A 132,120-nucleotide genomic window follows, 5' to 3' on the forward strand; every position below is an offset into this window, starting at 1 on the left:
ATAAAACATTGGGCTGTAAGTTAAATATGTACATGCAGCAGGTGCCAGAAGGAACTGAAGGGACACAGGGATGCCATCACTTACAAATACACAGGCCTTGGCAAGAGTCTCTTGGAATAGTAAAGTTATGTTTGATAAAATTCAAAGTGTGGAATGTCCTCATTTGAGTTACAAAAGGTAGAAGGCGGTGAGAGAAAGTGTCTGACCGTCAGTCTCTATGTAAAACTAATTTATTTGGATTATAAAACAGCTGACAAAGTGATGTCTCTCTTCTTTTTAAACTATCTGGAGAGGGGGCTGGAGAGATGGCTCCCCAGGAAGAGAACTTGCTGCTCTTCCAGTGGACTCAAGTTAGGTTCCCAACACCCACATCAGGGATTCACAACTGCTTGTTACTCCAGCTCCAGGGCCTCTAATGCTCTTCTGGCCTCAGTGGGCAGTCCTCTACACACACAGACATACACACACACATCTACTTAACCAAACAAACAAAAATTCTTTCCATGAGAAAGGAGTGTTTTGGGCTGATAACTTTTGTTGGCACTGCCCTCTGCTAGTAGATGAAGCCAACAGTGGAGTGGGGTGGTGGTATTGTGTTCCCCAAAATACTGTGCACCCTAATAAACTTATCTGGGGTCAAACAACAGAACAGCAACTAGATACAGAGGCTAGAAAATGGTGGCACTCACACCTTTAATCCTAGCATTCCAGAGGCAGAAATCCCTCTGGATCTGTGAGTTCAAGGCCACATTAGAAACAGCCAGGCATGGTGACACACGCCTTTAATCCCAAGAAAGCGAGCCTTTAATCCCAGGGAGTGATGGCAGAAAGCAGAAAGGTATATAAGGCGTGAAGACCAGAAACTAGAAGCTTTTGGCTCGTTAAGCATTCAGGCTTTCGAGAAGCAGTTCAGCTGAGATTCATTCTGGATGAGAACACAGAGGCTTCCAGTCTGAGGAATCAGGATCAGCTGAGGAATTGGCAAGGCGAGGTGGCTGTGGCTTGTTCTGCTTCTCTGATCTTCCAGCATTCACCCCAATACCTGCTCCAGGTTTGTTTTTATTAATAAGACTCTTTAAGATTCATGCTACAGGGTGGTACAAGCCTCCACAATAAAACGAACTGTTCACCACCAGAGGAATCTTTTCTGCTTGGGGCCCCATTGCTTTCTAAAACTGGCAGTAAATATGGTCATGGATAATAACCTAGTTTAAAAAAAAAAAAGTGCCAGCTGGGCGTCGGTGGCACACACCTTTAATCCCAGCACTCAGGAGGCAGAGGTAGGTGGAACTCGGTGAGTTTGAGGCCAGCCTGGTCTACAGATCCAGGACAGGCACCAAAAACTACACTGGGAAAGCCCATCTCAAAAAAACAAAAGACAAAACAAAACCAAAAAAAAAAGTGCTATAAGCCAAGAAGATTGAATGGCTACCCTTTAATTTTTACTCATGTGGACACTGCTGTACACTCTTTTATATTAAAAGATTGCCTGGAGCTAAAGTTACATGCAGTTGTAAACTGCCTGATGTACGTGAACTAAAGCCGGGTCTTTTGGAAGAAAAGGAAGCACTGTTAGCCACTGAGCCATCTCTCCAGCCTCTGTACTTTCTTAATTATCACCTCCATCTCTACCAGGTAAACGACAACCTGAGTAGCCACACAAATCTACATAGTAACCATAGCTCTCTATGCAACACATCTCACTGACAGAAATGTTACATCACTAATTCTGATTGTAACAAAGCAGGATTTCTAAGAGCCCTCCTTGTATTAGTTACTTTTCTATTGCTGTGATAAAACACCATGACCAGGGAACCTTATAGGAGGAAGAGTTTTATTTGGGCCTTATAGTTCTATACAAAATAAGAGTCCATCACCATCATGGCAGGGATGGCAGCACGCAGGCCATGGCTACTGGAACTAGAAGCTGAGAGCTGAGAGCACACATCTCAAATCATAAAGAGGAAGCAGAAAGAGCAAATTCAAAAGAGCACAAGACTTTATCCTCTTAAAACCCACCCTCAGTGACATAATTCCTCCAGCAAGGGCATACCTACTAAGCCTTCACAAACAGATACCAGCTGGGGACCAAGTATTCAAGTGCTTAGACTATGGAGGACATCTCATTCAGACTAGCACAAGTCTATTGGCCATAAAATACATTGAGTTCATGGAGAGTTTACCAGGAGGCCAGGAAATGATAGAAGGTTTCCCTTCAGGGAGACTTAAGCAGGAAATGAACTAAGCTATTCCTGGTCCCAGCTGTGGTGCGGAAAGGTATTGTTGCACAGTAGACCACGACAAAATTTGGTGGTCTGGGGTCTAGGCGTATAACCAAATGTAAGGCATATATTCAGCATGTGTAAGGCCCTGGGTACATGTGCAAGGCCCTGGGTACACTCCTCATAGCACAAAAACAGATAAACAAGTAAACTTTGATGGTTCTGTGGTCTAATTCAATTCACCTGGACAGCACTTCTGAGCTATGGTTTGTTAGCCAGGAGCTCAGCTGGGTCCAGGTATCCAAATGGCTCTTACATGTTGAATACCTGTGTGAAAACAGCATAAGGGCTCAGATGAGCTGTGCAGAGCTGAAACTCCTTTAGTAAATAGTCTATGATCTCTTCGTCTTCACGGATAGCTGGATGGCTCAGGTTCCCAGAAGTGCAAGTTTCCAGATCATTTTAGGTCTAGAGATGGCTTCAGGTCTATCATATTGAATTAGTTAAAGCAAATCATAGAACCAAAGCAGTTTTGCTGAGGGACAAGGATTCAAAGGGACATTCATATGGGAAGGATGACTAAGGGGTTACTGTGTTGGAGACCAGGGAGGGTCTGTACAGACTGCTCAGTGGTTAAGAGCACATACTAGTCTTCCAGAAGAGTTAGATTCCCAAGATCCATATCAGGTAGCTCACAATCACCTGTAACTCCAATTCTAGGGGATCTAATGCCTGTGGTCTCTCTGGAGACTGGCATATATGTGCATATATGGATAATTAAAAATAATTTGAAAATTAAAAAGATGTCTAGCTGTTGAAGGAAGAACAGAACATTATAACTCCAAATTAGATATCTATATCACCCTCCATCTCCAAGGCTCAGGGAACATCATGGACTAGGGGGCAGAAAGATTATAAGAGTTGAAGGTCAGAGAGGAATGTTGCAAAATTGTGCCATCTAGATAACAACAGAGCCATTGTACTCATGAACTTACAACCGTGATGGATGCCTGCATAAGATCAGCACTAGATCAAGTCAGTCGACATTCCAGTGTAGATGGGGGAGGGGAATCACAAGCCGCACTCCTAGCTAAGAGCTATTGGCAGTTGATGGCTGCTGGGAAAAGCAGAGTCAGTTTCCTTGAAGGTTGCTCATGCCCCGGTGCATTTCACTACCATGCCCATAACTGGACTGGGGGTGGGGAGAGATAGGATAGATTTGGAGGGGTCATGGGAGATCTGGGGAAAATTAGAAGGGGAGGTGTGGGGTGGATATGATTAAAATACATTGTATATATGCATGCCATTCTCAACAAATGGCTAAATAAAATTTTAAAGAGAATAGAGGATAATACATGAATAAAAGCACAAAGCTGATAAAATTTAAGAGGTTGGGATAATGTCAAGTGTCAGGTTTGTAAAAGAAAGTAAGTGAGCAACTGATCTGAAAGTGAGGGCATGTTCAGATCACCTAGGACCTTGACCATAGGCCCAGCAACTCGGCTTATCTTCATCCAGTATCTCTCAAAGCCAACTGTACAGACAGTGACTAGGGGCTGCCAGATGCCATTTCCCTAAATACCATGGATATAAATGTTGAAGACAGCAACAGGGATTTGATAATGTCTCAGCACTCAGGAGGAGAAATTATAGGGAATTGGAAACTTCCTTTAAGGCGAATCTGTCAAGAGAGAAAGGGGAGGCCCTGCTGTGATTGCGCAATAGAACATCACAGTCTAAGGCTGGAGGGTAAAACAAGATAAGCATATTCACATGCTGTTAGGGCAAAAACTGTCCCTTGGGGCTTTCCATTGAAGACCTAATGGATATTTTGGGAACTTCCTATGATGAATATCAAGACACTGGTCTGGGTGAGAGTCTCTTGCAATAGTGAAGTTATGCTTGATAAAATGAAAAGTGTAGATGTGCCAATTTAATTACAAAGGCCAGAGGGCAAGGGCAGAGAGAGAGAAGGATATGGGAAGTTCAACAAGTCTGTTCCACATTCCCTAATGTGCACTGAAACCTTGACTCGGACTCCAGAGTCAACCCTCTGGTACCATCCAGTTTCAAAGATTTTTCTAGATGAAAGCACCAAGTACTTTGAGGGACAAACCTCAGCTTACTCAGAAGTAACAAGTCTGCTTGGGAACTGGCCTGGCCTGATGCTTTTCCAGGCCTGCCTTGTCCTGTCCCTTATTTCTGACTAACAGCCAATGTAGATTCAGTGTAAACAATTTGCACCTTATTTCTCCAAGTGCTTCCAGCTCTTAGATCCCGTGGACTCAGTTCTAATTTCCCACAAGCCTTGATAGCAGTAGTTACAGACAATTCCTTTTCTGAAAAATACCTATAATACCTCAATAAAGTTTTAAATTCAAAATCACCCTTGCCTTAGGAATTAACAGGCTGCTGAAGACAATGGACCATTAATGAAATGTGAGTGTGACATCAAGAGAGACTTCTGAGGCCTGAGATCTTTTGGGTGTGGTCATTTTGGATGTCACAACTCAGCTTTTGAAAGTTTAGTTCAGAAAAGCTTGAGAAACTGTTATGAACAGGCTTAATTTGTAATCAATGCCATCAGCAAGGACCCAAGGCAGGCTTTTGTTCTGGGGTAGCCAAGATTCCAGCTGTTCTTCAGGAGGTTGGGACACTGATTGTGAGGTTACAATAATCCTCCAGGGAAAAATATAATGTTGATATGAAATATGGTTTTTTAAAATTTTTCCACACATTTATGTATTTTTTAATTAAATTTATTAATTTATTTTACAGCCTGATCAAAGTTTCCCTCCCCCCTCTCCACCTATTCCCTCCCCCCACCTCTCCTCCGCCCCACCCCCAAATCCACTCCTCTTCATTTTCTGTTCAGAAAGGGGCAGGCCTCCCATAGGGATCAACAAAGCATGGCATATCTAGTTGATACTGTCCCCTTGTATTAAGGCTGGGCAAGGCAACCCAGTATGAGGAATAGGTTCCTAAAAGCCAGTCAGAGCTTTAGGGACAGCCCCTGCTCCACTGCTAGGGACCCACAAGTAGACCAAGCTACACTACTGTCACATATATGTAGAGAGTCTAGGTTGGTCCTATGCAGGTTCCCTGGTTGTTGGCTCAGACTCTGTGAGATCCTATGACCCCTGGTTAGATGATTCTATGGGTCTTCTTGTGATGTCCTTGACTCTCTGGCTCCTACAACCCTTCCTCCCTCTCTTCAGCAAGATTGCCAGTTGGCCCAGATGGCCAGTTCAGGCTATGTAACCCCCATTTCTAGGAGTCTTAGCTGGGGTCATCCTTGTAGATTCCTGGAGGTCTCCCTTCCACCAGGTTTCTACTTGATCCTGAAATGCACCCCCCTTTCCAGTCTTCTCTTCCAGTACTGTCCCCTGCCTTCTACCCCCAAACCTGATCCCTCATGTTCCCATCTCCACCTGTCCCCAGTCCACATATTAGATCTCTTCTATTTCCCCTTCCCCAGGAGATCCATGCATCCATCCCCCACCCTTGGGCTCTCCTTGTTACTAAGTCTCTGTTACTTGTTGTTGAGTAAGCCTCTTACTCCTTGTTACTAAGCTACAGTCCGTGGACTGTAGCATAGTTATCCTTTACGTTACCTTATAATAACCACTTATAAGTGAATACATTCCATGTTTGTCTTTATGGGTCTGGGTTATCTCACTCAGGGTGATTTTTTCTAGTTCTATCCATTTGCCTTCGAATTTCCTGATGTCATGAAATGGCTGAGTAATACTCCATTGTGTAAATGTACCATACTTTCTTTATCCATTCTTCAGTTGAGGCGCATCTAGGTTGTTTACGGGTTCTGGCTATTACGAATAAAACTGCTATGACCATAGTTGAGCAAGTATCCTTGTGTTATGACTGAACTTCCTTTGGATATATACTCAATAGTAGTGTCACTGGGTCTTGAGGTAAATTGATTGCCAATTTTCTGAGAAATTGCCTACTGATTTCCAAAGTGGCTGTACAAGCTTGCACTCCTACCATTGGTGGAGAAGTGTCTCCCTTGCTCACATTCACATCTGTGAAATGTGATTTTGCAGGGCACAGACTAATTCAGACATGCTGATCATGGTTCTCCATTGACTTGTTCTCTCCTAGCTCTCTCACTTTGATGGTTTATGGTCTTATTAAAGCCAAACCATGGAGAATATATGTATCCATAATCAGATGAGGTACCGTGAGAGCTAATGATATGTTTTAAATTTAAATTACTATGCCTAAGGGATCTGTAAAACAAATGCCTCTAACCTGAAAGCCCCACTTGCACAACTTCCTGGAATGCTGAGGGCTGTTGTTCTTGTAAGATAACAAGCCAAATATTTTCACTTCTGTAAACAAGCTTGGTTGCCCTAACTGCACAGGATGTGCTTGATCAAACAGAGGCAGAAGGTACATAGGCAAGAAGTATGTCAGGGTGTATGCTTGCCCCTGATTGGACAAAGGGAAGTATGTAGCCTTGTGGGTTTTACTTTTACAAGCCCCTGACTAATTTAATTCGCCATATTCTAGGAATCCCTGGTATGGACTTGGCCAGTGTTTAATAAAGCTTGATTCAAATTTGGCTCAAAAATTGTGGTCTTATTCTTTCCCGATGGGATTGACAGTAGATCCATGAGCAATCTGTGTATGCATCTATGTATGTGTGTATGTAATCAAGTGAGTTAGACCCATGATTAATCTTTGTTTGTGTGTGAATATGTGTTTCTAGGGGTGCGCATGTTTCTGTGAGTTCCATGTACACATAAACAATTCTTCAAGGACAACCTTAATTGTCATGCCTTGGGAGTCATCTATCTTGGTTTTTGATACAGGGTCTGTCATTGACTTTGAGCTCAACAAGTAGGCTCAGCTGGCTATCAGGTAAGCCCCATGGATCCTCAAGTCTCTGCCTTTCCGAGGCTGGGATTATAAGTGTATGCCACCATAGGCAGCCGTGTGTGAGTGTGTGTGTGTGTGTGTGTGTGTGTGTGTGTGTGTGTGTGTGAAGCACTTTACCAATTGAGTTATCTCATTGGCCTCCACAAGTGCTCATCTTTAAGGAGAATTATCATAAGAAATGTCAGGAGACTGAAGGAAATAGGATTCCCTGGTGTATTTAGAAGGAAGAGGAATGACTTGGTAATTTTTTTCAAAAAATGTCGTATTTTTTAATCAACACCTAACAATTATATATACTCAATGCCCACAGTACTGTGTGATGTTTCCTTTCATGTATACAATGTGTGCTGGTCATATCTGAGTAATTTATCTATCACCTCAGATACAGATCATTTCTTTGTGTACTCTTAGCTAGGTTTTCTGAAACAGCCAGTTAATTATTGTCAACCACATTTTTTTTTTCCTTTTTCCCCAATGTCTTCTTTGGCTTAGGCAGTGTTTTCCTATATATGGTATGCTGTAGGTGGGGGTGAACCCAGAAGGAAGAGGGGTCATGGAGAAGCTAACTCAAAGCCCCTTTCACATAGAATTGAGGGTAAGAAAGACCTCAAAACTTCAACTTAGATTCAGGGTCCAGGGACATTGAACTATTAGCTTGCCAGACTAAAAGTCCCTCAAACACCCTTAACTGATATAATTCTGGTTAAATTATTCTTTGATATCTTCCTCTTTCTTACATGAACAGGTGTCTGGAAAAAAAAGGGGGCAAGGAGGTTAAATCACTTTTACAGGGTCTCAAAACCACCAAGCTCGGAGCTATATAAACAAATCCCCAATTCTACAGAACTCTTCCAAACTCTCCTTTTTAACTATTTCCTTTTTAATGTCTTCTCTTCCCCTTTTCCAAACACTCAAATAACTTTTAAAACATATAGTCAGTTAATAGGATTTATTCTACTTTCCTTTCTGCTGCTATAATAAACACTCTAAACAAAAGGAACTTAGGGGAGGAAAGGATTTATTTTTGGCTTCTGTTTCCAGGCTACAGTCCATCCACGGAGGGAAATCAAAGCAGGAACTTGAAGCAGTAATCATGTCGAAATTTTGCTTGTTGGCTCTCTATGTGTCTCATGCTCCACAAGCTTCTGTGTACACCCAAGGACCACATGCCTAGGGAATGATACTGCCTACAGTGGTCTGGGCCCTCCGATAACAACCATCAACACAACACAATCCCTTACTCACATGCCTGTAGGTCAATTTCATGAAGATCACTACCAATTTGAGATTTTTTTCCCCCCAGATAATTCCAGGCTGTGTCAAATTGGCCTTTAATGCTAACTAGGAGAGTATTGTTGAAAACCATGACACATCATTCTTATTCTTATACTGGTTCTCCTTTAGAGATGTGTCGAATATAAATGAGCCTCCACAAGCAGGGTAAATACAGATCCAGTAACTAACCGGAGGAAGGTCATTTGCAGCCTTTATTAGTCCTGATTGGTTGGACTTGCAATTTGCATGGGGTTAAATATTTTCACTACTTCCCGTGCTCATCTGCAGTACTAATTCCCTGTATTTGTGTTCCTCGTGGATCTTAGTAAGAGTGTGCATAGCCAGAGGGGGCTTGGAGGGAAGAAATGTTCAAGGTGCACTAATCTAGAAGCACAGCACAGTTCAGGGACAGCCCAGCCTTGCTGTGCTGTATCCTTGTATGACCTGTCCATATCCCTTCCTTTCTCTGCTAGTCAGTTTCTCTGTGGGTAAACAGTATATGGCCTAGTTCAAGGTTTTGCCAAAGAGCATATGCATGTGAGTCTGGCTGCATTCCTGCATTTGTGGATTATGTACTGACTTCAGGTTTTCTCCGGGAAGCATAGCTAGGTTCAGCAGGTCTTTTTCACCTTATATAACCCCCTTGCTCTTTTAATTTCCATAACAAGCATTTGTCACCATTTTCTAAAGTTAACAGCTAAAACGTCCTGTTTGATCCTTTTTAAAAGGAAGTCATACTTCTAACCCAAGGTCACCCAGGGTCTCAGCATTCAATGCTGAAGGCTCTGCAGCTTGAACATTTCTAACCCTGATCAGAACAATTGGGGGATGTGTGTGCTCTGGGCACCAATTGACCCCTCCTAATCTCTTAGCCCCAGCACTTACTCCCTAGCTGGTAAGAAAACATCCTCACAATTTTCTTTGCCCTCCTATTAGTTTCCAATCCAAACCAGCAAATGCAAAGCTGTTATTTAGCTCAAAGTATACTTATTTTCTTTCAGAGTCATGGTTGAGAATGCCCACGAACCTGACCTAGGTCCAGGGAGAGTGCTAATAGCAAAACAAGTTTGCATGGACTTATAATGACATGAGGGGCTTGTGCCTGGCTCAGTGGACTAGAAGCAGCAAAGTCACAATGATTCCTTGTCCTTGGCACAGAAAGGAACTCCAGGAGGGAAAACAGCTTTGTCATTTTCCCAGATAACAGCTTCTCTGCAGCAAACAACCAATGCCAAGTCACCTTGGCAGAAGTCATTCATACTTCTAGTGAAGCTAGAGTTGGAAAGGGACCACTGCAGTAGAGGAGTGCTAGACTTGGGACTCAGACAGCCTGAGATCAAACCCAGGTCTTGGCCAAATCACTCAGCTCACCTCTCTGAGATATTAGCTTCACCCTATAGCTGAAGCCTGAAGAGGACTGCATTGTTCTGAGCCTGCAATGGATGAGAAGTAGGACAGGGAAGACATCCAGGAGAGTGGGAAAATTCACTTGATGCATTGACAAAGCCCGGATTCCAGTTCACACCTTTAGAGGTAAAGGGCAACCGCAGTAACAGGACAGTGAGCCTCTCCCTAAACACACTGGTTGAGAAAGATTCCTGCTCCAAGCATGCTGCTCCAAGCACCCTGCTGCAACTCTATTTTACCAGCACTGTCGAATATTTCCTGAGATGGCTAATGTTGGTTATCAACTTTACAGAATCTAGGATCACTTGGGAGACAAACTTTTGGGCATATCTGTGAGGGAATTTCTAGACTGAATTAATTGAGGTGGGGAAACTGATTCTACATGTTAGGGGTATCAGTCCATGGGCTGGGGGTCCCAGACTAAATAAAAAAGAGGGTGCAAGCTGAGCACCCCGCACTCATCTCTCTGTGATGACTACAGATGCAGTGAGACCATCCCCTTCACTCTAGGGCTGTCATGACTTTCCTACCATGATGGACTCTACCCTAAAACTGTGAGCCAGAACAAACCCATCTTTCTTTCCTTAATTTTTTCCTCCTGAAGCATTTTGTCATAGTGACAGAAAAGGTAACTAATGCATGCCCTTTCCATGAACCTTGTTTAAAATGCAAGTGCCCTAGGCAGCAGGAAGAAATGTCAAGTACAGATCAGAGTGGAAACTGTGCTTTGGCTTCAAATGAACGTGGTTGCAAATGCCAGCACTGCTATGTACCGTGACCTTGGCACTCTACTTAGCCTCTCTAGATGTAAAAGACAGGCAGTGGGAGGTATGATGGTATTATAGAGCATCTAGCCCATGAGACTCATTTGAGAGTGGTTTATCTCAGGGAAAATAAAAGTCCCTATAAGGCTTCAGAAAGAATAGTACAAGAGAAAATCTTGGATTTGAGCTCTGTTTTTATGAAGCTGGGGTTTATAGTATACAATAAAATACAAAAAATCTTGGATGTATTGAGCCTGCTTGAGATCATCTACACTGCCAATGTACCAGGGTTCTAGAGCATGGCACAGTTGCCACCACATTTGCTGGCACTGCCGTGTACCTGACTTAGTTCAGAAGAGGGATTCTTTCTATACTGTATGCTGAAAGCCCATGGGGAAATCCACCTTGAATAAGGGTGACATCCCAGGTTCCATGTGTCCCAGGCTGGCCCAACAGAGAGAAGAGGAACTCAGCTTTCCAAGTCCAGAAATAAAATCGTTCCTGGTTATAGACAAGTGGTAGTTCATTTCTGAGCCTTACATTTGCAGGCTTTAGGAGCAGGATGCTGCTACCTGCAGCATGTGGCAAGGGTCAAGGAGCTAAAACACTAGGTGCTTGATAAATGTGAACATTTGTTCTTATTACAGGGCTGAGTTCAGAGGGCCCTTGGGCTGTATGCATCCTTTCCTGATAGAATCAAAAGCCTGGAATCTGTCCAGGTTTCATTCTTGCATGCTTCTGATAAGGGATGTCCTTGATATTCTTTCCACTGGAGAGCGAGTTGGAAGGGAACTAACTGCTCATTGACAAGGAGCCTGCTTCCAGCTGAGTCAATACCCTGAGGCTGGGCATATTTCAAGTCACAGGTGGTAGACTTCCCTTCTGTAGTATAAGTCATAGCAAGACCTGAGAGGCAGCTGCAAAGGGAAGCCTTATGCCTTACTCTTCTGTAATTCCTGGTACTCAGTGGGCACCACAGGGTGGAGAAATCCTGGGATGCCTGGCTTCCAAAGTTACAAATACAGAATTCACAGATGCTACGGTTGTACAATCAATGCAATGTGGAACCTCACTTCTCTGAGAACCAATTCCATGTATAAAGTAGGTGCCTAGGTTGAATCTACAATGTCCTTTCAAGGTCCATTCATTGAAGGCTTGGTCCCCTGGGAGATGCTATTGGATGCTGACAGAATCTTTTTTTTTTAATTTTAGATTTATTTATTTTATGTGTATGAGTGTTTTGCCAGCATGTGTGTATGTGCACCACATGCGGGCCTGGTGCCTCTGGAGGTTCAAAAAATGGTGCTGGAACCTCGGAAGCTGGAGTTGAAGGTGGCTGTTGGCTGCCATGGGTTCTGGGAACAGAACTGGGTCCTCTTCAAGAACAGCCAGTGCTTTTAACCCTTGGGCCAATGAAGTAAGATTTTAAAATCAGTTTAAGTTGAAAGTTAACATACATGGCATATATGTTGGAAAGAGTCATGCTACAGCATTGAAAGGTTAGGAGTTCCCAAATTACAAGTAAAATCAATGAACAAGTTTGGAAGTTCAAAGACCAGGTTCAGATGCGAAGAGCCTTTGGGAACTTGGCTTGAGGAGTTGAGTGCAGAAAGAATAAGAAAGAAGGGAAGGGGAGCTTTTATTTGTATTAAGCCCTCCATCTATTTCTCCCTCTCCTTTTCTTCCTCCTTCCCTCTCTCCTTTTCTTGTATTAATTCTTCCTCCTAAAGATCACCCTTTATTATGTGCCAAAGATATAAAGCATGGAAGCAAAAATTATATTTAAAAAAAAAATCTTTGTGAGCTTGGGATAGGGAAAGGTTTTTAGGTATTGTCAGGGACCAGCACTTGGGAGGCAGAGCCAGGCGGATCGCTGTGAGTTCGAGGCCAGCCTGGGCTACCAAGTGAGCTCCAGGAAAAGGCGCAAAGCTACGCAGAGAAACCCTGTCTCGAAAAACCAAAAAAAAAAAAAAAAGAAAGAAAGAAAGAAAAAGAAAAAAGAAAAAAAAAGAAATAATAGATATGAAACATAGAGACATAAAGGATAACACCTAATGTAACAGATGTAAAAGAAAAAGACAGAGATGCAGAGTAGCATCGGGAGGGCTCTGGGTCAATACCACAGTCGCCTTAAGTTTATTCCCAATGGAATTTTTGTACACCAGCACCGGCAGAGGCAAAAGACCTCCCTCTTTTAAGATCAAGGTACAAAGTAAAAACAAGTGTAGACCCTTCCTTAATTTTCAAAACACCTGGTAACCATGCCTTACGGCAAAGCATCCTGTAATTAGGCCTTGAAGTATAAGACACCTGGTAACCATGCCTTTGGTTAAAACATCTTTTTATGCAGCCTTGCAGGGCAAAACAAACTCAGACTCTGAGTCAAGATGGAATAAGGCCTCACTATGGAGTCTCTGTGGGCCCCCAACAAGGTATGATATCAAAAGAATCTGTGGAAAACAAATTAATAAATTAGACTTTATCAAAATTAAAAATGGTGAAGAGGAGAGGATACCAATTCGTGAAGCACAATATCCATATAAAACATTGGCCAGCCAGTGACTCACAGGGAAGGGGCCTGTTTTTGAAGTAAGGTTTCACTGGAAATAGCATCTGCATTTGTTTATTATTTATAACTGCTTTTGTGTGGCAATGAGAGAGTTGGATAGTTGCAACAGAAGTCTTATAGCTCTTAGGCCTAAAATATTTAACTCTACCTTTAATAATGTTGCTTGCTAACCCTTGATATAGAGCACACGTCCAAGATGTACTAATTAACCCCTTTATCATGATAGTAACCAATTGTAAAGTAGGCATACTGCATGCACCATGGTCCAGTTCCCTCTAGCTTAGAGCAGCTTCCCCCTAGAATCCAGATTCTCCAATTTACTCCATGGTGCTTTGCAGAAGTCATTATCTCTGTGGAAAAGATCAGTAAGCACTGGTATGAAACCACGTTTTCCATTATACACTGCCTTTGTCACGCCCTGTACCTGACTTTGCTCTCTCATTTAGATAGCACTTGGTGAATTGTTTCCTTATGCTAGGGAAGACACAGACATGCCTTTCAAAGCCCACACTGGAGGAAAAGGGCATGCATATAAACAACTAATATGTGATGTCATGAGAAGTACTATAGTTAAGTACAAAAGAAGGATGGTTTGTGTATCCAAATACAGTAGTCATAGCTGCTCTGTAGAGAATAGGCTTCCCAGGGAGATCTGCAATCACAGATGGTTAGTCAGTTGATCTATCTATCTATCTATCTATCTATCTATCTATCTATCTATCTATCTATCTATCCTTATCTGTCTTAACTATCAGCTATCTATCACCAATCTGTATGTGCATGTATGCACATGTATGTATATATTGTGTATATATTATATAGTTTCTTGTACATACATATGTATCCATGAGTTTTAATTTGTAAATTAGGTGCAGTAAGAAACTAGGCACCATCGCTAAGGATAAAATGGAACAACCATAACAATGTTCTATAATGGAAATTATATTAATGTGTTGTCTCTTGAAGAACTCAAGATAAATATTAATATGTTCAGACTATAGCTGACAATAAGCAACTGGATGGTGAAAACACAAACTATGGGCAAAGGAGAACCAGTCACTGGTTCTGGAGCTTCGAGCCAGTCAAACTTTCTGAGCTTTGGTTGTTTCCTCTGTAAAGTGGAAATGAGAATAACAAATATAAGGAAGGGGTTGTGATGAGGGTTACATGTGCTGCTAAGTGTAAAGCACCACGTCCAGTGTCAGGGTTCAATGTCATTAATGTCAGCAGCTGTGATAGTGTCAGTCGTCAGGAGTGGAAGCAGTCATGATAGTAGCTGATGTGTAAAAATGACCAGAACAAAGAGAGAGAGGACTGGGAGATAGATAGATACTGATCAGGGATCATTTCACAAAGAGGTGACATCATCTGGGTCTAGAAGCATGAACACAAGTTAGTCACTGCTGCAGTTTTGATCTTAACCATCTCCAAAGGCCCATGTGTTGAAGGCTTGGTACTGTCTGGCACTACTGGGTGGTGGTGAAATTCTTAGAAGGTAGGATCTGATAGAAGGACTTTAGGTTATTGGGGGTCTGCCTTTAGAGAGGACAGTAGAACCTTGTTATTTTTCTCTTTTTCTGCCTTCTGGCATGTGGCCATGAACTGGTGAGTTTCCTGCGGTCTAATCCCATCACCTACCCACCTTCCTTCCTCCTGTCTCCTGTCCCCCACTTTTCTTCCTCTTCCTCTTTCTTCTTTTGAGACACGTCCTTACTATACCTCTCAGTCTGGCCTGGAATTCACAGTCTTCATGTTAATGACAGGATTATATATGTGTATGCCTCCAAGCCCTGCCATGTCCTTGTCTTGATTCTCCACCACAGACTGAAAGCAATGGGGCCAAACAATCATGAACCAAAGTCTATGTGATTGAAGCAGAACAAACATTTTTCTCTTTATAAATTGTGGGGGGCCTGTCCCCACTTTCTCTCCAGTGTACTCTTGAGCAGGGAGAAGTGGAAAATAGATTAGAAATATAGAGGGGAAAGAGATAGACAGAAACACAGGATAGCCTCAGGAGGGCCTGGGTCAAAACCCACCAGCCCCTTCTGTCTCTTCTAAAGGGCTATTTATAGAGATGCCAAGGGGTGGAGCAGAAGACCTCCCCCTAGCACAGTCAAGTAGAGACCCTTCCAAACACCTGGTAATCACACATGTGGTCAATCCATCCCCTTATGCAGCCCTGCTGTGTAAAGCAAGCTCAGATCTCACTAGGAAACCTCTGTGGACCCCAACAATAAATCAACCATCTCAGGTATTCTTTCATATATAAATTTGACTAATACAGACATAATGAGAAAGATGAAGGGGACACAGAGAGAATGATATGTGATGGACTCCTCCTTAGAAAATGCAGATTTTTCCAAGATGAGAAATGAAAAGTGAGGGGTTTCTCACCACCAAAGGCTCTGCCCTTGGATTTGCAGTCCCCTTTAGGGCTAAGTCAGAGAATGGACTTTACCCCTGGTGGTTTCCTTCTATTCTTGCTTTCCTTTCTTCCTGTCTTAGACTATTGGATCTATGTCTATAAACAAATTGGAATTCCTCAGCAATATGTTTAAGGCTCTTGAGGGCTAAGCCCCACCTTCTCTAGTCTTATTCTTCACTCTTTTCCCATTCTGCTACTTTGCACATTCAACTCAGCTCATGCACAAACCAGCATTGTATGGTCCTAGACACTATCCAATACCTAGTCCTCATTCTTGTTTTCTGCTCGATTTATTCTCTCTCATCCTATTTGGGAGTTGCTGCTGCTTGGTTTCTACCTCATTTTCAAACTCTCCATCCTTCTCTCCAACTCTCTTTGAAAAATTTGTCCCATTTTCCAGAATTATTCTTTTTTTTTTCTCCATGCCTGTGGTCAGTCACACTGTTCTGATTTAGGCATCCAGTTTTCATTTTTTTCATGAGTTTGCCCTCATAAACCCACCTGCCCATAGCAACTTGAAGCTCATTTTAACAATATAATATAAATTCCATTATGTTCTGACTTAAAACTTTCCAATGATTATTTGTAAACATTACTTGGAAAATGCATGGATTCAAAGTAAGGTTTATTGGCTTGTTGAAACTGTGGAGGCAGCTGAACACAGGGGGCCTTGAGACACCTCCAGATGGAAATGTTAAAGATATTTGTTGTATGATTCGGACTTGGGTTAGTTAATTTGGGGAAGGATTCAATAAAATGTAGTTTTGTTCTGGATTCTGTGCTATCAGAAACCAATGGTGATTCCACCATTAGGTATCTAGACATCATTTTAGATAGGAATTTTTGCTCTTTGCCATCTAGGAAGAACAGTAAAAAATAGGATTAATCACACACTGACTTTAGAATCATTTGTATATTTGCTTGTGCTCATCAGTTTCCTTTCCATACATAACCTTGTCACTAGTGAGAGAAATTAATGTAACTGCTGATTGCTAGAATTGAGCTTGTGGCCCTCAGAGTACTCTGGGATTATTACAACTTGAGCTGAAGTGCATAGCTCAGTGAGCAGAGACAATATAAACAACCTCATAGAATTATAGCCTCAGACCGAGTTACCCTGAGACCACATAATAGAAAAAAACAGCCCACTTCATAATTTTGTCAACACACAGGCACAAATAAGTTTATGGTACCATCTACAAAGTATCACCTTAAATAAATTTTGTGTGTGTGTGTGTGTGTGTGTGTGTGTGTATAGCCTGAGCCCTATCTTTGGCTTGTTGTTTCTTTAATATTGTCTTCTTTAATTGCACCTCAAAAACCACTGTGCAAGCTCAACCAACCATTTTAAAGGCTTTCTTCTCTTGGGCAGTTGTACAGATTCATCTGTTGCCCTGATTTCTTGTTGTCCTTGGGGTTGACTTAGTGCTCAGAACAAGGGCTTCCACCAACTTGATATATGGGATTTTCACAGGTGGATGCAAGCGCACAAAAATGGGCTTAGTTCTTGTTTAAAGATGTGACAACTCTGGAAATCTTTGTGCTTGGTCATCAGGGTGAGTGAAGATGGTCATCGACACCTGGCCTCAAACTCATGATCCTCCTGCTTTAGCCTCGGAAGTTTGGGGATTGTATGCATGCATCAACATACCCAGTTCTTCACCACCTCTTATAAAACAATATTGACACTCATTCTACCTCTGTCTAGTGCCAATGCTCTCTTTGTCTGTGATGATGGGTTGTGGGTGAAGCCCAACCTTGAAGGCATTTAAATCTGTCATTTGATTGTTAACAACAGACAGAGAGCTGCCCCACTTTCTGATAATGTCCAATTAGAGCAAAGCTCTGTCGTGCTTAGACTCTACTCTATCAGCCAATCACAGCCTAAAATGCCAAAAGAGGTTTTAACATGCTCTTCCTGAAATACTCACAGTTCCTCTTGGATCATCTTCCCCTCAACACAGCTGCTTAGCAACATTGTGTTCCTCCTGGCCTCTGGCTGAAAGATCTTTTTCTTGTCATTTCTCCTCTGCTCAGTTGGCTTCAGCCCCATCAATTTTTCATTTCCTTGAAAACAAGAAACTCTGTCCTGCCTGGGGGATTTGCACTTAATAGTGTCTTTACTCAGATCTACTAATGGTTGATTCAGATCTCAGGCAAATGTAACCTGAAAATTAAGGTAGAGTAAAATAGCAAAGCCTTCTTGAAAATGGTGAAGAATGTTAGATACAAACCATTTACTATGGCCAGAAAATAGATCCTGGCTATTTTACATAACCTGTTGTTTGTTGCTGAGGTTTTACCAACAAAATACTATAGAAAATGCAATCTCTCAGTTATAATTCCATTTTATTTCCCTGTGGATCTGCATTGACCAGAAAAGTTCATGTGTAGATCCTGACTCACAAGTAGAAGGAATGAAACCCTAGAGTACTGTCCCTCAAGGATTCCTCCTCTTTGTCTTTGTGGCTACTACTTCCACTTTTTCTACACATTTCTTATCAATATCTAAGTTATATTATTATGTGTTACTTATCTTCACTCACCAGAACGCAAACTCCAGAAGTAAAGATCTATGTTGTATTCGTCTCTATGTCCTGGTAGCATCAGTATTCCCAAGGCTTACTTTAAGCATCACTGTATTGTCAGTGAATTCTTCTGCCTCTAGCTGTGTTAGGCTCTAGTGCAGACACAGCTGTCTCAGATACATTCTGGAACAAAGAGTTGACGCTAGCTCTCCTCATCTTCAAAACTTTAATGGATTCTTTTTTCAAGGTGTCATCATTTCCCTCATTCTCTTTGAAACCCTCAGAAAGCCTTGATATTTAGCCACACTGAATGGTCTCAGACATGACACAAGCCTCCCAGTAGCCAAGCCCTGACAAATGCCACTGAATCTAACTACAGTGCTCTTGCCTGCCTCTCCCTTTTATTATTATTATTCTCTTAAGGGCAAAATCCGCATCATCCTTCAATGCCCAACTGTCAGGTTGCCCAACTTCTAAAGTGTGTTTTCTATGCTTCCACCGCTCTGGGTTATCCACATGAACCGCTAAGCACACCAAATCCTGACAGTTGTATTCTGCTGTCATTTCCAAGGGACCGTGGGTGTTTCAAGTACAATCAATGATCAGCTATAGGCCTTCACTATTTCCTGTGTAAAGCAAAGATCGTTCTATGTATCTTACAGACTTCTGAAGAGGACTATATGAGACAATGCCTGGAAAGCAATTAGAATACCTGGTACAGAGTAAATACCACATACACTTATCTTTATCATTCACTTCTGTATCAGCAGGGACCCAAAATAGTTCTGTCAAAAGGCATTGGTGTTAAAATTGGTTGAACTTTGGCAGGCAACTTCCAAAAGTTGAACTTTAAAAGCTTTAAGGTAGCTTGAAAATATTGGCATTATTCTCATGACCTTTCAGTTATTTGTATAACCCTCAATCTCTTGCTATCTTGAATTGGGCATAGGAACTGGGTTGGTAGCTGTTAAGCAAGAGAAATTTCTTAACTCTTACCCTAGCTTTATGACATAAAGATCAACATCTGACCTGAAAACATGTTTCTTGGAATATTATTTAAAGTCTTCTCTGGGTGCCTTCAGTCTTGGGAAGGATTTTAGAATGTATTCTACATCTCTCACCATGTCATAGAGGGATAGGATATAGGACCATTAGATTACAACAGAGCTTGTGGTTGGGGAGTAAAATGTAGGGTTATGAATTGCTAAAGCTATGAAGGGTTCCAGTACTTGGAACCATTGAGTTTCAAAGGACCTAAGTCCTAGAGCTTCAAAGGATTATTAGAGGTACAAGAGCTGAAGAGGCTGAGTGTTAAGATAATGAGGATGAAAGACAGCTGATACCTTCTGAAAGCTGGTCTAATGGAGAGGCCAGAGGGTGCAGTGGTGTGTGTGTGTGTGTGTGTGTGTGTGTGTGTGTGTGTGTGTGTGTGTGTGTTGCAGACTTATATGGCAGTTCTCATTCTTGCTCTTTGGAGCTGGGATATTGGGACAGATTTTGGAATGTCTTTGATTCTCTCACACTAGGTGCCTAATAAGGGACAGGACTAAATGAAGTTTGAGTTCCTTCCTGTATTAAGAGGAGGGTGTGGATATAAGAGGGATGAGTCTAAATGCATGCTTTAACACATCTTGGGTGGTGCCTAGGTTTGCATGTTTCCTTGGCTCTCCAGTCTAGGGCTTGCCAGGTGTCTCCAGGGCCTGTCTGACTACACTACAGAGAGTCGTCTTCTGTGTACAGTGAACAGCCTGTGCCTCAAACTCTCCAGAGATATAGGATTCCTGGGGGCTGGGAGTGAGGTTGGGTTGGTATTTTGTAGCCTAAGGTCAACAAGGTAAAAACTAGGTTATGACCCCACCAGGTACATCCTGGGGAGAAAATGACAATCTCTGGAATATTTAGAGTACACTCCTCAGTCCAAAGTGTAACTTGAATCTAGGCTGCTTGAGTTATTAAATACACTTGAAGTTCACATGCCATTTACAAGTACATACAGATAATTTGTCTGAACTGTGTAACAACCTGTGAGGTCAGGTATTTGTCATCATTTCCATTTCATAAGTGAGCTCAGAGAAAGTGACTTGTCCCAGGTTGGGAACTTAGATTGGTTTTGTTGCCCTATGGGACAAGTTGATACTGGTTTTGTCCAAGGAAAGTGAACTATAGAGGTGAAGGTGGATTTCAGAATCGGATGATCTTGGTCACCAGGTCTCTCACGGTATGAGAATAGAAGAAAGCTTTGAGACCAGAATTAAATCTTCAGTCCTGTCATATGCTAGAGGAATAAACTTGAACAAATTAATGCCCATCGTCATTTTCCTCATCTGTGAAAGATGATAATATCTCAAAGGATTAAATATCATGAAACAGTGTCAAGTTGTCTCATATGCTAAGTAAACGCATTGTTCTTTCCTACTAACTCATCATGCAGACAGAAATACACACTCAGCAATTTTATTTTCACCTACGTGGTTTGTCACAACTTAATTTCTATCTCTAAAATAACCAGAAATGGACTCTTCAGAGATCTTTTTCAGCCAAAGGCTTGGCTGGGAATAAAATACTTCAAATTAAACCAAATCTTCATTTATAGCCTAGGTGATTGAACTACATATTCAGAGAGTTGCAGGAGCGTTTGGCCTGCTGGTGTAGGGGCACTCAGCCTTTTCCAGTCTGCCTGACCCTGGGATTTTTGCCCAGTGGCCTGGCATCATGGAGATTTACCCAGCATGCTTGATTGAGCCTGGCCCTGGCTGAGAGGATTACATTTCATCCAGTGTTGAAATCACTTGAAATTCCCCTTGTTCATCCAAAGACACAGAAATAAAAGAAGTAACTTGTGGTCTTGCTGAGAAGAGAACTCTATTGTTAGCCATTCTAGCATCTTTTATTTTCTGTGCCCAAAATAGATCGATCCAAGAAACATTCTTTTGTTAAGAATCTCAAGCACATAGATATTTATCTTAAACACCAAACATTTCATTTTTTTCTTATCAGTGATAGAGTTCTGTAAAAGCTTTTGTGGTGAGATTGTTCTTTTACTTTTGAATGTACCAGGATTTAGAGGGTTCATTTTCGACCATGAAGCTTGAAGTTGACGCCAAACCATCTCTTTTAAAGATTTCCCTGTTCCCAAACCACATTATATCACACACACCACGATCAACTGAAACCTCAACTCAACCCCCACTATTCCTCATTTTGGTGGAGGCCTACTTCTAGGTTGCTAACCCTTAATAAAAGCAATAAATGAGCTGATGCTCTGGTATTCAGTGAGGACCCAAGAACGCATGATGAGAAGTCATTTGAAATTACTTTTCAGACTTTTTCCCCTCTGGCCAGAGGTCACAACAGTGTCATTGGGCTTTCATCCACAGCAGTCTGAAATAACAGCAATATCAGGGCTATGACTATACTCTGCATGTTTTATTAAAACAATTACTTCTCTCAATTTCCAGTATCTTAAAACTCTTTTCCATGCTTGGCCTCAAGTTTGTGCTAAATTTAAGTCTTTCATATCATCATCTTAAGGAGAATTTGTCAGTTGTGGGGTAGAATTTCTCTCTTTTTTTATAACAATGTAAAGGTTAAAGGTAAGGAACTGAACTTATATATCTTACTATGATTTTCTAGCAATTCTATCCATAGACAGATCTAGGAAATAAGGGAATAAAATCTAAGGAAAAATCTCATTGACCTTGTGAATCCTTAGAAACCATACCCTTCCAAATATGCTGGGACTGGAGCTCAGTGTAGAGTGCTTGCTTATTATGTGAGGCACTAGGTTTCATGTCCCATGCTGAAAGCAACCCCTTTCCCAGGCCCATTAAGGTCTTTGGTGTCCACAGTACTATTACTTGCATTATGAAGATACATCTAGAGCATTGGCACATTGTCAGCCTTTCAATTTTATGCCTTTCTTGTACACACGATGCATTTTCTACACATGCCACCTCTCACACGCGTTTATATTTGTGTTAAATAGCTAAGTACCATTTACCCTTTTATTCTTTCCTTCTCTTTCAACAGTCTATGTAGTACTAAAGCTGGACCAGGCTGGCTTTGAATTGAGTCTTCCTGCCTCTGCTTCTTGAGTGCTGGGATTAAAGGTGTACACCACCATGCCCAGCTCCACCCACCCCCTTTAAAAATTAATTTGTGTATGTGCATGTGTGGCACATATGAGTCTGCATGCATGCTCAGGTCAAAGAGGGATGCCAAGTGTCTTCATCTATTATTGCCTTATTGTCTTGAAACCATGTCACAGGACACTTACTGTTTTGGAAAGGCCAGTGAACTCCCAGGATCCACTCTGCCTCTGTTCTCCAATGCTGGTGTTACAGGCACACACAATCATGCTCAGCTTTTACATGTTTTTGGGTATTCACACTCTGGTCCTCATGCTTGCAGGACAAACACTCTTACTCACTGAGACATCTCCCCACTCACTCCCCCTCTTTATTTCCTGAAAGGTTTCTACATACTGCTGTGAGGCATACTTTAAGTTTCTTGTTTTTCTTCTTGGGGTTTATGTATGTACACATTCTTATGCAGTCCAAGCCACCCTTTAACTCCCAATCCATCAACTTCCTGAATGCTGGGATACTGCCATGCACCACCAAGTTTTTTGAAGATGAATCTGATGACAGGGCACTCAAGAGACTCACCATTTCTTTGAGCTACAGGACTGAGACATCTTCCTATTTCTTCTCATTTAATATTTGTACTTTCTCTGGGCTGCCTTCCACTTGAAACCTATATACATATTCCTTCATATGCAACTGAATAGAGCTTAAGCCAGACTCACTGATTTCTGAAAAGCCTGCAGTATCTGTCACACCTGAGAGACACACAAGTCCTAGGAGAGAGGTTACTCGTGACCTATTGTTCATAATCTTGTTATTCCCCATAAGGAAATTTTAGACCCACTTTTTTTTTCCAAACATGAACCTTGTTAACATACTTTATTAAATGGAAAATGCTGCTGACAAACAGAACAATTTAATAAGCACAAATAAAATAAGCCTTTCTAAACAAAATGAGAAATTATCTATACCAAAATCACAAATGGAATATAATAAGATAGGCCTTTTATGGTGCTGGGTCCAGATGTTTACCGTGTCTAACTTGTTTTCATGAGCCAACTCTTTGTTTTTTTCTCTTGGAGAGAGAAAAAAATTTTATATCATACTACACCAACCCAGGAAACACATTTATTTGTGGCTTTAATTGATCTCTTTCAATTCTTTATAATCCCACCCTAGCTTTGGTCTCTATTTTATACACATACAACTGTATTTTCACAAACACAGTAGAAAGCAGGGTCTCACTTCCTCTGAGCTACTACAGTGCTTGGCTGAGTCCTGTCACATACTTGATCAGAGTTCTAGCCTGCATAGAACCCCTTAGAGGTGAGGATACAAGATGAGTCACATATCCCCACCTCATGCAACTTATGGAAGTTAGCCCTCTCTGACTCATGGTTCATTTATGAAGCAAGATGTCATGATTAGACATGGCCCCCAACTCACGATCTCTCAGGTTTAACCAAAGTAAAAACAAATGGTACCATAGATTCACAATGCACCACTAATGCATAGGCCTCATGGAAAATGACCTTCCTCAGGGATGTGTTTCCTAGTCTTCCATGCTGTGTGGCTCTCACAAGAACATTAAAAGTGGAGCATTACTGTGTTGTTTAAGAATCTCTGGCATTCTCAGTGGGAACCAACCAGACCTCATCCTTCCCTCATGACTAAGCCCAGAGAATGTAAGGTGATGGAGCTCTGTGACTCTTTAACCTGAGCATTCCACCCACTGTCGAACATCTAGTTATAGTACCTATATCACTCATCTGTTAACTTGCTATAAAGTGATTAACCCAATGTTCAAGTACACTAGTCAACACTAAACCAGTCTATTAATGCATAGCCCCAGCTTCCAAGTATGGAAGTACAGTGGGCCCCATTTTTTCCCCCAAATAGAATCTGAAGATGTATAGTTGCTGTTCTTTGCCAGGTGTGGCAACAAATACTTGAGGATGGCTGTCTTTTGCTGACTTCTGAGGATGTGTAGCAAGGGCTGCTTTTCAGTGCTAGGGACAGATTGCATGGCACATCTTCTAACCCTCTGAGACAAAGATGAAAAGTTATTTAGAATATACATAAAGCCATGGCACACTAATTGCCTCAGCACAGCAATGTTATTTTTATTATGGTAATTTCAACAGCGATAGTCTAGGACTTCCTATTTCTTTATTCAGTCTTTTCAGAAGTCAACCAGAACTAGTAACAATTTCTCTTCTGTCTGTAAAACTGTTAAATGCCTAGAAAGGCCACTTAGTATCAAGGAACGTCAAAGCACTAAGGTATGAGGATAGTGCCCTTGTTTCTACTCTACTGTATCACCAATACAAAAAAAAGCATGTGCATACATATGCATACACCTAGAACAACCCTTTATATCCATCTGTTCATATGTGAGCCAACCCTACTTGATGAAAATGCCTGCAGTTTAAGGTTTTCAAAAATTGATTCTGAGAAAACGAGGCCTCAGGGAACTATCTATATCTCACCAGAACAAGAAAGGAGAGGGAAGGGCTAACTGCTACATTTGCTTGTCCTTGGGCCCATAATGGCTCTCATGTGCTGAGATTCCCATCTGATGAGAGGAAATGACACGGAGGTCATGGATTGACCTCACGGTCCACTGTGAAAGCTCTTGAAGGACCTTCAGGCCCCATAGCTTCTTCTCAAAGAGGCCACCATTTCCAACAGTGACAGGCATCCTATCAACCTCATTTTCAGGGATCTTCTGTTCCAGAAGCACCATTAACTCCTCTAGCTGGTAGGCAAAGGCAGAAACTTGGAGCAGAAGAGTATGTATTGCCTGATGGAAGTCACCTTCAGTTGGGGTGAAATGCACCCTCTGGTCTTCTAAAAGCTTGGCCAACATCCCATGGAAGGTACGGTAAGCCTGGAGGTTCTCTTGGAGTCGCTCTGCCTCAGTCATCTCACTCCAATGATCAGTGCTTGCCACTGGCACACCATCCACAGAGTCCAGGTTGATATTTTTATTCAGGCCCTGATGCTTCACCTGGCCGAGGATATAGCAAAACATAGTATGTTCGATATCATCTTAATTCCTTTCTTCAATCACAAATAAAATCTCCTTCACTTCTACAGTCAAAGACCCAAGTTGTAAGAAAAATGTCTAGAATGGAAATCCTTCATTTGGGGAGCCACGATCTTGAAGGACTATCTGAATTTCCCTATTCCCTCATGTATACTCTCATGTTGAGACCAATCCTTTAAAACATAGTAGGAACTAGGTTTAAAAGGGTAACCAGAGTCTAATAAATGGCAAGGCTTTTCAAAAGTTATCAATTCTTAGAGAACATAAATTTTAACTTTATCTGAAGCACGGAGGCCCTTAATGAGAAACCCAGAACTCTACTTAACCTGAGCATTCCATGTACTGTCGAATATGTAGTTATAGTACCATTATCACTCATCTGTGAACTTGCTATAAAAAGTGATTAACCCAATGTTCAAGTACACTAGTCAACACTAAACCAGTCTATTAATGCATAGCCCCAGCTTCCAAGTATGGAAGTACAGTGGGCCCCATTTTTTCCCCAAATAGAATCTGAAGATATATATAGTTGCTGTTCTTTGCAACTAAATTAATTAACTGAGATGGTTAATTTAACATTTCTACAAGACTCTAGTGAATATTCCAGGGAATATTTTTGACAAATCTATTTAGTTACAGGTATACTTCTGATGTGGAAAACTAAAATGTAGGTAGCTTATACTATACAGAGGGAAACTATAAATTTCCCCAAAATTCCATTAAGGTTCTTCCTAGAGCTACAACCCTTTTATTTCCAAAGCTCAAAAATTCTATGAAGAACCAAAACTTAGAAAGTCTACTGTCTATCCTGGTAGGAATCAGAAAAAAAGAAAATCAACTAATGTATCTTCTCACTCAAGGAAAAGACCTGTCTCTTATGCAGCCTAAAAGAAGACAGTAAGGTTTCTCAAGGGAGAGGCCATGCCAAATTATAGGTGTTTAATATATGAATGACAATTAAGACTAGAGTTTTCATAATTGGTTATGGGGTTAAACACTGATGGTTAAGAGTTGAGTTGAAAACAGACAACAGCAAAATAGACAACTTACATAAGATTCCATAAGAGCAGTCAGGTCTGAACGAATCTTCCTTGCTAGCCAGATAGAACGGCTACAGAGGTCCCGGCGGTGAAGGGTCAGAGGTGACTGCTCTGCGAAAGCCATCCCCTAAATCAACTGTCCCAGGAAACAAGTGAGCTGGTTTGCTTCTGTCTTCACTGGGCCAAATAAGAAATGTGACTCCCACAGACTAAATCCACTGGGCATTCTCTAATGGGATTGTGCACCCCCATCCCCACCCCCTGCCTGACTCAGAGGTGGCAGCAAATTCCTGGCTGTGGATTTTTGTGCCTGTGGAATCAAAGGGCCCTTTTTAATCAGTCTTTTTTTTCCGAAGCGTCTGCCTCCATCTCTCTCCTCCACTCAGTACTTAGCACTTGTTTTTATGTCATTGTTTTGCTTTTGTACTTAGCAACAAGGTCACTATCACACTAATCCTCATGATACCCACCCCTGCCTAACATAGTCTGTTATTTACACATATAATCTGTTGACTTTATTCTGCTTTCTACATTCTATTTTTTTTTAATATGGTAAAGTGTATTATTGAGTTAGGTGCCATTTATTAAATACTGTGTTATAGCATTTAAACTTCATTTGATTCTTAGAGTTATTCTGAGCTATGTATTAGTTCTCTTTGGGTGTAAATAATATTTTCTCATTTGATATATAAGAAACTTATCAAAGAAGTTAATCCAATAAACTAGATTTATGTTTCTCCACTGGTCTTTGGGCTTATCCTGCCTCCCCTCTCCCTTTACCATTTTTTGTGTAGCTCCTGTTTTGTGCAAGAGACAAATACTGTATGATACAGGTCCTTTGTAGCATCTTCCCATTCCCATACTTCATAAGGTTAATTTAAACTTGTTTAAAAATTAGCTAAAGGAGCATCTCTAATCTCAATCATGGTGCCTTCCTAGTAGCTACAGGATGTGGAAGGCACTGTTTAGGCCTGTTTGCTCCCAAAGGAAACACCCAACCCTAACTTGGTAACATTTCTGAGGCAGTTTTACTCAAGTGACAACATGCTTCTTTTTCTTCCCAGTCCCAGTCATACTCCATGCTAAACAAGGCTTTGAATGAACAAGAGAATGAACAAGGCTTTGAAATGAGGACAAAAGAGTTAAAAGGTGCTTACAGATCTGCCATTCTATCGTACTGCACTCAGTGGGTGATGCTAATTGGCTAAAGTTTAAAAGTTTCATCCTTAAATGGGTCAATGAGTGTCCCTATTTCATATCACACGTTGCCAAGTTCAAACATTTGCCATCTCAGGAGCAAGTTGACATAGGCAAATAATAAATGAGAAATGACTGTCATTGAACTTTTACCAAGGTTAGACTATGTTTTCTCTTTAAATTAGAACTTGACATAGGTATTAACAGCTTTGTCAAGAAGAACTGATATTAAATACAACCAAGGTTCTGTCATTATCAGAGTAAACTGTATTTCACAGTATCCTAATGTCCCCAAGTAAGCAACTCAAACACCATTTGGAGGCTGCCAAACACAGAACTACAAGGCATCTCAGCATTAGAACCGCTACCCAACTCTCAACAAAGAGCAAATAGCAGCATACAAAAGCCTACCCTGGGGGCATCTGTTTTCTTCATTTAGCAGCATCAACTGTTTTACTCTTGGATGACTAACTCAGTACAACCAAGGAAGACCAGTTGCTTCCAGGAAGACAACTTTTATTTTTCTTCTTTACATACTTATTTTGAATATGGTTACCTAGATTAAGAGAAAACAAGATTTTAAAAGCAAAGTATCCCTTTTATTATAATTTTTTTTTTTTTTACATAACTTTTAAACCTAAATCAAGTAACCACCTATCTCTCATCACAGGAAAAGGGTCCTGCACATTTAAACAGGCAAAAAAGATTTTAGGAAATACAACTGCCCCATTACAATGTTCTGATTTTCTTGAATATATGGAAAATTGGAAGGACAGGAGCAAAACTGGTCTGCAGTGAGGCTGTAAAACCTCACTTAGGTTGGTGGTTGGGTTCACATTCTTCCTCCAAACAGGTGTAAGGGAGGTCCAAGTGCTCTATAATGATGTTTTGCATGCTCATCTCCAGGACTCCCAGTCAGTGTCTGACTAAATCCTGTAAAATGTATTAGGGTCTAATTATGTAAAATACACCAGCAACCCAAGCAAGGAGTATACATAACTCCCAGAAATACCGAGTAATTATCACAACTATATCCATAAAATTTAGACTTGCCAAATGAAAATGAAGGTATGACTAGTTATTTAAAAGATAGTAAGATATGAGTATGAAATAGTTATCATTTTTTTTAAGATTAAAAAGACCCCTTAAAGGACAATTCAACAAGTGGCATGGGAAGAAAGAAAATGGGAATGGTGCTTAGTTTGCTCATATACTTTTACTATGCAAGCACTTATTCTCAAAAGAAAAAAAAGTTCATGAAAAATATCTTAAAATTTATTGCAAACTGCTACAATAATTTATTGTCAGCAAATGGTAGCTATGAAGATGACCGAGCCCCCTTTACACCCCGTCCCCCAAATGAGAGGACTGAAAGTTTCTAATTATTATAACTAGTTGCTTTCCTGGGGAGGGGAGTGAGGTACAGAAAAGAACATATTTCTCCCCATCCCAGAAAGAAGAGATGTTTACAATGCAGTCTGCTTTCCTGTGGGTGGCTATATCTGATGGATGAGTAACCACTCTAAGTGAAATTTATGGAGACAGTCTAAATGTGAAAAACAAAGGGTAAGTGTAGGATACAGATATTAGCTAGAGAAACAGTATCAAGTAGAGCAACTTTGTTGCAGTTCCATTTATAATTACTCTTACAGTATTTTCAAATCTGTGTACCAATGTACCAAGTCAATATACATTTCAAACCAATGTACCAAAGTCAAACTCTGTGGGGTAGGACAGCCTGTCTTCATGCCTTCTCTTCCCTCACATGGAAGGGATGGCAAAGTCTGCAACACTCTAGAGAAAACAATAATGTGTTTAAGATTGTTCCTGTAGGTGTCTTCCTCCCTCCTCCCTGGCATCCCAACCAGTGACATTGGTGGGTGTACAGTAAGTGTCTTTCAGAGATGACATTTTTTGAGAAAAAATTAAACAGAGAAAATTTGATAAACTCCATAGTTTTAGTGTTTGTGAAAAACAAGCTGTTCCTTATTTTGTTCTCAGTCAGACTCTTAATTTTCCCAACAGTCATCATGTATTTCTGACAACCGGCCAGGTCTTCAATGGCAGATTCTGAAGCACACAGGGAGGAACTGCACTTCTAATTCTCAAAAAAAGGGAAGCTGAATTAGGGTTTTAGTCTTCTGAGAGGTATAAGCATGTAAAAACACGATCTGCATCTCCCAATGATATTAATAATCCACAATGCATTAAAATTCCTACTCCAAGAAAAATAGATAATTCGGGGAAAGCCAAAGACATTATCACACAGGTTTCCACCTTTGTTTATGTCTATTCAAACTTTGTCTTTTCTATAGGGGAAACAAGACACAACAGTTTTCTCTGAACCAATACTCTAGGACTCTTAATTTTGTTCCTTCATGAATGACAGGGTCTGGTCTTCCACTAAGGGAGAGCTGGAATGACCAATGACAAAACCAAAACCGAAATCAAAACAAAGAGCCAATTAGGTCAGCAGGGAGATAAATGCAAAGAAATGAATGGTAAGGACAAAAAGAGAAAATAAAATCACAGAAGAAAAAAATCTTTTAAGTGTGATTCAGACCTTGAACAACATTCCTCATCCCCTCAAATCCTTGTATCTCAAAGAGCACACTAGTTACCACAAACCTATCAACCTTCCCTAAGGCTTCCAAAAAAGCACTAGGCTACTGTAGTGATTCTGTTAGTGCTGAGGACCAGCTTTCTTTAAAGGCCACTGGAAAACTATGATTTTAGAGGCTGGCTGTGCTTCTTTAACTCTAAGCCTTGCCTTCAAAGTACCTCTTGTAGGAAGGATCCCATGTCAGAATAATCTACTCTCCCAGCCCCACAAAACATAGCAACAAAGACCCTCCCCCCCAAAAATCAGACTTTCCATTAATAAATAAGGAATCTCAGGTTCCACAACACAAAAAACACACATGTTCAAAGTGCAAATTTCTGCCATTAGCCTGGGACTTTTCTCACTGACATAGAGCCCTGTCTTACAGCCTTACAGAAGACTGTACGTACATAGGGCAGTCCCCTCTCTCTTGGGAGCCTGCTTCCAAGCAAGTGAGCACCATTAAGAGCCATATGGAGGTTTGGGAGGGGGGGGGGACTGAGGTGCTGGGATCCACTGAAGGGGAGGGAGGTGGTCCCCATGTATCCTTCCTTCCCCAAACCCAGTAAATAATGGAAGAGGGGTGAGAGATATGTGCTGTTTTAACAGCATCCTGCTAAGGGGCCCTAAAGTGCCAAGTCAAGCTGCCAGCCTCCAGAAAATAGAATTATATAATATTTGATAAGTGTTGGTTGTTGCATTGAGAAGCCAGAGCCATAGGGCAGCAGTAGAGGAGAAAAGATTTAAATGACAGTAATATATTATTATGAGTTAAAAGCTGATCCAGAGCACATCAGTTATAGGTTGGGAAAAGGAGATCTGCCGATGAGCAGGAAGTCAGCTGTTGGCTGGAACCAAGTATGCTGCTGCTTTTTCAATGACCTTTCTGGTAAAGGCAACATCAATGTTTTAAGGATGAGTGAGGGGAGTTCAGGGGAAGGGGTGGAGGGAGAGAGAAGGAGAAGTGTATGTGTGTGTGTGGGGGGGACGACAGAGAGTCTGTGTGTGTGTGTGTGTGTGTGTGTGTGTGTGTGTGTGTGTGTGTGTGTGTGTGTGTGTCTGTGATCCACAATGCAAAGAGCAGGCCCTTCAGTTATTTTACTAGATTTTAAATGCTTTAAATTTTTTTTTTTGTCCTTTTTATCTTTTAAATACAAAGTCTGCACTGTCCCAGTGCCCAAAGTCTTCCTTTGCACTAAGGTTCAGCAGAGTCTGAATCTTCAATCAGAACCTCTGTGGTAGCACCGAGTATATCCGAGTTCATGTCCAGCCCTTCAGTGCCCCCACTGCTGCCGCTGCCCACAAAGATCTTTCCGTCAGCCATAAGGCTCACCCGTTCTGTCCCACTGCAGTATGACTTAGACATCCCTTCAGCTTCTAGCAGTAGGCACTCTCCAGATGTTGAGTTTCCCAAGGGCTCAGGAAGAAGAGGAAGCCCCTGAGCATCTGCAGGTTGTGTCAGGGGCTCTGGGTTAGTGCCCAAGATATCTGTGCTGGTGATGAGGGCGCCTGCATTGGCTGCCAGAGCTTCTGCAATCAGCACCTCAGGGTGGCTTTTTGCTTTGTGTGCCACTACGCTGTCCTTCTTCTCAAATTTTTTGCCACAGATATTGCAAGAAAATTGGTAGAAGGAGTCTGCATCATGTTTCTTCATGTGCCAATTAAGGGATGCCTTTTGTCGACAAGTAAATCCACAGATCTCACATCTAAAGGAAAGCCAAAGGAAATGAATGATCAAGCAGAGAACTATTAAATCAAGTGCCAGGTGAGAACATACAATAATCCATAGCACATACTTCTTATGAAGGATTAGGAAACGGTTAGATGGAAATCTAACTAAAAAAAATTGTTTGCAAAGCAACAGCAAACAAACGAACAAAAAAAGTCCTATTCAAGTATATAGGCACCACAAAATATGTTCCATGTCTTATTTCAAAAAGGGGGTTGGGCAGGGTGGCTTCGAAGTGGTTAAGGCAGAATAAATTCTCAAAATAATAAAAATATATTTATAAAGAATAGCAAAAAAAAAAAAAAAGAAAGAAAGAAAGAAAGAAAGAAAAAGTCAACAATAACTCCCCAATGAATATCTAGTCTTTAATTTAGTAAAAATAAATAGTGACAACTGAAATGTTTATAAGGGACAAGAAACCTCCAAGAGAGTTAAATGCACTCCTACCCAGATGTTCACTAGCAAGTAAATACTCACTGTAATGGCTTCTCGCCCGTGTGAATCATCCGGTGTACTGCCAGATTGTGGGAACTCTTGAAGGCCCGAGCACAATATTCACAGATATAATCCCTCTGATCTAAGATGAAAAATAATGTGGTTAATGCTCCATTAATACACCTGCTAAGCATTTTCTGCAGTTTGCAGGTGAGCAAGTCTTCTGGTAGTTAGTCTACAGCACACAACACCCTCTGCAATGAGTAAATACTTTGAGCAAGCTAAATTTAACAAAAAATATTGTTTTGATTTTATTTTTTATCCATGAAGTCAGTCAGTAGAATAAAAATCAGCTTAAAAATGTAATTCTTAAAGCCAGTATTATTTTAATACCCAAGCTACATATAGACACACACAAAAAATAAAACTACAAGCCAATATTCCAGATATACATAGATACAAAAACTATCAATAAAATACTTGCAAACTGAATACAGACACATCAAAAAGATAACCCACCATGATCAAGTTGGTTTTATCCCAGAAATGCAGGGATGAATCAATCAATATATGTAGGTAAACAAATCATATAAATGGGCTTAAAGTAAAAAAATCATCACAAGACCATCTCAATAGAAACATGAAAGTCTTTGACAAACTCTTAAATGCATTTATGGATAAAAATCCTGAAGAGTCAGACTGGAAAGAATAAACCTTAAAATAAAGGTTATATAAACAAACAAAAAAACAGCCAACAATCTCGTAAAATCAGCAGTTCCCAATCTGTGGGTCGAGACCCTTTTGGGGGTTGAATGACTTTTTCACAGGGGTCACATATCAGATATCCTGCATATCAGATATTTATATTATTATTAGTAATAGTAGCAAAATTACAGTTATGAAGTAGCAATGAAAATAATTTTTTTATGGTTGGGGGTCACTCCAACATGATGAACTGCATTAACGGTTGCAGCATTATCAAGGTTGAGAACCACTGTCTTTAAAATAGAGAAAAAGAAATCAATAAACAATCCCATTAAAATCAGGAAGTACCATAAAAAGATTTTAGGAGGTAGAGGGTCAAGACAGCTACTGTGAGATAGTCTAAAAACCAGAAGACACTGGGTGTGGGTGGGTCTGGCAGAAGTTCAGGGGAGGGGTAGGGGTTGAATATAATCAAGATATGTTGTTATGAAATTCTCTAAGAATTAATAAAAATATTTTTTAGAGGTTCCAACTTAGGATGAACATCTCACAGGTCTAAGTTTCATCATTTCTTGTTTTTATGACCAAATAACAGACAAGTAACTGGTGAAATGGTGTATATCATTGTTACAGATCAGCTGATTGCAATCCACTTGAGAGAAAACTTGGTCCATGGTGACTATCAGGAAACAGAAGGAGAATGCAAGTCCTTAGCTCATTTTCTACTTTCTTCCTTTTTTTTTTTTTTTTTTTTTTGGTTTTTCGAGACAGGGTTTCTCTGTGTAGCTTTGCGCCTTTTCCTGGAACTCACTTGGTAGCCCAGGCTGGCCTCGAACTCACAAAGATCCGCTGGGCTCTGCCTCCCGAGTGCTGGGATTAAAGGCGTGCGCCACCATCGCCCGGCTTACTTTCTTCCTTTTTATGCACTATAGGAATCTAGCTGGCAGTTTAGTGCTGATGCCCATATTCAGAGCATCACTAAACTTTTCTAGGAACCCCCGAATAGACACACCTAGAAATGTGTCTGCTAGGTCAATCTAAATTCCCCCATCAAAACAGTAAATAATTATCAAGAACAAGACAGTTCACTATCCTCACTCTTTTCCAATATTGCTTGAAACAATAAGGTAAGAGGATATTAAAAATGTACAAGTAGGAAAAAGGGTCAAATACTCCTGATCTGCAAATAATACCATATTATCTATAACAAAGATCCCAAAAATTCTACCATAAAACTTCTATAAACTATAAACAATTTCTGTCAAGTTGTAGAATTAAAAAAAAAAATACCAACTTACAGTAGCCTTTCTATATACAACAAAGAATGAGATCATGGGACACAGTCTCATTGACAACAGCCTTAAAGTAATTAAAATATCTAGGAATAAACTTAAATATGGAGGTAAAAGACCTCTACAATGAAAAGGAAATCCTGAATAGAGAGAGAGGAATGCACTAGAAAATGGAAAGACCTCCCATGAGTATGGATTAGAATTAATATTGTGAAAAGTGACGTTTACCGAAAGACATTTATGGATGCAATGCAATACTAATGAAAATGTCCACAACATTCTTCACAGAAAAGAATAAAAATCCTAACATTCATATGGAACCCCTCAAGACCCTAGACAGCTAAAGCAATCCTGAGCAAAAAAGAACAATGCTAGAAGAATAACCATTCTATATTTCAAGATATATGACACTGGCACAAAAATAAACACGAAGATCAATGGAACAAAAGAGAAGATCCAAATATATGTACACATAACTATAGCCATCTGATATTTGAAGATGCTCTGCTGTCTAACATTATGTAAACTTAACACAAGCTAGAGTTTCTTTTGAAAGAGGAATTTCAACTAATAAAATAGCCCCAGTAGATTGGCCTGTGGTACTTCAGGCCATGATTGATGATTGCTGGGCCTAGTTCACTGTGGGTGGTGCCACCCCTGGGCAGGTAGTCCTAGGGTTAGCCAGTAAGCAATGTTCTTTTATGGTATCTTTAGTTCCTGCCTTCCAGGTTCCTGCCCTGACTTCCTTTGATGGATTGTGATGTTGAAATATAAGGAAAACAAACCCCTTCCTCCCCAACTTGCTTTGGGTTGAGATGTTTTTTACAGCAATAATAATTTTTAATTATACAACTATTAAATTATATTTGACTGTAAAATTTAATAATAAAAGAATCCCAAACACAAAGATTCATAAAATGGTGCTGAGAAAATGAGATGTCTACTGAAATCAGGTCTATACCATCTTGCACAAAAATTAACTCCAAATGGACCAAAGACCTCAGTATGAATCATGAAACACTGAAATTGCTAGAAGAAAACTTTAAGATATAGGTTTAGGATAGACTTTCTAGATAGGACTCTATTTGTTGAGGAGTTAACAACAACTGACAAGTGTGGCCCTCTTAGGGTTTTATTGCTGTAAATAAAACATGACACCATGACCACAGCAACTCTTACAAAGGAAAACATTTAATTGAGGCTGGTTTACAGTTCAGAGGTTTAGTCCATTATTACCATGGCAAGAAGCATGGTGGCATGCAGGCAAAGGTGGTGCTGAAAGGTCTACATCTGGCAGCAGGAAGAGTCAACAATCTGCTCTGCCTGGCTTGAGTTTCTGAGACCTCAAAGCCCTCCCTTAGTAACATACTTCCTCCAACAACATGTCTACTCCAATAATGCTACACTTCCCAATAGTGCTAGTCCCTATGAGCCAATGGGGTCATTTTCATTCAAACTTCCATAGGGTTGGTTCTCATAAAACCAAAGCTTCTGTACAGCTAAGAAAACAACTGAATGAAGAGGAATCCTATAGAAAGGGCAAGAATCTATGCCTCTTATACATTTGACAGATGATTAATATGTAGACTATATAAAGAACACAAAAAACAAAGAATCAAGAAAACAATCCATTTCAAAAATGGGCTATGGATCAGAACAGAGTTACAAAAGAAATAAAAGTGGCTAAGATACATCATGAAAAGTGTTCATCATCTTCAGCAATTAGAGAAATACAAATGAATATCCTTGCCAGAATGGCTAACAAAACCACTGACAACAAATGCTGAATGGAGGAAGAAACCTTCATCCACTATTGGAAATCAGTGTGGAGAATCCTCAAAAAGCTAAAAATAAATCTACCAAATGGCACAGCTATTGCACTCTGACAATGCCTAAAGAACTTGAAATCCTACTCTATCTACAGGGTACTTGCTGAGTCATGTTCACTGCTGTTCTACAGAAGCTAGAAAATGGAAACAAATGTCTTTCAACTAATGAATGAGTAATGAAAGTGTGATCGATTGATCTATCTATCTATCTATCTATCTATCTATCTATCTATCTATCTATCTATCTATCTATCTATCATCTACCTACCTACCTACCTACCTATCTACCTACCTACCTACCTCCCTAATGTTTTATTCAGCTGTGAAGGAAAATGAAATCATGAAATTTGTAAGTAAATGGATGGAACTAGAAAAATATATTGAGTTGGGTAACCCAGATGCAGAAAGACAAAAGTTCTCTATTACTTGTGGTTCCTAGCTCCAAGCCTTCAGATGTCAGCATATAAACTGGAATAACCAGGCTAGTCCCAGCACTGAGGAGGCAGAGTTGGCTAGATCTCTTTATAAGAACAGCCTGGTCTACATAGTGAATTGTAGGTCAGCTAGGGCTATATAGTTAACCTTGTCTCAAAAAACCAAAATAAAACCCATCCAAACCAAAAATCTAGGTATAAATGAGGGAACCAGAACCTCAATCCTAGTTGTACCAACATTCCAGATACTGCATAAATGTTAGGATTTTGTGGTTTGAAAGAGAATGGGCCCTATAGGCTCACATATTTGACTATCTGGTTTCCTGTTGGCGAACTATTAGGAAGGATTAGAAGGTGTGGCCTTGCTGGAGAGGACTCACTGGGGGGGTGGCTTTGAAGTTTCAAAAGCCCAAGCCAGGCACAGACTCTTTCTTAGCCTGCAACTTGTGGATTGGATGTGAGCTCTCAGCTACTTCCCCAATGCCATGCCTGCCTGCTGACATGCTCCCAAGCCATGACAGTGGACTAACTCAGACTTTGTAAGTAAGCTCCCAATTAAATGTTTTCTTTAATAAAAGAAAGCATTTTTTCTTTTATTAAAAGAGTTGCACTGAAAATGTTGTCTCCTCACAGCAACAGAACAGTAACTAAGACAGACATTAAGTACATTTTCTATGAGTTTTTTTCTTTAAAATATTTTTTCATAATGTGGAAGATTCACATAAAAACAATGTAACATTTTTTAAATTTTTATTATTTTATTTTATTTTACTATACCATTCAGTTCTACATAACAGCCACAGATTCCCTTGTCCTCCCCCTTCCTGCCCCCGAGTATACCCCCCATTCCCACCTTCTCCAGAGCAAGTCCTCCCCCGAGGACTGAGATCGACCTGGTAGACTCAGTCCAGGCAGGTCCAGTCCCCTCCTCCCAGACAATCTAACATTTTAAAAAACCCAAATAGCAAACATTATAGCTTTCTATTGGAACAAGTTGATCCATGTCTAAAACAGTAAACATGCTGTTTCAGGTTAAATGATATTTTTTGTATTTTAAAATAGGCAGCAGGCAGCCTTGGTGGGTTAGAGTCAAGGGGCATGGCGGAAAGTCATTCACACCCTGCAACAGCACTCACATGGGAAGTTTATTGGAGGGGGGTGGTGCGGGGAATGGGGGACACAAGAGCTGAGGAGAGAAGAGGAAGAAGAAAGAGAAGAGGAGACAGGAAAGAGGGAAGACAGAAGGCCTCGTGGGAAGGGGGGGGTTGCTCTTAAAGGGGACCTAGGGAATGCAAATGTTCTATATAGATGCCACTGTCAGGACCCTGAGCAGGCCAAAGTACTGCCTGCTTACTGGCCAGGTCCTCAAGGGGCAGGCCAGGTAATACTTAAATGCTAATAATACCCAGATAATATTTCAATTATCTTATTTGCCACCCTGCATCTTCTGCATGAAAGTATTTCCTCATTTCATTGTAATTCCCTTCCTCACCTCAGGTTTTATAGAACTTAAATGAATCTAGCATAATGTGGAATCAATAACATAAAGGATCACTGTACTATGCTTCTACTACTTTGGTTAGGGAGCCAAAAGACAAAGATATGTTGAATAATTTGTTTTTAACCACTACATTTTCTATCCCATTTAAAACTATTTGATGCAATCACAGTAAAATCATGCGTAAGTTAAGTTGTCAACAATATCTACTTTAATCCAATACTCCTTCCCAAATAGCTTTAACATGTGTACCAGTCAGATATGGTAAGTGGCTCACTCAGGAGGCTGAGGAGTGAGCTATGTTTTTCCTTAAATTTGAACATACACAGCAGTCACCTTGGAGATACTAATGAATATGCTGACTCATCACATATGAGAGAGGGCTAGCAAAAAACCCAAATGCTGCCAAAGCTGGTTATTCTGTGCTGCACACTATACAAGGTCTGAAAATACAATTCTACAACAGAAACAACAGCATCACACAAATGTCCCACTTCGTCTTCCTGACAATCAGCTTAGAACATTCCAGTTTCCATGGAGCACAGCAAATATGGGGTACCCACTTCATAAGTTACATTTACAAATGGGGCCTGCAAATACTAATTTCCAAAGGGAAAGATAACATTCTGAAATTATATTAACCAAATATAAATATTTGAACCAGAATGCATTTTAAAAGTTTCTCATAGTAGATTTGGGGTACTTAGCTAAAATAGTCTAAGCTGGCTGTCAGGAAGACTTTCAGTGGGACAAAAAAAACGGTACAGAGAGAACAAAAAAAAAAAATTATAACATGTATTCAGGGAGCAAAACAGCAGTCCTCCCCTGCACCAACCCCTCAACTAATATATTATGAAGAAATGACTGTAGACTTTGGGGAAATTAATGCCCAAAAGTTCATATCCTGGTATTTTGCAAATGTCTACTATGTTGCAAGTTCTATATAATAAATAGAAACACATGTTATCTCACTTCATCTTTATTATTATTATTATTATTATTATTTTACAACACCATTCAGTTCAACATAATAGCCACAGAATCCCCTGTTCTCCCCCTCTTGCCCACCCCTCCCCCCAGCCCACCCCTCCCCCCAGCCCACCCCCCATTCCCACCTCCTCCAGATCAAGGTCTCCCCCGAGGACCGGGGTTGACCTGGTAGACTCAGTCCAGGCAGGTCCATTCCCCCCTCCCAGACCGAGCCAAGTGTCCCTGCATAAGTCCCAGGATTCAAACAGCCAACTCATGCAACGAGCCCAGGACCTGGCACCAATGCACAGCTGCCTCCCAAACAGATCAAGCCAAATGACTGTCTCACCCATTCAGGGGGCCTGATCCAGTTGGGGGCTCCTCAGCCTTTGGTTCATAGATCCTGTGCTTCCATTCATTTGGTTATTTGTCCCTGTGCTTTATCCAACCTTGGCTTCAACAATTCTCGCTCATATAAACCCTCTTCTTACTCACTAATTAGACTCCCAGTGCTCCACCAGGGGCCCTGCCGTGGATGTCTGCCTTCAGATTCCTCAGTCCTTGGATGGGGTTTATGGCACCACTATCTGGGTGTCTGGCCATCCCATCACCAGAGTAGGTCAGTTCCTGCCGTCTCGCGACCATTGCCAGCAGTCTTTTGAGGGGGTATCTTTGTGGATCTCCGTGGGCCTCCCTAGCTCTCTGCTTCCTCCCCTTCTCACCTTCTCATGTGGTCTTCATTTACCATGGTCTCCTATTCCTTGTTCTCCCTCTCTTTTCTTGATCCAGCTAGGATCTCCCACTCTTTCCCTTGACTGTCGCCCTTTATTGTTCCCACTCATGACCAGGCTATTCATGTAGATCTCGTCCATTTCTCCGTGTCTTTTTTGGGGTCCCGTTTTCCAGGTAGCCTCACTGGTGATGTGAGTAGCAGTCTAGTCATCCTTGTTCCACATCTAGCATCTTCCTATGAGTGAGTACATACCATATTTGTCTTTCTGAGTCTGGGTTACCTCACTCAGGATGATTTTTTCTAGATCCATCCATTTGCCTGCAAACCGTGTGATGTCATTGTTTTTCTCTGCTGAGTAGTATTCCATTGTGTATATGTGCCACAATTTATTTATCCATTCTTCAGTTGAAGGGCATCTAGGTTGTTTCCAGGTTTTGGCTATTACAAACAATGCTGATATGAACATAGCTGAGCAAGTGCTCTTGTGGTATGATTGAGCATTTCTTGGGTATATGCCCAGGAGAATTCTTTCTTTTTTTTTTTTTTTTCTTTTTCTTTTTTTCTGGAGCTGAGGACCAAACCCAGGGCCTTGTGCTTGCTAGGCAAGTGCTCTACCACTGAGCTAAACCCCCAACCCCTCACTTCATCTTTATTACAATCAGTCTGTCATATTGGTACCTGTAATTTATAGTTAAGGAAAAGTGAAAAGTATTTGACCTAAGTGAGAGTACATACATCATCATCAGCTAGGGGAGAGATATTTTTTCAAGGGGGAATTTTTAGTCTTACTCTCCAAGACTGAGGACGGAACACATGCAATTATTATCAAGTGTGAGATGCATCCATTTACTACTATGTAGTATTAATAGGCTTTTCTATGTTTAAAGCAGAATTTCATTCAGATTGTCACTGGCTATAAATGAACAGAATTTGAGCTTCTGTTAATACATTAGTCAGCTTCTGTTTTTGAGTTGTTTCTATAGGAAGAATTAGCAAACAAATTCAGTAACTACCTTTTATGATCTCCACACATACAATCATCTCGAGCTATTTAATAGAAAAACATATAGGAAAGCAAACCCCTTTACTGTTTTTCTTTTTTTTTTTTGTTTTTCGAGACAGGGTTTCTCTGTGTAGCTTTGCACCTTTCCCGGAACTCACTTGGTAGCCCAGGCTGGCCTTGAACTCACAGAGATCCGCCTGGCTCTGCCTCCCGAGTGCTGGGATTAAAGGCGTGCGCCACCACCGCCCGGCCCCCTTTACTGTTTAGGATTTCTCATTAATGTTCATTCTACTTTTATCCCTAACTGCTACTATCAAGTGTCTATCTTTGTTGATAAGTATCTACCTGAAGCAGAGTTAAAAGATTCTGATTGTTTAATTAGGTGATCATTGGCAAATTTTTTAATTCTTTTAAACTTCTGGTTTTGTATAACTGAAGTTACAGTCAGTTATCTTTTGGAATTGCTCTCCACTTTATTCTTTGAGGCAGGATTGCTCACAGAACCCAAAGAGCACTGATTCCTGATAGTTAGCCAGATTGCTCTATAGATGCTATTTTCCAAGTGCTAGGATTATAGGAAGCCATCTACTTGGCTTTTATATGGGTCCTAGAGTATCTCATCTCTGGTCCTCATGCTTGCAGGGCAAGCGCTTTATCCCAACAACAAGGTTATTTTAAGACTAGAAAACCAATGAATGTCAATCCCAATACATGGGAAACTATGGTAGGATGGGTTGAAGTTTGAGGCCAGCCTGGTCTCCACAGTGAGTTCCAGTACAGCCAAGGCTTCTTAATGAGATCTTATATCTTCTCTATCTCCAGCTCTTAAAACAGGTTCTGTCTATGCAATCCAGCCTGGCCTACAACTCAAACTCCAGCTTTAGTTTTCCCAGTGCTGGGGATTATAGGTGTGTGAACCCAAGTTCAACTCAAAAATGGCATATTTAAATTTCTATATGTTTATATTTTATTAACGTTTATTGTCCTATGCTTCTCCGCTAGGACCTTTTAAGAAGACTTGTACTAGAAAAATCTTGCTACATTACCAGACTATACGCCCAAACTGCAGTTCACTTGGCTACATGATAAACCGTTTAGAAATGTACCTGTATGATGTTTGGCATGTCGCAGAAGTTGTTTCTGGAGCCTGAAGAGTCGTCCACAGGAGGGATGGGGACATACATATTTTTTTTTCAGCAAATGCTGGTATTTAATGTGGTGCTAAAATAGCAAAAAAGGAAAGTGAAAAGGAAAACTAAGTTTTCTCAACATTCTTTTTTTTTTTTTTCCTTTTTGCTAAATCAAAAAGGTTCTAAAGGAAAACTAGCAGAGCAAAATGGTAAAGAACACAGGGTATGGAAGACCTGGATCTACACTTGTCACTCACTAGCAATGTGATCTTTGATGTACTTAAACATTTCAAGTTTTAGTTTTCATTTGCAAAATAAAAACACAATAATGGGTATACCAAATGGCACACACCAAAACCCAAACCCAGTATTACTGTAACAAAACTATACTCCAAAAGTAAGGTCTTAGTTTCTCATATTTGCGGCTAAAGACTAACAGGAATTTCCCAAGTAGCATTTCACTATTTCAATTCCGTTTCCTGCGAGACTTGTACATACCCCCAAACCCAGCCAATAAAATATCTATTCACTTAAGGGAAAACTTAAAAAGACCAAAAATTAAAACAAACAAACAAACAAACAAACAAACAAAAAAAAGCATTTTGAACTATCTCAAAGAAATCACTTGTTTGAATGCTATATTCATTTTGTCCTAATATATATTAAAGTTAAAATCTATTATTCTGTGTCTTTTTTTTTTAAAGATTTATTTATTTATTATGTATACAGTGTTCTGTTTGTATGTATCCCAGCAGGCCAGAAGAGGGCATCAGATCTCATTACAGATGGTTTTCAGCCACCATGTGGGTGCTGGGAATTGAACTCAGGACCTCTGGAATAACAGCCAGTGTTCTTAACCTCTGAGCCATCTCTCCAGCCCTATTCTGTGTCTTTGTGTATTGTTTCAATAATCTGTTATAAAGACTTCTTCAAACCATTTTGAACATAATGTAACACTGTAAAAGTCCAAGAAGTCCTGTACTTGGGCTCAGGGTTTTCAGTTCTTCATTAGTATTTCTTTAATAGAATGTGCTAAGTAAGGTTTAAGTGTATCCCCCAGGGTTCCTGTGTTGAAAATCTAAGTCTTCAATGTAATAAACACTGAGATATATTCTGTCCTCACAAATGGTTTAAAGTTGTTAACAAAGTGAACTCAGATCCCCGTTTTTTCCTCATGCTTCCTTCTTGTCCTTCAGCCTTATACTACTCTGTGATGAAGTAAGAAGACCCCTTTCCAGATGCTGGTACCACATTCTTAAGACTTCTAAGGGATTCAGAACCAAAAGCCAATACATTTGTTCTTTAAATTACTAGTCTTAGGTATTCTGTTAAAGAAGTACAAGTGTAGTAAAGATGATTTATGCAATTTTATATTTAGGAATATTTTTCTTCACATTTTATTGTTTACAAATGTTACACAAATTGACATCTTAGGAGATAAGTAAGTAAGGGACACTGTATCAAAGACTGTCTTGTGTAACAACTTCACTGACCTGCAAATAGCGAGGGTGAGCAAGAACAGTCCCACATCCTTCCATCTCACAACGGACATATTGGATTGGAGGTTTTTTTCTATTACCAAAATGTTAGAAAAAAGTTAGCAGAAAAAAAGTTAGCAAGAGAACTGATACTCTATACATAATGTGATAACAGAGGTCTCATATAAATTAAAACATCTACAGAAATACAAAGGTTTCAGAAAATTTGTACTCAAGTAATCAAACTGCCAAATGCTTGATAGTTTAAAATAGCATGAATAAGCTAGCAAGCTATAAAATACTGAGGATTTCAGACGACTCAGCATTCTTCAATGAAAATGAAAACACACCATCTGTGTATTATGGACACTAAGGAAATCTGTGCAATTTTCAATAAGCCACACCTCCTTTGCTTATGAAAGCTAAAGTACTCAAACACCTATCAAAGACTTAAGGTATAAAAAAGGAGCAGAAATGCCTCACCTCCTTTTGGGTAACCGTGGACTTTTGTCATCTTTTCTCCTTCTCCCTCTCCTATAATTTAAGAAAGAACAGTTTACTAAATATTCTAGATGGAAGCTTATGGAGATAAGGACGGCTGAAGCACACTCTAGGGGCCAAAGAACAGGTGGCAGACACAGAGCATAACCAACACCACAAAAAAAACAAAGGCATCTGGCCATCAAGCCAGATTTACTCTGAGGTAATTCCACTCATAAATTATTCTTTACCTTGGAGTAAACTAGGCATTACTATGAAATATCTGACTAAATTTCAATGTTATTACTTGAAGGCTAGTTATAGTAAAGAGTTCACCATCTAAATGCAATTAATCAAAAAAGACAATCGAGGATAATATAACACTTAATCTTATTTCTGCAACAAAGTGTACGCCATATGGAAAGTCTTTACAGAATCAAGGCTTCTGTATCATTTAACCTATTAGTTTTTGAGAACACACATTTGATCCCCCCCCCCCCCCGGCTTTTTCTATTCCCTCTGTATCCCCATAGAGACTGTTTTTTATATATTACTTTGCAATGAAACAAAACCAACACCAAAACAAACTTTCAAACTTCTGAGGAGTTGCCCCAAAGAAACTCAAATTGCTTAACATGAGCAATTTACCACACATCTTTTGTGTACTTGGGTATTTTATTTGAGAGGGTCTCATTATGTAGCCCTGGGTGGGCTGTAATTAGCTATGTAGACTAGGTTGGCCTCCCAGGTGCTGGGATTAAATGCTCTATGCTCGAATGTGTGTGTATGCATGTGTGCACGTACATGTGCACACACACTCTCATGTACCTTGAAGCCTGTCTACTAATGGTTTTAAAAGAAACCATTTAAAAGAAAGGTTTCCACTTTTTGTAGAAACTGCCTACTCACTTCCTAGGAGGCTCCTCATCTTCCCTAATTTCATTCTCTTCTTCTTTCACCTCTACTTCTACTTCCACTTTAATTTCTTTCTTTTCTTTCTCTTCTTTCACCTTCCCTGATTTTCTCCGTGGCTTTGGGGTTTCCCTGCAAACAGAAAAATATCTCAATACAAATATTCTAACAAAGACTTCATTAAAGGTAGTGTATGATACCAGGTTAAAGTTTAGTATTTATCGTTATCTCATTATTCTGAAGCTGTGATTCTCAGCTTACAAACCACAACATCAACTGTCCATTCCTCAACCCCATAGCAATGATGTATATATATATATTATGTTCATGGGTGAATACTGCTTTGTATCGTTCCAATTTTAGTGTATGTGCTGCCGAAGCGAGCACAGGTGAATACTGCTTTATACTGGCTAATTTTATGTTAACTTGACACAAGCTGGAGTCATCTGAAAGGAGAGACCCTCAACTGGGAAAATGTCTCCTTAAGGGGAAAAACCAAGTCCAGTGTGGATGTGAGCTGGTGGTACTGGATTCTGTAAGAAGGTTGGCTGAGGAAGCCATGATTGAGTAAGATAGGAAGGAAGCAGTGTCCCTCCACGGCCTCTGCCTCAGCACCTATTTCCGGGTTCTCACTCTGCTTAAGTTCCTGTCCTGACTTCCTTCAGTGATGGTCAACAGGTGTGGAAGAGTAAGTCAAATAAACCCTTTCCTCCCAAACTTGCTTTTGGTCATCATTGGTCTTCATAGCAACAGTAATGCAAACTCAGGCAGGCCAAAAACATAAAAATCAAATCTTACTATAGTTGCAAAGAGAAAAAAAGATACTGAGCGAAACAATTCTAAACATTCCAGAAAACCTTATTAAAACATGCACACATCTACTAAATAGTATAGTTAATATTAAAGTTCAACAGATCAAAGAGAGGGTTATGTGAGAATAAGTTGTTATATTTGCAAAACAATCTCTCATTTAAAATTATTTTTATGTTTATTTAATCTTGCAACAAAAATAAAACAAACATAATCAACTGTGTATTCCTATTTATTTTTCACTAGCACATACAGTAAAAATTTCAAACATGCCTTTCAAGGTGAGGCTTGTAGGTCTCATCTCTTGGATCATCTTTGAATGGTATTTCCTCTTCACTGACTAACATCTCTTCTTCCTCCTCCTCTTCCTCATCACTACTAAAAATAAGCAAACAAATGATAAATTCTGGCTCCAAGGATTATCTGATAGGACTGAATTAGAATACTTAAGACACAGCCAATCACATTACCTAAAATTTTTATCCTTATGATCTGATTGGACTACATTCTAAACTCCTTTTTTATAAGCAATACTTAGAACTCAGAATCCACAAATAAGATATACTATAACATTTTTAAGTAAAAACAAGAAATAATTGCCCAATGGCACAAAGACTTAGACAACTGAGTTTGTAATTCTATGTCTGATAAAAAAGACAAAAGATTTAATCAATATTAAATTACCAACGTACCATGAAAGGCACTGGCAAGATACTTGTATTTCTGTGCCAACACAGAATAATTTCACCCAGAGAATATACTCAATACATGCTTTTGGAACTAGGAAATCAAGTTTTGTGTTTTACAGTCCATTTTAAATTAAATGTGGAATATTAAGTGTGATATATTAAAAATGAAGTTAATTTAACAGCTCAAAATTCTATCAAATAAAAGTCTCAATCATTTAATGCAATTGAGTATTCAAAGATTTAAGTATGAAATAAACTTTGTACCTAACGCCACCGGGAGACTGATGTTCTTCTGGAACGTCTAGGAAATAAAACCAAAATTTACTGAGAAACACACACAAGACATTTTCTTTTCATAGTCAAAGATTAAGTGAAATCACTGAAGTAGTTCTGTAAATGGAGACTATCTACAATGTATCTAAAACAAATCCTACCTACATTACCACCTGTCCCCAGAAATTTAAGACATTTAGGTAAATGCTCAGCATTACATTTGAGATTAAAGAACCAATTAGGCATTGGAGTAATAATACTGTATTTGCACCGTACCATAATCAAGCTGATCTGTAATTGGTTCTGACTTGCAGACAAGTTGCAACGAACCAGTCTTGGACCTAGAGCTGCGAGTATTCTCAGTGTCTCGAAGGCGAGAGATAGATGTCCTGCTACTACTGCGCCAGCCCCGGCTAGGTCTCGTTGCAGAAATGGAAACTTCCTGAGGGAGGACAGAATCATCTTCTTTCTCTTCCTTGGGATCTAGGTGAAAACAATTCTTTTCAAGTTTTCAGTTAACCAGCAAAATACCCACCCCCACCACCACACGTTTATTAATAAAAAACAAGAGGACACTGAAATAACATGGGTCTTTATTTGAGCCTAGTGGTGGTTTGAATTGGAATGACCCACATAGGCTCATATATTTGAATGCTTCATTATCATGGAGTGGTACTATTAGTGTGTCCTTGTTGGGGTTGGTGTGGCCTTGTAGGAGAAGTATGTCACTGGTGGGTTGGCTTTGGGGTTTCAAATGCTCAAGCTAGGCCCAGTATCTCTCTCTCTGCCTGTGGATCTGGATGTAGAGCTCTCAGGCACTTCTCTAGCACCATGTCTGCCTGCATGCCACCACCTTTCCTGCGATGACAACAATAGACTAAACCTCTGAACCTATTGAGAGCTGCTGGTAGTGAAAGTCCATGAGAGTATACAGCAGTGACAACTAGTGTTCAGAAGGTCAACCTATCAGAACTAAGGGTTCTGTTAGAGGAACCATCACACAAGGTGTTATGGGATTACTGCCTTTTGAATGAACTGGCTGTCTCTTGTTGTAAACTTCTTGTGCAATAACAGCTATGATTCTCTCCATTTACCGTGCATCTCCATGTTAGTGTGCATGTAATCTCACGATTGCATCTCAATCTTGGGCACAGCTTTCCCTATACATTTGGGGTAATTGGACAACTGTTCCCAGCTGCGTTTATTTTTCATTAACATGTATCTGGCTAGGGCCATTCTCCGGACAAAAGTATTTCAGCAAAGATACCTTTTTCCAAGGACAAAACTGCACATAGATAAACATTAGCTCATCTCACAGATAGAGAAAAGAACCACTAACAATTAAATCCTCAACTCCTTACCTTCAACCTGGGTTATTTACACAAGACCCTAATTTAAGAGATTTACTGCTCACATTCCTGGGATGAAGTTTTAGCCATTTGCTAGATACTGAGTTAAGGCAGTTACTTCCCACTGACCCAAGGAGATTGCCTCCAGGCCAGGTAGGCAACAGGTGCCAAGCTTCTTTCTTGTGCAAATTAAGTTTTTACTCCTCCTCAGCCAGGTGCTATTCCTAGATTTTCTCCTCAGCAATTACTCTGAGTGAAAGTGCTTTTACTAACCAACTACTACATGCTCTGCCATAGGTTGCTTAGCCACCTAATATATGTCCCCCTCCCTATCAGAAAGCAGCTGCAGCTGGGATGAGTGGGAAAAGTGGCGCCAAAGACAGTTTACTTTCTTGTGAGTTGACCCCTAACATTCTACCTAGCTATTTCTAGATTATAGTTTGAGCACAATAAATTCCCTAATTGGTCTTAGGCTTTAGTTGCCCCTACCAGAGAACTCCCCTTGTGGGTTGTAATTGGAAGCTGACAATTAATTGCTTTATGTGTGGGTCCTTACCACCTCTCTCTGAGACCCTGAAAACTTCAAGCCTCACATTGCTTTCCAAAAATTTACTGTGTGGATATATATATATATATACTGGTTCTCTGAGGGCACTGAGAACAGGATTGATGGAAAAGAACAAAGATGAGGATGGAGATGGAAAGAACTAGGTAGAATGATGAGAGAACAGCAAAAGGAACTGAGAGCAGGAGGGACCGAGAGGAGCTAAGTAAGAGAGCAGAAAAGAAACTGTGTAGATGGAAATCGCCATAGAAGAATACAGCGAATGGACTAAAGAACTCTGTGCTTAGATTTACTGACTATCCCTCAGATTAGAATCTTCAGCTGGTTGGTAGACAATTCCGCGGACCCTGGGAGCAAACAATAGGCTGGACCTATTATTGTTCGCGTTATGAACCTGTAACCAAGCTTCAAGTAAATGTTTTCCTTTAAGAGAGTTGCCATGGTCATGGTGTTTCATCACACAAAAGTGGTAGGAGGTATTCCTACAATACCACTTAGGCTCAGATAGAAGGATCATGACTTAAGGCCATTGGGATTATAAACAAACAAACAAACAAACAAACAAACAAACAAACAAACAAACAAACCCAAAGGCAATTGCCCACTAGAACTGAATGGTCAGAACCCTCTGCTGAAGACACCACATACTTTGGTTACAAGACAAAAATCAAGGTGGAACTGAATTGGATGCTTTGCCTTCTGCTGACTCAACTTTATAGGGCTGAAAGGTGCTATGCACACTGCTGAAAAAGTCATCAAGTCTCATTCAGTTGTGGACCCTGCATTCTACAATACTGATCTACAATACTGCCAGACATGATACACCCATTTGTATAATAGTGGCATAACTGTTACAGGGGTAATCAATTGCTTTTAATTGCTTTCTGACCTGGATTTGAGGCTCATTCCATCAGAGGGAATCCATGCTTATTAGGGACAACCTGGTCAAAGTCCCACAGCTGGTTGGGAGGTGGGGTATGTTGTAGGTGCGGAAACCTATTAGTTGTTTTCCTAACCAGACATGTCACATTGCTTTCATTTATGTTTACATCTAGTGATTAGTGCTTTCTCAGCCTTGATTAGACAAGTTTCTTTTTGCAGTGAGCAGTAGGTTAACATAGAGACCCTTAACTGGTTAAAGTGCTCAGAATAAGTGATTGTTGAGGGCTCAGCCACTGTCCAGGACATCTATATTATCTACTCCAAGGCTTAGGGAAGGGAGGGAAGAATATAAGAACCAGAATATGGGAGACTGTGTTGTAAAATGCTATGTCCTGAATCTGACATGGCTACTGCACTCATTAAAAAACAAACAAACAAACAAAAAAAAAAAACAGTGGCTGTTGTTATCTGCTAAGACTGGGATCTTCAACACAAGGTCTCACTTATCTCTAAGAAGGCAGTTAATGCTTGCTGGGGTAGGGGCAGCAATACTGCCCTGGGACATGGCCACTCTACAAGTTGCCCTTGTACCAATGCTCATGCAAGCAACCCTAATTAAATGTTGTGGTATGCATCTATGTACACACACACACACACCCCAATACTAAACCAGCACTTATCCTAATGTTGCTACTCTATGTAAAATACTTTTCAATGCCAAACAGTACTTTATTTACTAAAAATGCATGTAAAATAGATCCAAGAAATTAATTCATGGAATTCTCACCATTAGCTCTAAGTTAAATTAAGAAAGTAGTCTCAGAAAGAGAACCAGAACTCGGGGACACAAAAAGAACGATAGTTCTGGATATTTCAGTAACGTAATGTTGCAAAGAATTACTTAAAAGGATTTTCCTAACAGGAATGCCTTTCCTTGATGCTAAATTTTACTTAGAATCACACCATGAGTTTAAATTCATCTGTACAATAACTCCATGGTAAAGTTTAGTTTCATTATTATTCTATTTTAGGCTCTGTAAAGACACTGTATTCAGGCGCACAAACAATTTTATATTATCTTACATTTTCTCACATTTTTAGGGAGAATGAAATGAGGTGGGTTATCCTCTTTTACACAGCATTGAAGACTTTAGCACTAGCCTAAGTATCCAGAATACGTACAGCTAGTAAATAAAGGTAGTTTTTATATTTAGAAGCAAACCCACATGGACAGTAGATACCCTTTTAATAATTTCACAATGTAAAAACATTTCTAAAATAATGTAAAATTTAAGGTAACATCTGACTGCATAATTATAAAATATAGCAAAAGTTAAACAGGAGCAAAGTCTATTTAATAATAGCCTACTAGAAAAATGACACCTCAGAAAAAAAATTACAGAATGGGAGAAAATATTTGCAAATTATGTTTGCTACAATACTTTAAATACATAAAATGCATCTTTCAATTTAACAAAAAGGCATATAACTAGAAACGTAAGCAAAAGACATGAACAAACATTTCATTAAAGCTAAAAAAAAAACAACCCCAAAAACAAAAATTAAAACCACATGCAAAGACACTCAAAATCAGTCATTAGTGAAAAGCAAATCAAAAGCCTGATGAGACCATAATTTAATACTGACTAGGATGGTTATAAAAAAGAAGAGTGTTGGAGAGAATCCAGAGAAACTGGAACCCTTGTACAATGCAAACAGATGTAAATCAGAAGATTCTCAAAACATCAACACCAAATTATATATGATCCAAGAGTTCCTAGTTTGTGTTATGATTTGGATATAATGCCCCACCCCCCAAGACTCAGGTACTCAAAACTAAGTCTTTTAGTTTCAATAGCTTCAATGCTGAGCCTTGACAAGCAACAGAATCATGACAGCTCTAACTTCAGTGAATTAATCCACAGATGAATTCATGCCTTAGTAGACTGTTAGGAAGTGGGCCTTCCTCCTGGCTGCTATAAAGCATTTTTCCTTCACTGTAATAAAGTGGCAGCCTATACAATGGGAAGATTTTTACAAACTCCACATCTGATAGGAGGACTACTACCCAAAATATATAAGGAACTCAAGAAACTTGATCTAAAAAAACCAAATGATCTAATAAAAAAAATTGGTTACAGATCTAAACACAGAATTCTTCATACAGGAAACTCAAATGGCTGAGGAACAAAGAAATGTTCAACATCCTTAGTCATCAGGGAAAAGTAAATCAAAATTACTTTGAGATTACATTTTACACCATCAAAATGGCTAAGATCAATAATGCAAGTGACAGCTCATATGGCAAAGATGTAGAGTAAGAGGAATACTCATATATTGCTGGTGGAAGTGTAAACTTGTATAGTCACTATAGAAATCAATATGGTGATTTCTCAGAAAACTGAGAAATCAATCTACCTCAAGATCCAGCTATACCCTTCTTCGGCATATACCCAGTGGACACTGCATCCTACCATAGGACACTTGCTAAACTATGTTCATTGCTGCTCTATTCATAATAGCCAGAACCCTGAAACAACTTAGATATTCCTCAAGAATGGATAAAGAAAATGCACATTTACACAATGGAGTATTATTACTCAGTATTAAAAAGTATGACATTGTGAAATTTGCAGGCAAATGGATGGAATTAGAAAAATCATCCTGAGGTAACACAGACTCAGAAAGACAAATGTTGTTATGTATTCACTTATATGTGGATATTACCCATTAAATAAATGATAACCAAGCTACAATCCATAGATCCAGAGAAGTTAGGTCTAGGGGGAAACATGGATCTTCCTGGGAGATTTATGGGTGGACTGGGGGTGGGAGTGGGGGGACCAAGTGGGGAGGAGGTGCAGATGGGTTGAGGAAAGGAATTCATGGAGACAGCTAGATTTGAGGGGCATCTGAGGGGTGGTATGGAAACCTGGAACAGTGGAAAGTTCCTAAAATATATGATGGCAATCCTAATGAAGAAGTATCTAAATAATAAGGGAAACAGAATCCCAACTAGCTATTTCTTGTCACCAAATGAAGCTTCCACTACTGGGACGAGATTACATCCAATTGCATTGTGGATGAAAGGGGCCCCATGGAAATCCCTAAACAACCCAGTCTGTTGACATGGAAATCCCTAAACAACCCAGTCTGTTGACAATGGTTTGCTCTTCTTAAATTGATAGCAAGACCCCATTACTGATGACAACTTCCACATAACTCATTGAACATGGAGAAGATGAGCTGGTACCTACATAGAACCTTTATCCCTATGTTCTAGCGTATGTGGTATGGGAACGTACTCTGCAGGCTACCAAAAGAGAAATGTAAACACCAACCTAGACATAAAACCTTTGATCTACAATGGTGGCCCGCCTGGAAGATTACACTAGGGCAATGGTGGCACAAATCTGTGAGAATTATCAACCAATGTCTGGACTTAAGGCCCACTCTGTGAGATGGAACCCATACCCAATACTGCTTGGGTGACCAAGAACCAGAGACTAGATAGCCCAATGATCTAGGGTAAAACCAAACACTATTGGTGTAAAAAAAAAAGAAAGGTAACAATAAAATGACTCCTAATGATATTCTGCTATACTCACTGATCAGTTCCTTACTCAGTCATCATCAGAGCAGTCTCCTTCTACAGCATATAGGAACAAATACAGAGACCCACAGCCAGACATTACAGAGAGAGACAGATCTTAGAACACAGCTCTAAATGGGATGTCTCCATCAAATCCCTCCCTTCAGAGCTCAGGGAACCCCATGGAAGACAAGGCAGAAAGGGGATGGAAGATACCAGAACAAGGCCCCTTTTAATCAATCAAACAAAGGTCATATGAACTCAGTGACTGAAGCAGCAAGTACAGGCCTGACATGGAAATGCACCAGGTCCCTTGCATATATATTATTAAAGCTTTCAGTTTAGTATTTTTATGGGACTCCTGAATGTGTGAACGAGTGGGTCTCTCATTCTATTGACTTCTCATGGGCTCTTTTCCTTCTGTTGGTTTGCCTTGTACAACTTCAACAAGATGTTTTTTGTTTTATTTTATTGAATTTGGTTGTTATCTCTTAGAAGCCTGTTCTGTTCTAATGAGAGTCAGAAAGGGAATGGATACAGATAGGAGAGGAGGTAGGGAGTAACAGAGAGGAGCAGAGGGAAGGGAAACTGTTATTCAGGATATATTGTATGAGGAAAGAATCTATTTTTAATAAAAGGGGAAAATAATTATGACTCACTACAGGCCCAGAAACATAGGCCAAATGATAATAGATGCAAATCTTTGAAACAAGAAGCCCAAATAAATCTTTCCTATTTGTAAATTATTTTCTTAGCAATTTTATCCTAGTAAAGACAAGTCACATGTCAAAATGTGAAAACAGAGATTTAATCAAACAAATGCTTATATAGAAATTATATATTATCACAATTCATGATGGCCAAAATGTGTCAATAACCTAATCAACATTAAGATTGTGTATCTAAACTATGAGTTACTTTTGTGTCTACCTATCAAAAAAAATGGCCAACACAAGGGAGGAAAATTTACCTTTGCTCAATTTCAGCTCATTATGGCAGGAAGATGTGGCAATAGATGCATGAGGCAGATTCTCACATCATAGCACGGACTGAAGAAACATAAATTGCAGCTAGAACCAGGGACAGGTTTAACTTTTTGAGGTCTGCTTCCAGTAACCTAATTATATCAGGCAGGCTCATCCCCTGAGCCTTCAAGATAGTGTGAGAAGCAGGAAAACGTGATCCTTAAAAAAAAGTGTGCTATGCAATAAACACCAGACACAAAAGTCACACATTATGACTCCATTTATATGAATTATTCAGAAAAGGACAATCTAGAGACAGATAGTAGAAATTACTATTTGAGGTAGGGGATGGAGTCAGGACTGGGGAGAGGAAGAATATTACTCTTAAATAGTATAGTGATCCTCTTTGGTGGTAATGGAAACATCTGGAGTTTAGACAGGAGTCCATGGTTGTACAATACTGTAAATATATTGTCTTAGTGTTCAATTACTGTGAAGAGATGCCACAACCAGGGCAACTCTTTTAAAAGAAAGAATTTACTTGGGCTTGCTTACATTCTGAGGCTTATTTAGTCCATTATTGTTATGGTGGGAACCATGAAGGCATGTAGACAGACATGGTGCTGGAGAGGTAGCTGAGAGTTCTACATGAGGATCAGCAGGCAGTAGGAAGAGTCACTGGGCCTGGCTTGGGCTTCTGAAACCCCAAAGTGCTGTGGGATGTTCTGTATGGCAAATGTGTTGTTCTGATTGGTTAGTAAATAAAACACTGATTGGCCAGTAGTCAGGCAGGAGGAAGTATAGGCGGGGCAAGGAGGAGAAGAATTCTGGGAAATGGAAGGCTGAGTCAGAGACACTGCTACCGGCCACCATGACAAGCCCCATGTGAAGATGCTGGTAAGCCACGAGCCATGTGGCAAGGTATAGATTTATGGAAATGGATTAATTTAAGCTGTAAGTACAGTTAGCAAGAAGCCTGCCACGGCCATACAGTTTGTAAGAAATATAAGTCTCTGTGTTTACTTGGTTGGGTCTGAGCGGCTGTGGAACTGACGGGTGAGAGAGATTTGTCTTGACTGTGGGCAAGGCAGGAAAACTCTAGCTACACCAAAGCCCACCACCAGTGACACACTTGCTTCAACAAAGTCACACCTACTCAAACAAGGCTATAGGTTGATGGTGGGGGTGGGGATGGGGGTGGGAGCCAGAATAGCTAAGGTGAAAGAAGACATTTGGACAAGAGTGGTTAGTTTTATGAACTGAGGCAAGATATTGACACTAGCAACAGGAATGTTTTTTTCTAATTCTCCTAAGCAGCAAGACGAAGCTAAATAGAATTCCAGGAATTACAGCCATTTGGCCATGGTGAAATATATTAGATGGGGCATCCCAATATTTAGTCCTCTGACTTTCAGGTTACTCATTTATCTCAGGCTTAGAAAAGCTAAACACAGCTAATATCTGGTTCTTTGCTGAAACAGGATGTTTAGTTGAGTTAGAAACTGGTGTAAAAGTCTTTTTAGATCTTAATTGTCTTATGGAGAATTAGCAAACCTCAAATACCCGCCTAGTGCCAGCAATTATTTTTCCCATTTCTCTAAATATAGTTCACACTTCCTTCAACAAACCCTACCAAATAATTATTTTTTCATCTTTACAGACCAAGGGGAGGGAAGTAAGTAACAAATTTCCTCATGCTCACTCATACATTAAGTTATGGAGCTCACAACTGAAGAGTACAGTACAGAAAAGTCCAAAGTCTACATCCTTCCCACTATAGGTACTTAACCACAGAAAAGAGGAATGAACATGAGGGGTCAATGTAAACTTCCTTTGGATTTGATAATTTACAACTAGACAAGGGCCAAGATCCAATCTATAAAATGCAGTGACTTAAAAAGACCCATAAGAAAGATATACATGATATTTATGTTTTGAAACACAATGGGAAGAATTTTTTTTCTGTGAACACAAACCAGGAGAAAAGGTGATGGATTTTCAAACCACAAGAAATTACATGACCTACAATCTTGTCCAGGTTCACTTAATCTTTTCCTTTTTTTCCTGTTTGTTTTCTGTAGGTAAAGACAGGCCAGTCTCAAATTGAGTATTTGTAGTTGAAGATGAACGAATGTAATCCTGAGTGCTGAGATTTAGGTGAGCAACACCATTAATATAGGGAGCTGGGAACTGAACTCTGGAAATGCTTCTAGCATGCAAGACAAGCTACCAACGGAGCTGCATTCTCAGCTAGATGGTTCTCTTATTTTGAGTTAACTAGACTCTATTTGTGTATATATGTTAACACTTAAATTAGATCTTCTAGTTATCTTTGTTTACTACTATTCAGTACAAAAACATAAAAAAGTATAAACTTAATAAACATACACACTTTTTTTTATGTGATATTAAATGTTTAGGACAAAACAACCCAATTATCATAGTTCCTTTGACTTTCATAGTACAACATTAGGTACATTAGTTCTGTTTTTTTTTTTTTTCCCTGAGACAGGGTTTCTCTGTGTAGCTTTGCGCCTTTCCTGGAACTCACTTTGGAGACCAGGCTGGCCTCGAACTCACAGAGATCTGCCTGGCTCTGCCTCCTGAGTGCTGGGATTAAAGGCGTGCTCCACAACTGCCCGGCTAGTTCCGTTTCTTAAAAAAGCACCAAAAGACTGGTTTTGCTTTCTCTTTAAATGTAGCTCGTAATTTGTGTTCATTAATTTAATGGCCTCTTTACCTGACAATTAGCTCAATGTTTAATAGATATCCCTGCACTCCAAAGGATAAATAAGTAACAGATGACAGTGTAACATGAATTGCTAAACGATCTTATTTAAAAAAAACAAAAACAAAAACAACAACCCTGGAGCCAGATATTGGGGTGAAAGCTGAAAGATCTCTTTTTTTTCCCTTTGAGACAGGGTACCATGTAGGCCAGCTGGCTTGAACTCTACATAGCTATGGTGGATCTGAACTCCTGATCTTCCTGCTTCTGTCTCTCTAATGCTGGATTACAAATGTGCTACCACACCTGGCTTCAGATCTGCAGTGTTTACACAGAAGCAGGGCTTGATGGCAACTCTTGTAATCTTAACACTTAGGAGGGTAAGGCAAAATGATCCCACAAATTTGAGGTCAGCCTAGGCTACACAGGAAGACCTTGTCTCCAAAAAGATGAAACAGTGACCTAGGTTTGGGGACAGTGTGGGGGGATAGAAAGGAAAATAGGGAACAGATATGATCTTATTTCCTTGTATATTTTATGACATTCTCAATAAGGGTAATTATTTAAAAAAAAAAACAGAATCAGGTGACTAGCAACGAAATAGGCTATAAGGAACAGCTTGTGAAGGAAGGGCATTAACATTGGAGATGTAAAAATTCTATGAAGGTGCCTATGATAGTATACAAGTCTAGTGATGTATTATACTGTAAACGTGACATAACTGAGAGAGACATTATCACTTTTATAGTTGTACTTTCCCTTTAAAAGCTACCTAAAGGTTGTCAGGTAATAATGCGTGTCTAGTCATCTAAAAGAAATTAGCCACATGCAAGAGAACCTATAACTAGGCAACAGCTGCCATACATGCCAGATGGCCCTTTCCGAAGTTATCTGATTTCACAAATGTCCAATGAGTCCCAAAGAATAACAATTACTCACCCATTTCAGAAAAATAACACATTATTTTTAAGACACTAAATTTAGTGTGGTTTCTCATCTAATTCAATAAACCAATTTTAAATTTCCTTATGTCTCAGTGCCTTCATTTTTAAATGAAAGGTTAGGAGAAATAAGCTCTAAAATCATATCTAGCTCATTGATATACTCTTCAAATTCCAAGAGGTTAGATGGAATTAAAAAGGTATCAGATTTATCAAGGTTTTAGGGTGCTCAGGAGACTTCTTGTTCAACAGAATACACATATATTTTGTTTCAGCTTGCTTTTAAAACCACTAAAATGACTGTGAAGGGATAAAACTGACTTAATCATAAAGTCAAAAGAACACACAAAGAGCCAGTAGAGCCACATTTCAACATTTTATGAGACTGACTCCAGACAGTGATAAGAGACTCTGAAGGTCAAATGAAGCAGTGAGGCAAATAAGAAACACAGTATGCATTCAAACCATTCCAGAAAGGTTCAATAATTGGAATTACAATGGCATTACTTAAAGTGAGGGTGTAGGGGAAGAATACAAAGAATAAGTTTTCCAAAGTAGTTTGACATTGGTCTGGGTAAGTACATGCCTATATCCCTAGCACCTGGGAGCCTGAAGGAAAAAGAGAGGATTTAGTTTTACTTTTAGGTCTGCCTTGGCAAAAACGAAGAGATTCTATCCCCAAAAATGTTTTGTACACAGAGATCCTATGCTACCACGTGTTTTACTATTTAGGAGAAATAAAACAAAAGCTCACCCTCCAACCCCAGTTAGCAAGATACACAAGAATTTCTCTTTAAAGACAATGAACTGATCAATGGAAAAGCCTTATCCATATTATTCATTTTTATATTAAGACGGTCTAAAACTATGCAGTGCATGCTGGCTTCAAACTAAGATTTCCTTGTCTGCTAGGATTACTATACACCCCTAGGTCTGCATCAAACTCCTACTTTTAAAACCTTCTTGTCCCACATTAATGAGAGAAAATAAAGACCAATTCATCACACACTTCTATTTTGCATTTCCATACTTCATTAAAAACACAAAAGGAACAGCAATGTTGAGAACCCTGTCTTTTGCATACAACTCAAGAAATCTTTGAGAGTATATAGTAATTGTCTTTGTATGCTAATGAACAGACTGTTGCCTAGTAGTTTCTGGGTAGCTTTAGGGCGAACATTACTAAGATTAAGGCACAATGAACATTTGGCACTTTTCTGCCTCACCTGCAGGGAGTCATGTAGTGGGTAGCCATTCCAGCTTTGATCTGGAAGTTCCAACCCCCATTGAGGCTTCGGCAATTGTCACGCCTACAAGGCGGGGCCAAGGGAGGACCCTGGAGACCTGAGGTCAGGATGGGCCAGCTCACTCTCTGTTCCTGGACCCTGGATGGTGGAGGTTGACCGAGCAGAGCTCCAGAGAACACTGCTGGACTGCGATACACCTTCCCCAGACCCCGCGACCTACCTATCCCTTCATTTGTAAATCTTCCTTTTAACTATGTGGAATGGCCTTAATAATTTCACCAATCGAGTCAGGGCTTAAGTTAGCTACCCACTAACAGCCAGCGATTAAATCAACCATACTACTCAGTGAAGCTTCCAGAAACCTCACCCCCTCCAAAAACTGCTTGAGGGAACACAGGTTCCTGGAGTGTGGTCCATCAAGACAGACTTTGTCCTATGCATCTATATGCTTTGTAATTTCCTTACATCCTAATTGTTTCTCCAAGTTCCACGAGTCACTCTAGCAAATTAGTTGGCCCAATGAAGAGAATGTAGAAATATTTTAGTGTTGGTGGGAAGTACTAGGAAAAAAACCAGAGACCTGAGACTGGTATTGGAAGTGGTAAACAAATCTGTGGGCACAACCTGTGAGATGGGATGCTATCCCCAGGTAGGCAGTACTGGAACTGGGTATCAAAATGAATTCAACTAGAGCAGCGGTTCTCAACCTGTGAGTCTCCTTCATAACAGTAGCAAAATCAGTTACAAAGTAACAATGAAAATAATTTTATTGTTGGGAGTCACCACATGTGGAACTGTATTAAAGGGTCTTAGCATTAGGAAGGTTGAGAACCACTAAACTAGAGGAAACCCAGATATTATCTTATACAGAAAAGACCGGCCACTTGGCATACAAAAAGAACAAATCTCTACACAAACTGGTGTTATGTGACCTTTGTTTTGAGAATTTAAGAAAAACAGTTTGTTAGTCCTACGTTGTCAGAACCAGAAATTTGAGGGAAATTAAGAAGAAAACTAAACAATTTACAAGAAAACCCAAACAACAAAATAAACCCCTCTCCAACAAAACAAAAACCTCTATTCACACAATTCTGGAGACAGGAAAGGCTATATAAAGACGCCAGTCCTGCATCATGTACAGGGGGATCACATGGCAAAATCAAAAGAGGGAAACAACCAAGAGTTTAAAAAGGCATAGGTATTTTAAAAGTCAATCCAGTAATGAGGTTTTTTTTTTTCCTTTTTCTTTTTTGCATGTGTGTGTGTGTGTACACTCTGGGGATTGAGACAGGGACACCAAGTTGACTTCTAACTCACAAATGTCCTGTCACAGCTTCCCAAGTCCTGAGATTACAGACCTTTAACAACACATCCAGCTAAGAACAGAAGCTTCATGGTTAGTTAATTCTTAGTATTAATATTTTGTGCTGTAGTATCTAGCTGTTGGCCTGAACACTGATCTAGATCAGTTGAAAGACTTTAAGACTTACGTTTTTGGAAAAAATTCAAAATTCAATCTCAAGACTGTATCAGAAACCCCAAATTTCCAGCCTAGAATTTAGATAAAAAACCAAACCAAACCAAACCAAACCAAACAAAAACCCAACAGCTAACTCAATTTCTTGTTGGCTGATCCTCAGCTTCTCAAAATTCATCTTTAACTGACAAGTAATTATATTTAGTGGTACAGTAAATGATTCTAATTTAGCCTTGTCTCAGCACATACTTCAACTGTATACTTAGCATTATAATAACCAGGCAAGGCTTATTCAACCATCAATCTTGATTTTTCTGTGTTTTTAGAGACAGGGTTTCTCTGTGACCCTGGCTGTCCTGGAACTCATTATGTAGACAAAGCTGGCCTCAAACTCAGAGATCCACCTGTCTCTGTCTCCCAAGTGCTGGGATTAAAGGTGTGCACCTTTACTGCCCAGCCAATTTCCAATTTTTAATACCACATCCCAAATGCCTTAAGAGTATAGCCATGAATAAAATCTCCCGAGATGTCTCTGAAGGCCTGCAGTCCCATGCAGTCCCAGGTCACCCCGCCCCCAGGCCTGAAGCTCCTGTTGTTGCTGTCTCTCCTATGTTCCTTACTATGCTACCCTTGTGTGGGGCCTGCGCCTATGCCACTACTCTCTAGGGTCTGGGAGTACTAAAAACTCCCCCAAAGTGTGCTTTCATGTAGTAACACCTAGGAAAAAGCAAATCCACCCTGCAAGAAACACATGCAGGTGGATCCTTGGTTGCTGCTCTTTTGTTCCAGTCTTTGGTGATTGCCAGCTAAGCTGGAGAAATTTGGAAGTTACAGTCAGAGCATGCACAAAATGTTTGGTGTTTATATTATAAAGCTTCAATTAAGCTAATTAACATAATTGCCAGTTAAGTAATTTACCATTTTTGTATGAGCACTAAAAATGACTTTAACAATCTTGAAATGTCTATTACATTATTACTTACTGTGCTCAAGTGCAATACAATAAAGCACTGAAATGTACTCCTGGAGTCTAAGCAAAACTTGTACCCTATCATCAACAGACCTCCTTCCCCCAACCTCTTAGTCTCTAGTAACCACTCTGCTATTTGTATAACAGAATAATTTACAACTCATGTAACATTAAAGTAATACACCATCATTTGTTTCTCTATCTGGTTAATTTCACGTAATGTTCTCTACTTCCATCTGTAAATGACAGTTTCTTTTTTGCTAAAGAATATGGGGTATTAAGTTATGTAATATACATTTACTTTTTGTTGTTCTTGTTTGCTGGAGAGAAAGCTTTACTTTGGAGCTCAGGCTGGCATGGAATTTGTGGCAATCCTTCTAAGCCATCTGAGGGCTGGGATTTACAAGTATGAGCCATATGCCCATCTATAAACACTAAACAATAAATAAATACTGATAAACTCATAATGAAATTATCAACTCAAATGTATAACTAGTATCAAAAGGAATTGTTAAGTGTTAGTGATAACTAGAAAAAGAACACCAAACTATTGATGGATATAAATTAGCAACCTAATTTGAAAAAATGGTAAGGAGGTTCCTCAAAAAACTAAAAACAGAAACAGTTCAACCAAGAAACAATAAATTGTTGCACTCTAATTCACCAAATTTGGGGGAATGAACTGGTGACTTCTTTGTCAAGTTCTCTTTCTGATTCTTAGAACAGAAAGTAATATTGCAAATACCAGTTAGATGTACTATATTCAAGCAAGACATGATTATTTTTGTCTAGCAAGGTTATTGTTACTACATGAAACCAAAAGATAACACAATAAAGAAAACAAGGCTTAGAAAGTGTTATAGAAGCAAAGTTATAAACAGAATCAACAAATAAACAGCTGGGGACAAGCTGAGAGTTTATGATTAATGAAGCTAGCAGGTGAGTGGAAGACAAGAGTTTCCTCTTTCAAACTGCACTAACATTAGACTAATGAAGACATGAAGGAGATGGGAGTTTGAAATTATCTAGACCCAGAATCAAGTTTTCATCTTTCCCTAGCTGCCCAGTTACCCATCATGCTAGCACTTACAGATTAAAATACTCAAGCACAAATCATTTCCAGAGTAGTTCAAAAATTTTCCTCAAGAAAATCTATTTTCTGCTCTGATGAAAGCAATTGCCTTTAAAAATTTCTTTTAATAAGTACTCTAGTACTCATTACCTATCTATACCTCCCCATATAGTAAGAGCTCCAAAGTGATTTCTGAATAAGGAACACAGACAGACCTTCCACATTTGGCAGATATAATAACACTTTCCAACAAGAACCTTGCTAGACAAAAACAATCATCTCTTCTTCCTGTATTTGAGATATTAGCTTTACAGTCCAAGAATTAGAAAAAGAAATTCGAGGAAAGAACTTGACAAAGATATCACCAATTCAAGTTACTGGTTCCTAATCACACTGCCATTCTTTCAAATTGCATAAAAATCCAATTTTTAAACGTGACTTAAACATCTGCAAAGCATACTTTATAAAGAACAGAAAACTTTTCACTGAAGTTACAGATATATAAAATGTCATTTATATATATTTACAGGCACATACATCACACACACACACACACACACACACACACACACACACACACACAAAGCGTACACACGCTACTAGTAAGCTAAAGCAGGAAGATTCTGAGTTAGCTTGGGCAACACATTGGGGTTGTGTCTCCACCAAAATTAAAGATAAAATAGCAATGCATAATTGAACCTTAAAAACTTACTAGTTAATTCTACAATTAAGTTAACTCCAGCAGTTGAAAACTGTCCATGTTAGATGAGACCAAGAGTACAAACAAGAAATGAAATACAATTAAGGAGTGTTATTTGGCCCAGCTTAAAATTTAATTTTGGCCGGGCGGTGGTGGTGCACGCCTTTAATCCCAGCACTCGGGAGGCAGAGCCAGGCGGATCTCTGTGAGTTCGAGGCCAGCCCGGGCTACCAAGTGAGTTCCAGGAAAGGCGCAAAGCTACACAGAGAAACCCTGTCTCGAAAAACCAAAAAAAAAAAAAAAAAATTTAATTTCAAAGATCACAACTAAGGACTAGAAAAAGAAAAAAAATACAATTGGTGTAACATGATGGAGGCATTTTAAATAACTCAAAGCAAAGCCAGAATGAAGTCTCATATTTAAAAGTGAACATGAGCTTCCTTTTATAATCTAGATAAGCAGAAAACTACATTCAACATCAACAAGTTATATTTTATTTGCTAAACTGTAAATAGAAATGACTTAATGATTTGTTCAATTATTCACCAAGGTAAAAATCTTAGCAAACTTTCCACATTCTTCAAACTGTGAGTCCACCAGCTATCAAGATTTGCCTACACTTTACTATTGTTACACATAATTTTTGTTACTTTTTAAAAAATGGCTAGTTTTAAAAATTGGAGTGGCTTTTAAATTATAACCCATTATTGAGTCTCTAAATTCAAAGACACTGTATTTTTAAAATCGGCTTTCTGTGTCATCAAAACAGATTCTAACTCTTCCAGTAGGCCTACTGCAAAAAGTCACCTTTGAATGGAAAGCACTGAATAATCAGGCTGAAGTGTAGTGCCTTTTCTATTAGACTACAAGACAATCAGAGCTTCCTATATGTGAAGAGGAAGAAGGAACCTTACCTTTATCAGTTGCTATTTTTTCTACGCACCTAAAAGAAATTAAGAGTCAAATGTTAAATAAGTACTTTTTTGTGCATTTCCTTAAAACACAAAAGTATTTATTTTAGATTCATCTCTACAATAGTACAGAAAGATGTTGTTCAAAGCAAATCCTAATTATCAGCAGTGGTAGAAATACCCTATCTAAAATATACTATAGCAACTGTAAACAAGTTTTTAAAATATTGATTAATGTAAACTTAAAGAGTGGCTACCATAGTCAACAGCACAGAAATAGTAGCTTTTAATCACAAAATACCCCAAAGAAAATGTTGCTAATTTTATTAAAAATGGTTATGCAAGAAAATGAAAGTCCTTATTTTATATATGTACAGTAATTAAGACTGACATGACAACATCTAAGATGTGCTCTAAAACACCTCTGTCTAAAAGAGGAGGTAGGGAAGCAGGTGTAGCAAGGATGGTAAAAGATGTCAGTAACTCATCTCACTGACAAATATGGATGTTTTGTTACACTACTTCCTCTACTTTGTATTTATTGAACATTAAATTATTAACAAAATTTAATGAACTTTAAGAGTCCCTATAATTGATCACTAAATCCAATAAAAATTTCTAGAAAGGCAATATATGCACAACTCAGATAAATATTACTTATACTTTATAAATTAAATGCAAGTAAAAAGGTCAAATAGTTATAAGCCTACTGACTTAAATTACAAAGTGATCCCTATGACTTTAATTTGGGATAGCAAATGTAACTGAAAAGACAGTATTGTCAATTTCATAAACCTTCTCCAAACTCAGAAGTAAATTGGCTTCCTATTTCTGTTATAAAGGTACTACATAGTATCTAGCAGCATAAAGATTGCAAATAAACTCAATGTAATTAAAAGATGTTTTGTGAAAGAACAGCTGTCACTGTGCCTAATTTTTAAAAGCTTAGTACTACTAGCTCTGCCACAAACTTCACAATTAACAATTGTGGACAATTGTGGACCACCTTTACTTTAGTAAATGGAGCACTAAAACCATACCTATTGGATGCCTGGGATGTTTTTGAAATAGCTTCTACATTGCCTCTAGGATCCTAACACTCAGGATTCCAATGCTGTGCAACTGAAGCTTTCTAGAAACAAAAAGCTTGTGTTTGTCTGTTCAGAATATTCACCTCATCCATCCTTCTTACTATCCACAACCCTTCAAGCGAACACAGCAAAAATGAAGGTTTATTACTATTTTACTTTTGGCAAAAAAACTCCACAAAGAACTCTGAACTCCATATACTGGAGAGTAAAACAACACTCTTCTTCATGTGTCACTCATCTGAACCTAAAGAAGACTTCCAAAACCATTCAAGGCTTAGTTTAAGAAGGCTATGCAAGAGCTATATTTTAAGTTTAACTCTTATTTGTTAAAGAGTTTTAAAATCTGGAATATACAGATATCCAATTTTATACTATAGAATAAAGGTATTTTGCCTCCTACCCTCGTCTTAATTTGATTCCACTGTTTGCACATGGATATTTTAATTTATTAAAAGCAGAAAAGCCAGGCAGGGTTTTAATCAAAGTACTTGGGAGTCAGAAGACAACAGAGACATCTGTCAGTTGGAGACACAGTATGGTGTATATACATACATACAAAGTTTCAGATAAGGGCTACATAGTGAGATCCTGTCTTCAAAGAAAGAAAGAAACCAGAAAACTCTAAAAGTGACCAAACACACCAAAAAAGAAAAACAAAGCAAAACACATAAGAAACAATAAACCAAAGGAAAAAAATTATATCCTTAACTTTCAAATTATACCACATGCTTCTTGAAGTACATCCACATTTGAAATGAGAATCTTAACTAAAATACAGGAAATAATGAGCTTACTTCTTAAATAACATGAACACAAATTTGTACAAATTGAATCTAAATTCCTAACTACAAGCTATTTAGGTTGTGTAAAATGAGTCTTAGTATTTAACTTTATGCCTTCCTCCTGAACATAGTCACTGAAATTTACTTTCCTGCATTCATATTTTGTATTATTTTAATTCTCAAAAACTTCAATGTGAATTAAGTCGTTATACAGTTACACTTATGAAAGTATAACCTGTTATTCAGCTGTAAAGCTCCTGTCACAAACTCAAAATATCCACAACAGAGGAAATAGCTCTCCAGATGCTGGTGACTTGCTCAAGGTCACTTAGCCAGAGAGCAGTAAAAGCTGAGACATCAAATTTTTCAGCCTGAATATCAAGTTGAAGCTTTTTCCACTATATAATTTAGTAACATAGGTTTCAGTTGATCCAAATCTATGTTTTCAATATTTTAAACAACTTTGTACATACTGCTATTTCTTTAATTGAGAGAAACAAATATAGGTTAATAGTTAATTGCATAGGATTTTGTAGGTAAAAAAGCAGGGATAGGGAAAATGGCTGAAAAAGTAACTAGGGAGGGAAAGATCTGAAAAGAACAAATAATTAGTATAGAAATTTAGTTTCTCATCTCCATTTTAAATGTTTTATTTGGAAGAGATTAATCAAGGTCAGAGTTCAGGACACTGACACTCATAACTGCATGTCTTAAAGGATCAAATAGAAAAGTGAGTTTAAAAACTTATTGTCACATCTGTAAACCTTGTACACAAGTTTAATGAGTGCTAATCAACATTCCCTTTCTCAGCACGGTCCTTAAATACAAGACCAGGTCTAAGTTAATATTCTATTGCCTTGAGGATTAACAGTACTAGTCCCAGTTACTTTTCAGGTAACTTTTCAAGAATCCTCTGATTTGTAGGCCACTGAATAAGTAAAATGTGCAATAAAAATGAAAATTCATTTTAAGAATGATAAAATTTGATCTTAAATACATGACCAAGGGATAAGTCTGAAGGCCAAAGGTAAAGATCACTGTAACTATTTATAGTACTAGATGAGAAGGAACATTAAGATTGCTTCTTCCCCTCCATAACAAATATTGTGATCAAAAAACAGGCAAGCAAGCAATCATATTCATCCAAGATCAACTGTTTCCACAATTATATTGTGGGATTCAAAATGTCCATCAGTAGTACTTCCTATCATGTGGGGAAAAGTAAAATATTATTATTCTATACATAGTTTTACTTGATTCAGATGTACTTAACTCTCAAGTGGCAGGTAAGAAATTTTAAAATACTTGTTTATGTAAGGTAATACAAAACCGTACAACTTTACAAAACTAACACAAAAACATCACTACAAAGTACTCCTGTCTCTGATAGGCCACCACTACTCAAAATAGCAAACTGAATTTAGTATTTTACTGTGTGAAACATATTTAATACACACAAACTCAAGTCACAGAGGTAAGCCCCGCCCCCAACTGTGCACATATGAAGAAACCCAGGTATACATAGGTTAAAGAATTTGCCTACAGAATTTATGCTCAATTAAGATTAATGATTTACATATTTTCAAGTTTTTGAGTTAAACATATAAGAGTTTAGGATTTCTGAAGCATGTACATACAGCAGTGACAAGTCTCAATTCAGCTTAAGAATTTGTAATCACTAATTTTGAAACAAGCTTGTTTTTAAGCTTTAAAAATGTCCTAGGTCTAAGGTAAGAAAGTCCTTGTACTGCTACTGGAAGGTTATCTGAAACTGAAATCCCTGCTCTTCGATTTTCTCTGCCCCCTTTCCCACTTGTAAATCAAATGACATAAAATTCTCAACAATGAATAAGCTAATTTGATTAAAATGTGTAACTTTATAAACTCATGTACTTAATTATTCTTAAGTATTACTTTAATGAGCAATTTAAAATATTTACGCTCCTGGCCATCTGTTAAGGGCCTCTATTAGTTCAAAGTAGCAATTCAGATCAATCTAATTTAAGAATGAAGTATCTACGTCAAAATCTACGCATAAAGAAAAAGTACATAAAAGAACTACACATCTAGTTTGGGTATATAAAACAAATTGCCACAGCCACGTTTTCATCCAGACGGTAAAAAGGAACCTGACGATCTAGGAGGGCGAGAAAGGCTCCTTTTAAGTGGCTCGCAAGCTACTTAATAGGGTCGGGCAAAAACACTCTTCAGGGCTAGTACCGCGCTGCTGCTTTCCTCACGGGAATGTGATGTAAAACTGGATGCGATAGGCTGACAAAGGGGGCGCAGAAGCCAGAGGACCGAGCAGGCGGGAAGCAGAGGGTACGCAGCCTGCACAGGGCGACTTAGGCGTGGGCTGGCGGCCACAGGCTGCGGCGCAGCAGGAGCCCGGCCGCTAGCGGCGTGACATCTGGCGTGCCGAACCGGCAGGGGGCAGAGCAAGCGGGGTGTCACGTGGAGCGGGTGCTACGGGAGCCGGGAGGGTAGTGCGGATCAGAGGGGGGTCTTCCCCAAAGCCTCAAAGACTGTGTTACTCACTGGAGTCGCGGACTCTTCTTGCCCTGAGCAGGAGACGGGGGCTTCGCGGCCGCGAGCTGCTGCCCGGGGGCGTCGGGAGGCCTGTGGCTGGGGCTGCTCCTCCGCCGGCGGGGATACTCGGCCTTCCTCCGGCGGGACACAGCGGCGGCGGCGGCGGCCGCAGCGGCCCGGCCGCGGTCGCGACCTCCCCTCAGCACGCGGCTGCTCGCGGTCCCTGCAGACGCCGCTGCTGCCGCCGCCGCTGCTGCCGCCGCCGCGCCGGGCCGGGGCTCGTCCGAAGCCGCGCCGGCCGCCGCTGCCTGGCCCCCTTCCTGGTCCTGCTGCTCCGGGGATCGCGGCTCCTCCGTCTCCCCCGGCATCGGGGCTCGTCCGTCCCCCACCCCTGCGTCCCAGGCGGCGGAGGCGGCGGCGCCCGCGGCGCAGCTCCCCCCCGCCCCCTAGGCTCCGGGAGAGTCCGGCTCCCTCACTCCGGAGCACCGCTCTCTCCCCCCCCCGCCCCCCCCGGCCCCTCCGCCCGCTCCGAGGGCGGGCGCCCCCCCCCCTCCCGCCCCCTGCCACTCAAGCCCGCGGCCACCGGCGGCGCGCACGCGCGCACCGGCACAGACTAGCAGCGGGCCAATCGGGAGGGAGGGTCGGCCTCCCGGCCCCGCCCCTCCGCGGCCTCACACGCAAGTAGCGCACTCGGGGCCCTCCCCCACCCCTCCCTTTCAGCCAATCAGGAAACGGCTCCGAGGGAGAGCGCGAGGTTTCCTTCCCCGCGCACCCGTTCTCACCGTTAAACGGCCGCGTCTCGCGACAATCCCAAAGTGACCTTTTTTTTTTTTTTTCTTTGCTCGCCCCTTCAGGAGTTCAGCTCCAGCGGGGGGCGGCGGGCGGGACAGGGCCGGCGAGGGCGGCCGGGAGGACCAAACGCACCTTCACCAGCTTCGCGCGCATCTCCCCACCCCCCCCCCGCCGGCTGCGCGCGCACCTGCCTCCCTGAGGCGCCGCTGTTCCCCCCCAGGGCTCTCACTAGCCTAACAAATAGCCTTGGACGTTATCCCGCCGCCACCCGGACCCCCACCTTCCTGCTCTGGCCTTCCTGTCCCCAGCGCCGCCAGCTCCTGAGGGGAGAAGGGGTAAATTAATTTGAGTTGCCGCTTCTCCTTTAAGAAAAAAAGGCCCCGTCCGTTGCCGGATGAAAGTCTCTGAAAAAATGGCGGCGACGGGCTAGAGGCGGGGTTAAGGGAATAGCGCGGGATGGTCTCGAGGCGCGTGCGCAGGGCTAGTGCAGCCCACGGCATCCTGGGAAACGGAGTCTTACGGAGTCTGTGCTTCCAGGGGAAAAGATGGGGAGCTGGAGGCCGAGAGAAGTCTGGGAGTTTTTGACGGACTCACCACGGGAAATGTAGTTCTCTATGCACAGTTCGCGTTCACGTCCCAGAGAGGCACTGCTTCCGGGTTAGGTCGCGACGCCTGCGTACAACTGGCACAGGTCCTGAACCAATTACTGGTACCTGAGCCTAAACTGCTCTTTTTTACTGTTAAGCTTGGCGTTTGTGTAAGTTCTCCGAAGCGCCCTCGTCACGGCCCCTAGTTTGGTTTGGTCACTTGATGTCTCCTCTGCGACCTGCTGTCATTCCTCCATCTTGTGCTGACCCTCTCACCCGTGAGGCCCTGGAGGTCAGGGACTCGTTCTGCTGCTGCCATTTCAATCTTAATAAACCACGTAGGGACGGATTGTCAAGTTGTTTCCTGGTAGGAACCGGGCATTGAGCTGCCTGTGGTTGTGGTCCTTGAGCTGGACCTGGAGAGAGGGTTAGCGTGACTCTCAGCGATTTATGTGGGGAAGCTGGCGGTCTCGCATGCTCACCGCCCCAGTTGCATGCCTTTGCGGTCTGTAGATGCTTCGGCAGCACAGGAAGCAGAGTCAGAATAGCAGCTTTTGACTAAGCGTGTGCAACTAAGTAGTTTCCTGATGGGTAGAGGGGGGTGGGGGGTTTCCATTTGTTCAAGCCACAGCTGGTGATTCTGCGGCCTCTTGTGTTCCTTTTCCTCTTATACATTGTAGGTATTTCTTCATTTCCCTATCATACATTGTTTGCAGTCCTTAGTTTCCTTTTTATACATTGTAACCAGGGAACAACTTCCAAGGAGACTCTTTATCCCCTGAAGATGGAAACATCCCCAGTTAAGGTCTACACAAGAGGATGGAGATACAAGGTTTGGGGATCTAATTCTGAATTTTACTGTTAACATGCAGTGAAATTTATTTTTCTTTCCAGCATTTGGCTCACTTGCCCCACAGATAAGGCAAATGCTTTTTATCTGTATCGAGTCTTTGGTTCTTTCAAAGGACTAGTGTTTTCAGTTGTAAAAATCGACAGTGTCCCTAGGAACGAATTTTCAAGTTGTATTTACAGTGAGCACGTTTGGAACAGCACTGACATCCAATGGCTGCTTAAAGTAATACAAAAAAAAGAGCCCCTTAAAAAGAGAGCTTAGTAAAATGAATGACTTACTCATTTTAAGAAACAATCACTGTACTGTAGGAGAAAGATAACATACTGAAGTAAAACTGGATTATATAGTAAGTTAGTAAGGCTATCTCTTTATTCTGTTCTTTTAGCCAATTACTATTCCTTGGGCCTATTTCTCTACTGGTAAACACTGGGACAAAACCCACTTCACAGGGCCATAATTACAGTTCTTTACATACTGACTTCTCAAGATGGGCCTGTTACAAATGCTTTCTTCGTTTTGAGATGAACTAAGGCTCCGTGATAAGATAAAAAATTGACCTTCCTTATTGTTTGAAGAAATTGTTACAAGGCGATGTGAACTGAGCTGGGGTTGTGAGTAATTCAGATTTCAGTACCTAGTATCTTAAATTTGCTGGATTGACTCTTCCCTAGCCTGTAGATTTGCATTTTGGATAACTGTATAAACCAGTACTAGAGAATTCAAAAGTGAACCTACTTCTATTCAACTTTAAGGAATTTATAATCTAGGCCGGTAGATCGCTCAGCAGATAAAGGCACTTTGCGACAAGTCTGATGAGCTTCATCTGTGGGCCCCAGGTGGTAGAAGGAGAGACTTGACTCCCACAACTCACGAGTGTCCTCTCTCTCTCTCTCTCTCTCTCTCTCTCTCTCTCTCTCTCTCTCTCTCTCTCTCTCTCTCTCTCTCTCTCTCTCACACACACACACACACATAATTTTTAAAAGTTTTTTTTTTTTTTTTTTTTTTTTTTTTTTAATGACAGTTTGTCGGGGAAATCGGGTCAGCACGACTGCTGAGTAAGAAAATAGAGATAGTGAAATGAAGTTAGTGCTGTTTAATCAGAAATTGTAAGGAAGGAGCCTATGCTTCCATGCTCCTCTAATTTTACAGTGGGTTAAAAAAAAGGAAGCCAGCAGTGGGCAGTGGGATACTTAAACTTGGAAAAATTAAACCCTTGTACGTGGTGGGTGTTTAAATTTTGAAAAAAATCAACGTTCAGTCTTTATAACCACCCTGCCCAATGTAGCATCAAAATCTCGATCTTGCACAACCTGCCATTCTCAGTCAGCACTATTTAAAACAAAACTAAGCTACTAGAAAAGAAAAGAAAAAAAAATTCAACAAATCAAAAGTGAGGAAGTGCTAAGCAAATACAGGAACCAAAAAGGGTCATAGAGGCTGCTTTGCACTGTCTCATTCAGTTCCGTTGTGGTCCCCTTCTTCACCACATGCCCAAAACAGTTCTTCACAGTCTTCAGGACTAGAGAGAGCATCGAGGGTGAAAGACCATGGAAGAGCTGGGTGAGTGAGGGGCTTTGGAAGATGCTCTGAGGAAGTGTGGACTAGGTTACCATCCATCCCCATGTCCGAGGAGGTGTCTTCTAGCCAAACTGAGGATAGTGCTGAGAGATTCTGGTTTCGCTTTTGTCCTCAGTTCAAACAAGAGTGAGGCAGGAGGAACTTTGATTGTTGGGGGAACTATAGGGTCTGTTTGCAGAGGCACAGTAGGCAGACAGCTGAGACCTAATCACAGAACAGACACCTGGAGAAGCACTTTTAGAAGAAAATGTAATTGAAAGTGCTTTCCCCCTTGGCAGCTACTGGGGATCATAGGGTGGCTCCACAGCTAGGTGCTTATGGTAATATGATTTTGGAAGAAAAATAAAAACAAGGTTGGAAAAGGGAGAGGAAATTAAATGAAGGGAAGGAAGGAAGGAAGGAAGACAGGAAAGGGAAAAGGAAAACAGGGAGAGTGTGGGAGGACAATGAAATCACAGTGCAGAGTAAGGGGTCTGTAGAGGTTGCAGAGGCCAGTAGGATACTAATAAACTACAGAGGTAGCATCACAGTAGTGGTTCTTGTTGTTTATCTTTGGAGAAATCTTGAAGGAGCAGACTCCTTGGCAAGAAATCCAGTCCTTCCTTCCACGCTGAGGTCAGGAGAGCAGCAGTAGACATGTCACCAGCCACCCTGCCCAGAGAAACCACAGATTTCAAAGCTTGGGAGCTGTGAAGTCTGCCTCCTTGGGACTCATGTCACACACACCTTGTCAGCTTTTACTTATTTGTTTGTTTACGGATAGCATCTTTAACATCAAGTTGCTAACTTTCACCCTGTTTTCAAGCTGAATTAATTCCACATTGTCTGTGTGTTTGTAGCTATGCAAAAACTGCCAGCAATAATAAAATGCTTGTACATTGTCTTTAAAAAGAATTATTGGGGTTGTGTTTTGAGGGCTGGAGAAACAGGAAGAAAGAAGGAGAGAGAAATGAATTATGGAGAAAGGGGGTGTTTAATAAATGCTGAATTATTTTGGCAAGAAAATGTATTTTGAGACTGTGGTAAAAGCTGTATATTGAACTTTGGTGTAGAATACAGATTCTTTTTCTATATAATATTAGTTATTTATTCTTTGAGAATTTGATGCATGCGTATCCCATGTGGGTATTGAGGGAATTTGCATTTCTCCATGGAGTTTTACCAATTTTTTTCTGAGAGGATCTTATTTTGCTTTATTTTATGGATATTAAACTTTTATTCAAATTTAGTTCAAAAAGTTAAAAGACAAGTAATAAAGGGAAAACTTAAAATATGTTAATCAGTTTAATGTTTGCAGCAACCCTGTGAAATAGGTATTACGTTTTTTTTTTTGTTTTTTTTTTTTCTTTAAATAAAGAAAAACAAAACATCTTGTTCACTCTCAGGAGCTTCTGACACTAAGAGCAATTAAATGACAATGTTACAAGTTGTTCTCCTATGTTAGAAGTGTGTTTGTTCTGGTGGCTAATGGAGTAATAATGTTTTTAAAAAAATGTATGCTTTTTTTTCTATTTTCTGAGTAGGATACTTGTCAGGGAAATCTTGCTCAGAGATGTACAAAGTATGCAGCTTTGAGAGCTAATGGTGTAAATTATGCGGGGAGCTTCAGGTCAGTGGACTGCTGACGCTTGCATCTCAACAGTCTCTTCAAATTGTCACCATTTGCATGGAGTGTGGTGTTGCCTGCCTGTAATCCTAGTACTCTAGAGGCGGAAACAGGAGGTTCTGAAACTTAAGGTTATTTTGGGCTATTAGAAAATTTGAGGCCAACCTAGACTACATAAGAGCCTAAAAGAGTCTATCTCAAAAAAGGCAGACATGGGAGGCAGAAGCAGTTAGATCTTTGTGAATTTGAGCCAGACGGTCTACATAGTACGTTCTGGGCCAGCTAGGGCTATGTAGTGAGACCCTGTCTCAAAAACCAAAATGAAATAAAAGGCAGGGAGTATCTGCCAGGAACAATAGTTTGCTACTGTCATCCAGCACTAGGGAGGCAAGGTTGGACAACTGCCCAGAGTTTGAGGCCAGCCTGGGCTGTGCTAGTTCCAGGTTTGCTTGGATTAGAGTAAGACCTTGCCTTAAACAGCAAGAACCAACTTGGGGTGGAGTTTTCTTTCTACTTCTGTAGAAACTGTATCAAGGAGAGGTTGGCTCAGGTGGGCAGATCCTCCCTCTCTGCAGTGCTGCTTTGGATGTAAGTAGCATGCATTCTCCTAGAAGGTTTCACCTAAATCTTTGCAATTTAGGCATGAGATCATTATAACCTGTGGAGACCCACAAGCGACTTGACTTGTGGGTGAGGTTGATACTCAGTTTCCACAAATCAAGGACTAGGAAGGACTGCAGTCTTCAGTCAAGTTTCACTCACTCCCAGTAATCTTATATTTGTCACACCTAAAGTCGTCATCTAATTTAAATTATAGAATCTGCATGAAGCAAAAAGAGTAGCCACAGGGTACTGGTGAAATGTGCTCTCATTGGAAACAGGAAGTGAAAGTCCTGTTAACTCAGGAGCAGAAAGCAGAGTTTAATAGATTTGGTGAGCTGATGCTTCTGAGGATTACTTCATACCTTTGCTGAATGATACTCCTATCTCATAATCTTTAATGTAAATGGATTCTAGTGATCCAGGAAGGCCTCTGACTTCTGATTGGATCAAAGCTTAGAAAATAGAAAAGAGAATGACTCTATTTAACAGATGTAGAATAAAATGTTGGAATTCTGAAATTCAGAGTTGAGTCTGGCCAATTAAGTTCTGAGATAAAACTTTTGCTTTATTGTTCTGTTTTCTTTACTCCAAAGAAAACCCATTTCATTGTAGAGAGTTTAAAAATACATAGAAGTAGAGAAAACATTTTAACGAAATCTAAGCCTTCTGATCAGTGTCAACAATCATCAGCTCTTCACAATCTTATTTCATATTGTTTTCAAAAAATTTCAGATATGAAATTTATCTATAAATATTTTAGCCTTAATCTATTTTACAAATATGTGTATATTTACAAAAACAACCATATTAACAGTATCACACCCACAATAGCTAATAATGAAATAACATTATCATCCCTAAAATTAACTGAAGTCACTTTAAGGTCAATATTTTCAAATTCCTAAAATGCTGGTATTTAATATTATCAACTATACAATGTTAAATATTCTTTTTAAAAATTTAAAAATTTTATTTTTGTTATCAACTGTCTTCTTATGCAAATAAAACTCATGCTGAACACTGAATTCAGAATTGCCAAAGAGGATGTTTTTTGTACTTGCCTTTAAGTTTTTGATCACCAGTTCAGCAAAGTCTCACACAAATACTCTCAATATTCTTGATTGCTTCATTTTTTTAAAGTATAGTTATGATCTAAATTGAAATTAGCTATATGTCTCTTAGGACTCTTTTAATTATATATGTGCCCCTTCTGTCTTTTTTTTTTTTTCTTGTCAGTTTATTTATTGAAGGACAGTCTGGCCTAAAGAGATTAGTCCAGTTTGGTTATTTCTGAAATGGTGTACAAAGGTCAAAATTTTGTGATATGGATGATTGAGAAAGTTCTATAGAAGATTTCTTTTGTGAAAACAGAACGATTAGATCTTCCTTATAATATTGAGAAATACACATCCTTAATCTGGGGATGTGGCTTGGTGGCACATTAACATCCTTTTGTGTAGTATATGTAAGTTCCTGAGTTCAGCATTGTGAAGAGGGAAGACAGTGGGGGTAAGACAGTTTTTGAGCTGCTGCTGCTGCTGGCACACCCATGTAATCCCAGCACTCCGGAAGTGGAAGCAGGAAGAGCAGGAGTTTTAGGCCCTCCTGGTCTAGTTGGTAAGTCAGGACAAGTTGCTCTATGGCAATCTCTCTTAAAGACTAGACAGATCAAAACCTCCACTCTCTCAAATATGAAATACATGTTTGTTTTTTAATAGCACGTTAAGTTCATTTTCTTTATTTGAGAATTTCAGAGCTAGGCAGGTCCTTAGAAATCATACCATCTAATAATGCTTTGTAAGCTTATAAAAACTAACATATTTAAAAAATCCACTGAAGTTCAAAAAAAGACACTAAAGTATCTTGACTTGCAATTTGAAAAATATTGTTCAATCCAATTGCTTCATTATGTAGATGAAGAAAGACCTTCAGAGAACATGCTGTGCTTCAGATGACTCAGACAATCTGGTCACGATGGCAACTCTAACTTACAAGTTTACAGTGCTTACATTGGAGGTGGGGCTCAGAGAGCTCCCCTTGGAGTTCAGATTCTGTGCTCAAGAGCCTGTGAGAGCTACACTCTCTCTTTCCTGTGTATGAAATGAGGACAGTAATGTCCTCTACCTCAAAGTGCTAGGATAACACTCTTCATACACTGTGATTGGCATGGGCTAATTTTCATTAATCCTTGTGATTAATGACATTACAACAGGAAAGTACTAGCAAAATGCTTGTGAAGCTTATTGGAGTTTTCCCAAGAAAACTGCAAAAGAAGTCACAATGATTTGGATTGTTACCTCTTACTTGATTGGGCAATATTTTAGTTCCTTCCTTCCTTCCTTCCTTCCTTCCTTCCTTCCTTCCTTCCTTCCTTCCTTCCTTCCTTCCTTCCTTCCTCCCTCCCTCCCTCCCTCCCTCCCTCCCTCCCTCCCTCCCTCCCTCCCTCCCTCCCTCCCTCTTTCTTTCTTTCTTTCTTTCTTTCTTTCTTTCTTTCTTTCTTTCTTTCTTTCTTCTCTCTCTCTCTCTCTCTCTCTCTCTCTTTCTTTCTTTCTTTCTTTCTTTCTTTCTTTCTTCCAACCTTTTTCCTTTCCACATCCAAACTAATGAACAACCACCACCAACAAAAAAACACTAATATATAAGTTTTGTTGTTGTTGTTATAGTCTTGGGCTAATCCTTGAGATCTTAGACTAAAAAAAAAAAAATCAAGATTAATGTTTTGCCTCCTCACTGTGGTTGAGATATAGAGTATGAGAGAATTAAAAAAAGAATGTTTGCCTCTTGGTATATTTTGAAAAACCTTATTTTTTTCTAATATGAAATAATTTTTTTGGTGTGTGTTTGTGTATATGATCTGGTTAAAAACCAATACCTAGAAGCCAAATTGTAAAACACTAAATTGTAGAGAGCATATGAAATTGAATGCAAACATAGGAAATATCAAATGAACCATAATGTAATTTCCTCAGACATCTCCTAAGACATGTCACACTCCTGAAGTGAGGTATGGAGGGAGGGAGGTATTTGCAAATTGTTGTCATCCCAAACAAGAAGAGAATATTTAAGAAGAAAAAAATTCTGGAGACTCACAAATTCTACATTATTCCCCCTTTGTTTCCTGTGATGTAGATGCCTTATTGGAGGAATTGGAACGCTCCACCCTCCAGGACAGTGATGAATATTCAAACCCAATTTCTTGTCACCTGGATCAGCAATCCAAACAGGAGAGCAAACTTCCCCAAACTCCAAAGACCTTGTCATCTCAGAGTCACACAAGTCCCTTGAAGGTAACATTTCATCTGTTGTAGTATTTTAGACAATATGTGACTACACTTCTGAAAATTAATTGTATCCCACATAAAATTATATTAAAGGAGAAGCATATATTCAGAACAGAAAAAAGTATCATTTCAATATTAATTTAAAAATAGTTGCTTTTGGAAAGAGGAGAATTGAGAAAATTACTGTAGAGTATGCCTTTGAAATGTTTTTCTTCTAGTGAAGGCTATTGGCTCATCCATGCTGGCTACTGTTATGTTGCTTCCTGGCTACCAGAGGTGGCATGTTAGAGTGTGACCAGAGTCATACCCAGTAAGATCAGGGATCACCTGGTAGTTTAGACAAGTCTTTTGGGGGGACTATACAGCTGTTACTTCATTAGTCTTACTGCTGAATAGATTCAGAAATTGTTTTCATCCAGCTAGAGATTGTAAAGCTCTTAGCAGCCACCATGAAGAAACTAAATCCACCAGAGGTGACTATTTTAAAGCCCAGAAATCTGATGTGTTAATTTAGGATTAAGTGTTAAAACTATCAAGTATATATTTGCTGAGATGTGTATTCTCTCTCTTTTTTTTTTTTGGATCAGTATGCACAAACCTTTATTATAATTAATGCTTGCTTAATGAGAACGTAGTTAGTACAAGAGACACTGGGTGGATGTTCTTCACATCTGGTATTTATGAACTGTGATGTTCTGATTCATTCTTGAGTACTCATAAAGAATTAATATTCCAGACTTTGAATTTGAATGCAGGAATAGGTAGTTTCTAACTTCTCCTCAGATTGCTTATCTGACTCTCTACTAGAGAGTAGTTGTTGAAATTCTTAAACTACAGTCATAGCATCGTAATGTTCTCCTGCATAGATATCTGTACTTTATTATTACATAGCAGCCTCATAGAGCCTTGACTTAAGACAGACCATGACATTCTTCTACCCTCACTCTGGTGGTGTTTCCCATCTCATTTGCAGTAGAAGCCCCAATGTTGCACTGAGCTTTGTAGATGACCACATCCTTGTTTACCTGTAAGAGACCTGAGCTTTTGCTTATTTTCCTGACATCTCATTGATTTCCTTTCATGTAATATTTTCAATTGTTTTTGAAGTTTTATTATTAGTATTTGCATTAATATATTAATATGATTATGAGTAACTCCAAAAGGTGACTAATAATGACTCTTCCTGATCTTGTTCAGACAAAATCCCAGTAATCACCCTTTCATGACAGTATTGAGGGAGATGACTAAGAAGTCTAAGAGTGGAAATGTGAGCTAACTCCTCAGGTCTTGGATGGGAGCAGAAGAAATCTGCTGGCCAGTTGATATGCTGCCAGTCACACCCTGCTATGGTCAAGTGATGCGTACATGGAACCTCTGGGATCAGAAAGTAATAAGGAAATCACGATTAATGACATAAAGATGATGCTCAGGAAATAGAATTTAGTATTCTTGTCATCACAAATACTATATTATGAGTGTTATTAAAGCATTTTGTATTTGTAAATTTCTAATTGTTTTATTTTGTTAGCACTAAAGAAATCTTAATATTAATCTTTTGTCAGTTGGCTTAAAGCAAAACAGAAACAAAATCTTGAGGTTTGATTTTCTCAAGGCAGTTATGAGGACTGGTAATTTGCACAAAGCATCTTTTAATGTTTTCCAGTCACCAGAGAGAATGAGGAGAGATATTACTGTCCCTTTAAGAATCAGGAGACATCAAAGAAGTGAAGAAGAATTAGCATGTACTTTAGATTTAGTACTAATCTAAAAAGCATGTTCCTGAAGATGACAGTTCATACATAGCTGTAGGAAATGTATTTGCAGATCACTGTGAAATACACATTTCCACTAGCAAACCACCCTTGCAAACATTTTTTTTTTTTTGCTGATTTTCAATTTTGCATTTGCATCTGCAGATAAGTAAAGTGGAAGGAGTAGCGTTGAAAACAATCAAATAATATCAGTCTTAAATCACTGTCATCAGAGGTGTCAGAAAAATAGTATTCCAACTCTATTTTTCATCCAATATACAGCATCAAAATAAAACTCCTGGAAGTTAATTTTCCTGTTAAAGAGAAAACAAACAACATTAGTCAGTACAGTGAGTTGAAAAAGTATTGAAGATAGCAAAATCTTCTGGTAAGAATAAGAAAACAGACTGTTAGTGGAACACAGATAGCATCATGGTAATATGTTCTTACCAACTTAAATCTAACAGAGCAGAAATGAATTTGGAGTTGATTGTGAAGTACACAGAATTCTTGACTTGATCAAAACAAACAGCAGCATTCTGCCCATCAAAACTAAAATTATCAAGACTGACAAATGTCATGCTAATCATGTTTTTTCTAGGAGTGACATGAAAAACAAAGCAATATCTAAGCATGGCATATTAATTTTCTTTACGTGTTGGCTCTTGTTCTCTGGGTTTTGGAAATGTTCTATCCTCATTTCATAAAGCTTAGATTGCACTGTGTGCAAAATCAGCTGGAGAGCTGTAATCAAATTATTCAATCAATATAGAATGAAAAAGTGCTTCTTAACAATCTGCAATCATATACAATTGAGTTTAACAAAAGGAAGTGGCTCCAATTTTTTTCCCAGAAAATAACAAGAGATGAGAGCTCATATAGCTTAATTGCTTAATTTGAAATGTGCTTCTAAAATTTCTTGACTTTGATGGATTTTTGACTTTATTTTATTGGATAAATTTATAAACCAAAATGTAATAAAATTATAGAAGTTAATGATTTTGCTCTTACCCATCCCTTACAAAATGTTAAAAAGAATTACAAATAGAGACGACTTCAAAATTTGGGCTTATTAGAATATTAATGGAGAAAGATGCTGTGAATGGAGGTGGCTAAGAGAAGACACATGGGAATATTGTCTTAGACAAAGGAGAAGAGAGAAAGCCTGGGAGCGGGTAAGAATAAAGAGAGGTAATGGGAAGGAAAGAAAACAAATATTGCATTTTATGTCATATATATCTTTGATGTATTCTATATATGATATAAAGACAAAAGAGAGACTTGTAGAGTGGAATTAACCAGAGGGTGAAGGGGACACAAGGAGGTGGTGGGAAGGTAAATACAAGCACAGTACATTAATATACTTGCATGAAAATCCCTAATGAAGTCCACTATTTTGTGCACTAAGAAAATTAATTAAAAGAAGATATTTTCCTGAATTTATTCATACATTTTAGTAGAGAAAAAGAATTGAGAATATGTTCCACCGAGCAGAATGTGCCCTGAACATTCAGGTTCATCAGCATTAAGATCACATCTCTACTAAAAGCACTATGGCCTAGAGAAAAGCCCAAGTTAAAGATAACAGCAATCTCAAATCTAATAACCACAAAATGTAGCTTTGGAGAACATTACAAATTCAAAAAATTACAGCACTATATATTTAAAAAACTCAGCATTTTAAAGGAAAATTCCTAAATTAAAATGTTAGAGCCAACAATAACCACATTACCGATTAAAGTATGTGACTATATGTTGAGAGTTGTTTCCTTATGCTGTTTTAAATGTGTAAGTAATAAAAAGAACACTAAAGAAGTTTCCCATCATGTATATAGCTATGTGTTGTTTTAAATTATTTTGGAGAAATCTGTGTAGAAAATAAATTTCTTCAGTTATGGTGGCTTGCATTTGTTATCCCGTGGCACATCGAGGAGAACAAGAACTTCAAGGCTAGCTTCAGCTACATAGAAAGTTGATGCTGGCCTGGGCTACATGAGACTCTGCCTCAAAAAAAAAAAAAATAAGAAAAAGAGATTTTGAGCAAAATTATTGTTATTTCTATTGTGATTATTTTGAGACAGTTACCATGTAACTCAGGCTTGCCTCAAGCTTGTCATCTTGCCTCAGTTTTTCAGGTGCTGTGGTTAAAGGCATTGAAGGCGTGAACCACCACATTCTTACCTTGATTAGAATTATTTTATAGGTCTACCAATACAATACAATGAAGTTGTTTGGCTAGTAATATGTATTTTATTAGGGAACTGTGATACATATATTTGTAATATCAATACTGATGAAGATGAGGCAAGAGCTTGAGTTCTGGACTAGATTACTCTCTCTCTCTCTCTCTCTCTCTCTCTCTCTCTCTCTCTCTCTCTCTCTCTGTATGTTTCTTTCTCTCTTCTTTGTCCCCCCTCTAAAAATTTAAATGTCTTATTTTAAAGACCCCCCCTTTCCCTTGTAAGTATCTCCATTTGAGCTGAATAAATGTATGATTACTACTTGCAGATTTAGCCCCTCTGCCTGCTTCCTTGCACAGGCCACACAGGCCTCCTTGTTGGTCAACAGTCATTCCCATTCATTTCTTGCACATGATCTACATTACCCTGATACCTGATTGCTTTCCTTACTTCATGTAAGTCATTGCTCAAGTGTCATCTACTCAGTGAGGTTTTCCCCATCATTGCATTTATAACTGTTTCTATTGCCAAGTTTCTTAATTTCTACTCCTTGGTTAACTTTTATATCTACTTCTTGCTAATAAAATATAAGCTCTGGAGTACTCAGTTTATTTTTTTTCTTAAGTTGGGTCTCAAATAAGCTAGGCTGACTTTGAGCTCACTGTGTAGGGAAGGATAAGTTTGAATTTTTGATCCTGCCTCCAGCTCCCAACTGTTGGAGTAACAGGATTACACCACCATGCCAGGTTTATACAGTGCTAGGATTAGAACCCAGAGACTCATGGATGCTAGGCAAATACTCCTCCAACTGAAGCTACATCTTCATTCACCAGAATATTTGGCTTTAGTTTGCGGTTTGGATATAACATCCTAAGCCCTGGAATGTATTGGTTACTCAGTAAATATCTGTTCAGTGAATAAATAGATGAATTGCTGTCCAGCCAAATCTTTGGTTGACACATTATTACTTTTCATAAGGCAAGTTTATGTTCTAGCCTTCGCTAGGGACCATTGTGCTTAAAGGGCCTTCCCCTGAGCCACCATATTGTTTTATGCTTCCTATCTGAGGATGATATATACCTTTATATCTTTGTTTTTAAGGCAAGGAGGGTAGTACTTGTTCAGGTACCAACTTCTCTGTTTAGAATTTGTTTTTTTTTTTGTTTTTTCTGCATGATGGAAGGTTACTCTGCCTTTGGAAACATGTAAGCAATATACTAGTTATTTTTAAGCAATACACTAGTTATTGCTTTTATTGCTTATTATTGTTATTATTATTGTTGTTATTATTATTATTCTTTGCTTTGAGACAAGTTCTTAATGTTGTGCCCAGACTAATTTGATACTCATGCTTCTTTTTCCTCAGCCTCCCAAGTAGCTTGGATTACAAGTGTGCACCATCGTGCTATTCTAGTTATCCCCTTTGGAAGCTACAAACTTCTCTCACTCTCTATGTTGATAAGCACCAGTGTTCCAATACAGATGTCATTCTTTGCTCTTTTCTGTCACTTATGTCTTAGGTGCAGCTCGTGTATACGACCAATATCCAGGAGCCCAATGTCTACAGGTATGCTTTGGTTTCTAATAAATAATTTCAAATTTAAAAGTTAATTATTGTTAATAATTGCAGTAATTTGGTTTGTAAAAATTATTATTGGACTTCCTCCATATCTCTTCCCAGAGCCTTTGAACAGAGGCAGAACCCTTCTATGCTGACTTGGCAGCCTCCCAAGGTATCTTTCCTCCGGACAGCTGTCCAGGCTGGGGGCAGTGGGTTTATGTATTTTCCTTACCACCTGAAAGGACAAAAAGTTCCAGAGTTAGCACAGATGTTTTGGCATTTCAGTTCCAGGTATCATGCAACAGTGCTCAGAAGAGAAAACACACCTGAATAAACTTAAGCAAGGGTCCAGCAATGTCAATGCCAGGATCAGGGCTACAAGAAGACAACAAGGGTCCATCACAGACGAATGAGTGCATACTTGTACTTTCTAGGTCTGCTTGAAGTTTATGTGGTGGAAGAATATCCCTTTAGTAAAAGTTACACATGGAATAGATTCACTTGCTAAATCATTTCTCCTGGTCAAAGCAGAACCAGTAGTCTAAAACAGACAAGAAACAGAAAGGCCACCTCTTTCATGTCTCTCTCTTTAATCATAGCTTTCATTAAAAAAAAAATTAGGCTCTTTTTCAAGGATTTGTGCTTGGCACGGAGTGCTCCACTGCACTATCTCGTCTCAGAATCACGGCACATAGAGCACACATGGGAGGCTAAAACAGGGAAAGGACTTGAGGTACATGAAGTCATTTAAAAACTTCCCAGTTGAGGTCACTTTCTACTGAGGTGGGAGTGAAGCTAGTTTATTAATACACATTACCTATTTGTTCCAGCTCCAGGAAGTGGTGGGTGAATACTTCTTCATTGTCTTCACCCTCCTGTTGTAGTTAAAAAACAAACAATAAGAAAACAGTGACTGTACTCAAGAGGCCCTCAGCAAATATGTGTTTTCTTAAGATGTCAATAAGAAATACATGTGAATACTCAAATTGTAGTATGAAAACCAGTCCAAGCACCAGGCATTTTCTGGTATGTCTGGCATTGTGATCAATTATTCGATTGCGACACTATCTTATGGACAGCTCCCCCGCTACAGCATTGGGTCTCTGGCCTCCTTCCCTTTCTTTGTCCTGTGCTCTGTTAGTTAGGGCCAGGTCATTTTTGTAAAGGTCTTTCATTTACTTGTTTTTCTAGATTCTTACTCTCCCCAGGCTTATACCTGATTCTGCATATATAGGTCCACATTAACAGACCACCCCTCAGCACATACACACACCAGCCAGATGTCAGAGATAGCCTGACTACAAGCATAAATCGTGGAATGTTCATCAGTTAGGTGGTATAGAATCTCCCCTTTCCCTGAAATGTATAAGGGACTCTCACTTTGCCATTTGGACCTGAACTTTCCTCAGAGCTCCCACCACACTGCCTTCTGTCTGTCTATCTATGGCATTACTACTTCCTTTAGTAAATCTCATATCCAAAAAGCAGGCTATCTTGGGAACCCTCTTGAGCCCCAATTCCTAACTTTTCATGCTTTAGGGATCTAACCCTGGTGGTTGGATTTTTCAGGCTCCAGGACAGTTGGCTGTCGTGGGCTCTGACCAATAAGAAGTGCTAGAGATACTGGCAGTTGCAGAGTAGGACAGTGCAGGGCACTTGCCCTGGTCTTGGCCCTTGACTTTGCAGTGTTTCTATCAGCAGCTGCATCTCTGTCAGCTAGTGCACTGAACAGAGGCCCTGGGCTCTGATGAGGATGATCTCATGCATTTTGTCCTTTTAGCTTAGGGGTGGTGAAGACTTGCTGCTGCTGTAGGTTTCTGGTAATCCCATATGTCTTCTGTTTTGCTTATTAGTTCTCTCACCATCTGTATAATTGATTTTCTACATTAATTCCATTTGTTTACTCAAATTTGCTTATATTTTCTGGACTGGAATACTTTGGTATACTATCCATTACCAAGTCATACCTACAGTGAATATGTGTGTGGGAGGATGATATAAAATCCATCCATAACTATGTGGGACTTTTATAAGTTTCCATGGTGGCATTAACAGTGGCATGCCAACACAGAATGCTAAACTCAGAAACTAGATTCCTACATTGGTTTCCATCATATACTCTTGTTTGCATAAATGAGCTGCACATCGCTCTCAGTAATCCTTGAAAGTGTGCTTTGTAGCAACGCTGACTGCAGCACTGGGATATTTCTAACCGCTGTACATCAATAGCAATATGGCAGTAGTTTCTAAGTACATCTATTTCCTGAGCAAAAATAGCAGTTCTGATAGTAGGGAGGAACAGTTCACAAAATATAACAATTAAACAAAGGAAAACTCAGCACAATGAAGCTCCTTTGTTGGGAAGTGTACATTCTGTACATTCTTTCAAATATGTTTGTGTTGTGATCTGTATTATTAAAATCTTCAAATCACAAAGCAGCTTGTAGCTCATGACAAAACATTTTTCCTATGTTTAAAAGGCCAGGGACAGATCAGATGTCTCTAATGTGAAGTTTCTTTCTTTTCAAGAATATTTCCTATAATGGGCTTCTAATTTGTGACTCTCAGCTCTTCAAGTTTGCATTTCCTGTGTAGATTAGTATTTTGCTGAGTCAGCTGATGTTAGAGACTCTTGACAATGGTCCCTTCTATTTCTATGCTATATGCATTGACTCTAGTTGAAAAGAGTGTGGGCATTTTTTTAAACATGAACAAATTTTCTCCAACTGTAAGGTGAGGAGGCTTTATGAATAAGGAGGCCCATATGAAAATCTACATTTGGAGCTGGGGAGATAGCTTAGCTGGTAAAGTGCCTGCTGTGCAAGCACAAGACTAGAGCTTGAGCCCTGGAAGCTGTGGAGGGGGATTTTTCATACTGTTCTAGGCCTTGCTTCTTAAGTTTAACAACATATGCTAGAATTACTTCTCAATTTATCTAAGTCTATATGTACATTTTTTAGCAATTACATGCTATTCTGTAAAATGGATGAACCATAATTTATTTGGCTAAAACACTATTTAGTTTACTTTTTATTTGCTCAAGAACCCTGTATTGTATTGAACTTCCTTTGTTATACCTCTCTCCTGCTATGTATGTATATATGTACATATATATCCCTAATTTTTCTTTTTGTCTTTGAATTAATTTTAAGTTAGCATATGTATTTGCTACTTTTCTGCTGCTGTGATAAAATACAAGGCAACTTATGGAAGAAAGAATTCATTTGGGCTTACGGTTCTGAAGGGGATGACGGTCTCTCATGGCAGTGAGGCATGGCAGTTAGCAACAAACATGGTGGCAAGAGGAAGAAGCAGGGAGGTCACAACTCCACCACAAACACAAAGCAGAGAGAGCAAACAGGAGAGCAGGGCTATGAACTCTCAAAGCCTTTCTCCTAGTGTTGTGCTTTCTTCAGCTAGGCTGAACCTCCCAAAGTCTCTTCCAACAGCATCACCAAGTGGGGACCAGCATACAAAGTTCGTGGGTGTTCTTATGGCATTATCATACCTGGCATTGTACTTTGTTCTGATCTGTTCCTCTCTCATTGCCCTTTCAAGTGTTCCTGTCTCTTCTCTGGCTATTTCATTTCCTCTCCCCAAATAGTCCTAGTTTATATTTTCATGTTTGTGTTCAGTTTTTCTGTAGGATGTAGATTTAAAAGTGAAGTTGCTGCACTAAAGGGTACTTACATTTGAAATGTTGATAGATTCTGTCTTGAAGAGGGTTTTAGGAATCTGTAAAATACCTATGGCTGTGTGTGTGTGTGTGTGTGTGTGTGTGTGTGTAAATGTGCATAATCTTGATTAACAATGCATATTGTCAAGTTTTTAAAATTGTGATTAATAGGTAAAAATTAATTTCTCCCTTAAATTGTTTGCTTAAAGATTGATGGGATCAAGCATATTTTTGTATGTCAATGTGAAACATAACTCTCACTTCAAAGGACATATGAGATAGTTTACTCTGAAGCCAAATATAAGTGACCATGGCCTGTGAGCACAGATTTGTTCATGTTACAACATGATAAAACTTAGATCAAGTTTTCATAGTACCAAAACTAGGAAAGTCATTAATCAAGAAATTCTCAAACACATTAGCAGAAACATTACGGAGGTGGGTTGAAACCTCTGTTATAGGCCTTAGTACTAATCTGATGGTATTCGTACTCTTAATGATTGGTGGAAACTAAGATTTTGTTAAGTTAAAGCATTCCACAAGATTTTATCTGTTAGTCACAGGATATTATGTGAGCAAGAAATGACTATTTATGGACCTAAATGTAGCCCTAAACAAACTTTAATTAGGCTCTGGACCTGCAACATTCCAACTTCTCTACAATCATTGAAGTCCAAGTCAATTAACCAGCCTTGCAGATTTAGTTGAAGTCACAATTACCTTTTGGGAACTTCCATTCATGTCTATAATAATAAACATGTATGTTTATCATTCTTAAACCTGATTTTAAGCTCATGTTTCACTGGTTTGCTTTTTTAATTTATAGAAGTTTTACAAACATTTTGAATATGATTTAACTATAACACTTTTGCAAAATAGACTATTAATATATTTTCTTTTTTTGTTTTATTCCAGAGGATTTTAAAGAAACATTTTCTTTATTTTTAAATTAATTTTTTATGTATATGGATATTTTGATGCAGTTATGTATTTGTAGCATTTATATTCCTGATATACATGGAGGTCGGAAGAGGGTGTTTGAGCCCTTGAAACTGGAGTTAAGGGAGTTGTAAGCTGCCATGTGGGTTCTGGGAACCAAACTCAGGTCCTCTGCAAAAGTAGTGTGTGCCCTTGACCTCTGAGCTATCTCTCTAGTTCCCATCATTTTAATTTTATTCCCTTGGTTAAAATGCCTTACTGGCTCTAAGTTTTAAAATCATCCATTTCCTCCTAGTATTTTAATGTTTTAAATTTTTTTATATTCAGTTCCACTTACTTGTTCATATTTGATGTGTTGAGGGCTATAAGTTTATTTTGTTCTACACAGATTTTGATTCATTGACTCATTAAATATATTGCTGACTCTTTGAAATGCCTCATGCAACATACTGGATCTTTACGGGTGCAGGGGCCTGCTTCTGTGTTTTATAGTGTGCTCCTTTGATCAGTTCATTCTGTTACTGTTGCACACATTTAATTATTGTCATTTGCAGTGTTGCATGATAACTGCTTGCTCCCAGTTACTTTTATTTTATAAAATGTTACCTCTATTGGGACAAACTTTTTGTTCTGAAATTGGTTTTTGTTTTTGTTATTTTTGAGATAGTGTCTATGTATCTTTGGCTGGATTGGAACTCACACAGATCAGCCTGCCTGTGTCTCACAGTTGCAAGGATTACAGATGTGTGTCACCATGTCCAGCCTTTTAAACCTTATAAGTTTTTTTATGGGTGTTCCAGTCCCTACATTTTAATGTAATCTTCTTGATAGCTCAAATAATTCTTCTGGGATTTCTATGAAATTTTATTGAATTTGATGTGGGAAAGTGACACATAGTATACATCTCCATTTATGTGGGTCTTCTCTTTGATTTATTGTACATATTCAATGTTTGCAACATAATATATAGGATACATATAAATAGTGAATGTTTACTTTAGTGAAGTGTGGCAATGCCATTATGATAAAAATATCTGTTATATTCTAAGAGATTGGAACTTTTCCTGGACTTTACAGCCAGAGTTAATAGTACACCTTAAGGTCCCTTAAGACTTAAGACTACTATCCTGCTATATACTCAGCCTGTTTGTTTAACATACTTTTAAGAGAACAATGAAACAAACAAACTTACCTACCTTGAATTTCCCGTGTAATCAACTTTGATAACCATGCCAATTCATAACTGTAATCTTAAATTATGTACTCCTGACTTGAGTAGTGTGTGTGTGTGCTATGATAATCATTTGCTAAAAACAGAACAAAGGCCAATAACAGACTTATAAAATGAATATCCACCATAAATGTTGAATAAAACATAGATATTGCTTGATAGCATTGATTTGTTTATTATTTGGGTCAGTTGGTGTCATTTTGAATTAGTGTCTTAATCCCTTATAAAACTCTGTTAGAGATTTTGTAAAGTATCCCTCATTCTTTACTCATGTGGCACTTTTTGTCCCATTTAAGAAATACACAGCAGAAGCACTTCATTAGAAATGATGGAAGACACAAGGAGAGCAAAGTAGAGAATTCAAATGTAGGCTTACTCTTGGTCAAATGACAACAGTGAGACGTGTTTTATTGATTTTGGCTCTTAATGCCACACTGATGAGTTATTGGTGACTCTGAGGTTATTATTGATGTGCTTAAGCTGATGTAATGAAGCAAATGAACAAATTTTTAAATTTAGTAGTAATCTCAGATATGCACATTTTTGTTACCTATAAACCCCAACTTGTACATTAGATCTCTAGACATATATCTGCTACTTTGGGTCCTCTGGCCTATATTTCATTTCTTGTCTACTTTCTCACTCCTAGGAACCATTGTTTTATATTTCTATATATTTAATCTTTTTACATTCTACATATAAGTACAATGATGCAATATTTTACTTTTTTACTTTATTTCATTTTGTACAATGCTTTTTAGGCTTATCCATGTTGAATCAAATATCAAGATCTCTTTCTTCTCTAAGATTGAATTATATTCCAGTGTCTATGCTATCTATCACAGTTTAACTTCCTAATTCATTCCTTCATCAATCCACAGATGCTTTGGTTATTTCCATATCTTGGCTATGTAAATGCCACTATAAGGAACATAGGATCACAGACTTCTTTACAGTGTGTTGGTTTCATTTCCTTCACAGAAGAGGGACTGGTGGGTCATATAGTAGTTCTACTTTTCATTTTTTTTAGAAGTCTTCACAGTGTTTCTCATGGTGACTACACTGACGTGCAGAGCACTGGCAGTTTACATTGCTTTCATTTCTTGACACTTTTGCCAGAACTTGCCTCATGCTATGATGGGTATAAAGTGGTATTTCATTGTAATATTGGTTTGCATTTTTCTGGTAATTAGTGAGGTTGAGCACCTTTTTGTATACCTGATGGCTGTTAGTCATTTTTAGAGGAATGCCTACTCAAGTCCCTTGGTTACCTTTGAAACTTTTTATTGTGTATGACTTTAAAAATAATTAAAAAATTTTCTATTAAAATGGCTTTAAAGCTCTGTTCTAATGTTGCTTGGACTCTAGTAATTGAGACATGTCCAGCACTTTTCTTCATATGCTCGGGAACAAATAGGTTATTTATTTATTTATTTATTTAGAATAGCAGCTGTTTTTAAAATACTCCCTGTCTCTGATTTTTAGACTCATATCAAATAGGTGAATAGGTAAAATTGTGTCCTCTAATACTTTATGTGTGACTTAATGTTTGAGTTTTCATGTGTTAGTATAACTTTTTTTCCTTCTGTCTACAGTGAGGTACAAGAGCCAAAGGAATCAGTACCACCTCCTAAAACCTCAGCAGCTGCTCAGCTGGATGAACTCATGGCCCACCTGAGTGAAATGCAGGCCAAGGTGGGTGCAGTATGGATGATAAAGTCTCTGGGTTCCAGAGAGGCACCAAGTTAGCATAATAGTAGTCAGTCCTTCATCCCTGCTTGGGAATTCTAAGTTGGTATTCATTTTCCTAGCTTACATTTAATTCAGTGGAGAAACTCATTTAGACATGAAAGATAACATGGTATAGGCCTTGATCTGGAGGAGGTTGGGTATTCTTGGTACAGCCAGTGATAAAACTCTGCAATGTTTTTAGAATAAAAGGATGGTGATTTTTCAAAATGAGTGGAGCAAACCCCAGGGATTTTGACAGGTTAAGCAGATTTTAATGGAGAAGTTGTGATGGGATTTAGGATGGACACTGAAGAATAGGAGAGGTATGGACACATATGATAAGAGTTGCAGACAGCCTTGATGGTAAAGACTGCACTAAAGGCATGACAATGCAGAAGGTCTATTAAAAACACGTACCTGAGCAGGATAAAGAGGCCAGTGGGCAGGCTGAGACACAGAGCAAGGGAGGCCAAAGTAGGAAGGATGAGTTCTGAGACCATGCCATGATAAACTTTTCTCTCTTTCTCTCTCTCTCTCTCTCTCTTTTTTTTTTTTTTTTTTTTTTTTTTTTGTAGAGTGAAAATAGCAAACTCATGGTCCCTGGCAGAGAGCAAAATCCAGATCAGGAGTCTTAAGCATTTATCAAGGACATAGACTTAGAATTTCTTATACAGAGAATTCAACCTTTTAAAATATGGTTGGAAGTTAAGATGCATACTCATGAAATCAGTATGAATGTTTAAGGCAGACTGTTAAAATTTGTATGATAGAGGAGGGCAGGGGCCATATCAGCATGAGATTTCCAATATCCCACATAGTGCCTATCACACAGTGAGTAAGTAAACACATAGTTGTTGGAGGGACAGATGAAGAAATGTCACAGACAAGGTTCTCTGATCACTAGAGCTAACATCAACACTAAAGTTGAGTGAATTAACTTGTGCTTCATAGTTGATGATGCTAGAAAAACAATCATATTAGGAAATTTATGCTGTGTTTTCTTGTTAAAGTGTTTCTTGGTATATTTAAATTTTAACTTAAAGTGTGTGTTTTAAAACTAAATAATACATATACATTGCACAAAATCAAAAGTACAAATATGTTTACAGTAAATCATTTCCATATCATTTGTCTTGGATTGTCCCATTTTGCCCCCTGCAGGTCATCAGAATATACTGCATTTGACATATGTGTCCAGAAGTGTTTTGGAATATGCAAACAAAGAGATGTAGATGTAGAGAAAATATTGTTATTTTTTTACTTATTTTTCAAATATAAAATTAATAACAATTTTGGTACCTCCGGACATTAATCCTTTGGATAGATACCTCTTAAATACTAACTTCCATTATATAGAGGGGAGGAAAGAAATCTGTTTGAGGAGCAATTTTTTTGAAGGGAAATGAACATAATGAATAGTAAAATAGTGTGAGGTTATTATAGGCAGTGAAGACTCAATAACCAGAGGCCTGAAGGCAAATATTAGCAGAACCATTCAGGAGAACGTTGGGAGCCAGCCTGCTTCAACAAGAAGGCTTTTTTATTGTGAAATAGAAAATGAGATTGGAAGACAAACTGAGGATAGTGGATGTGAAACTGTGAATATTCATTTGGTGATTAAAAATTAAGGGGTAGGTATCGGGGACTATGGGGGTCCAGCCTCTCGATAGTCCCCTCCCAGGGTCCGGGAAGAATCTACAACCAGCTGATAATTAATCTTTAATGGGAAAAAATGAATCTATGTACACGAAACTCCTTAGTCCATATACTTTATTATTCTGTGACAGTTACAAGCTTATATTCTGCTCTCATATTTAGGTCATCTTTAGCCTGATTTCTTTCTACACTTGTCTGTGATCCCCTCTATGTTCTATCTTGATTCCTTCATATAGTTCTGTCCCTTCTAGGTTCTCATCCATCTTGTTCCTTCCCATATCATCTCTCTCCCATCTCCTTCTCTCTCATCTGGCTCTTCCTCATCTTCCATCTCGTTCCTCTAGTACTCTCCTGTAGCCTTTCAATCTACTTCTTCCCCATCTCAGTTTGTTCCTCTCAAGTTCTTACCCATCTAGTTCTTCCATTCTCTTCTCTCCTCTTCTGTCCTCTGCTTTACAGTTATATATCTCCCCAAAATCACAATCCTCCCCTCCACCCAGGACACTCAGCTTGAACTTCCTCAGTCAGTGATTGTCCACTATCAGGATCAAATGGAGGGTTGATAAGAATTACAAAGAGGGGCACTAGTTGTTAATTACCATTTGTGACCCAAAGGGGAAGTGACTATTGAATTAACTAGAGGCTAAATATGGGTAATATCTAAGAAGAGGGATCTTACGTGCACAACTATAATCTTAAATATGTTTGGTAAAGGATGTTAAAAATCTATAAGTTGCTAGGTCAATGGGAGAAAATAAAACTGTCTTCTTTTTTCCTGTGGCTCCTATCTGTCCAAGCTGTCTGCCGTTTTTCTGCAGGGTGGGGGAAAGTGTGCTCAGTCTCTAGGCAACCTGTGTACAGCTAGATGCCTCTGGTGATAGTTAAAGGGAGATCTGGAACTGGAGGTAAGGTTTGGGAAAGGAGGAAGTTAAGCTTAATTAGCACATCCACCAGGCCTTCTCAAACAGGTAGCCTGGATGCTTAAGTCTGTTCTTAGAGAGTACAGAGGTATCTCTGATAAGGTACTTTCCTCCATCCGGTGATGGACCTGGCCGGATGCTACCAATAATGATAATTACAGGGAGGCTTGAACTGGGAGTTCTGGCTGATCATAGCTGTTAGCACAGAAGGTTAACTAAATATTCCTAGAAGTGGTTAGGTAAGTAGTTAGAGGTCTATAAAGTTAGTAAGGCTGTAAGAAAGGAGGGGTCTGAGCTAAATTGTGTAAAGCTATTACTTAATGTCTACCTGACTTGGGCGGGTGTCTCCTTGTGGAATTTACCTTAAGTCAGGAGACTCGCCTGTGGGCTGTTATCACTGTTAATCCTCAGAAATTGGGTGACCACCTGGGTGATGTCTCCTTTAGTCCTTGAAAGTGGCTAGGGGAGATATCTGATTCCAGAGAAAGCCTTTCCTGAGGCTGTTCTCCAAATGCCTGGAATGTGTATGTCTAGAGAGTGATCAGTCCACATTGTTAGCCTTTCTTAGGGAAAAATCAATTGGGAAAACTATGAAGGCACACATGATTTTCATAACAGAGTACAGCTGATATATAACAAGCCAAGTAACACCAAAAACTCCTTGGGATTTGGCTTCCTCTGGTGGAATTCCCTGATTCCTCCAGGTAGTGACTTTGCCATAACCAGCTGAGTTCTTATGATATTCCTGCGGCCCGCAGCAGGTAGGCAGTGGAGAGCCACTGTACCTGTATGATGAGATAAACATTATGTACGTAGGTGCTCATGAAGAAAAGGACATGAAATGATGAAGGAAAAAAAGTAGGCTGTGTGTGTGTGTGTGTGTGTGTGTGTGTGTGTGTGTGTGTGTGTGTGTAAAACTGACTTGAGTGATTTTGGATCTGTCTTCGAATCAATGCAACCACACTACTTTTTCTCCTAACACTGGCTTTAAACATTACACAAATCATTACAAAGTATTGTACATCTGCTCCCTCATCCTCAGATTTGCCTCCCTTCAGTCTCACTTATCACTTTAGGATACAAATCCAACTTTTGCCATAAAGGACCTAGGTGACCTTTTGCTTTTCTCCTCACACTTCTGTATGTTAAGTCTTAGTACTTTTGTTCTGACCCTGTTGATCTTGTAACTTTTCTTCCAGTGTGCCAAATGGTTTCATTTGGGCCTTCTTTCTCTTAGGAATGGCCATCTCACTAATATCAGTATATCTGGGTCTTTACGTACATATACTCACGTATTACTTCCTCAGAGGTGCTTTCTCCTAAATCAGTTCATATTCACCATACCACCCTCCATCACAACTATCTCCTATATAACGTACAACTTTTCTTTATCTGACATGCAGAATATGTTGATTACCTGCCAGTCACAGAATGAAAATTCTAAGAGGCTAGAACCTTGGTATGCTTATATACTGCTTCATAACAAGTTCCTGGAATACTGACTGTGACGAATTAGGTGCTTGGCAATTAATAAATGAATGAAAAGGAGAGATGACTAATTTTCACCTAGGGTCACTGTAAGAGCTACAAAGAGTATAATCTTCATCTACTCGATTTTTTTCTTTTTTTTTGGCAAACAGAAGGTTTACAAATAAATGACAAATGATCAGATTTCATTTTGCTCAAGAATTTTAAAATGAAGTGGAAATAAAAGTGTTTTTATTGGTGTCTCCAGTTCCTTGAAGGAAGGTTAGGGGAAGACAACAAGACCAGCCATCAGAGGTGAAGGGATGAGTTGTACGGCAAATGTCAAAAAAAAAAATAAAGGTGCACACAGGCTGATTCCTATTCATGGTTCTTTCCTTGTCCAAGGTTCCAGTGACCGCAGATGCCAGCAAGAAACATTTACCAGACAAGCAGGACCACAAGGCATCATTGGACTCAATGCTTGGGGGTTTGGAACAGGAACTGCAAGATCTTGGGATTGCCACGGTTCCTAAGGGCCACTGTGCTTCCTGCCAGAAGCCAATTGCTGGGAAGGTGGGGTGATCCAGGATGTTGGTAGAATCGGTCTGTGTCTGTGGATATCCAAGAATAGCTCTCTCTCTTTGTATTCTAAGATATTTTAGTAATTGTTAAAAAACCACCAACTGCTTATATTATTCTGGACCCTGAGCTAAGTGCTCTGTAAGTATTTCTGCATTTAATAGTTGAATCAACTTTTTTTTTTATTTTTTATTTTTTATTTTTTATTTTTTTGAGATAGGGTTTCTCTGTGTAGTTTTGGTGCCTGTCCTGGATTTTACTCTGTAGATCAGGCTCAAACTCACAGAGATACACCTGGCTCTGCCTCCTGAGTGCTGGGATTAAAGGTGTGTTCCACCACTGCCCAGCTTAAACTTTTTAAGGAGGTTTTATTTTCATGTCTTTTGCAAAAACAAGGAAGTCAAGAGCTCAGAGACATTGGCTGGTAAGACCTAGGTCTAGTAAGAAAGAAGCAAAGGGAACATTTGAGTCCAGGATGGTCTAGCTTCTGAGTTTGAATTCCTAATCATTTTTATTCACTGCCATTACTGAGATGACCTTTCTCACTGCTCGCTCTCTTCAGACATTTCTGGACTTAAATTTATTCACTCCGATGTCAGCTAAATGTAACCTTAAAAAGAGATACTGAGACTTGCTCTGAATCATTATCACCAAATCCACACAGTACAGGGCTTTCCAATTTGACTCTGGAAGGTTGAGAAGCAAGGTGCTCAGAGCTGAGGAGTAAAATCTGCTTGGCTTCTTTATTAGTCAATATGGCACATCACTTTTACTATCCTTTAAGAAATGGTCATAGATGACCTTAGTGTAGCCTAGGTCTGGGCCTTGCTAGTATATAACTCAGGAGGTGTTGTCTACATGGAATGCAGCATACAGAGTGGGGTCTAGAGGTGCATTCTGCTGCACTGCCATGTCAGGCTCTGTGATATCCCCAGGTGATCCATGCTATGGGGCAATCCTGGCACCCAGAGCACTTTGTCTGCACTCACTGCAAGGAGGAGATTGGCTCCAGTCCCTTCTTTGAGCGGAGTGGCTTGGCCTACTGTTCCAAGGACTACCACCATCTGTTTTCTCCACGCTGTGCCTACTGTGCTTCTCCCATCATGGATGTGAGTAACTCCCTACCCCTGCCAGCTTCCATGTAGTGTCTGAGCACTCATTAGGAACACTGGACATGTTTTACACCTCTGTAGCCTTCTAATACCTCTGCATGTGTCCTGTTTCCAGAAAGTGCTGACAGCAATGAACCAGACGTGGCACCCAGAGCACTTCTTCTGCTCTCACTGTGGAGAGGTGTTTGGTGCAGAAGGTAAGAGGAGAGGCTACAGCTAACCCCAGGGTGAGAGATGGGAAGGCCTGCAGCACTGTTCCTTGGGGACTGCTTTCTGCTGAGTTTCTGTTCTCAGCACTGCCACTTACAAGCCAATTTCATGCCTAGATGTCATCTCTACCTTTCCCTAACATTACCACTTTAGTTTAAAAGTGATTTTTTTAAATCAAAGAAGTAAAAATTCATCATTTAAAAACAGATTGTGCCCTCAGGAGATGGTTGGTAGGTGAAGCCCTTGCTGTGCAAAATTAAGAAGACCGGAATGAATCCCTAGAATCTGCTTAAAAGCTAGGCCTGGTAGTGCAAGTCTGTGACGGTAGTGTGAAATGAGGTAGATGTGTGGAGATGTGAGGTAGAGACAGGAGAATCTTAGAAGCTCACAGGCCAGCTAGCCTAATGTACATAGTGCAAACAAAAGAGACTGTCTCCAACATGGAAAGAAAGGACTGCCACCAGAGGTGCTCATGACTTCTATACATGAATCATGGCATATGCTCGCTTGTTCTCACACAAACATGCAAACACACAATTACCCCCTCCCCCCAAACACACACACAATGTGTCCCTATTACTTAAAGGTATGAACCGTTTTTTTTTTTTCCCTTGGAATTAAAATTTGAGTTGCTTTCCTCTAGCTTAGTTTTCACTATAATTGCCACTACTTTACCTGATAGAGCCATGAAATTCTTATCAGAACAGTCAGCTGCATCTTGTAAGAAGTCTGCTCCATTTTATTTTATTGGTGATCTGGCAAGAGAGGCCAACCCTCCTGCTCCAACCTGAAATGCTTTCTTCCTGCTAAGTAGCAGTCATTCTGGTCCTTCTCCCTAAGTTAGAGTCTGCTGTTACTACCTTTCTCTTCAGATCCTCTGCTTCCTGGACCCCATTTCTTCTTCCTTTGATTGTGTTTTGATAACTTCATACATGTATAATGTGCATCCTGATTACTATAACTTTCTTCTCTAATGTCCTATATACCTCATTTTACCTCCTCCCTCCTCCTGACGTGTAGTACCCTTTCCACACTGATGACTTTTTGTTGTTGATGATATTTTTGTTTGTTTGTTTGTTTGTTTGTTGAGGCCCACTGAGCTTAACCAGGTGGGAAAGCTTTGATGCCTGAGAAGCTGTTAACTTGCCAGTTTTTCTTAATTCACCTTTCCCCCCCCTCGCTCCCAGTGGATTTATTGATTTATTTCTTAGGTATGCTAGAGCACCCACTCTACTAAATAGTTTCAATTAGTCCCTGTGTTTTGTGAGAGGGTGGGGCATCAGATCTTGCAGTGGCTTTTCAGACTTTGAGTCAGTCCTGTCTAAAGTTGAGGGGTACTTTGCATTCAGTTGCTGGGAGATCTCATGCTGAAGACCCCAATAGTGAAAGTGGCTATCCCTTTCAGCCTTAGTTCTGTCAAATTAGAGGCCACTCCTGTAATTTACATTATAAAAAATAAAACAGAACAAACAAACAAAAACAACCATCAAAAACCCTTACTGATATTGCATAGTGGCATCTCCTTCCCTTTTCTCCTTTTCTTTGTGATTCTTTTATAATTTAGATAATTTCTTACATGTTTTTATTCTGCCCTTGATTTGCCTCAATATAGAATTCTATAGGAATTATATTAATATATAGTGGGAACTGTTTGTACTCATAATTCTTTTTTTTTTCTTTTTGGTCTTTTGAGACAGGGTTTCTCTGTAGTTTTGGTGCCTTTCCTGGATCTCGCTCTGTAGACCAGGCTGGCCTCGAACTCACAAAGATCCACCTGGCTCTGCCTCCCCAGTGCTGGGATAAAAGGCGTGTGCCATCACCGCCCATGCACTCATAATTCTTAGAACTGCATTCAGCTTCTATAATTGAGAGGTTTTCATTAAGATTCTATTTTCATGTTTTATACTACCCAAATTTTTATTGCATTTTTATTTTGTCTGTGAATGTGAGAATATCATGATGTACATGTGTAACAAGAGTCTTAAAAGGTCTTATTAAATAAAAAACTCAGGAGCCAGGTATTGGGGTGAGCTCTGAAAGATCAGAGAGACAGAACAAACCACAGCCAACCTCACCTCTCCAACTCCTCAGCTGATCTTGTTTCCTCAAACTGGAAGCCTCTGAGTCCTCATCCAAATGGATCTCAGCTGAACTGCTACTAAAAGCCTCTAGTTCCTGGTCCTCACACCTTATACCTTTCTGCTTTCTGCCATCACTTCCTGGGATTAAAGGCGTGTATCACCATGCCTGGCTGTTTCCAGTATGGCCTTGAACTCACAGAGATCGGGATAGATCTCTTCCTCCCAAGTGATAGGATTAAAGGCGTGTGTGCCATTTTCTGGCCTCTATGTCTCTCTAGTGGCTGTTCTGTCCTCTGACCCCAGATAAGTTTATTAGAGTGCACAATATATTGGGGACATAATATCACCACATACATGTAGTGGTCAGAAGACATCAAGTGCAAGTCAGTTCTCCCCTTCTGCTACATGGGTCCCAGTGATTGAACATAGGTCTTCAGGTGTGGCAGCAAGTTCCTTTACCCACAGAACTATCTATCATCCCTGTTTTCTCTTTTCTATGTGACCCATTTTAATAGTTTGCAAGGATTTATTTTTCTGAATTGTCCTGGCATCTAACCCGCTTTTTATTGTTCATTTTGTTTTTGGATCAGCAGAGTGTCTTGTAGCTCCAGCTAGCTTCATGATGACTTCCTACATCACCTCCCAGGTGCACACATGCATGTGGATGCTGGAGGGAAACCTTAGGTTTTATTCCTCAGCTACCATAATTTGTGTGTGTGTGTGTGTGTGTGTGTGTGTGTGTGTGTGTGTGTGTGTGTGAGAGAGAGAGAGAGAGAGAGAGAGAGAGAGAGAGAGAGAGAGAGAGAGAGAGAGAGAGAGAGAGAGAGAAGGCTTGAAGCTTGCCAAGTACAATTGGCTGTCTGTCTAGTGAGCCCCAAGATACCAACTGTCTGTCTCCCCAGTTCTGGATTACAAATGTGTGTCACTATGCCTGGTTTACTTATTTGTTTGTTTGCTTGCCTATTTGGTGGGTTCTTTCTGGGGATGTAATTCAATTCCTTGTCTTGTGTTTACAAGGCAAGCAAGCACCTTATAGACTGAGACATCTGCCCTAAAGTAAAACTAGAAGGTTGAAGGGATGGAATTTGAACTCATTTGGTCTCATTTCTGTAAGTTCCACACACACCTTTGCTAACATATTCTAACTGCTTTTTGACTGAGACTCAACTCTCCTGTTGCTAGATCTTACTTTCTCAGTACTAATTTGTACTTTACTGGGCAATAGAGACAGATACAGTAGCACTGACATAATGTACTAACAAAGTTCTTTGTAGTGATTTGCCTGTGCATTGGAGCTTGTTCAATACACTTAATAAATCATTGGGTCTTTCATGTCTACATTGCACTTTAGTTAAGCAACACTTTTTATTGAGTAAGTCTAAATCACACTAAAGTGTTTTATATTTGCCTTTATCAGTAGCAATAGAAGTATGAGAATTAATTAGAATAAATTAATGAATAGTCATTAAATGAATACTGTCTGTTGCAGAATGCTTTCCTCCCAAGCATAACAATCATACCCTTCATCTGAGCAGGGGTGGCTACTTGCAGGAGACCTTAAGTTGAACTTTCGTGGAATTGTACTTTGGTTTATCACTGATGACCTATAAGGAGAGGGTGGACAGCACTGTCCGTTGAGAATTATGATGTAGAAATTGCCTGGAAACAGGTAAGGGCATATTTGAATAACAGCCATAGTTATGTACAAAAGAAAAATGCCCAACCTTTAGGATGGCTGGAAAACATCTGGTTTCATTGTTGGACTCCTCCTAACCTTACAGGGTTCATTGGTTTATTACGATTTGTAATAAGCATGAAATTTACACTATAAACATGTATTAATAGAGGCACATGGCAATGAAGCCATTTATTAGTTAGAAGCTCCTTTTGGGTTGTAGTTCCATTCTTTTTCCTGGCTTTCTTGTAAATGGGTCTCCTGCCATATGGTCAGTCCATTAATTAGATAGCATACTGACTTTTATTCCAGGCTACATACACATACAGAGTTTCAACAATAACAGCTAAGCCATGAAACCTCCTGGGAAATTAAATTCATCTGCATTCTTCTTCAATTCAGAGAATCCCTCTTTAAGGCTCAAGTTTCTAAATGCATTGGCCCTTACCATTTCTCCTAGGGGACTATGTCCTCGGTGTTACCCATCTTTCTTTTTAAGTGTTCATTATCCTAGCCATGCAGGTCCTCTTTAATTTCCCCTGTGGCTAAGAGTCACACTGGAGTAGGAACACTCTTCCTCTCTCTGCGGTAACTTTTAATTGTCAATGTCTCTCATTCATTCTCTTGAGGTAATTGGCCCTGGAGAGAGCCTTTGGGACAGTAATGCTGAAACTTTCCCAATTTATTGGGTTACTAAGTATGGGAACATTATAGCAAGTTTGGTGGATTGCTTGGATTTCCCTCCCGAGACTCACCCAAGTTGAAGTGGAGGCTGTTACTCCCCTACTGTCTCCCTCTGGAGACCAACTGCTCTGCAGATTCCTAAATGGGGTTCATACCTAGGTTAGGTGGTGTGTCTTGCAGCTTTCTTAAGAAATACCAACTTACATCACTTGGGGGCATGTTAAAAATGCAAAATCTTCAGTACCATTCTAGAAACAGTGAATGAAAACCCTGGTGGGGGGGTGGAGGAGGTGGGCAGGGAGGACTAGCAATCTACATTTTAACAAATTCTCAGGTGAGTGAAGCATGCTGAAGTTAAAAAGAATACTGTTTTACACAAAAGCAAGAAAGATGCCCATAGGTATTTTTTTTCCTTAAGTAGTAGGGGTTTGACATTCACTTTCTCTTAAATAGACACTAGACATCTTTTGAATGGGTCAGAAAAGAAAAAGAGAAAAGTAAAGCAAGCTTTCTGAGTCTGTGGGGTTCAAAGGAATAACACAGGGCAGGTGTACTTTGGATTCTCAGACCCATAGGCTTTATAATTTTGCAAACTAACCCATTTTTTAAGAGAAGGCGTAATTGAGTGAAGCAAGCTATATCCAATAGTGGCAAGAGCTAAAGGCAAGAAGAGCAGCTGTGTGATTTGGGTCATAGCCCTGACATCCTATTACAGTTTTGTGATCTGGCCACTGTGATTTCTAGAATGTTTCTTGAACAGGCAGCTAGAACAATCCACTAAGTACATTTTGTTGCATACCACCGGGCTGGTGAGGCACAGGGTGGGTTTTCATGTTTACACAGTTTTGATTAGGAGATTCACACTTAGTTGATCTACCAGTTCCCATAGAGAGGTCAAATTTAGGATGCATTTAAGTTAGGGGTGGAATGTGAATTTTATCTCTTCTCCTGACAAGTTTGCTATGGATAACTTATCAAAGATAATTACTATTTAATGTTATTTTATTTTAAAATATTTTAAGCATTGGGGGGATAATGGTAGCAAGACCAATGGTATCTAGTTTCTTTCAGAGCTAATGTTCAGTGACGGAAGGTAGACTATAAGATGACTTAAGTGCTATAAGACTTAAGATGAAGTAAGTGCTAGAAAGACAATGAAGACAGGTAATTGACAAAGAAGGACTGGCTTGATGCCTCTGAGAAGATGACCATTTGAGCTGACTCACAGTTATATCAATGTCAGGAGCAGAACTTCAGGCCAAGGAAACACTTTGTATCAAGGTGTTAAGGAGAAATAGCCCTTGATACTTAGACTGTGATCCAGATTCAATGCTGAAAGACACCTGCATTATCTCCTTTTTGAGCATGGGGATACTAAAGTTGGGGGAGGTTACAATAATGAACTCATAGTCTGCTTCTAATGTAGCTTTAAAGGACTCAAAGACTACAACTATGAATCTTTGATTTTATTTTTTTTCAGGCTTTCATGAGAAGGACAAGAAGCCATATTGCCGAAAAGATTTCTTAGCCATGTTCTCACCTAAGTGTGGTGGCTGCAACCGCCCAGTGTTGGAAAACTACTTTTCAGCCATGAACACTGTGTGGCACCCAGAGTGCTTTGTGTGTGGGGTTTGTATGCTCAATTACCTTCGATTTTAGGGAAAATTAAAGAGTATTCTTCTCTGAGAGGACTAGTTGCTACTTAGTGAGATAGTTTCTAGTCCAAGATGAGGAATCCATGTTAGTTTTATTACTTTTTTTTAAAAAGAAGAGTAGCACACAGCTCCCGTTGTGGGCATTTGCTGGTCTGTTTTGCAAATGTGTAAATGTAGCCTTTGTTTGTCAAGGACCTGAGATAAGTCTTACAACTGGCAGGTAACTGGCAGGAGTTTTGAAGATGAAAAGTTTACTTGGTGGCATTATTTCTTGACATGCATTTCTTTTGTCTGTCTTCACTCCATCCTCAGGACTGCTTCTGCAGCTTTTCTTCTGGCTCCTTCTTTGAACTGGATGGCCGTCCATTCTGTGAACTCCATTACCATCACCGCCGAGGGACCCTCTGCCATGGCTGTGGGCAGCCCATCACTGGCCGCTGCATCAGTGCCATGGGGCACAAGTTTCATCCTGAGCACTTTGTGTGTGCTTTCTGTCTGACACAGCTGTCGAAAGGCGTCTTCAGAGAGCAGAACAACAAGACCTACTGTCAACTCTGCTTCAATAAGCTCTTTTCACTGTAGTCCCCTTTGATCAACATCTACTTCTGAGACCAGGGCAGGGAGGAGCACACTTTCTTTCCCTGACCTTCACTCGGTGGGCTAATAGAGTACAAGCAATGAGCAAATAAGGGAATTTCTAGATGTTACTAGACTTACAAACTTATTTTTGAAGCTACTTCTTATTTTTTAAATTATGTATTTGCATTTAGATTTAGATCATGCTATCAGGACCCTCTGAAGGTATATTTCTCATGTGCACAATTCATTCCAGCACTGGTTTTCTTTTTCTCACATTTTACCTCTGCTGATGCCCCATTTAGATCTTTAGTTGTGGGCCCCAGAGTCTGACTCTTCCTTTCTCTTTGGAGTCATGACACTACTCTTAAGCCCTTAGTGCCTTTCCTCAATGCATTTTGCTAGTTTAAGAGGAAGTATATTTTAACTGACATCTGTGATGAATAAAGCAGCTTGTGGTTTTCGTGACTCATTGTCATATTCATGTGATAGATAAACTTTTTGCTTCCCATATTATAGAATACCAGATACTATTTGTATCTAAATTTGTATCCCTTCTCTTCTTTCCTTGCATACAGCAGATATACCCCTTTTTAATCAGAAGAAACTAAAAGAGGAGACCTATTGTTTATAACACATCTCTTTAGTTTGGGCCTTTAGCCATTTTATTTTTCAGATGTAAATCTTTGAATCATTACAAGGTAATAAGGCTTTTAGAATTTTTTTTCACTTTATCTAAAAAGATCTGAATGTCCATTAAATACCTTACAAATGCATTTAAAAAATGAAAAATGAGAATGTATCTCCTTTAAACTCAAAACTGCCTCATGGAGACAAATGTCTGTGCATAGCTTCTCCAAGGAAAGATGTTACAAAAGATTAAGTGATGGTCCTTTAGTTTGGACAGGAAAGCCAAGCCACAAACAATTAGCAATTGTTCTTTCAAAATACTTTAGGCTAATTTATAGAAAACTTTACAAGTTATTGAAGAATCTGACTTTCTTAGATCCTATTGGTTTGTTTATAAAGTAGGCTGCACATGGAGCCGTGCTTCTGTAAGTGAGGCACTCTTTGGGGATGGTGTGCTTTATTTTCTTACCACAATCTCAAAAATAATAATTATTATTTTTATTATAGCAAAAGGCATAAGTGTTTTTAGAATCCTGGATTCTGAGATTATAGGCAAAAACCTTTTCTCTGGAAGTTCCACCCCCCAAAAAAAAAATTAGGACCGAATGTGTTATTTTAAAGTTGGTATGAAAATAGTACTTCCTAGAGAATTAAAATGAATTAAGTGATTCTTGCTGAGATCTGTTACATGTCTCCTTTGCTAGGATGGATAAAAAGAGAGTTTTGAGAGTTAAAAAGCAGTAGTGACAGTTAATTCTATGAAATTAGGAGTATATGTTGGAGGCCACAGAGATATGGAGCCATCTGGCCTTCTGTCCTGTTTGGCTGGCTTAACATAGCAGATGAGCAATGCACTTCCAGCTTCTTACTGTCTCCACTGATGACATCATAGCAGGTGTGAATAAGGCAGTGGTCACAGTCACTTTGGCAGGTTGACAAAGTAAACTTGAGGTTTTAGTGCAAAAGGAAAAATGTTCAGGTGCTGAGTGCTTTTGTTTTTGTTTGAAGAACTGGCTGTTTTGAGACCCCTTACAATCCAAATATTTAAAGATATCAGAGAATGTCAGAACTCAAAAGCATTCAATGAAGAATGACAACATTCTCCTCTCATAGTAGTTGTGGTTATGTTTGCTCCAGAAGAGATGCTGCCTTGAGACCCACCCTTTTAACAGGAAAACAGCCCTCGGGTAAATATTCTCCTTAAGAAACACCCCTCCCATACCAGAAGTACATTATTTAAACTGGTCACCTAACTCCTTCTTTTGTTTCTAACTAACTCCCGAGTGTACAAAACATAAAACCCTACTCCCAGGCAGGACATTTCCATCCTTGGCTATATGTGTTCAGAAATAAATTTATCATAGACTCAGAGCTCTGCTGTTGAGGAAGAGTTCCCACCTGACTCACTATATGTAAAATATTGAGTTCTCCAGGATGATGCTTTGATAGACACAGTTGCTTTTCCTTACAAGTTTGGTCATGTGATCCTCTCATGGTATGTGTTGGCTGTCAGATGTGTGTTCCTATGTTTATTACTTATAATGGGGAGGGAAAGTACTTTTTATTTTCTAGCTCTTATAAACAAAACTTCAGTGAGTCATCCTAATTAGACTATCATAAGTCATGTTCCTATTAGTGAATATGAATATATTGCTGGGGAAATGGATTGTGCAGTTTGGCATGAGATAAGCTGGAATCATTCACAGAATAGAGGCCAGATGGATTAAGAGTTCTAAAACCCCAGAGGTTCTATGAAGGTTATGGGAACACTTAAAAAACCTGGGTGTTATTGGTTAACCTCAAACTCATATGCTCAAAGTGAACATTTTAAAGATCTTCTTACTTTCATAGAATTTCCAAAGCAAGTAAGTAGGTGTTGCTTGTTCCTTAAAGGAACATATCTGAAACTTCAGAGTTCAAAAGCAGAAGGAAGCCAGGCATTATGGTGTCATGAAACATACAGAGCAGAGGTACTGATTGCTTTTATGAACACAGAATTAAGAAGCATCATAAGCTGGGAAGACAGTCCATTGCTTGCTGCTTCAAGCACGAGGATCTGCTTTCCATCCCCAGAAGCCATATAAAAAGCCAGGTGTGCTGATGTACACTTATTTTTTTAATTAAGAAATTTTTTTATTCATTTTACATACCAACCACAGATCCCCCTCTCTTCCCTCCTCCCATCCCCAGACTCCCCCTCATAACCCACTCCCCATTCTCTCCTCAGACAAGGTAAGGCCTCCCATGAGGAGTAGGCAGAGTCTGGTACATTCAGTTGAGGCAGGTTCAAGCCCCTCCCCCTGCATCAAGGCTGGGCAAGGTGTCCCACTATAGGTAACGGGCTCCAGAAAGCCAGCTCATGCAGCAGGGATGGATCCTGATGCTACTGCCAGGGGCCCCTTAAGCAAATCAAAATACACAACTGTGTTGCTTATACAGAGAGCCTAGTCTAGTCCCATGGAGGCTTCACAGCTGTTGGTCTAAGGTTCATGAGTTCTCACTAGTTTGGTTGCCTCTGTAGGTTTCTCCATCATGATCTTGATGCCCCTTGCTCATAGAATCCCTCATCTCTCTCAGACTGGACTCCTGGAGCTCAGCCTGGCGCTTGTCTGTGGATCTCTGAATCTTTTTCCATTAGTTCCTGGCTGAAGGCTCTATGATGACAGAGTTTTTACAGATCTGATTACTGGGGTAAGCCAGTTCAGGCACCCTCTACTATTGCTGGGGTCATCCTTGTGGATTCCTGGGAACTTCTCTAGCACTCTGTTGAAGTCTCCTACTACTAGTTTGTGGGGTTTAATGTGTGATTTAAGCTTTAGTAATGTTTCTTTTACATATGTTGGTACCCTTGTGTTTGGGGCATAAATGTTCAGAATTGAGACTTCATCTTGGTAGATTTTTTCCTTGATGAATATGTAATGTCCTTCTGGATCTCTTTTGATTGACTTTAATTTGAAGTCTATTTTATTAGATATTAGGATAGCTACACCAGCTTGTTTCTTAAGTCCATTTGATTGGAAAGGCTTTTCCCAGCCTTTTACTCTGAGATAATGTCTGTCTTTAAAATTGAGGTGTGTTTCTTGTATCCATTAGAAGGATGGAGCCTGTTTTCATATCCATTCTGTTAGCTTGTCTTTTTATAAGTGAATTGAGTCCATTGATATTAAGGGATATTAATGACCAGTGATTGTTAATTCCTATTATCTTTTGGTGGTAGTATGTGTGTATTTCCATTCTTTGGGATTTGCTGCTGTGGGGTTATGTTGCTGTAGAGCTTCTCTCCAGGTTCCCTAAGCCCCACATTCCCACAATCCACTTATAAAATAATCACTCAGACGCTTATATCACTTATAAACTGTATGGCCATGGCAGGCTTCTTGCTAACTGTTCTTTTATCTTAAATTAACCCATTTTTATAAATCTATACCTTGCCACGTGGCTGGTGGCTTACCAGAGTCTTTACACGCTGCTTGTCCTGGCGGTGGCTGCAGTGTCTCCCCCCTCAGCCTTCCCCTTCCCAGAATTCTCCTCTCTCCTTGTCCCACCTACTTCCTGCCTGGCAACCTACTTCCTGCCTGGTCACTGGCCATCAGTGTTTTATTTATATAGAGCAATATCCACAGCAGGGTTATCTATTGCCTATGTTTTCATGGGTGCATCTAACTTCCTTAGGTTGGATTTTTTTTTCTTCTAGTGCTTTCTGTAGGACTGGATTTGTGCATAGGTATTGTTTAAATCTGGTTTTGTCTTGGAATATCTTGTTCACTCTGTCTATGGTGATTGAAAGTTTTGCTGGGTATAGTAGTCTGGGCTGGCATCCATGGTCTCTTTGTGTCTGCATTACATCTGTCCAGAACCTTCTGGCTTTCACAGTCTCCATTGAGGAATCGGGTGTTATTCTGATGGGTCTGCCTTTATAAGTCGCTTGGCCCTTTTCCTTTGCTGCTCTTAATATTCTTTCTTTATTCTGTATGTTTAGTTTAGATTATTTTGTGGCAAGGGGACTTTTTGGGGGCGTCTAGTCTTTTTGGTGTTCTGTAAGCTTCTTGTATCTTCATAGGTATTTCCTTCTTTAAGTTAGGAAAGTTTTCTTCTATGATTTTGTTTGTATATTTTCTGTGCCTTTGAGTTGGTATTCTTCTACTTCTATCCCTATTATTCTTAGGTTTGGTCTTTTCATGGTGTCCCAGATTTCTTGGATGTTTTGTGTTATGACTTATTTGGCTTTAGTGTTTTCTTTGACTGATGAATCTATTTTCTTTGTTGTATCCTCCATGCCAGAGATTCTCTCTTCCATGTCTTGTATTCTGTTAGTTATGCTTGTATCTGTAGTTCTTGTTCATTTACTCAGACTTTCTATTTCCATCATTCCCTCAGTTTGTCTTTTTCATTGTTTTTATTTCAATTTTCCTATCTTGAACTGTTTCCTTTACCCGTGTAATCGCTTTTTCTTGGTTTTCTTTGCTTTTTTTTTGTTTTTTAAGGGATTTATTGATTTCTTCCAGTTTTGGTTGTCTTTTCCTCAATTTCTTTTAGGGACTTTTTCATTTCCTCCTTAAAGACCTCTATCATCTTGATAAAGTTAATTTTAAGGTCACTTTCTTCTGCTTCTTCTCTGTTGTGATGTTCATGTCTTCCTGTTGAGAACTAGTAGGTTCTGGTGGTGCCAAATTGTTCTCTATGTTGTATGTACTTTTTCACAGGCATCTACTCATCTTCCTCCAATAGGTGCAAGAGGTGTCTGTGTTTGAGTGAGTTGCTCTTGTTCTAATCTGTGCTTACTGTGTCTATGTCTCAGGGTTTACTCTAGGTTCAGTCTTAGCTCTTAGTCTAATTGGAGCTGTCGGATTCTGTGTTTCAGGAAGCTGCTGAGGTCGCAGGGGGATGGGTGGGTTTGGGGTTTGGGGTTTGGAGAGTGGGTCTTGTAGATTGCAGGGTCCGATGGGGTGTGTTGGTGGAGAAGCCTGCCTGCAGGGGTCTTCCTTGCTGGCCTACAACTGGATCAGCTATGGGTGGGGGTTGTGCCTCAGGGCCTAGGTCCTAGAGGTAGGACTCTCTGGGTGGTAGAAGATTTACTTACTTCTTGGTCCAGTCAGAGCTGGTGGATTCTGTGTGCCAGGGAGCTGCTGAGGTTGCAGAGAGATGGGTTGGTTTGGGGTAGGGAATAGGTCTTGTAGATTGTAGGTCCAATGGGGGGTGTTGGTGGGGGAAGCCTTCCTGTAGGAGTCTTCCCTTTTGACTGGCAACTGGGGCAGTGATGGGTGGAGGTTCTGGGGCACTGATATACATTTGTAATCCCAGTGTTGGGAAATAGTGGAGGTCAGTGGATTCCTGGGGTTCAAAGGCTAGCTAGCATAACTCAATTGGTGAAAGACCATCTTGAAAAATAATACACAGGCACATATATACAACCTGTTTATACACATACCTGTCTCCCAACCTGCATTCCCCCTCCACACCATCCACTGAAAAGAAGCACCAAAACCAGATTTTATTTAGGAATGTGAAATAAAAACAAAAACAAAACTCCTAGTTGAAATAAAGTTGAAAAAATTATCTAGCATGCTCAAGGCTCTGGCTTCAATTCTTCAGAACTGCAAAAAATAAAACAAACACATATTTGAAGATGAGAAATGATTCCTATTGAAGATAAGTTATAAGCTGGTCTTCAGTAAAGGCGATAGCAACATTCCCTAAAGTACAAGACTGGAAAAGCTCCTGTCTGTCCCCAGGACACAAAATGTTGGTACTGAGAGAATGTGGCACTAGCACTGCAACTGAGGGCTGGGACCCAGAGATTAAAGGGAGATGAAAGTCTCCTGAGACTCACAGGGCTGAGAAATCTTGGAGGAGAGGCAGTGCCTGAGCCGTACTTTCCACACAACTGAAACAATTTCTGGTGTGCAGCAAGGCCCCAAACCTATTCTGTAAGAAGTGAGACAGTGTGTGTGGGAGGTTTCCTGCCCCAGATAGGATAAGCATATAGTGCCTAAATTAATGTGTGGGAAGAAAGCTGCTGCATCAGGATTCTGGAAAATTGCATAGATTTTTCTTGCATGTCAATGAAGTAAATCCAGCTTCCCCCCTATCTTAGACACCACTGAATCATTTGTTTGGTATTTTTGAGACAGGGTTTCTCTGTGTAGTTTTGGTACATGTCCTGGATCTTGCTCTGTAGACCAGGCTGGCCTCAAACTCACAGAGATTCACAGAGATCCACCTGGCTCTGCCTCCTGAGTGCTGGGATTAAAGGCATGCACCACCACCACTCAGCCGACATCACTGAATCTTAACAAATGTTGTATTATAGGATTCATATTTTTGCTTGGGATAAATACACAATTCCAATTAGGGCTATTTCAGATCACAGGTACTGAACAAATATTGTCAACAATGTACAGACTATAACCCAAAGAATGCTTTGTTTGATTTTAGACTACAATGCTTTTGAACTGTGCTGAGTAAGAGAAACTGATGTAATTGAGGATAGGTATGGGAAATCAAGTGGAAGTAATTTTTTTTTTTTTTTTAGCTTTTCTTGACACATATCTTGAGTTTAGTTGGTTAGTTTCTCCTGTCTGTGGTCAAATACCTGACAAGAAACAACTTACAGGGAAGCAGGTCCTGTTTGGCTCATGGTTGGAAAGTACAGCCCATCTTAATGGTGAAGGCGTAGCAACAGAATGAAGCTGCTGCTTGGTCATATCTGTGTAGATCAGAGAGCAGAGAAAGAAGGATGCATCTTCTCAGCCAGTGTTCTCCATTTACTTTTCCCTTCATTCCAAGACTCTAGTCCAAGGAATCGTGAAGCCTGCATTTAGCATGGGGCACTCCCTCAGTTAATTCCCTATGGCAAAGCCTTCAAAGGAAACCCTTGGTGTCTCTTTTTTTTTTTTTTTTCTGTGTATGGGTGCTTTGCTTTTTTTTTAAAAGTTATTTAATTTTTATTTCAATTTTTTTTATTTTACAACACCATTCAGTTCAACCTAATAGCCACAGATTCCCCTGTTCTCCCCTTCTCGCCCCCCTCCCGCTCCCCCCAGCACACCCCCCCATTCCCACCTCCTCCAGATCAAGGTCTCCCCCGAGGACCGGGATCGACCTGGTAGACTCAGTCCAGGCATGTCCATTCCCCACCTCCCAGACCGAGTGCTCCACCAGGGGCCCAGCCGTGGATGTCTGCATCCAGATTCCTCAGTCCTTGGATGGGGTTTATGGCACAACTATCAGGGTGTCTGGCCATCCCATCACCAGAGTAGGTCAGTTCCTGCCATCTCTCGACGATTGCCAGCAGTCTTTTGCGGGGGTATCTTTGTGGATCTCCGTGGGCCTCCCTAGCTCTCTGCTTCCTCCCCTTCTCATGTGGTCTTCATTTACCATGGTCTCCTATTCCTTGTTCTCCCTCTCTTTTCTTGATCCAGCTGGGATCTCCCACTAGCTTTCCCTCGACCTTCGCCCTTCATTGTTCCCACTCATGACCAGGCTGTTCATGTAGATCTCGGCCATTTCTCCGTGTCTTTTTTTTGGGGTCCCGTTTTCCAGGTAGCCTCACTGGTGATGTGAGTAGCAGTCCAGTCATCCTTGTTCCACATCTAGCATCTTCCTGAGTGAGTACATACCATATTTGTCTTTCTGAGTCTGGGTTACCTCACTCAGGATGATTTTTTCTAGATCCACCCATTTGCCTGCAAACCGTATGATGTCATTGTTTTTCTCTGCTGAGTAGTATTCCATTGTGTATATGTGCCACAATTTATTTATCCATTCTTCAGTTGAAGGGCATCTAGGTTGTTTCCAGGTTTTGGCTATTACAAACAATGCTGATATGAACATAGCTGAGCAAGTGCCCTTGTGGTATGATTGAGCATTTCTTGGGTATATGCCCAAGAGTGGTATAGCTGGATCTTGGGGGAGATTGATTCCCAATTTTCTAAGAAAGCGCCATATTGATTTCCAAAGTGGTTGTACAAGCTTGCATTCCCACCAGCAGTGGAGGAGAGTTCCCTTAGTTCCATATCCTCTCCAGCATAAAGTGTCTTCAGTGTTTTTGATCTTAGCCACTCTGACAGGTGGTATCTCAGAGTTGTTTTGATTTGCATTTCCCTGATGATTAGGGATGTTGAGCAATTCCTTAAGTGTCTTTCAGCCATTTGGGTTTCCTCTGTTGAGAATTCTCTGTTTAATTCTAAAGCCCATTTCTCTATTGGACTGTTGGTCGTTTTGATGTCTAATTTCTTGAGTTCCTTATATATTCTGGATATCAGTCCTCTATCACATGTGGGGTTGGTGAAGATCTTTTCCCATTCTGTAGGCTGTCGCTTTGCCTTGTTGACCATATCCTTTGCTCTACAAAAGCTTCTCAGTTTCAAGAGGTCCCATTGATTGATTGTTTGTCTCAGTGTCTGCGCTACTGGTGTTATATTTAGGAAGTGATCTCCTATGCCAATGCGTTCAAGACTACTTCCTACTTTCTCTTCTAGCAGGTTCAGAGTAGCTGGATTTATGTTGAGGTCTTTGATCCACTTGGACTTAAGTTTTGTGCATGGTGACAGATATGGATCTATTTGCAGCCTTCTACACATTGATATCCAGTTATGCCAGCACCATTTGTTGAAGATGCTTTCTTTTTTCCATTGTACACTTTTGGCTTCTTTGTCAAAAATTATATGTCCATAGGTGTGTGGGTTAATGTCAGGGTCTTCAATTCAATTCCATTGGTCCACATGTCGGTTTTTATGCCAATACCAAGCTGTTTTTATTACTGTAGCTCTATAGTAGAGCTTGAAGTCAGGGATTGTGATGCCTCCAGAAGTTGTTTTATTGTACAGGTTTCTTTTAGCTATCCTGGGTTTTTTGTTTTTCCATATGAAGTTGAGTATTATTCTTTCCAGGTCTGTGAAGAATTGTGTTGGTATTTTGATGGGGATTGCACTGAATCTGTAAATTGCTTTTGGTAAGATTGCCATTTTTACTATGTTAACCCTGCCTATCCATGAGCATGGGAGATCTTTCCATTTTCTGATATCTTCTTCAATTTCTTTTTTCAGGGACTTAAAGTTCTTGTCATATAGGTCCTTCACTTGCTTGGTTAGTGTTACCCCAAGGTATTTTATGTCATTTGTGGCTATTGTAAAGGGTGATGTATCTCTAATTGCCTTCTCAGCTTCTTTGTCCATTGTGTATAGGAGGGCTACTGATTTTTTTGAGTTGATCTTGTATCCTGCTATGTTGCTGAAGGTGTTTATAAGCTTTATCAATTCCTGGGTGGAATCTTTGGGGTCACTCAAGTATACTATCATGTCATCTGCAAATAGGGAAAGCTTGACTTCTTCCTTTCCAATTTGAATCCCCTTAATCTGTAGCTAGAGTTTTCCTGCCTTGCCCACAGTCAGGACAAATCTTTGTCACCCGCCAGTCCCACAGTCGCTCAGACCCAACCAAGTAAACAGAAACTTATATTGCTTACAAACTGTATGGCCGTGGCAGGCTTCTTGCTAACTGTTCTTATAGCTTAAATTAACCCATTTCTATAAATCTATACCTTGCCATGTGGCTGGTGGCTTACTGGCGTCATCACATGCTGCTGGTCATGGCGGTGGCTTGCAGTGTCTCTCTGCCTCAGCCTTCTGCTTCCCAGAATTCTCCTCTCTCCTTGTCCCACCTACTTCCTGCCTGGCCACTGGCCAATCAGTGTTTTATTTGACATACAGACCATCCCACAGCACTTCCCCTTTTCTTTTTTTAAAAAGGAAGGTTTTAACTTTTATACATCTCCAAAGCCAGGTTGGTATATTTGGAAATTTGGGCGTAGCTTCTCTTACTACTTCCTGCTGGAGGGGGGCGCTGTATCTTATGGGGACACAAAGAAAATTTAAGGATCATGGAGTAGTCCGTGAGGCTGTATTGTCTGAGCCAGTTGCCTTGAAACGATTCTGGATGTTGGATCATCTGGACCATGGTGTCATCGGAGACCTTTCAGGGGGTCTTGGCTGGTCAAACCTGATGTATCTTAATCTGGAACAAATCCATAGCCTCTGGCTTTCTGTAGAAACAAAAGCAGAGCCTCTTTTCCAAAGCAACATATCCTTATAGCCAAATTTTGAAGTCAAGGTACCTTTAAAATACACATTTTGGCATAACTCAACAGCTTTTGCAATCAAATGTTTTTCTTCAGTTACAAATATCAAAGAGAACATAATCCAGATTCTCTGTGTGGTAGCCATCTTTACGTGGCTTATTTTTTATATTACCTTGAGCCTATTGCTTTAAACTGCAGCCTTTTGAGCCTGAAACGGATCTGTGGCTGCTGGCTCCACCCACTTCAGCTTCCCCAAATGGCGGTGGTATGTTTTCCACCAGCTCTGGGAGCCATCCTGGGTCTATGCTTTTATCAAAGCAGTGTGTAGTCCAGAAATCTCTTTTTTTGTTTTGTACTAGCAAAGGCTAAATCCACCACACAGCTTAATGTGCCACTTGCAGAGGCCCAGCTTAATGTGCCATTTGCAGAGACCTCATTCCCGCCATACTGCAGATCGAGCTCGCACGCTAGGAACCCTCCAGTAACTCAAACTGGCAGCTGCTGCTCATTTGAGAGAGACAATTAGGAAGCTGTTTTTAGCTCCATTTTAGACTCTTTTCTCAGGTTTTAGGTAGAAACTCTTGCTAACATGTTGGACGCCATTTGTAGCTAGAGTTTTCCTGCCTTGCCCACAGTCAGGACAAATCTTTGTCACCCGCCAGTCCCACAGTCGCTCAGACCCAACCAAGTAAACAGAAACTTATATTGCTTACAAACTGTATGGCCGTGGCAGGCTTCTTGCTAACTGTTCTTATAGCTTAAATTAACCCATTTCTATAAATCTATACCTTGCCATGTGGCTGGTGGCTTACCGGCGTCATCACATGCTGCTGGTCATGGCGGTGGCTTGCAGTGTCTCCCTTGGTGTCTCTTAATACAGTCAGTTTGACAATCTAATAACTGTTCTCCTCTACTGAGGATTTGCTCAGGACAGACATGTGACTCTATAGTGCCCCCCCCTCAGGATTTCCTGAGAAGGAAGAGTTCCCATCTGTTTGAACTGCTAGCTGTGAGAATAATACAACCTCATAGCTGCTGAAAAATATATTATCACTTAAAGAGGAGCCTGCTTGATAAAAAAGCTAACAAAAGGAAAGTAGAATTGAATGATAGAAAGGTTCCTTCCACTTTTAAAAGCCACCTAACTCTACTATATCAGCAATCTAGGAAATCACATTAATGAATTAATTCTTGTCTCCATCTAAACTGATTTGAGTTGGTATTCTGTTACTGATAGGGTGTGTGGAACAGACATTCTGACTTTTACTAGTTTAAAGTATAACGAATGAATGAATAAATAAAACATTCAAACATGTTCAATGTACATACCCACTAACTGCCTTCATAAATACTAATAGATAAAAATAATTTATGGCCATTGCTCTATGCTTCTTTACACTATAGCAGTGAAGCCTTTTTTATTTTAAGTATAAAATGTGCTGTGTGTTTTTCATATATGTGGAACAAAATCTTGCTTCCTGTACAATTTTCCAGGGAAGTTGAGGAATGTGTGTGGACATCACTACAGAGAAGGGGGTGCTTTCATCTTAAGAGATTCAAAAGTGTCCTGGAAATCACGATACACATGCCTTTCCTAGTTCTTACTTATGGAAAGCTGTTAAATGATATTACCACAACTCTGCCTGTATATGGTGAAAAATAGTTTTTTAAATCTTTGTATCTAATTTTCAAACAAAAAAGTTAAACTACTTCTTTATTTCAAACACAGTTACATTATGAGTTAGAGATGCATTGATGTTGTGAGGGGCACATACACTCAATAAAACAGCCTTGTACTTAAATTAAGGTTATCCAGAGATTGACAATATGAAGACCATTTCTAGTGATTCTGAGAGGTGATTTTAGGCACACCTGGATATTGAGGTGATTTCCATTATGTTCAATGACACTTAGAAAATATAACATTCCCTCTGCAGGTGTTCTTTTACATGTTAGATAGGAGTTAAGATATATTACAGGTGTCCACATGCTATCCAGTCATTCCCTGTCCCCCTCCAGTATGTAGCCCTATGGGTCTCTGACCACCCATCAACAACTTTTCCGCAATACACCAAATGTAGCCTGAGTCTCATAACTAGTGTTCTGGCCTAACCTAACTACCCCTGTCTATGGTGATATTTTATTTTGTATTAAAATGTTATTTGTATGTTAATAAATAAAATTGCCCAGGGGTCAGAGCTATTAGCAAGCCATAGGAAAGCTGGGCGGTGGTGGTGCATGCCTTTAATCCCTGCACTTGGTAGGCAGAGCTAGGTAGATCGCTGTGTGTTCAGGGATACAGCCAGCATTGGAGACACACGCCTTTAATCTCAATGCCAACCATGGAGGACCTGGAGGTCTGTGCAGACAGGCAATGACGAGGCAGTCATGTGGTTGGGTTTGTAACCAATGAGAAGGCAGAACTGAAAGTCTTTATAAAGACTTTAACACAGGAAGTAGCTCTCTTCCGGAGAGGTAGGACCACCGCAGGAGGAAGGGTAAGGTTTTAGCTCTTAGCTCTGACCTCTTGGCTTTCTTCTTTGCATTGGTTCTGTGTTTCTTCTTTAATAAGACAGTTGGATACATCTACACCTGCCTTCTAACCCAAAGGAGCTCTTAACTTCAACCAGGAACCTCCCTACCTGCAACCACTTGCAGGTCTCTTCTGTACTCCTTGCAACCATTCCACTTGTGGTATCTATATTTCCCACATTCTCCTTCAGGGTCTAGCCCTCTGAATCTCCATGACTGCCCATCTACTCCTTCTCCACAACTCTCCATGTCTATCCTAGCTCCCACATACAGTGCTCTGTCCCAGTCTGGCTTCCCATGTTTGCACATATAGAAGAATCAAATTAGATTCATACTTATCATTCTTCATAAAACTCAAGTCCAGATGGATCAAAGACCTCAAACATAAAACTAGATACACTGAATTTGATAGAAGAGAAAGTAGGAAACAGCCTTGAACTCATAAGCATAGGAAAAGACTTTCTGAACAGAACACTGTTAGTGCAGGCACTAGGATTAACAATTAATAAATGAGACCTCACGAAACTGAGAAGCTTCTGCATTGGTAAGGGCACAATCATTCAGAAAAAGCAGCAACCTACAGAATGGGAAAAGATTTTCATCACCTCCATATCCAATAGAAGTCTAATATTCAAAATACATAAAGAACTCAAGAAACTAGATACCAAGAAATAACCCAATTGAAAAATGGAGTCGAGATCTAAATAGAGAATTCTCAATATAGGAAACTCAAATGATTGAGAAACAAAGGAATGTTTAACATCCATAGCCATCAGGGAAATACAAATCAAAACTATTTTGAGATTTTATCTGACACCTGTCAGAGTAGCTAAGAGCACAGAACAAGTAGCAACTCATGCTGCTAAGATTGTGAAGAGAAACACTCATCCATTGCTGGCAGAAGTGCATACTCATTCAGCCACTGTGGAATCACAGTGGCAGTTCCTCAGAAGGATAGGTATCAATCTACCTCACGATCCAGCTATACCACTCTTGGGCATATACCCAAAGAGGGTTCATCTTATCACAGAGATACTTCTTCAAGCAAGGTCATTGCTGCTCTCTTCATAACTATCAGAAATTGGAGGCCAGGTGGTGGTGGCACACGCCTTTAATTCCAGCACTCGGGAGGCAGAGCCAGGCGGATCTCTGTGAGTTTGAGGCCAGCCTGGGCTACTGATTGAGATCCAGGAAAGGCACAAAGCTACACAGAGAAACCCTGTCTCGAAAAACAAAAAACAAAAACAAACAAACAAACAAAAAAAGAAATTGGAAACAGTCTAGATGTCCTTCAGCAGAAGAATGTATAAAGAAAGCATGGTTCAAATGCACAAATTCATTTTATTAGTCATTAAAAAATGACATGAAATTTGAAGGGAAATGGGTGGAACTAGAAAAAGATCATTTTGAGTAAGGTATCCCGGACCCAGAAAGACAAATAGGTTATCTATTCACTTTTATGTGGGATACTAGCTGTTAAGTCAGTGATAACCAAGCTATAATCCATAGAACAACAGAAGTTAGTTATAGAATAAGGGATTAAAGGGAACACATATATCTCATTAGGAAAGGGAAATAAATTAGATGTGGATGGAAATGGGAGATGGCTGGAATTAGAGGATCAGGTGGGGAGTGGAAGGGAAAGGGGGTTGTAGGAGAGAGTACAAGGAGAGACAGGTAAAATTAATGGGCATTGAGGGGCAGTATGGAATACAGTAGAAACTTCCTAATAAATATATATGCAAGATATATTCATATATTCATAATATATATATATATATATATATATATATATATATATATATGAATGCAAGATAAATGTTATTGCCAAATAATGAGGGAAACAGAATCCCAAGTGACCATCATGTGTCATCCAAGGAACCTTCTAGTACCAAGATTAAGTTACATCCAATTAATCTTTTTTTGTGAAAGAGGCCTCATAGGAATTGTTAAACAACCTAGCCCATTGCCAAGACTATAGATTGTTCTTCATAAATTGACAGCAGGCCCCAACTGCTGAAGACAACACCCATAGAACTCATTGAACATAGACAAGAAGGCTTACATAGAGCCTTCACCCCTGTGTTCTAGCTTCTTTGGTACAGAAACAACTTCTGCAGGCTATTAAAAAAAGAAACATAAACACCAACACAGCCACAAAATCTTTGATCTACAATGGTATACTGACTGCAAGATAGGCTAATTTAATGGCACAAAGTTTGTTGGAGTAACCAACCAATGACTGATTTGACTTAAGGCCCACTCTATGAGATGGAACCCATACCTGACTCTTTTTGGTGACCAAGATAGATAGCCTCAGGGACATAGGGTAAAAGCTAATACTACTGCTCTAAACAATGGCAGCAGCAAACAACAACAGAAACAACATAGCACTAAAATGACTCCTAATGATATCCTGCTATATTCATAGATCAATGCCTTGCTCAGACATCCTCAGAGTTTACTTCTGCTGCAGATGGGGACAAATACAGAGACCCAGAGCCAGACATGAAGCGACTGAGAGCCCTTGTAATACTGTACCCTAAACAAGTATCTCCATCAAATCCCTCCCCTCAGAGCTCAGGTAACCCCATGAAGAGGAGGCAAAAAGAGTGTAAGAGCCAGAGGGGTTGGAGGACACCAAGAAAACTAGGCCCTCTACATCAACATGATCAAAGCTCATGAACCCACAGAGACTGAGGTAGCATGCACAGTGCCTGCATGGGTCTGCATTAGGGCCTCTGCATATATATTATGACTTCCAGTTTAGTGTTTTCATGGGATGCTTGAGTGAGTAAACAAGTGGGCCTCTGATTCTTGTGCCTTTCTTGGCCTCTTTTCCTTCTGTTTGTTTGTTTTGTCAAATTTTAATTTTTTGTTTTTGTTTTATCTTATTATTATCCCTTAGAAGTCTGTGTTTTTTTTAGTGAGAGACAGAAAGGGAATTGATTGAGAGGGGAGGGGAAGCAGGGAGGAACTGGGAGGAAAAGAGGGGGAAAACCATAATCAGGATATATTACATGAAAAAAATAATCCACTTTCAATTAAAAACACACACACAGGAAAGAAACATGTAGGAAATGTGGACATCATGAAAAAAACCAAACATTTGAATTATAGACATACATGAGGAAGAAGAATCCAAGTCAATGACATAGACCAGATTTTCAATAAGATCATAGAAGAAAAAACTTCCCCAAACTAAGGAAGCACATTCCCCTTTAATGCAAAAAGCACACAGAACATCAAATAGAAAATACCAGAAAAGAAAATCCTTACAGCGCAAACTAAAACACTAAGTATACACCACCACCACCACCACAACAACAACAACAAAATACACCGAAAGCTGCAAGAGAGAAAATATAAGCCAAATATAAAGTAAAACCATTTCTAAACAATTATTTCTCAGTGAAAACTTTGAAAGCTAGAAGAGCCTGGAACAATTCATTCTAAACCTAACTGACTCTGATGGCCAGCCTTGACTAATACACCTGTAAATCTATTTGCCATGGCTGAAGGAGAAAGAATATTTTTTCTATAATGTCCACAGCCTTGAAAAATTTATATTCAACAGACCAAACCTAAAGATGATGCAGGAAGCATTTTTTTAGAGTTGAAGAGAGGAAGAAGCATAGTATAGAGACCATGGAAAGAAATATGAATCCAAAACAAAACACAGAAAACTACCGAGAACACAAACAGTAACAGCAAAAACAACAATACAATCATCACAATTAACACACAAATTTCAGTATTAAGAGCAAATACCAATGGCCTCAATTCTCTAATAGAAATACATGGGCTAACTGAATGGATCAAGAAAGAAAATCTACTTATCTTTTGCCTACGAGTAACACATTTGGTTTTAAAGATAGGCACTGCCTTAGAGTAAAAGGACAGACAAAACTACTCCAATCAAATGGAAAAAGGAAGCAGGGAAACATTGGTATCCTAATATCTGATAAGAGAGACTTCAAAATAAAATGAAGTGGAAGAGATGGAGATTTTGTTATAATCAAGGGAAGAGTTAACCAAAAAGACATTACCATCTTAATGTGTACCAAACTCTGAGTACACAATTTCATAAAAATTCTACTATTGGATTTAAGTACACAGATTAACATCAATCCCTTAATAGTAGATAATTTTAGTACTCCACTTTCTTCAATAGACAGGTTGTCTGGACAAACAGACAAAAACAGAGAAACACGAAGTGTTTGACATCAAGCATCAACTGGGCTTAAAATATGTCAAAAGAATACTACACCCAAACACCAGTGAGTACACTTTCTACACAGCAGTATACCATTCTAGGACACAAAACATACCTACAAATTCAAAAAGTTTGAAATTATGCCATGTAGCCTATCTGACAGCAATGCAACAAAGCTTAAAATTGACAGCAAAAACTGTTGTAAATACACAAACTCATGGAGATTAAACAACTTATTCTTTCATGATGAATGGACCAAGGAAAAAAAAAATCAATACAAAAATTTTCCTGAAACTAAACGAAAATGGACGCTTGGCTCAATCTGGGAGGAGGGCACTGAACCTGCCTGGACTGAGTCTACCAGGTCGATCTCAGTCCTTGGGGGAGGCTTTGCCTGGAGGAGGTGGGAATGGGGGGTGAGCTGGGGGGAAGGGGAGGGGGGCAAGAAGGGGGAGAACAAGGGAATCTGTGGCTTTTATGTAGAACTGAATGATATTGTAAAATAAAATAAAAGGGGGGAAAAAAGAAAATGCAATCCAACAAAACCATTGGGACACATTGGAAGCAGTCCTACAAGGGAAATTTATAACTCTTAAGTACCCCCATAAAAAAAATCAGAAAGAGGACAAGTAAATGACTTAAAAAGATGAAAAAGAGAACAGAGCAAATCTAAGACCAGTCTATGGCAAGAAAGAATAAAAATCAAAGCGGGAATCAATTGAATAGAAACAAAAGAAAAAAATAGTGAATCTAAGAACTGGTTCTTTGAGAAACTAAACAAGACTGGCAGACCCTTGGCCCAGGTAACCAAAAGCAAGAGAGGACCCAAATTAGCAGAAGCAGAAAGGAAGAGGGAACATTAAAACTGACACACACACAAAAGAAAAGTACAGTCTATTATTTATGATAAACAAAGACTCAAAAATACTCCAAATATTTGCAAACAGAATACAGACATAAGTCAAAAAGATTATACACTATACATGTGTTGGCTTCATCCTTGCAATGCTGAAATGGTTCAATATAGGCAAGTCAATAAATGTAATAACTCAATGTAAATGGATTTAAAAACAAAAATTCTGTGGTCATCTCAATAGATGCAAGACAAGACTTTGAAAAACAATTCAATATGCCTTCATAACAAAAGTCCTAGAGAAAGTAGAGCTAGACAGAGTATGTCTCAGCAAAATAAAAGCTATATATGAGAAACGCACAGTCAACATCCTTGTAAATGGGAAACAGCTTGAAGCAACTCCACTGAAGTCATAGTTGCAATAGGGATGTCCATCATTCCCACTCCTTTTAAATATTTATTTTATTTAATTTTTTGAGCTAAATTCTTTTTTTTTAAATTTTATTTTATTTTATTTTACAATACAATTCAGTTCTACATATTAGCCACGGATTACCTTGTTCTCCCCTGTCCCAGCCCCCTCCCCTTCCCCCCAGCCCACTCCCCATTCCCATCTCCTCCAGGGCAAAGCCTCCCTCAAGGACTGAGATCGACCTGGTAGACTCAGTCCAGGCAGGTCCGGTCCCCTCCTCCCAGGCCAAGCCTAGCAACCCTGCATAAGCCCCAGGTTTCAAACAGCCAACTCATGCACTGAGCACAGGACCCAGTCCCACTGCCTGGATGCCTCCCAAACAGATCAAGCCAATCAACTGTCTCACCTATTCAGAGGGCCTGATCCAGTTGGGGACCCCTCAGCCATTGGTTCATAGTTCATGTGTTTCCATTCATTTGGCTATTTGTCCCTGTGCTTTATCCAACCTTGGTCTCAACAATTCTTGCTCATATAAACCCTCCTCTTTCTCGCTAATTGGACTCCCGGAGCTCCACCTGGGGCCTAGCCGTGGATCTCTGCATCCAGATCCCTCAGTCATTGGATGGGGTTTCTAGCACGACAATTAGGGTGTTTGGCCATCCTATCACCAGAGTAGGTCAGTTCCGGCTGTCTCTCGACCATTGCCAGCAGTCTTTTGTGGGGGTATCTTTGTGGATTTCTGTGGGCCTCTCTAGCACTTTGTTTCTTCCTATTCTCATGTGGTCTTCAGTTACCATGGTCTCCTATTCCTTGTTCTCCCTCTCTGTTCTTTATCCAGCTGGGATCTCCTGCTCCCCCAAGCTCTCTTTCCCTTGACCCTCGCCCTTCATTACCCCCACTCATGTCCAGGCTGTTCATGTAGATCTCATCCATTTCTTCGTCATTGGGTGATACCTGTGTCTTTTTTTGGGGTCCTGTTTTCCAATATGGCGCTTTCTTAGAAAATTGGGAATCAATCTCCCCCAAGATCCAGCTATACCACTCTTGGGCATATACCCAAGGAATGCTCAATCGTACCACAAGAGCACTTGCTCAGCTATGTTCATAGCAGCATTGTTTGTAATAGCCAGAACCTGGAAACAACCTAGATGCCCTTCAACAGAAGAATGGATAAATAAAATGTGGTACATATACACAATGGAATACTACTCAGCAGAGAAAAACAATGACATCATGAGGTTTGCAGGCAAATGGATGGATCTAGAAAAAATCATCCTGAGTGAGGTAACCCAGACTCAGAAAGACAAACATGGTATGTACTCACTCATAGGTATGTACAAGATGTAATACAAGGATGACTAGACTTCTACTTAAATATTGTATTTTAAACACTAGGTGAATCAATAAGGAATACAAATGGGGGAAGAAAAAGTCAAATTATCCCTATCTACAGATGACATGATACTATACACCAAAACTCCTCCAAATTATACCAGAAAAAGTGATGTACAAATTCAATAATGTGATATAATTCAGAATCAACTTGCACAATTCAATAGCTTTTCTGTACACCAACAATAAACGTACAGAAAAAGAGAACATGAACAAACTCACATTCACATTAACCTCAAAATTTAAAATATCTGGAACCTAACCAAGGAAATGAAAGACTTCTACAACTTCTTGCAGAGGACCTGGGTTTGGGTCCAGTACCCACATTGCTGCCGACAAACACCTGTAACACGAGTTCCAAGTGATCCAGTGCTGTCTGATTTCTGTGCACACCAGGCATGCATGTGGTACATAGACATACACACAGACAAAACACTCATACATATAAAATAAATAAATACAAAGATAAAATAAAAAAATACTATCACAAAATTTTCAAGCCATTGGTAATCACAAAGTACTTTGAGTGTGTGGTAAAGCCATTTATTCACAGAACTTTATAATATCCTTACCTCTAGGTAGCTTAATAGGTTTCACCTAATTTAGTGGTGGTAGATGAATGTGAGAGAGAAAGAGTGGGCAAGTGCCATTATTTCCACTTACTATGGAAAAATGATTGATTAGATGCATACACCTAATCATTCAATTTACTGGTTTAGAGCTAGAATCATTGTGTTCTGTGCCTTTATATTTTATTAATGCCTGTGTGTGTGCGTGCATGGTGAATGTATGTGTGTATGTGTTCATGTGTGCACACATGTGCATTCAGAGACTAGAGGTTGACTTGGAGTATCTTTCTCAATCCCTTTACACTTTATTTTCTGAGTCATTCTCTCTCACTGAACCTGGAGCTCATCAGTTCAGCTACGCTGATTGTCCAGTGAGTTGTAGGGCTCATCCTGTCTGCCTCCTCAGCACTAAGATTACAGATGCACACCATTGTGCTTAGTTTTTCACATGGGTACTGAAATCTGAAATTAGATACCCATGATTGCATGGCTGGCACTTTACCAAATGAGGCACCCCCATACCTTGTTCCTTCGCTTTAGATGCCTCCCCTTAGGTTTAGATTATTCTGTATCTATAATGTTAAATGGCTCTAAGAGACATGGGCTATGGAGTGAACATTCAAAGGAGAAGCAGGTACACCGAAGCATCCAGGCCATCCACCTCTCTAGGATTTGCTGTTTGGATATAGTGACAAAAACAGGATCCCTGGAATCAGATCAAGACAAGTTCCAACACTGATTCTGTAACTTAAAAATGGTATGAATCTTGCTTGAGTTGCTTACTTTCTCCAAACTTCAGGTTCCTAATGTGCTAAATGTGGGTACTCCCCACATGGGTTTGCTGTAAGGATAAAGTGAGATAATAAGTGACTTTACTTACAAAATGCAAATTCAAGGGGCTTGGGGCCGGTGGTTCAGTGGTTAAGAGGACCGGCATCCACATGGTGGTTTACACATACAGCCCCAGTTCCAGAATTTTCAACACTTATGGTCTACATGGGCATCTGGCACACATACAGTGGATAACAGGCTGAGAAAGAAATCAGAGAAACATCACCCTTTACAATCGCCATAAATAATACAAAATACCTTGGGGTAGCTCTAACTAAGCAAGTGAAAGACCTGTATGATGAGAACTTGAAGTCTCTGAAGAAAGAAGTTGAAGATGTCAGAAGATGGAAAGATCTCCCATGCTCATGGATAGGTAGGATTAACATAGTAAAAATGGCAATCTTACCAAAAGCAAACTATAGATTCAGTGCAATCCCTATCAAAATCCCAACACAATTCTTCACAGACCTAGAAAGAACAGTACTCAACTTCATTTGGAAAAACAAAAAAACCGAGGATAGCCAAAAGAATCCTGTACAATAAAACAACCTCTGGAGGCATCACCATCCCTGACCTCAAGCTCTACTATAGAGCTATAGTAATAAAAACAGCTTGATATTGGGATAAAAACCGACATATGGACCAATGGAATCAAATTGAAGACCCTGGCATTAACCCACACACCTATGAACACCTGATGTTTGACAAAGATGCCAAAACTGTACAATGGAAAAAAGAAAGCATCTTCAACAAATGGTGCTGGCATAACTGGACATCAACATGTAGAAGATTGCAAATAGATCCATATCTATCGCCATGCACAAAACTCAAGTTCAAGTGGATTAAAGACCTCAATAGAAAGCCTGTTACACTGAACCTGATAAAAGAGAAAGTAGGAAATAGTTTAGGTATGTCCCCTGTATCCCTGATCTCTCCAAGACCTTTATCATGAAGTGGTGTTAGATTTTGTCAAAGGCCTTTTCAGCATCTAATGAAAGGATCATGTGGTTTTTTTCTTTTAGTTTGTTTACATAGTGTATTATGTTGACAGACTTTCATATGTTGAACTGTCCTTGCATCACTGGAATAAAGCCTACTTGATCATGGTGGATCTACTTGGAGATGAAGAGCTGAACTGATCTTGTGAAATGGCCAAACCCTGAAGGCATCAGAGGAGTCTGATCAAAAGTATTTACTTAGGGATTAAGAATACTGGGAGCAAAAGGAAAAAAAATACATTCAGTGCATGAGAAACTAATAACATACAAACAGAACAATAATTTAAGTTATCCCATAAGTTAATGAGATACTCTAGAGTCTAGACTCTCATCCAAGACTGTTTCATCTAAGGTTACTAGCAGAGTTTAGTGTAAGATACTTAATTTTACAGAATCCTGAACACTTATATGGGAAAAGTTCAAATTATTTCATAGCTCCAGATAGTCAGGATCTTACCTGTCAGAACTATGTGTCTATAGATGGCATTTTCTTCTTTACTCATCTTCTCTCACCCCCTGTGTTTAGTTTTTGCATCTCTCTTTTTTGTCTCATCATCTTCTCAAAATTTCTTCTTTTAAGTAGGAAGGAAGAAATCTGAGTATTCAGTGTAGGACATGTGGAGAGAAGATAAAAGTTTACACAGTTGTAAGAATGGTACAGAACTATTTGAGTTTTATCACATAGCTGACTACCTACTTGAGCATGATATAATTTCTTCTTTTATGAAATCTTTAACTCATTACAGCATAAGTTTTACATGGAGATATTTTTATGAGAGAAAAGAAAAAGTTAGCAAATATTCTTCACTTTTATAATGCACTGTACTAAAAAAACACTTTTAAGAATCTAGAGAAAGCTGGGTGGTGTTGGCCCATGCCTTTAATCCCAGCACTTGGGAGGCATAGGCAGGCGGATCTCTGTGAGTTCAAGGCCAGCCTGGGCTACAAAGTGAGTTCCAGGAAAGGTGCCAAAGCTACACAGAGAAACCCTGTCTTGAAAATTAGAGAGAGAGAGAGAGAGAGAGAGAGAGAGAGAGAGAGAGAGAGAGAGAGAGAGAGAGAGAGAACCTAGAGAAACAAGATGCTCTTGTAGATTCTTGAGAACATTTCTAATTTCCCATGTTGATTCCTGAAAGGAAAAGTAGACCACATGACAAAAATAAAGATTTTGTGTCTGAGAGCTGTCTTATTTACTTACTTTCTAGAACTATGATATACTTCTGGCTTGTTGGGTATATTCCCTGTATATTAGCCATTTCTTTGAGAAGACCTTGTTCTTTTACTGATAAATAGTATTAGAAAAAGATGTCAAAGTTAGGAACACATAGATGTTTTAAAAATCTGTAGGATTAGTAAAATTACTATTTCTCAAAGAGTTGTGTGAATGTGAAATGAAATCACACATACAGACAAGGATTAGAATGTAGTAGACACCCTGTATGTATTAATTCAGGAAATTAATATCAATGACTCAGCATACATGCTTCTTGTCAACTCTATGCCTGAGCTCATCTATAATTAAGCTTATCAGAAAACAGTTTCCTGAAAATATTTTTGTTCACAGTCATCCTTGTACTTGAACTTGTGCAATCTTAGCTGGGTTTATGAAAAATAGATTTTTTATAGTCTGTTTTTGATCATTTAAAAATTCCTCCCCATTGAGACTTGGGTAAAGAGCCAGCTTCTAACACAGGAAATCTTTGAGGTGAGGGAAAAGTGTGTATATTCAAAGATTTATTTCAGGACACTTTGATGGGATTTTCCTGTTAACGATCTTAGCTTTCAGCCAGAAGGAACTGGCTCTCCTTTGTCTCCTGAGATATCTTTCAGGAATGTTCATATTATAGCAATGCCTTAGTCCCCTCAGGAAGGTGTTGTTTTGATTGTACGTTTGCATGTCACTGAGCTCTGGATTGGGCTTGACTCCTTGGGGATGTTCCCTTCAGAGGATCCTATTTACATACACACCAATCTCTCAGAGATCTCAGTCTCTCACTCAGTTTGGTGTGGCTCTCAGGGTAGGTTCTCTGTAGCAACCTTTTAACCGCCTTTGAACTTTTATCACACTTGAAATTGAAAGACCTCAGAGACCAAACAGTTCTTTTTATTTTACAGGACTCAAAAAACCCAGTGGTTGAAGCCAGTTCTGATTTAGGATATCAGAAGTCACAAGCAGAAGTCACAAGACCATAGGTATGTTTTCCTGACTTTTAATTTTTTAAAATTAAATAAAGTAACATTCTTTATGTTGTGGGTAGAAATAAAGAGGTGGTCTTGGAGGAAGGAAGTCAGAATATAGATATAAAAGACCCAGATTCTACTTCCTAGGCTCCTCTTCTCCATTTCACAAGAATAGATACAGAAGTTTCCGATAGGTACCTTTCAGCCACTTTGCTTAGACAAGACAACCATTGACACAGCCATTACTAAATGGGATGTTGCCACCAAATGTCACTCATAAAACCCGAGAAACAAATTCAAATGCTTGACCCAGAGTTGAATAAAGTCATAGATAATTAATTTATATTTAACACGGCTATTGAGCACACAGTAGCTGAATTTTCCCTTATTTTGCTCCAGTTCATTTTCTCTTGATGGTGTGAAGCTGATTTGCCTACAGTTCTACAGCAAATAACCATGAAGCTTATTATTTTAGCCAAGCATGGTGGCACATGTCTTTCCTGCCAGTTACTCATAGGCTGAGACAGTAGGGTCCTTTTTTCAGCCTGAGCAATATAGCAAATTCTTATCTCAAAAGGGACCCAATCTTAACCTAGATGTGGCATTGCAATTCATTCACTTGGTTAACTAGCATTTAAGTCCACTCTATGGTTGCCGGTAATCTAGGCAATGAATAAATCATCCAACAAATGACAAACAAAATAGTATCTGTTACTTCCTTCATAAAATTTAGTCATCCTATTGACATTACAATTGGGGTATGAAGACTGAGGGACTCTTCACACTCCTTTGATGCAATCCAAAATATGCTTGGATGGAATATACAATAAAATTGATGGCAGAAGCATTTGTGTAGGTGCTTTGGAAAAGAATTCAGAATTCACCCTAAGTCAGCTAAATTTAATTCTTGGAAATTTTCTGTTTTTATCTTACCTTATATTAGGAAAAGTAGGTTGATATATGATGTGGGATGGTTTATGTTTTCTTGATCAAACAATGAGAGGAGTTAGCAAGCTACTTTCCTTCCTGGAATCCCTTCACTAATAAGCAACAACATTTGATTGGAACATTTGACTTTGAACTTGTCACTTCATCTCCCATGCCTCAGATTCTTCACATCTGTATGATCTATATCACTCATATCTATGTCACCATCTTATCCATCCAATCACACAATTATTGAATGAAGATATGGACACGAACACTTTATAAGTTCTGGAAGTGTTCTTTTGAATAATCTTTAAAACTGGACCCACCATTAAGGACACTATATTTCATGAGATATTGTGATGATTTTTCACAGAAACACATTTAGGAAAAATTGGGGGGAATTGTTTTAAAATCTAGTGAGTAGAGGCCAGAGAAATGGCTAAGTGTTCTCTAGCACATATGATCTGCACTGATTAATTGTCTAGCTCATTGTGTTGATAAAGTTGATGTTGAGAACTCTGGCCCCAAGAAAGTGTATAAGTGAGAAAATTAGTAGTTATGTGATCTCCAGGGGCAACACATGATTCAATTTTTAAATATGTTAGATTAGGACACTGTCTGCTAAAGAGACAGAGTACTGTGCCTGCTAAATTGGAAAGCATACAAATGTCAAAAAAAAAAAAAGGCTGGGTAAGGCAGGAAACAATACAAATGAGGGTATTACAGGAATAGTGCTTATAAAGGTGTCCCAAGATGGCTGAACCAGTATTTATAAAATCAGGCACACTTCTTGAATGACCATCCAAATAGAACAGACTGACTGTGATGTCTTGTTCTTTCATGTTATATAAAAAGGGCTCCTTAGCAAACTGATAGTGGTGGCTGCTTTCTAAGGCAAACTAAGGCCAAGAGGAAACGAAGTGCTCTCCTAATTCCCATTCCTCTCCTTCCGTTTTCTCTCTCCACATTTCTTCTCTTTCCTCTTCTTAGCCTGCTTCCCCCTCCCCTCATTGTGTAAGTAGGGACAGGCAAAGTCTACAGTGCAAATGCTTCTGGAAGAAGGAGGGAATTCTGCAAAGTAGGATACAAGCCTTTCTCCAGCCCTGACTTTCTCCAAATGTATTATTTCCTCTGGAAATACTTGTACATAAGTCTAAGCTAGTGTTTTGGCAGGAAATGTGGACTCAACTGGACAAAATAACTGTAGCCTATTTGTTGTTAATTTAAAAACATGAAAATTTTTTTATGCTTTGGAATTGATGTTTTGTTTAACTTACAGAATGTTTATTTTTATGAGCAAGGAGCCGTGGTTGACTGAGTGAGCCAAGAAGGAATTAATACCATCACTGTTTCCAGGGTCTTAAATCAAGTTGAAGTACTGGGTGGTGGTATGACTAAATGTGTGATAATCAAGACATAAATGCTTTGAGGGTACAAAGGGAGGAGGACTTAACTGTAATAAGACCAACAGCAAAAACTTCTACACACATATAAACTGATGCATATATACTTACATTAATATAATTATGAAATATTCACTTATATTTTTAAAACCTAAATGCTATAAATACTACACCTTCTCTTTAGCTATGTTTTAGAAATAAACTTATAAGAATATTAGAAACTACATTTAAAATTTCTGGATTTAGTTTGAAATTTCCCAAGGTTTTAATTCAATTTCCAATGTTATCTTTTTATGACTTTGATCAATAGTCTTTAATTATTGATTAGTCTTATCATTCTTGTTTTATAATGATAGCTTTTTAGTACTCATGAAGAGACATGATATCATTTTTTTTGTATCAGATAGATAATGTGCAGATGCTATTACAAGGTTTGTGGGAGACACATATCATGGAATGGTGTGAACACCCAGTCATCACAGTCATGAACCAAAAAGGGATCCAGATATCCAGTTTAGCAAGAAAAAAGAGAGTATAAATTATACTGCCATGGAAATAATCTAATGCAAGATGGAAAAGTTCTCCACGTGTTTTAATTTACAGAAAATTATTTTGTTCTCCTTTTATTGAAAGTAGGTTCTTTTCTCATACAACATATCCTGATTACAGTATCCCCTTCCTCTGCTTCTCTCAGTTCCTCCCCACCTTCCCTCCTATCCAGATCCATTTCCTTTCTGTTTCTCATTAGAAAGGAATAGGTTTTGAAGAGATAGCAAAACATAAAATAAAATACCATAAAATAAAACAAAGACTATCATTTTGAAGTTGGACAAGGCAAACCACCTGAAGGAATAGAGCCTAAGAGAAGGCACAAGAATCAGAGACCTACTTGTTCATACACTCAAAAGTCTCATAAAAACAGTAAACTGAGAGTCGTATGCAGAGGAGCTGGTGCAGACCCATGCAGGCCCTGTGCATGCTGCTTCAGTCTCTGTGAATTCATACGAGCTTTCTTAGTTGATTTAGAGGACCTTGCTCTTCTGGTGTCCTTCAACCCCTCTGGCTCTTACACTCTTTCTGCCTCCTCCTTTGTATGGTCCCATGAGCTCTGAAGGAAGGGATTTGATGAAGACATCTCCTTTATAGATGTGTATTCCAGGGTCTCTTTCTCTGTGCATAATGTATGATTGTGGCTCCATATTTATTCCCATCTGCTATAGGAATATTCTCTGGTGATGGCCAAGTAAGGCACTGACCTATAAGTATAGCAGAATATCATTAGAAATCACTTTATCATCATTTTTTTTTAGGATCTTCTGTGTTTGGTCTTACCCTGGGTTTCTGGGCTATCTAGCCACAGATTGTTGGTTACCCAAGCCACCTCAAGTATGGGCTCCATCTTGTGGAGTGGGCCTTAAGTCAAATTAGATCTTGATTTGCTTCTCCCACAACCTTTGTGAAACCATTACTCTAGCATATTTTGCAGGAAGGACAGCATTGTAAACCAAAGGGGTTGTAGATTGGTTGGTGTTTACATTCCTTTTTTGGTAGTATTAGCTCCCAAGTGTTGATTTTAAGATAAAAATGTGTTAAATTCAAGGAGAGATTTTGGAGAGAGATATAGTGAATTCTATATATATTGATTTCTACAGTCTATGTGATTTAATTATGCACATATACAAGTTTCACAAAGTTTCTATTGAGATCATATTATTAAGGCAGAATGAAGCAGAGAAGGAAGAATGGGTTCACATTATTTTACTTCACAGTTTTCTTTTTCTGATTGTTGAAAGGTGAGTAAGTCTCAAAACTGATGTTGCCAGATACAACCACATAATAATGT

The 132,120-nt window shown here is 39.5% G+C and overlaps 3 protein-coding genes, 1 long non-coding RNA gene and 2 other non-coding genes across 13 annotated transcripts; 2 read left to right on the top strand and 4 right to left on the bottom strand.

The window, feature by feature from the left end:
• Positions 1 to 23,303: 23,303 nt before the first annotated feature.
• Positions 23,304 to 28,063, bottom strand: Cntf (ciliary neurotrophic factor). Of its 3 annotated transcripts, none has more exons than XM_076560513.1 (3): positions 27,878 to 28,063; positions 26,280 to 26,380; positions 24,557 to 25,190 (listed from the first exon to the last, which is right to left on the bottom strand). In XM_076560513.1, exons 1-3 carry the CDS (start codon positions 27,909 to 27,911, stop codon positions 24,702 to 24,704), a joined length of 624 nt encoding a protein of 207 aa, XP_076416628.1. In that variant the 5' UTR covers positions 27,912 to 28,063; the 3' UTR covers positions 24,557 to 24,701. The 3 variants fall into 3 exon arrangements, with proteins under 3 accessions (XP_006994276.1, XP_076416628.1, XP_015843205.1); XM_015987719.3 differs by having other exon boundaries at positions 26,280 to 26,405; positions 27,878 to 28,018; XM_006994214.4 differs by lacking the exon at positions 27,878 to 28,063 and having other exon boundaries at positions 23,304 to 25,190; positions 26,280 to 26,659.
• Positions 28,044 to 68,713, bottom strand: Zfp91 (ZFP91 zinc finger protein, atypical E3 ubiquitin ligase). 2 transcript variants are annotated; one of them, XM_076560502.1, is made up of 11 exons: positions 68,278 to 68,713; positions 63,870 to 63,898; positions 46,744 to 46,950; positions 46,459 to 46,495; positions 45,779 to 45,880; positions 44,693 to 44,827; positions 43,787 to 43,837; positions 43,319 to 43,397; positions 41,802 to 41,916; positions 32,275 to 32,374; positions 28,044 to 31,774 (listed from the first exon to the last, which is right to left on the bottom strand). In XM_076560502.1, exons 1-11 carry the CDS (start codon positions 68,634 to 68,636, stop codon positions 31,264 to 31,266), a joined length of 1,725 nt encoding a protein of 574 aa, XP_076416617.1. In that variant the 5' UTR covers positions 68,637 to 68,713; the 3' UTR covers positions 28,044 to 31,263. The 2 variants fall into 2 exon arrangements, with proteins under 2 accessions (XP_076416617.1, XP_042139530.2); XM_042283596.2 differs by having other exon boundaries at positions 45,779 to 45,883; positions 68,278 to 68,710.
• A 565-nt stretch (positions 68,714 to 69,278) lies between these two features.
• Lpxn (leupaxin) lies at positions 69,279 to 103,720 on the top strand. Of its 5 annotated transcripts, XM_076560534.1 has the most exons (11): positions 69,280 to 69,395; positions 69,598 to 69,817; positions 70,396 to 70,479; positions 77,417 to 77,574; positions 83,020 to 83,066; positions 90,502 to 90,601; positions 95,086 to 95,253; positions 96,195 to 96,368; positions 96,487 to 96,568; positions 102,502 to 102,650; positions 102,989 to 103,720. In XM_076560534.1, exons 3-11 carry the CDS (start codon positions 70,467 to 70,469, stop codon positions 103,256 to 103,258), a joined length of 1,161 nt encoding a protein of 386 aa, XP_076416649.1. In that variant the 5' UTR covers positions 69,280 to 69,395; positions 69,598 to 69,817; positions 70,396 to 70,466; the 3' UTR covers positions 103,259 to 103,720. The 5 variants fall into 5 exon arrangements, with proteins under 5 accessions (XP_076416664.1, XP_076416649.1, XP_076416658.1 ...); XM_076560549.1 differs by lacking the exon at positions 69,598 to 69,817 and having other exon boundaries at positions 69,279 to 69,395; XM_076560543.1 differs by lacking the exons at positions 69,280 to 69,395; positions 69,598 to 69,817 and adding an exon at positions 69,997 to 70,014.
• LOC121827013 (small nucleolar RNA SNORA40) lies at positions 75,270 to 75,394 on the bottom strand. Its single transcript, XR_006069161.1, has one exon. It is a non-coding gene; the product is annotated as a small nucleolar RNA SNORA40 (small nucleolar RNA).
• Positions 91,214 to 94,588, top strand: LOC143270477 (uncharacterized). Its single transcript, XR_013047657.1, has 2 exons — positions 91,214 to 92,268; positions 93,975 to 94,588. It is a non-coding gene; the product is annotated as an uncharacterized LOC143270477 (long non-coding RNA).
• Positions 103,721 to 130,674: 26,954 nt separating the features above from the next.
• Positions 130,675 to 130,778, bottom strand: LOC121827024 (small nucleolar RNA U13). The gene has a single exon (XR_006069170.1). It is a non-coding gene; the product is annotated as a small nucleolar RNA U13 (small nucleolar RNA).
• Positions 130,779 to 132,120: the final 1,342 nt, after the last annotated feature.

Source organism: Peromyscus maniculatus, chromosome 1 (assembly GCF_049852395.1).
Source record: "Peromyscus maniculatus bairdii isolate BWxNUB_F1_BW_parent chromosome 1, HU_Pman_BW_mat_3.1, whole genome shotgun sequence".
Classification (NCBI taxonomy): domain Eukaryota; kingdom Metazoa; phylum Chordata; class Mammalia; order Rodentia; family Cricetidae; genus Peromyscus; species Peromyscus maniculatus.

What these genes read in the sequence shown, in the direction of transcription:
- Cntf (XM_076560513.1), bottom strand. Translation starts at nt 27,911, where the DNA reads ATGCTGCTAAATGAAGAAAACAGATGCCCCCAGG. An exon ending in AGAAAACAGATGCCCCCAGG is followed by an intron (nt 26,381 to 27,877) that starts GTAGGCTTTTGT and finishes TGGCTTTCGCAG; the next exon opens with AGCAGTCACCTCTGACCCTT. An exon ending in CTGCTCTTATGGAATCTTAT is followed by an intron (nt 25,191 to 26,279) that starts GTAAGTTGTCTA and finishes ATCCTCGGCCAG; the next exon opens with GTGAAGCATCAGGGCCTGAA.
- Zfp91 (XM_042283596.2), bottom strand. Translation starts at nt 68,636, where the DNA reads ATGCCGGGGGAGACGGAGGAGCCGCGATCCCCGGAGCAGCAGGACCAG. An exon ending in AAAAATAGCAACTGATAAAG is followed by an intron (nt 46,951 to 63,869) that starts GTAAGGTTCCTT and finishes GTTTTCACCTAG; the next exon opens with ATCCCAAGGAAGAGAAAGAA. An exon ending in GATGAGGAGCCTCCTAGGAA is followed by an intron (nt 43,838 to 44,692) that starts GTGAGTAGGCAG and finishes CTTAAATTATAG; the next exon opens with GAGAGGGAGAAGGAGAAAAG.
- Lpxn (XM_076560549.1), top strand. An exon ending in AGAAGCCAATTGCTGGGAAG is followed by an intron (nt 95,254 to 96,194) that starts GTGGGGTGATCC and finishes TGATATCCCCAG; the next exon opens with GTGATCCATGCTATGGGGCA. An exon ending in GTGCTTCTCCCATCATGGAT is followed by an intron (nt 96,369 to 96,486) that starts GTGAGTAACTCC and finishes TCCTGTTTCCAG; the next exon opens with AAAGTGCTGACAGCAATGAA.